The 121,896-nt window shown below is 41.5% G+C and overlaps 1 protein-coding gene across 2 annotated transcripts; it reads left to right on the top strand.

The window, feature by feature from the left end:
• The first annotated feature begins 60,480 nt into the window (after positions 1 to 60,480).
• Positions 60,481 to 121,280, top strand: ESRP2 (epithelial splicing regulatory protein 2). Of its 2 annotated transcripts, none has more exons than XM_077831138.1 (15): positions 60,481 to 60,636; positions 61,559 to 61,687; positions 90,462 to 90,575; positions 91,785 to 91,899; positions 92,638 to 92,736; positions 92,851 to 92,911; positions 94,519 to 94,629; positions 96,612 to 96,744; positions 97,174 to 97,216; positions 98,329 to 98,630; positions 101,686 to 101,907; positions 103,020 to 103,218; positions 104,533 to 104,728; positions 105,530 to 105,707; positions 121,122 to 121,280. In XM_077831138.1, exons 1-15 carry the CDS (start codon positions 60,502 to 60,504, stop codon positions 121,278 to 121,280), a joined length of 2,196 nt encoding a protein of 731 aa, XP_077687264.1. In that variant the 5' UTR covers positions 60,481 to 60,501. The 2 variants fall into 2 exon arrangements, with proteins under 2 accessions (XP_077687264.1, XP_077687265.1); XM_077831139.1 differs by lacking the exon at positions 121,122 to 121,280 and adding an exon at positions 116,373 to 116,669 and having other exon boundaries at positions 92,857 to 92,911; positions 103,020 to 103,206.
• Positions 121,281 to 121,896: the final 616 nt, after the last annotated feature.

Raw genomic sequence — 121,896 nt, forward strand, 5'->3', positions numbered from 1 at the left:
AGTTCTTGTGACACATGAAACAACGGATGTTACCATGCACACTGTAACGAGAGCGATCTTATAGTGTGCATGGTAACACCCATTGTTTCATGTTCTTTGTGTATATAAAATCATTCTACTGTATTTTCCACTGCACGCATCCGATGAAGTAGGCTGTAGCCTACAAAAGCTTATGCTCAAATAAATTTGTTAGTCTCTAAGGCGCCACAAGTACTCCTGTTCTTTTTGCGGATACAGACTAACATGGCTGCTACTCTGAAACACCATTAAGAATCCTCTTAACCTTTTACTAAAGATACAGAAAAAGAAGGAAAAACAGTTAAACCATTGGAAATGTAAAGTGTTAAGAAGGAAATTCATTTAACAACATCCTTTATTCCTGTTTGTTGGAGAGTCTTTAGAAGGAAAAAGCCTCTTGTCTGACAGTCTCTTAGATGATAATAACTGTCCTTTTTGGAGAAAAGAAGAGTTAGTTAAGATGGGCTGAAGCTCTTGTTGTTAAAGTCCAATCCCATTTCATAGCAGACAAAACAAGACACACACACACACTAAAGTGTGAGAGAAGAACAGCAAAGATAGAAATGCATCTTCTGTGTCTGACCTTGGCTCTCACTTGCAGCCTCACTTCTGAAAAACACAGAACCAGCACAGTCTTATCAGGTGCTCTGAGACCTGGCAAACTTGTACCAGCATTGGGCTGTTTAGGGCATTGCCTTTAACTACCTCTCGGTTCAAAGGCTTATAGCAGTGTTGCAAAATAGCCAATCTTGGCCAGCTAAGCCAACTCCTATTAGATAGAAGGAAAAAGGGGAATGATGGGAGGGAGAAAGGTAGGGAAGGAAAAGGACATACGGGGGAGAGGGGGGGAGTAGGGGAGAGAGAGAGAGAGATGGGAAGAGAGAGACAAAGTCTCACATCCCAGGTGGAATCTGGGATTCAATTGAAGCCACCAGAGGTGGTGATGTCATCTGAGTCCCTCTTTCTAGCCTGGTCTGGTCAGGACATCTCTTAGTATCAGGATGACAAAGGCTGGGGGTCCCAGGAGATTGTGGGGATAGCAGCCATGACTGTGACGCTCACTCCAGTAGCCAAATTTTTCTCTACAAAGTTTGTATCTGTAAGGACCCAAAACGAGAGCAATGGGAGGTAAACCAATCCCCTCATTACTGTGTCCACCAAGTAGGCCTACTTTCTAACACACCATTTTGATCCGTTGATTTCTTTTCCCACACTTTTCTTGTTTACCAAGCATAATCTTCACAGTTCTTGAGTTATATCAGTAGGCCTTTTTGTTTAGACCAGTTCACTCTGTCTCACTTCTGCTCCTTTCCCCTTCCACATTTGTTGGTCTAGGTAGTTATGACATTTTATGAACTTACATTCACTTTTTACAGTTGAGCTCACAATTAGGGTAAGTGTGACTTTCAAAGTTTCAAAGGCCAAACATTCAAACTAGCAGCCACATTGTTACCACCACAACCCAGCAATAATTTGGGGAGGTTGGGGGGAAGAACCACCCCTGAGTGAAAATGAGCATGTAGGTGGCTTTGGCTTTTGTTCCTTTCATCTGACAAACTAGGGGGAAAAGTAGTTGTAAAAAAGGATACATGGACCCTTGTAGGTAAAATGTCATTTAGGATGAATCCCACTTTAGACTGGTTTTTTGTACTAGGCAAAGCTTGCTCCAACTGTATAGTAGCATGACTTCACTATTAGCTACTGCTTACTGAATTCCTCTTCGTTTTTTATATCTTTGTGTATTCAGAAGAAAATTATTCTGTTCCCATATAGCCTTTGGCTATATATCAAGAACACTGGATTGATCAGTTATCACCCAGGTCTCAGAACTGCCAGCCTCAAGTGTTTAGAAATAATGAGTTTAAAAATCATCATCCCAAACAGGATGCCTTAAAAATAATGAGATTTTTAAAAATGCATCTAGAGTTCTTTTTATCTGCCTGATGGCTTGTAGCCTTTAGGGTTTGTGTTTTAAAGCTTATCTCTGCAACAAAGAGGACTAGAAACTTGTTTTTTAAACGAAAACTTGAGATTCTCATATATTCACATGACTTCAGGGCTTTAATAAAAACACCCAGCATCAGGAGACTTACATTAAAATCACAAGTGTACAACTCTAATCTTAGCTGTCACTTAAGCACCTATAATATTTCAGGTGGTGTCATACGAAAGTAAGCATGTCGGGGGTGGAAGGCCAGGAGTCAGAGACTCAAGACATTGCACTTTGCTCACACTCCTTTGGGGTGGCTTTACTAACACAAATGCAGAAGGCATGTGGATCTGAAGATCCTGCCTCTGCAAAGCCCAGGAGACTACTAGCAGAGCCTCCAGTATATATGCAAGTTTCAGAGTGGTAGCCGTGTTAGTCGTGTATCAGCAGAAAGAACGAGGAGTACTTGTGGCACCTTAGAGACTAACAAATTTATATGTTAGTGACTGTCAAGTTGTTAAAGCACAGACACAATGTCAAAAGTCCTGACCCAATGTGCAGTGCAAGCTGATAAGTAGTATCCAGCCCTCAGTAAATATTTTTTAAATGGATAATTTCTTCCATTTGATATCTTCTCAGTTATCTTGAAGATGGTGATGTTTTTTCAGTTCTTGCTCAATTTTCCTGGTTGGTTTTGTTTTTTTGTTTTTTTCCCCCATTTAGCTCATGCATTCAATATTTCTTTACTTTTTTTTCAGTAAATTTTCAGTATTTTCAGTATTTCTTTACTTTTTGTTTCCAATTCTTCTTACCCCCATGATTCACTGACATTTAGAGTATCTTTTGTTCTCAGTTTTTCCCCTCTGAGAATTTTTCAGCTTTTTCACTGTTTGTGCTCTCCTGTACCTATTTGGACTGTGTATGATTGAGTTTTCCAGTAGGTATCTTGTTTGCTATTTGCTAATCTTGTTCTTTCTGTTTGTTCACTTTCTGTACATGTTTATTTTGCTCCACCCTTTCTCTTTTCAGTCTTGCTTTTTCAGCAAGAGATGTTGGAAGATGTGACAGAATAAGCAATTACTAGGAATTAGGAAAAAGCCTCAGGAAAAAAAAAAAGACCGTGCTTTTTAAACAAGCTGAACTTGTTCTCCCCATTTTGTTTGGGCACTGAAAAAAGGCTAGATCAGAACTTTCCACTTTTCCTCAAAGTTACCAATCTACAGTCAAACAGACCAAATTCAGGAGAGGAAAAAAAGGGAACAGACGAAGAAATTTATTTGTCCTTGTCTAATTTACTGAGCAAGGTTGCTGGTAAAACACCACAGACTTCGTCCCACTATCTTTGCACATGAGTAGCTCTGACCTGAGAAGCTCTGTGGACATGAATGGGGTTGCTTGCGTGAGCAAGATTTTGCTGAATCCAGTCCCTACGAAAAAGTAGTGATAAAATTAATAATCTACAGACGGAGAGTAGAACATGTTTGCACCACAGCTAGTACCCAGGGGCAGAGAAGCAGCAATTTCTTCCTGTAACCTACTGTGCTTCCTTATCTTTATTGTCACTATTACCATTCCTCCTTCTCCTCACTTTATTCTCCATTTAACTGTGAGCCTTCCTCGCACAGAACCTTAATACTCACTATTCTTCCATCCAGAACATAACATCTAGACTACCCACTAGAATCCACAGGTCACAATTTGGCCCCCGCTTCAGTAGTGCAAAGCATCTGGAAAGCAGGCTTATGTGGCTACCCATTTACAGGACATCCCCAGGGTGCCTCTGGCGAGTCCCACTTGCTGGGCTATCTCTTTAGGGCTATGGGCAACCAAACATAATAATAGCATTTGAGGTATTCTAATTTATCCCAGGGACCAGATGGGTCTCTGGCCTGCCCCAGAATCCGGAGGCTACAAAGATGGCTTAAACTCAACTTTTGTCCCCACTTCCTGACCAATAGTTCAGGCACATCTTAGAACTGGGGCTGGCAAACTATTCTAATATTCTTGTCTGAGGGACACTGCCTTACTCTGTCTCTGCGTCCAGCAGAGCTATGCAAATTATTCAGGCCTCCTTCCATTTTTGTGCTATTGAATCTTAAGCCTACTTATATATCAGCCTCAAATGTATATGTCTTTTCTAGATCTAGACAGTCCCTTCTCGGAACATGTCCAATCAATAGCTATTAGAGCATTTAACTCACTTCTAGGGGGGGTGCACACACTAACATTAAAATAATTGTTACATTTTGCCTGCTATCTGCCTAGTCAGGTTGAATATTGCTTCTCAGGATCCTACAGGATTTAATGGATTTTTGTCAAAATATGGGGAGAGGGTGAAAACATAGCTGTGATGAATTGAACTTCTGTGTCATTGGGATTATTGTAGTTTTCTTTGTGAGCTAATTACAGCCTTGGTGTAAAGCCTTGTAAAAAGTGTTTAAAAAAAGACAAACCAAAAAAAACCAGTCTTCACACTGTGATAACATGATTCGTCTCCCTAATTGACAGACGTGTAAGCTACTCCAGGTTCACACACTATGCTTGATAGTGGCCACTCTTGGTCACCATTTCTATCAACAAGGCTGTTTAAAAAGAGAGAGACAGAGAGAGAGCCTGTCAACACACAAAAAGAAAAGGAGTACTTGTGGCACCTTAGAGACTAACCAATTTATTTGAGCATAAGCTTTCGTGAGCTACAGCTCACTTTGTTAGTCTCTAAGGTGCCACAAGTACTCCTTTTCTTTTTGCAAATACAGACTAACATGGCTGTTACTCTGAAACCTGTCAACACACAAAGGGCTGAATTTTCAGATGGAGACTAATTCCGCTGTTGCAATATTTTGTGTGCCTCCCTTTGCTTACAATTTGTGTTTCTAAGTGTAATGTCATGTACAAACTGGCAGTTAGTTGTCAGATTTGTGTACTCGTTAGTTTACACTGTGTTCACATAATCAGTCTGCTTTGAGATTGGTTGGTAATTCGACCTTGAAGCTGTGCTGAAACCAAGAGCTCTAACTGTTTAAAAACAGCTTGTCAATTGCAGAGCATGACTCTCCTACCTACCAGTGTTGACAGGGCCTTAGTAAATGTGATTTTAGGCTAGGTATTTTGTGGATGCTTTGAGATGAATTGACCCTTTACATACCTTGCTACATCCTTAACATATTGAAGCAGGGATTCAAAGGAATCTCCCAATGACCTATTATCCAGGGGTTATTGACATAATAGACCATAACAAATTACCCTGTTTTCTGGGCCAGTGCATTTCTAGGGAGTCCTTCATCTGCTAAGCATTAATATGTTACATGGCCCCAAAGCAACCATTTTGATCGGTTGGTGTCTAAGGGAGTTTCAATATTTTTAAAGGTTACAGTGTAATTTTATAAAGCCCTCTGTCTATATGCAATAAGATTTCATATATTCACAAGGCAAGGAGTGGTCCTTTACCAGTTCGTGTGTGTGGAGGCAGTGTTATTAATAGGTTTATTGCATCCATCTCTAACTTCTTCTTCTTCATTTATTTCTATTAATGGAGCTCGAGGAGTCTCAGCCTTGAACCAGGATCCTATTGTGCTAGCAGCGGTTCTCAAACTGTGGGTCAGGACCACAAAGTGGATTGTGGCTCTGTTTTAATGGGGTCACCAGGGCTGGCATTAGACTTGCTGGTGCCCAGGGCTGAAGCCAAAGCCTGAGGCCCACTGCCTGGGCCGGTGGGTCTCAGGCTTTGGCTTTGGCTTTGCCTTCTTCCCCCACTCATGGGGTAGCAGGTCTTGGGGGGCCTTATGCTTTGGTCCTCCCTACTTGGGTCATGTAGTAATTTTTGTTGTCAGAAGGGGGTCGCAGTGCAATGAAGTTTGAGAACCTCTGCAGAGGTTGTACAACCACAGTGACTCGTTTTGTTAGTTTGTTTTTCTTACGGATGGTCTATATTAAGTCACAGTATAAAGTGTCTAGTAAGTTTTTTGTGCACCTAGTTGATCTGACAGTCTTTGCCCCATTATTTTGCCTACCCTATCAAACAGATCATTGAGGTTTTTCCTTGGGATGCATGGGGGGGAGTGAAGTGAGGGCTAGCCTGGTTTGTACGGTTGCCACATAAAAGTAAGTTCTGTTATATGCCACTAACAAAGTGAAGGAGAAAACAAGTTTGCTTCCTAATTTAATTACAAACCAGCATGCATGAAAAACAGTGGCAAATTTTATATAGTGCCATGAGCGTAGGTGACTGTTCAATACATTAGGTGATTTTGCCAAACAGCTGTACCCTGAAGACACTAATACATACAAGGACAGTGCCAGAAAAATGATGTATGGTCTTTAGGGGTCAAATCCTTGCTTATGTTATTTGCATTACAGTAGTGTTCAGAGGCCCCAATAAAGACTGGAGGCTCATTTTGCTGGTTAAGATGCAGCAAACTGGTTTAAAAGAGGGAATGGAGAATGAAAACAATAGTATTTGGAAAACATGACTAGTTATTTGCATAGCTAACAGGCTTCAAGACAATTTTATATATATTAGGGCTATCAAGCGATTGAAAAAATTAATCGCGATTAATCGCACTGTTAAACAATAATAATGTACAGCAAATTTATAAAATGTAGATCCAAACATCCCTTACTTTTCTGAAAGTTCAAATTTGGATCTGAACTTAGTGCCTCCAGCCTAGCTCTACCTATCTGTCTCTCTGGCTTTTTTAAGTTTAAGGGCCAGATTCAGATCTCAGTTCTGCCAGTATGAATCCAGTGTAAATCCTCTGAAATTAGAGAGGACTATGCTTCCATTACCAGTAAGGTGATATATCACTTTCTTATACAAAGAAGATAAAGAGCAAACACCCTCATTTTTGCATTCCCTTAGTGAACACAGGAAACTGGTCATGTGGGGTAGTCTCATCTGATCCTAGCACATAACCAATGCTCCAGATCAAGATTCCTCTCAGTACTCTGGGATGGAAGATTCCTTTCTGACCCCAAGTTTGGGGACAGAGAAGGGCTACTAGGATGGTCCGAGGAATGGAAAACTTGTCTTATGAAAGGAGACTCAATGAGCTTGGCTCGTTTAGCCTAACTAAAAGAAGGTTGAGGGGATTGCTCTCTATAAATATATCAAAGGGATAAATACCATGGGGGGAGAGGAATTATTTCAGCTCAGTAACAATGTGGACACAAGAACAAATGGATATAAACTGGCCATCAGGAAGTTTAGACTTGAAATTAGATGAAGGAATAGAGGAATGAAGTTCTGGAACAGCCTTCCAAAGGAAGCAGTGGGGGCAAAAGACATATCTGGCTTCAAGACTAAGCTTGATAAGTTTATGGAGGAGATGATATGATGGGATAGCCTAATTTTGGCAATTAACTGATCTTCGACTACTAGTGGTAGATATGCCCAATGGCCTGTGATGAGATGTTAGATGAGATGTTAGATGGGGTGGGATCGGAATTACTACAGAGAATTCTTTCCTGGGTGTCTGGCTGGTGAGTCTTGCCCACATGCTCAGGGTTTAGCTGATTGCCATTTTTGGGGTCAGGAAGGAATATTTCCCCAGGGCAGACTGGCGGAGGCCCTGGGGTTTTTTGCCTTCCTCTGCATTGTGGGGCACGGGTCACTTGCTGCAGGATTCTCTGCACCTTGAAGTCTTTAACCCACGATTTGAGGACTTCAGTAGCTCAGACATAAGTTAGGGGTTTGTTACAGGAATTGGTATGAGAGATTCTGTGGCCTGCATTGTGCAGGTCAGACTAGACGATCGTAATGGTCCCTTCTGACCTTAAAGTCTATGATTCTATGATTAGTTTAACTATAGTCATCTGTGTGCTCACATGCACACGATCAATTATCTACTCTCTTGACTAGGATGAAGTGCAGTATCAGTTTGATATGACACCACCTTGGGAGAGAGAATAATGGAGAAATGGAGGTGACATCCTGCACTTGTGGGAAAAGTTCTAAAAAGTCTCTTCCATTTCAAATTTCTATGATCCTATTTATATCCCATTAGTATCCAGATAATTCATTCTGTTAATTTCTTGAGTTCCAGTATGGAAGATTCCCCCAGTCCCTTTGTAAATGATATCTAGCTCCTGCATAAAGGAGGTCAGGAACATTATCCCAATTTTACAAATAGGGAAATGGAGCCATAGGGAAATAAATTAATTACTCAAGGTCACCCGGCAAAACAGTGGTAAAGCTGGGAATAGAACTATGTTCTCCTAAGTTTCTGTCCAGAGCCCTAACCACCAGTGTCTGTGTACAAATGTTGGACAAAATATTACATAAAGTGACAAGAAAAACAGAAAAATATTGTGACTTTAGCTTATTTAGCACAACTAATGCTCTGTGATCTGTTTAATGATTTTGGATTTATGAGAAATGGTCTTCAATTGTAAGCTAGAGAATGCTAGGCTCATGTTGGCAGAAGACAAATTTGCATTTCAGATGAGGGACAGTTAACAGAAAAGCCCGTAAGCTGTTTTACATCTGGGTTTCAGAAACTCATGGGGGTAGTTTCTTTATGGGTTTCTTGTAGCTTTTTGCAGGGATAGCTGTATGTCAGGGGAGTGTCAAGAGTCTTGCAAGATGAGTTTCTCTGGTTCCAAAACATCTATCCAGACCATTTTTTTGTTCTCTTGGAATCATGTGCAATGAGAAGCCTTAAGCAAAAGCAGATTAAGGAAACAGCCAGGTCTGTTGCTGTCTGGGATGTTGCTCCCCCCAGTGAGTGCAACTGAACATACCTGTTAGTCTCTAAGGTGCCACAAGTACTCCTTCTCTTTTTGCGGATACAGACTAACAGGACTGCTACTCTGAAACCTGAACATACCTAACATAGTTGCATGCTGACAGGTGGGGCAGCATTCTTGCCTTGGGGCTGGGAGGGTGGAGTTGAGGGTAAAACCATGTCTGTTGCATTGAGTAATTGCTGAAGGGGGAACCTTGCTTCAACCATGGGTTTGGCAAAGTTTGCAAAGAAATCACCTCTTCCTCTTTTATTTAGGATCAACTGAAAAAAAACATCTTCAACTAGAGCTCCAGGATGAAAAAAATATATATATCCCTGAATTAGCATGATTAAGCCTATAGAGAGTTTAATGATAAAGGGGATCAAGGGTGAAGTCACATTTTAAAGGAGTATTAAGTAGATGTTTAAAATATGATTTTTTTATTCACAAGAGTTTGTGGGTTTGAGGCCTATGCTGAATTGCTTTAATTTACTAAATACTATAAAAATATTATCCCACTGCATTTCTATCTTTAGTACCATATAGCCCCAAACTTGTGCCCACTCTGAAATCAATGGTTTCAGAGTAACAGCCGTGTTTCACTTTGGATGGGCTATTACCAGCAGGAGAGTGAATTTGTGTGTGGGGGGGTGGAGGGTGAGAAAACCTGGATTTGTGCTGGAAATGGCCCAACTTGATGATCACTTTAGATAAGCTATTACCAGCAGGACAGTGGGGTGGGAGGAGGTATTGTTTCATATTCTCTGTGTGTATATAAAGTCTGCTGCAGTTTCCACGGTATGCATCCGATGAAGTGAGCTGTAGCTCACGAAAGCTCAGGCTCAAATAAATTGGTTAGTCTCTAAGGTGCCACAAGTACTCCTTTTCTTTTTTCTGAAATCAATGGAAGCTTTGCCATTGATTCCAGTGAGTGCAGGATCAGAAGCTATGTCAGTGTTCTCCCCCAGAATCATATATCAGGAGAATATAAAAAAAGTACAAGACTACTGGCTTTCCAAGAAGTTTTCCTCTTATTACTCTTGTACTTACAGTGCTATAATGTTAGGCTGCCCAGCCAAGGAGAGAATTAAAGAATAGCTAAATGTTAGTGCTGCAAATAAAAGAATGGTGGCATACCAATGCAACAGAAACCTATTTTACATTTTATTCTTGCAGAGGCTCTTGCCTTGTGATGTCCTCTATGGGTACAGAGATCCATTTGCACAGTACTCATTGCAGTATCGTGGACGGAAAGGTTCTTCATTAAACTTTGTGAAATGCTGTAATTTCTCATAAAACAAAGCAGTTGCTTGCTAGCATATAATGACAATATCCTTTCTTTGGTCAAACAATGAGAAGACAGAATAGCAACTCCCAATTCTGACCCTAGAATTCCTAGGCCATAGCCTAAGATCAGTTGTAGGGCCAATGAAAGTGGTTTACACTTATATTTTCTAAGTGGTAGAAAATGGCTTAACTGCCAGGAACATGCAGGTCTTCCAAATGGGTGAGGTCTGTACATTTTATACCTGACATACCATTAAACCGCTTGGGATTGATTTGTGTGTGATTTAAAGATATTCAGCTTCAGGGAACTGGCCTACATGATGGCTTCCAGCAATACCAAAATAAATGTGGCACAGGAGTTGGTGAACTTTTTATTTCAGCAACCTTACCAAATATGAATCCAGGGAAATGCCTCCACTGAAAAGAAAACTGTAAATTCACTGAATGGGTCTGATTCTTCACTGCCTTCCACCTTGTGTAGCTACTTATACTGTATAATGCAAATATAAAATGACCATTCTGAGGTGATGTATGTAGAAGTCGTACTTGAAGTTAAGCATGAGTATCTTTCCAGGTACTTATATAGTTCTCATCACCATCCTAAGTACCCCAATTGTAAGTGCATTTTATCCTCACAACACCTCTATGAGGTAGAGAAGTACTGTTCCAATTGGAGACACAAGGTGGGTGAGGGAATATCTTTTACTGGCCCAACTTCTGTTGGTGGGAGAGACAAACTTTCAGACTTACACAGAGCTCTTCTTCACAGCGCTTCCAGTTGTACAGATGGGAGAATTTAGGCAGCAGGTAGATTAAGTGACTTTCCCAATGTCATACAGGCAGAACTAGGGATTGAACCAGGGTTTCCAGAGTCTCTGGCCATCAATATCAATTAATAAATAGGCCATCCTTCCTCCTTAAGTGCTTAAATGTTTGCATGATCCAGGCTGATACAATGATATATTTCTTTAGAGAAAGTAATAAAATACACAGGGGAAAAAAGATTTTTTTTTACATTTAAAGGTTTCTCTTTAATTTATGGGTTATGTGACCCTAGCATGCTGCTGCTGGGCAAGGCCGAAGTGTGAGCGCCCCTGCTGGCTGGGGGTTTCTGCATCTGCACTCTCAGCTTTGCCATGACCCCTTGATAGTTAAATTTCTTGAGCAGGTTTTCAGTGACTCAGCCCTCCAGCTGAGTCAAACACAGTCTGCAGGTGTACAATAAAACAGACCCCTTCTGGCGTACAAGTCCAACAGGGCCTCTCATGGTGCCCTCTGTAATGTCTCAGTCCACAGCCCTGTCTCCAGGCTTGGTTCTCAGTCAGTCTAACAGGGCCTATCACAGTACCCTGATTAGCCTCAGCTTCTCCTGGGCTAATTTCCAACGGTACCTGCTCTGTTATGGAGCAGTGGGGCCCTTCCCCGATGACTCTTCACTCTGTAACAAGCCTTCCTGACCCCTGCTGCGTGACTAGTTCAGTTTGATCCCCTTCCAGGGTTAACACTGTTCAATTAAATGCGGACCCTCTTTGGGGTTTTCTGCCCCCTTGTCTTGGCACAGTTAAGATCCCTGCTCTAGGCTCAGACCGCTTGGCCTGTGGTGGGGAGACACAGACCCACCCGCTACTCCAGGTCCCAACCCAGGGACCCTATAAATAGCAGGTGCCAACTGCTACCCTTTAACTGTTTGCTGCTGCATTTTCTTGGGGAATTTCCCTTCTTAGTCCCAGCACTTTCAGCTTCACCCTTATCTCAGGGCCAAAGTCTTGTCCATGTCCCAGTCATCAGCCAGGAGCATCTTCCTTGTTTCTCTGGCTCCAGCCAGGAACTGATCAGTCCAGCAGCTCCTTTTATAAGAATATGCTGGGTTCAGATTAGCTGCTTCCCTGTAGCCTCTCTATGAAGCCTGGAGGGCCCCCCTCTACCGCTCTTTCCTGCGATGGGGTGTAGTAGGACCCTGAGGCCTCCAGCAGGGGGCCTCAACTGGCCTGATACAGCCATCACGGGGCAACCAGTGACCTCACAGCTACCAGAGATTAGGTTAGGTTTATCAGCATCCTCACCTCACCTGCAGGAAGCTCCTGTTGGGTTATCAAGGCTAACTGCCAGCAGACACCTGAGTCCCCATGACAGTGTGGATATAAATTCATTTGAGAGGCTTTGCTGGCAGTTTGAAGAGATTAGACATTTTCACCTTTGTCTCTGAACTGCAAGGAGCTTTATATTTTTGGGTAGCTGGAGCTGGGCTTTTGTGTGTCTCATATTGACTGAAGGAAACAGTCATTTTATTCTAAGAGGTAGTAGTGATGCTATTTTTAACTTGGGCTAACCAGTGTCTGTACTGACTATTTGAGCATTTTTCCTCAAAAGCTGTGAAGTCTATGTTTCCCTCAACTTGTATCTCCTGCACAGAAAGGTTTTATCAAAGTCAGATATGACACCTGATTCTCCACTGCTTTGTATAGTGACTTTACACTGATATGGATCTGGTTTGTTTTACACCCCCTTGCTGAGCTGTAAATGACCGCAGAAGGCTGTGGAGAATAGGGTCCTCATGCTGGTGAAGAAGGAACCAAAAAGATAATTTTCCTACATTTTTACTGGTCACTTAACTGCACTCTTCATAGATATCGAAATTACCCTTTTAAATACCATTCTCTCTCTGGAAGTAAAGAATGATGTCTTACAGGCTATGTTGTGGGGCAATTCTCTATCATAAAACTAGCTGGTAAGGAAGGGGATGTGAATCTGCCAAGAAAAAAAAAATCTGTATGCTGCAGGACATGGTGCTAGTGGATCACTAGGGGGCTCTCCTCCCTCTGAACTAGTATTAAACAATTCACCAGTATTAGGGCTGGTCAAAAATTCTCCATTAAAACTGTTTTTGATCACAAGTGGGTTTTTGACTAAAGTAAATTTGTCACAGAAAGTGTCTGCTTTTTTTGTAGAAAATTCTGACTCTTTGTAAGGAGAATGAACAAAATAAAGCTTTTTGGCTTTTGAACAAAGGCTTTGTTCAAAAATTTTCTGTTTAGGGTTTCTTTGATAAAAGAGTTTTTCATCTAAATTTTCATTTTTCCTCTAAATTTTCTGTGGCTGGCAAAAACAATCTTCTGACCTGCTCTACCCAGGATGGTGTCAGGTGTCAATGTGCTGCTGGCGGAGCTATCTTTCAGAGAAGATTCAAAACAAAGGTGCTCTTTGCATGTGATCATTAAAGATCCCCCGACACTCTTTGAAAGAAGAGAGTTAACCCCGGTGTCCTGGCCAAACTCCAGTTGGATAATTACATTTTGCCTACCTAAATTCTTCCCTCTAATTTCAATTAGACAAGGTATTTTTCACTTCCTATCCTAAGATGTTTAGCGTTATTGGCCCTCTCAGAAGGCTGTGGTCTTTCACCTTAGGAGTCATTGCATTTCAGTGAGGGGTAAAATTAGTCTCTGTATATTGTATGTACTTTGTAATTACTTTAAAAAAGAAAAGGAGTACTTGTGGAACCTTAGAGACTAACCAATTTATTTGAGCATAAGCTTTCGTGAGCTACAGCTCACTTCATCAGATGCATACTGTGGAAAAGTACAGAAGATCTTTTTATACACACAAAGCATGAAAAAATGGGTGTTTACCACTACAAAAGGTTTTCTCTCACCTTTTGTAGTGGTAAACACCCATTTTTTCATGCTTTGTGTGTATAAAAAGATCTTCTGTACTTTCCACAGTATGCATCCGATGAAGTGAGCTGTCGCTCACGAAAGCTTATGCTCAAATAAATTGGTTAGTCTCTAAGGTGCCACAAGTACTCCTTTTCTTTTTGCGAATACAGACTAACACGGCTGTTACTCTGAAACCTGTAATTACTTTGTAAAGCTTTGTGTCTGGGCGATATGGATGACAAGCATTATGTAAAAGTAAGATCATTCTATAATGCACAGACAGTAACGCTGGGGTGGAGTCACTTGTATAAGGCACAGTTTCACAATATATAGGTCCATGTAATCTTGTCTATATTTTTGCTCAGTGTCTAAATCAAAACATCCAGCAAGCTCCATAGACTCTACTCATACTGTGTGTATTCAGTGTGTGACAAGATAACTGAAAAGTTCAAATTTGAAAGTGATTAAAATCATAATTAGAAGCAAATAGGGAAACACCTCAATTTGTATGAGGCTGACCATCAAGAACTAAAATCAATATGGACATGTTTTGACTAGTGAGATAGATGAATGCAGGGAGGAGGAGGTAATAAAATCAAATGTGAACGAGCTGAGTCTTATCTGCCTCTGCCTGAGGGCTTATATGATGGTGGGAAATGTCAGCAGTTACCAAATTGCTGGGGCTCACAAGCCTTGGACAGAAAACAAAGCACCACATTTACTCTTGATGTAACTCCACCTGAAACCAGGGGAGTTACACCATGAATAACCTTGATCTATTTTACTGAAACCCAGGAGCTAACTTCTGCTCTAACTTACTTGGGTGTAAATCCAACATGAGATCAGAATCTGGCTAAGGATTTCTATGGAGCTCTCCTCTTCCTGCACAAACAAGCCATTCACCTACTTTCCCAGACTGTAATATACACGAAGAAGGGTGCTGTCCTAAATAATCACTGGGGAGGACAAAACAGGAATAGATTTTTTCTAGCATGTGAATGTCAGTTGTTGCATACTATGGTTAGCACAGTGACTTTCAGAGATGTTCTGTCCTTCCCCCTTGCATTACACATTGCATATCCCTGCAGTTGCTGCTAGTAAGGGGTCTTAAGAACTAGGCTTGGTGTATGAGACAGCTGTAAGATCTCTCGAGTAGCTGCTCTATGCTGATGGGAGAGAGTTCTCCCGTCGACATAGCGCTGTGCACTCTAGCACTTATGCCTGCATAACTTATGTCGCTCAGAGGGATGAAATAATTACACCCCGAGCGACATAAGTGGAAGTGTAGACATAACCTTAGACTATTCTCTACTATCACAGTCAATGCATAACTTGCCATTATTGATCTGGATTTACAATGGCAAATCAACAGATCCACTTGCAAACCCTATCCCCTGCACAGAGGGGGTTGCTACTACAGCCATAAATTTTGTGTACCTGGAGACTGAACAACCCTGTCACTGCTAGCAGGAGCAGAACAACATTAATGGGGCAATGTAAGGAAGCTTATATTACCAGTGCCCATGAAGTATCCTGTCTGTGGATAAAGAGGATTTCAGTCTCCCAACATAGACACGTTTCACCAACATGAAATTCATCTTTTAAAAAAAAATAGTTTTTAATTAGTGAAGGTCACTCTAATAGTGCACTGGGGACAGCTTTTGGACCAATGTTTGCAGCACTCCTTTGTGCTAGCTGCCTAGACCACCTTTCTTCTTCCCCTAAACTTTTCTCTTTCACACACAAAACCCACTGGAGAATGGCATGTAGTCGCACCCCTTGATTGCCAGCATACAGCTATTGTTTCTGAAATAGGCTGGCTAGTAGAGCTGTAGCTGGTAACCACATAAGCAAGCCTTCATGGCCCCACTGCTTCTGCTTCCTTCCCTTCTCCCTCTCCAACTCCAATCTTTCATCCCAGGAACTGCACTGTGCCACTTCATCCTCCTCTGTGCCACTTATCTGTGTGTTTCATTTTACTGACAGTTCTGTGGTGCTTATCCCCATCATATCTGAGCACCTCAAAAAGATTAGTAAAATAACTTCTTGAACCCATGGCTAGCTAGGGAACAAAAATCCCTATTTATCAGGGGAAGAAAACCGAGGGACAAAGGTTGAGTGGTTCACCACGGTCATAGATAGGAGCTCTGTGGCAGAGGAAATGAAACCCAGCTCTCTTGATTCACAAAAGAAAATCTGTAAATATTGCAGTGTGCAGAATAATTGACACTTAAAAGTAACATAATGAATGTGGCTAAATAGTCCATTCTTTCTCAATCCCTTTGTCAGGCTTACAGAATTGATTCCAGTCCTCTGATCTTTCTAGTAAGGTTGGGGAGTTTTGTGTCCCTTAACAATGCATTGAATCAAAAAGAGGCTGCTAATGAGTAAAGGCCTCAGGGCTCAAGGGACATGGCAGATTCTCTGAGCAGGTGCATGGGGAAATATTTCCAGCACCATCATTTGGTCAAATTTAAAACTCTCATCTGTACTCTAAGTTTCCATAACAAAATGATTACATGAAAACCTGTGATGAAAAATAGCAGGGTTGCATGTACACTTTTATTCTTTGCTAAAGTATTTAATATTTAGCTTTTAATTTCCTGGCATCAAAGACAAGTTGTCGAATAAGTAAAATTTAGACATATACAAAAGTTTCTTTCAAAAGTTTCTTAGGAGGCTAGCAATGACTTTTGGTAAAGTGGAGAATTATTTAAGCATTTATTTAAGGAGAAGAAAAGGCAAAGCTTAAGTGATATACTGGAACAGTAAGGTTTTTGATCTTTGTTTAGGCTTGGATGATGACAGAAACTGGCTGTGGAACATTTGGGGAGGTAATTTGTATAATGCTTCATTGTACACTCTATTCTTAAAAACCTCAAGGCAATTAAAAAAAATTGTTGTCTTTTGCTCTTTATACACACACACAATACGGAAGAACCACAGGCATACAGTGCGTCCCAATAACTGTATTTTCTAACTATCATCAACAAACAAGGTTTAGCTACAGTATTTGCTGCTGCTCTGGCAGGGGTCCAGTGGCTCCTGAAACAGACAGCAAGAGCCAGGAAAGGGCTCACAAATCATTTAAAGGGAAGGTACCCAATTCCTTTATACTACAAGAGCTAGCTACAGCAATGTCCCTAAACAGTCTAGTTTATACTAATGTTATTATAGTGTTTTAGGTTATTGGGCCAATTCAGAATGGATGTAGTTGTGAATACTGACTGCATGAATCTCTCTGAAATTTTCTGCTTTACCTGATAGAGTATGTCTATAAGTATAGCGCTGCAATGGCTCAGCTGTGCCAATACAGCTGTATCTGGTGAAGAGGCTCTATTATGTTGACAGGAGAGAGTTCTCCTGTTGGCATAAAAAACACAGCTCTGCAAGCGGCAAAAGCTACGTCAGCAGGCGAAGCTCTCCCACCGACATAGTGCTGTGCATACGAGCGCTTATGTCAGTGAAACTTATGTCCTTTGGGGGGCGGTGGAATATTCACACCTCTGAGTGACATATGTTTTGTCAACATAGGCTATTGTGTAGACATAGCCTAAATGTTGCCCTGGGATTTGTTTGACCACAGGCATGGGATGAGGAGGGGAATGTCTCCCTGGAAAAAATGAGTTAAGACTTAGGGTTTAGCTGAACTAGGTAACTGTGAAATGAGGACTGCAATCACCAAAATACTGAGTTGCAGTGGCTTCCAGTGAATTGGCTCATTTTACCCCACTGCACCGTCAACAGCTTGGACACTAGGAGAGCTCACTCACCCATCGGCACTACCGTAAATAATTATCCCTCTTCTGAATTAGAGAAGACATGAAGGAAGAGAGGTTGCCCTTGTTGGGGGAGGACTAGGGGCTCAGGGGAAAGAAACAAAGGGGTCAGCTAAGAAGAAAGTCATAGGCGAGAAGCTGGGAGGCAATGCTGGTATAATAAGCACAAATGCCTCCCCCACCAGGGATGAAAACTGAATAATTCCTATTCTGCTTGTCTGCGAGATTGGAGGTGTATGGATGGGAATAGGGGCTTATATTGTTTTGTTCCCTTTCCCAGTTAGGCAGGGGAGTTCTACTAAGCCCTTGTAGTAACTTTACTGAAGTCTAAAGGAGCCTTAACTCAGATGCAGAACATGAGGTCTTTGATGGAAAATGTCTCTTTTCCCACTTCCTCTCCACGCTCCCCAGGGCTAACCCTTAAACCACACAGCCTGGGTATGTTATAACAGGTAGTAATTGCAGGAGGCTTTGAGTTTAAGGATTAATCTCTGTACCGTAAATGGCATTGGCTGTTTCATGACTCATTTGGCACTACTGATACAACATATAGTGCTAAAATGGGAATCCTGCCAGCAGGTGTGGGTGGGACAGAAGTAAATTTGAGACTGAAAAAAGTAACATCTTTTGTAATAAGGTTCCCATGTTTGTTCTACTTTTAAACATTTGCTGCACTCTTGTTCTTAATTTACATTTTGAATTGCTACAATGTACAAACAAGATTTCTAAAGTTTCATGGGAGAAGGAAAGTTAATGACTTTCTGGTGATAATACTATCTACTCCTCAAAGCTCCAGGGCTGACCTTAACTACAAGCAAGATCAGTGACTTATTTTAATGCCCTGTACTTTAGGGGTTCAATAGTAGTCTTGGTAACAAATATTCTTTCTAACATCACCAGCAGAAGAGGAGACCTAGAGCTCAGGAAACCATGGATTGCCTTCCTTACTTGGGACCTCTCTAATCAAACGCCTGCCCTGGGAAAGCCTTGGCTTTTTTATTCTTTATTATATTTTTATTTATATATGTACATTGATATAAAACACTGAACTTCTTACAGTAAAGAATCTCTCGACAGCAAGAAAAAGGAAACTGTCCACCAGTAGGGGGACACTTACGAATGCCTGGGATAGAACTTTTACAGAAGCTAAACTGAGACAAATTCATTTCTGGATAAGAGGACTAACTATTAATCTTATAGCATTGAGAACTAAATGAAAAATTAATCTTTGCAAGTGCATGCCTGAGAGAGAATTTTGACAGAAAATCAAGTGACTCTAGTCACATCAAACTACTGGGAAGATTGTTACTTTTGAAGATACCTGAAAATACTGATAGGTGTCAGATAAGAACCTCATCACAGACATCCTGGGTGCTCCAATTGATATTGCACCCATGAACCAATGGACGAGTGCTCTTATTTTTCAGCCTTAGGAGGGTACAGTCTCTTCAGAGCCAATCATTCACCTGAAGATATTTTTTAAAAAAAACAAGTAAACTAATGTTTTGCATTTTCCTTCCTGAGCTAGAGGATTATCCTCCTCTGTAACAGAGATATGGTATCAAACATTTGGGAAAACCTATGCATATTAAATTCCTCTGAGTGAGGCGCCAGATGAGCCACAAACCTTGGAGACAATTGTATATAATAGCTCTTATAAGGCTTAGGGAAATCATATTAAAAGCAAATCACGAGATCTACTGTCTGTCTTTTATTTACCTTTTGAATATTCTAGTTAAATTGTAGTTAAAACTGTTTACAAAAAATCCAACATCTAAACAGCTTAAGAGAAAAGGTCTCTCTACTCAAGCAAATTTAGGTCCCAAACCCCTGTGGCTCATTTAAGTAATTAGTGTACAATTGTGTTGAGAGTTGACTTCATCCAAAAACTATACTGTTTCCAGCCTGCCATACTGCTCAGACAGAGAAGATGCCTGGTTAGGTACATCTTGCAATTCCATGGTTGGTTTAGCTTTCTACAAAACACTGGATCTGTCCCATAGAAATTTTAGGGTTTGTACTTCACCACTTTTAAAGATACTGGTACCAAGCTCCCCCTTGGCACTTATGGAGACATTGTATATAATTTTTCTAGTGAACTGATGATGCTGTACGCTGTCTCCTCTGTAGACCAGTGTAGTATATGTGAAAGCAACAATTCAATGTAAATAATTTACGGTGCAAAATCCTCACAGGACTGTTAATACACATTGCATATATTACTGCAGACTTAGCATATGCAGAATGAAAAGCACAGAAAGCATGCTCACTGGTCACCTTCCAAAGTTAAACAGTTCACTTTCATAAGATGAATGTTTAAAACAGCTGATGTGCCTTTGGATGATTACTGGGAATTATTTTTTTTACATCAAAACTCATTTCTGTTTAATACTATCTTTTATAAATGTTTGATTAGAATTTATTAACTCTAAGGTAAGGCTTTTTTTCTGCCGGTGAAAGTTGCATCTACCTAAAGAATGAATACAACACAGGCAGCAGCTATACAAGCTATCCCAAAGGGCTTTGCCCAGCATGCCTCAGCTGTGACCTGGCAGCACCAAAGCGTAAGTGGCTCAAACTGGTAACTTAGGTCAAGTCTACATGATAAAAACTGGACTTATGTGTCTGATTATTTGCCACTTGCAGTTCATTAGAGAGCCATCCTGGACCACATTAATCCTCTTGTATAAAGCAGAAAAAAGGAATGTGGAATTGTCAGAAAAGAACCTGTCTGGCCCTTATATTATGAAACAACTGAGTAGCAGCATAAGATCTCAGAAATAGTATTTAAAAATATAATGGAAATATCAACATACCCTCAACTTTGGCAGCACTGTACTGTTCCTTTGTGACAAGCTGTCTTCTGCTTCCCCCATTCTTCACTGAATAAGGACCCTGAATGTAACTAAGCAATCTGTCAGGTTCTTGTATCCTGCAAACCTAATTATAAAGAGTTACAGACTATGTCTCCACCATGTGCTTTTCTGGACAGCTATTATTTGCAGCATCTTATCCACTTATTTCTCTGAAAGTGAGCTAAATTCTGATCTATTGTCTGTGGAGTAACACTACTGACAGCAATAGTATTACTCCAGATTTAGGGCTTGGCTATACTTGCGAGTTACAACGCAATAAAGGAGCCCCAGGCGCACTAGCTCACTACCCGTCCACACTGGCAAGGCATGTAGAGCGCTCTGACTCTGCGGCTAGAGTGCTCCTGGTACTCCACCTCGGCGAGTGAAATAACGTTTTGTGCACCCCTGCTGGAGCACAGTGTGGATGCCCTGGTCTGTTAGTGTGCTCTGATTGGTCTCCAGAAGTATCCCACAATGCTAGCCTCTCTGGTCATCACTTTGAACTCTACTGCCCTGCCCTCAGGTGACCAACCATCAGACCCGCCCTTTAAATTCTCTGGAAATTTTGAAAATCCCCTTCCTGTTTGCTCAGCCAGGTGTGGAGTGCTCTCAGCGAATCCTTCCAGGTGACCATGCCTCCACGCGCCAGGCGAGCCCCAGTATGGAGCAATGGTGAGGTGCTGGACCTCATCAGTGTTTCGGGGGAGGAAGCTGTCCAGTCCCAGCTGCACTCCAGCAGCAGGAATTATGATATCTTCGGGCAGATATCAAGGGACATGATGGAAAGGGGCCATGACCGGGACACACTGCGGTGCTGGGTTAAAGTGAAGGAGCTGCAGAATGCCTACCACAAAGCCCGCGAGGCAAACAGCCACTCCACTGCTGCCCCTGCTACCTGCCATTTCTATAAAGAGCTGGATGCGATACTTGGGAGCGACCCCACCTCCACTCCGAGTACCACCATGGACACTTCAGAGCCCAGTTTAACAAGGAAGAGGGGGAGCAGCAAAGCGGGAGCGAGGGTGCTGAGGAGGAAGGCACCCTGACATCTCTGGATGCATGCAGCCAGGAGCTGTTCTCAAACCAGGAGGAAGGTAGCCAGTCGTGGCGGCTGGTGCTTGGGGAAGGACAAACACCAGAGGAGGTTCCCGGTAAGCGGCTTTTATTTTGGGAAGGAGGTTATTCGGTGTGGGCTCTTAGGGCGAGGAGGGTTAGGGCTGCATCCATGCCTAGATGCAGAATAGCGCATTAATGTGCTCTCTCACATCACGGTAATCGGCCTCAGTGATCTCTTTAAAGGTCTCATCCAGAACTTGAGCAATGCGCTTGCGCAGGTTTCTCGGAAGAGCCACTGTGGTCCCTGTCCCAGTCAGGCTAACTTGTCCGTGCCACAGGCAAGCTGCATATGGACCAGGGCTGAAGCCGCATTGCAGTAGAAGACCCTCCCTTGCTTCCCAGGTCACCCTCAGCAGTGAGATATCTTCCAGGACTAACTCCTATGGAAAATGTGGGGACAGTGTTCAGCATAGGGGCTCCCCAAGACCCCTGTTGGCTCTCCCCAAGGCACAGAAACCCAGAGGACAGTACAGCCGTGAAACAATCAGTCACGCTTGACCCTGTGCTTACTCACCATTTTAGGGCTCCCGTGGGTTATGTGTGCTTGCTTTGGGATGGGCAAATTATGCTGTTGTGTAGACTGTGCTTGCCCTTAAGTACGGGGAATCATTGCTCTGTCTGGTGTGAACAATGCTTCCTCTGTTAAGTGTTGCATTTTGCCTTTACAGATGCAACCTTGAGATCTCAGCCCCATGTTATCACCGGCCGAAAGACTCCAAAGAATCAGAAAAAGGCTACGTAGAAGCAAGGAAGACATGTTGCATGAAGTAATGCAGCATTCAAGTAATGAAAATCAAAAAGTGCAGGAGCGGCGGGACAGTGAAAGGAGGATCTGCCAGCAGAATGAAGAGTGCCGGCACAAAAGTGCGGTGCTCCGGCAGCAAAGCACAGATCAGCTGATAAGCATATGGAGCATCAAATGGACTCTATCCAGGTGCTCGTAGCCATGCAGGCGGAGCACTACCCGCCCCCCCCCCCCCCCGCAGCCCTTGTCCCAAAACTCTTTCCCTTGTGTCACCTCCAACCCACTTTCCCCAACATCCGGGTTCTTACCACCATCAGCTGCCTCCAACACCTGTAGCTTCACCACCCAGCCCTGAAAACTACAACTCTTACCCACTGCACTCAACCCCCATCACCATGCAGTAAAGCCATCCTGAAGTGCAGCACTCATTGCATGGCTCTCCAGACAGGAAGGCTGAGTATGATAACAGAATATACGCAAATCTGTGAATGTACTGTTCCCCACCCCACCCCCTTGCGCTTTCTGTTTCCCAAGCAGTTGTGTTTCTTTTCAATAAATGGATTTTTTGGCTTTGAAAACATTCTTTATTATTGCATAAAAGTAAAAGATACCTTAGCCCAGGAAAGAAACAGGCACTGCAGGTCAGTGTAGCAAACACAGATTCCTACTAACATTGGAACCACTGAACTTCACTTCCGTGCAGGGCACCAGTCATTACTGGTGGCTTTCAGCCTCAAATTGCTCCCTCAAGGCATCCCTAATCCTTGCAGCCCCGCGCTGGGCCCCTCTAATAACCCTGCTCTCTGGCTGTTCAAATTCAGCCTCCAGGTGTTGAACCTCCAAGTTCCATGCCTGAGTGAATCTTTCACCCTTCCCTTTACAAATGTTATGGAGGTATAGCATGCAGATATAACTGCGGGGATGCTGTCATCGGCCAGGTCCAGCTTCCCATACAGAGAGCGCCAGTTGCCCTTTAAATGGCCAAAAGCACACTCCACAGTTATTCTGCACCAGCTCAGCCTGTTGTTGAACCACTCCTTGCTGCTGTCAAGGCTCCCTGTGTAGGGTTTCATGAGCCATAGCATTAAAGGGTAAGCGGGGTCTCCAAGGATCACAATGGGCATTTTGACTTCCCCTACAGTGATCTTCTGGTCTGGGAAGAAAGTCCCGTCTTGCAGCTTCCTGAACAGGCCAGTGTTCCAAAAGATGCATGCGTCATGCACCTTTTCGGACCAGCCTGCTTTAATGTCCGTGAAACACCCATGGTGACCCACAAGCGCCTGGAGAACCATCAAGAAATGCCCCTTCTGATTAACGTACTCACAGGCTAGGTGGGCAGGTGCCAGAATTGGAACGTGCATGCCATCTATCACCCCTCCACAGTTCGGGAAACCCATTTGTGCAAAGCCAGCCACAGTGTCATGCATGTTGCCCAGAGTCACGGTTCTTCTGAGCAGGATGCGATTAATGGCCCTGTAAACTTGCATCAACACGATTCCAGTGGTCGACTTTCCCACTCCAAACTGGTTAGCGACCCATCGGCAGCTGTCTGGAGTTGCCAGCTTCCAGATTGCAATAGCCACCTGCTTCTCCACCAGCAGGGCAGGGGCGAGCTCCTCACACAGTCCCATGAAAGTGGCTTTTCTCATCCGAAAGTTCTGCAGCCACTGGTCATCATCCCAGACTTGGATGACGATGTGATCCCACCACTCAGTGCTTGTTTCCCGACCCCAAAAGCGGCATTCCACAGTGGTGAGCATGTCTGTGAATGCCACAAGCAATCTTGTGTCATATGCGTTACTCGAGTCGATATCATCTTTGGAGCCCGCACTGTTCCTCTGGATCATAAGGAATAACTCGACTGCCAAACGTGATGTGCTGGCGAGACTCATCAGCATACTCCTCAGCAGTTCGAGCTCCATTTCCACAGACCGAAAGGGAAGACAGGGCGCGCAGTACAAAAAACATTGAAAGATGGCGTCAAATGTGGACGGAAGCACAGGGATTGCTGGGATGCAAACTGATGCATCACAGGGTGTTGGGACAGGACCCAGAATGCCCCGCTCCCCCACCCCCTTCCCACGAGCCACAGAAGAGGTGCTCTGTGGGATAGCTGCCCATAACGCTCCCAATGCCGCTGCAAGTGCCGCAAATGTGGCCACACCAATGCCCTTGCAGCTGTCAGCGTGGACACATTGCAGCGCTTTCCCTACTGCGCTCTCCAAAGGCGGGTTTAACTCAAAGTGCTCTACATCTGTAAGTGTAGCCATGCCCTTAGACTAGTGTCACTGTGCTCAGAATCTAGCCCAGCATTGTTTTCTTGTTTTACTTAGAGTTAGTAACTGGTTTCTTCGCTGAGTCATATAAAATACAATCTTCTCTCCAGCACAATATTCCCTGTACATAGCCTTTTAGAAACAGAACAAACACCATGCTTTAAATCCTATTAAGTTAAGAAGTGGGAACCAGTGTTCCCCCAACACCCTTTCTAATTTCTTCCTGAAGATGTCAGCTATGTTGTCCAGAGATAACAGCAACAGATGTAGAAAATCTCTAATCGAGTTGCTGTGGTGGCTTGCTCTTTGTGGCACATAGACACACAGCCCCCTAAAAGGTGTGGCTTCTCCCTCTAGTCCAGGAAGTAACTCTGAGAGGAGAGAGGGTGCTTTCTGCCAGGGGCTGTGGGAAAGTTGTCTAGGATAGTGGCTTTCAATCATTCCAGACTACTGTACCACTTTCAGGAGTCTGACTGGTCTTGCGTACCCCCAAGTTTCATCTCACTTAAAAACTACTTGCTTACAAAATCAGACATAAGCATACAAAAGTGTCACAGCACACAATTACTGAAAAACTGCTTACTGTCTCATCTTTACCATATAATTAAAAAATAAATCAAATCAATTGGAATATAAATATTGTACTTACATTTCAGTGTATAGTATATAGAGAAGTATAAACACACCATTATCTGTATGAAATTTTAGATTGTACTGACTTGGCTAGCGCATTTTACGTAGCCTGTTGTAAAACTAGGCAAATATCTAGATAAGTTGATGTACCCCCTGGAAGACCTCTGAGTAGGGTTGAGAACCACTGGTAGGAGTCAGCATCAGGAAGGGAGATGCCACCTGTCCTCTCCGCCAGTAATAAATACACGTTCTGTTGTCTCTGAGCTCACACCACTGTCATCATTCCAGAGACACTGCTTGCTTGTGCTAACCCACAAGAAGGAGACAGTGAGGTCACACAACAAATCTTTCAAAACTGTAATAGGGAAGAGAATCTGACAAAGCAGTGAGGGGGCCAGATACACTAGCACCCAAAGCCACGGTTTGACAGAGCCCTGGGACTCGAACACTGGAAGCTGAGTGGACAGAGTAGCTACCTTTCTAATTCTACTAGGGTTGGGCAAACAGGTTTGGACAAAGTTTAAGAGTTTATTGAAACTTCATCAGAAAGAGTGGACAGAACTGAGTCCAAAACCTGTCTTGAAACTTTAAAATATTTATTTTTTGCTTTCAGCCATTGGTTTAGGACTAGACCAGTGAACAAATACTGAAATACACCAAAGTTCTTCCACCAGTGTGGCCAAGCCTAGTTTCATGAGATTTCCAGCATGATATTCGGAGCAGCCTCTGAATGTGTGGGTGCTTATCCAAACTGAACCTCTGGACCCTTTGAATCGTTGATGCTGATTGTCTGGCAACACAGAACTACTCCTCTCAGAGAATCAGCTAGGAGAGAGCCCCCACTTCCAGTCTAGGTTGACATACTGACTGATAAATTCAGTGCCTTGCATAATGACAGGTTTCAGAGTAGCAGCCGTGTTAGTCTGTATTCGCAAAAAGAAAAGGAGTACTTGTGGCACCTTAGAGACTAACAAATTTATTTGAGCATAAGCTTTCGTGAGCTACAGCTCACTTCATCGGATGCATCGGATGCTGTAGCTCACGAAAGCTTATGCTCAAATAAATTTGTTAGTCTCTAAGGTGCCACAAGTACTCCTTTTCTTTATACTGACTGATAGTGGCTATCACAATGGCTATTCACTAGCTTGTGAAATGCATTAATGGTACTCACTCAACTTCTTAGTTGATAGTGATCCACAACACCATCAACACATGTAGCACTGATCTTATTTGTAAAAGAAGAATACTCCAATAACTACTCAAATATTGCAGTATCATTACTATCATTTCAGTCTGTGACTGAAGTGCTCTTTTATTAGGGTAACTAGCCATTTTACTGGCAGGCTCAGCAGTGTGGAAAAGAACTGAATGTACATGAACCAGGCACCGACACAAGGCTGCCACTGTTCCCAAAGCCAACAGCAGTGGAAACACAAAACAGAATGGTTAGACAGCAACAAAAGCGTGTGAGATGGGCTCCTCCTTTTCCCTCCATATGTAAGTTTAAACTAACAACCAAACTGGCAGAAGGCTGTGGTGTTTGGCATTGTCAAAGAACAAGCTCAAACCAGCCTTGTTGTTTTTTCCTATCAGGATCATAAAAGTTGGTGCACAAAGGCAAATGCCTCCCTGTTCTCTCTATATACAAGCTTTCTCTAAGCCTTTGCTTCCTCAGTGCATGTCATACTTTGACTTTGGCCCTTTTCTTCTACTGATGACATGGTGTGTTGTTGTCTTCTGTCTCTGGAGTAATTGTTAATATCAGATCTGCATAGACTGTGCTAGCTCCATATTCGCACCTAGGTGCAGCCTGGATATTGTCAGTGCAAAAAGCTCTGCACTTTTGTGGGACGCAACCTGAATCTGGGACATAACCCTCAAGACATTGCATAAAGCCCATCTCTTTACTTAGCCTCTCTGAGGTTTCAGATTATGGTCCATGGATCAGCTGGCTAATCTCATGATGTTGGCATCTCCGTAGTTCCAGCTGATAAACTGCATTAAGAAGTAGTATATTTGATCCTTTCCTAATGTCACTCTTCCATGTAAGCAATTGCTGTAGTTGCCAAAGGGAGTGGCATGAGCAGTGGAAGGGACTAGCAGACTCAGAAAAGTGCCTTACATGGGACTGGACTCAAGGATGCTAGACCGTGCTACCACATTTTTAAACGATAGCTCAAGCAGAGCTAGCATGTGTATATCTGCCCAAGCTGGGAATGACACCTCCCAGCTGCACTGTCGGCATGCCCTATTTTTAGTGCATTGCTTGATTAGAGCTAGTGTGGGTAGCCTCCTTGAGCTGGGAATCACAACTCCAAGCTCAAAGTGTAGACATACCCTAAGGCAGCTCCTGGTGGCTACCCACTAGGAACTGCTCAAGACCTCAGACTCTAATCTTCCTCTTGGGGACAGTGGGGGAGACCATAAGTACAGCAGCTACAGGTAAAGAAAAACATTACTAGAGTGGATGATTGGATGAAAACATGTTTAGGTAGGTCAGGCTTCCAGGCAGGAAGGAGAGGCCTGAAGGAGAAGAAGGGGAGTTTCTTTTGTTGGCTAGCCTAATTTACTTTCTTGCTATAAGAATTGGGGATAAGAACGTGCTGGTTGCAGTTGTTGCTATTCTACAAGATCATTCCACCAACTTAGACACATACAAGAACTTAGAGGGTGTAAACAGGCATGAGTTAGAACTCCAAAATGGTAGAGACCAAGGGAACTCAGACATTCACTTTAAGATTTTATTTGAAACAATACACTTGTGTTAAAAAGGTCCTAGCAAATCTATTGATCAGGTTTTCCTCCATGCCAGTTTTATTGTCCTTTTCAATCTCCTGTTAAGCAACTCAGATCAGAAAGAAAAGTAATTCCCCACTTATATTTTAGTACTTGTAGCTCCTCAATGTATCTTAAGCATTTGCAGAGCACTCTTTATCACTGTAGTATTTGGTGCTTGATGCAGACTTACTGTAAAAGCAGTGTAGGGATTGTGCCAGATCCTGACCTCTTAACATTCAAGAACACTACCTGAGTCCTCTCCTGCTGGGACATGCCAACATTAAGTAGGTGTCTTTACCTTTGGTAACTGGATTCAAACTCTGTGTTCAAGTGAGTAATCTTTAGCAGAGTCCAGATACAGATTCAAAGGAGCAGCAGACAAGAGAGTAAACCCGGTGCCTCCCGCGGCTCTTAAACATCCACACAAAATAGATCATTTAGAGCAGTGCTTCTCAAGCTATCTGAGGTGGGGGACCGGCAATTTTTTCCCCCAATGTGCATGAAGACCGGCAGCTGCTGGCTCATGGACCGGCACCGGTCCGCGAACCACCGCGTTGAGTAGCACTGATTTAGAGCAGTGTTTCTCAACCTTTTTGATACCAGGGACCAGCTTCCTGCCTTTTTAAACTGTGTCAGGGAAATCACAGGGACCAGTGCCAGGCCATGGACCAATTATTGAGAAACACTTATTTAAAGCCTTATGTTCGGTTCAGATCAGATTGCAAGACACACCACAACATTCTCCAAAGAACCAGATCAGAAGAAAAGCAAACATCATGTTCGAAGGTAGCAACCCAGCTTCAAACCTAGTGTAGGACAGATAAGTGACTACTGTTCTGAACAGTTCTGGGTTTTTTATAATCCATTCACAGTATGTAGATATTACAGCAATAAGAGCTTTGGAAATGAAGTGAGCTGTAGCCCATGAAAGCTTACGCTCAAATAAATTTGTTAGTCTCTAAGGTGTCACAAGTCCTCCTTTTCTTTTTGTGCTACAGTGGAAGTCAAAGACTAAAAACAACCAAAAATTCCAGCAAGGACTAAATTATGCTCTCAGTTACATCCACATCATCCTGCTGATTTAAATGGGATTACATGAACGTAACCAAAGGCAGAATTTTCCCCAAATTTTAATGATTGTTTTTGTTGGACATCTGAGAGCCCTGAAATTTCCATTCTTATTATCAGGCTGTTGAAAACAGAGTGAACTACAGCTACAGTGCTAGTAGCACCACAGTGCTGATCCATGCAGGGTGTTAATGTCACATTATTATTATTTACACAACAACAATTGTGGAGCAGGCCATTTTCTGGAGATTAACAACTGATAGACAGGGATTGATGGCCTGAGGCTGCTTTTGCAATTAAAAGATGGAGATCAAACAAACAAACAAAATAGGAAAAAAAACGAGGAGTCCTTGTGGCACCTGTGGACTAAGAAATTTTTTTGGGCATAAGCTTTCGTGGGCTAAAACCCACTCCCAGCTACCTTCGAGACACCACTGACTTCCTGAGGAAACTACAATCCATCGGTGATCTTCCTGATAACACCATCCTGGCCACTATGGATGTAGAAGCCCTCTACACCAACATTGCACACAAAGATGGATTACAAGCCGTCAAGAACACTATCCCCGATAATGTCACGGCTGACCTGGTGGCTGAACTTTGTGACTTTGTCCTTACCCATAACTATTTTACATTTGGGGACAATGTATACCTTCAGATCAGCGGCACTGCTATGGGTACCCGCATGGCCCCACATTATGCCAACATTTTATGGCCGACTTAGAACAACGCTTCCTCAGCTCTCGTCCCCTAACGCCCCTACTCTACTTGTGCTATATTGATGACATCTTCATCATCTGGACCCATGGAAAAGAAGCCCTTGAGGAATTCCACCATGATTTCAACAATTTCCATCCCACCATCAACCTCAGCCTGGTCCAGTCCACACAAGAGATCCACTTCCTGGACACTACAGTGCTAATAAACGATGGCCACATAAACACCACCCTATACCGGAAACCTACTGACCGCTATTCCTACCTACATGCCTCCAGCTTTCACCCTGACTACACCACACGATCCATCGTCTACAGCCAAGCTCTGCGATACAACCGCATTTGCTCCAACCCCTCAGACAGAGACAAACACCAACAAGATCTCTATCAAGCATTCTTACAACTACAATACCCACCTGCGGAAGTGAAGAAACAGATTGAAAGAGCCAGAAGAGTTCCCAGAAGTCACCTACTACAGGACAGGCCTAACAAAGAAAATAACAGAACGCCACTAGCCGTCACCTTCAGCCCCCAACTAAAACCCCTCCAACGCATTATTAAGGATCTACAATCTATCCTGAAGGATGACCCAACACTCTCACAAATCTTGGGAGACATGCCAGTCCTTGCCTACAGACAGCCCCCTAACCTGAAGCAAATACTCACCAGCAACCACATACCACACAACAGAACCACTAACCCAGGAACCTATCCTTGCAACAAAGCCCATTGCCAACTGTGCCCACATATCTATTCAGGGGATACCATCACAGGGCCTAATAACATCAGCCACACTGTCAGAGGCTCGTTCACCTGCACATCCACCAATGTGATATATGCCATCATGTGCCAGCAATGCCCCTCTGCCATTTACATTGGTCAAACTGGACAGTCTCTACGTAAAAGAATAAATGGACACAAATCAGATGTCAAGAATTATAACATTCATAAACCAGTCGGAGAACACTTCAATCTCTCTGGTCACGCGATTACAGACATGAAAGTTGCTATATTACAACAAAAAAACTTCAAATCCAGACTCCAGCGAGAAACTGTTGAATTGGAATTCATTTGCAAATTTGATACAATTAACTTAGGCTTGAATAGAGACTGGGAGTGGCTAAGTCATTATGCAAGGTAACCTATTTTCCCTTGTTTTTTCCTACCCCCCCCCCCAAGACGTTCTTGTTAAACCCTGGATTTGTGCTGGAAATGGCCCACCTTGATTATCATACACATTGTAAGGAGAGTGATCACTTTAGATAAGCTATTAGCAGCAGGAGAGTGGGGGGAGGTATTTTTTCATGCTTTGTGTGTATATAAAAAGATCTTCTACACTTTCCACAGTATGCATCCAATGAAGTGAGCTGTAGCTCACGAAAGCTTATGCTCAAATAAATTGGTTAGTCTCTAAGGTGCCACAAGTACTCCTTTTCTCTTTGTACACATCACTGTCTCAAAATGCCTTAGACACTGAAAATCAGGAATTTTCACTAAAGATGTCAATCAGTTTATGACAGGTTTCAGAGTAGCAGCCGTGTTAGTCTGTATTCGCAAAAAGAAAAGGAGTACTTGTGGCACCTTAGAGACTAACCAATTTATTTGAGCATAAGCTTTCGTGAGCTCCAGCTCACTTCATCAGTTTATGATGACCAGGCTGATTCCATATAATGATGAGATGGAATATGGAAATGGTACCTGTTTCAGGGTGCTGATCCAGGCAACAAATCAGGAAATCAAGTTGTTAGGAGTTATTTTCACCTCTATCTATGTACAAAGAAAAGGCAAGTGCTCAGTCCAAAGGGACAGCTAAATACATAGACCCTGTTTCATAGAATCATAGAATCATAGAATATCAGGGTTGGAAGGGACCCCTGAAGGTCATCTAGTCCAACCCCCTGCTCGAAGCAGGACCAATTCCCAGTTAAATCATCCCAGCCAGGGCTTTGTCAAGCCTGACCTTAAAAACTTCCAAGGAAGGAGATTCCACCACCTCCCTAGGCAACGCATTCCAGTGTTTCACCACCCTCTTAGTGAAAAAGTTTTTCCTAATATCCAATCTAAACCTCCCCAATATCCAATCTAAACCTCCCCTGTCCAGCTACAAATTATTGCCCTCTATCCAGGACTGTTTGTGATTTATTTGGCATGGACACTCATTCTTATTTAGGCTCAGTTTGTTTCCTTTTGCGCTATCAAGGACATGTGCCAGCAAATCTCATACTCACAGTTATCCCTGCTGGCTTAAACAGGATAATGTTTTACAGCAGACTACTTGCTTTAATTTGGTTACATGGTTCAGGCCCAACGTCACTTAACTGTTGCACATCATCACCATTAGTTAGTGCCTGCAAGGTGCTTTGAAAGTGTACAACTTTAAGAGTGATTACAAAGAGATCTATGAGTATTTGTCACCAGGACATCACATGGATTCATATATTTACTGTAAATATTTAGAATAAAAAATATTCTTAAATAGCAATGAACATACAATCCATTTGCTAATGGAAAATTGGCTACCTCCTGTTTAATCTCATGTAGCTGCTTCGTCTGCTGCTGTGACATATTTCCGTGGAATAAATAATTGATATATCTTTAGACTAGTACTGGGCCTGGCATGGGCTGAATGGAAAATGTGCCATAATATTTTAGTTATGAAACTTGCATGAGGTCTGTTCTAGGTGTCAACCTGCATTCTGATGTCTTTCTTAGTCAATATTTATATTAGATTTCTGTAGAGCTGAATAGGGGGAAAGTGGCAAGCTTTTTCTAATATGATGAGTTGAGGTCCCCCTAAGATAGCTAAAATCACCGAGGATACCTAAAGTTCCCATTTTTTCTAAACAGACTCCCAATTCCACATGTGCAATCTACCTTTCATGTTTTAGATGTAGTGAGAGGCAATCTGAGTAATAATTCTCTGCCACCTTTTTTTTTTTTCTAGGCAGTAACTTAAGCAGTGCAGAATTCAGCAGCTTCATTTCACAGGGCTCTATGTAAGCTTTCCTTTGGTTTCACTTCCCACCCTTAAAGTATCACATGAATTTCAAAAACCAGCTAATACTATCCAAATTCCCTTAATTACATCATGAAATCAAACAAAATAGACAGAGAAAAATACCTGCAACTGAACCTGCCAAGACTCTTACCATAATTTTACTGAACCTATTAACGTGGAAAGGCAAAAAAAAAGAATGGAGTAGTTTACTATAACATTAAAGCAGGTGTTTTTATTTTAGTTTTAAACAGTATATAAACTGCATGCACAGATTACTATATAAACCAGCCAAAGAAGTTACTAGTCTATTAGTGGTGAAAATTAAGGGGTGCAAATATTCATCCAAGTACATGGAGTATTTCTATTAGAAAATACTTTCTACTGTTCAATAGTTGTACAGATTTCAAACTCTCCATTTACTGTTCCCAAAACCACAGACTCAAAGCATAAAACAGATCCAGGTTCTCTCCAAAAACTTGCAATATAATTTTAAACAGCTAACATACTGTATCTGGGCAGCAGGAGAGGTTCATGTGGCCTCATGTATCAAGTGTATTGAGCATCTGCTGCACAAGATCCTTTACCATGTTAAGCGAAGACCAAATTCAAAGGTGGCTATAACACCCTAGTATTGGGTTTGCTATAAACCACAACTGACTACTGAATGGGGAGGAGGAAACAGAGAGAATCCCCCTGAATCCTCCTTTGGCAACCCCACGATTGTCAATCTGTCATCCCCCATGTATATGAATGCCTCAAGTCTGATTCCCACATCATTATGTAAACACAGAAACATAGAAATGTAGGACTGGAAGGGACCTCAAGAACTCATCAAGTCCATCCCTCTGCTCTCTGGCAGGAACAAATAAACCCACACAGTCCTAGACAGGTTATTATGTTGGCTCACATTAAAGAAGTTCTGTATTAAAATCACAAATGAATTTGATTCCCCACAGTTTAAATTCCAAGAGGTCTCTTGGTTTTTGGTACTGTTTCTCTCCCTCTATGTGTGAAACTTGCAAGCTGCTAATTGTGTTAGTACATTCTAAGACAGAGTCTGTTCTCAAAGCAATTCTTTGTAACAACAACTACGAACACAGAGAGACTCGAAACAATACTCTGTAACAACAGAAACAGCACCCAGAGACTCCCCGCCCTTTTGTTGTATTTATCTCGCTTTGTTAACAATTGTGATTAAAATAGAGATAGAGGATGTGTGTGGATGGATGCTTGGTGTGGATAATAACTGAATGATCAGGGAGGTGCCAGCCTAAGAATCCAGTATCCATCAGCTGAAGAAGGCGTCAAGTGGAAATAACCAGAGGACCCCCAGAGGGCAGACTGGAATCCACCCAACAGCCTCAGGAATGGGAGAACCAAAGAACAAGATAATATCTGGCAGCACGGAGCCATCTGGAATGTGCCATCTGCTGATTGATTCAGCAATAGCATGATGAAGCAATTCCCATAGACTGGCATAGGAAGAAATTCCTATAAAAATGGACTCTAGAAAGTGAGAACTTTGGGGTCTGATTCTGCAAACCAACTTCCAGGAGCATCAGATGAGCATCTGACAAGGCCCTGCTCCCTCCTCATGTCCAGGCCACCTGGCCAGTGGCTTGGCATGAGCAACTCTAAGGCTGGTAACTACGATAACAACCTTGCAGAACCTCTGTGTGTGTGTGTGTGTATGAATGAATGTGTGAATAAATATGAAATTGAATGGAATGTTATAGCTATAACTAACTGCTTACTATGATTCTTTCTGTATTCACAATAAATGTGGAATTTTGCCTTTTCCCCTTTAATAAGATCCTGCTGGTTTTTATTTTATTGGTATAACATGTCCAATCTGTTCTTAAAAACCTCCAATGATGGGGATTCCACAATCTCCCTTGGAAGCCTATTCCAGAGTTTATCTGCCCTTAGAAAGTTTTTCCTGAATCTCCCTTGCTGCAGATTAAGCCCATTACTTTCGGTCCTACCTCCTTCAGAGGACATGGAGAGCAATTGATCACAGTCCTCTTTATAACAGCCCTTAATATATTTGAAGACTGTTAACAGATCCCCCCCCGGTCAATCTTCTTTCCTCAAGATTAAACATGTCCAGTTTTTTTAACATTTCCTCATAGGTCAGGTTTTCTAAACCTTTTGTCATTTGCGTCGCTCTTCTCTGGACTCTCCCCAGTTTTTCCCACATCTTTCATAAAGTGTGGCACCCAGAGTTGGACACAGTACTCCAGCTGAGGCATCCCCAGTGCTGAGTAGAGTGGGACAGTTACCTTCCGTGTCTTACACGTGACACTCCTGTTAAAACACGGCAGAATGCTAGTCTCTTTCCCAGCTGAATCACATTTTTGATTGATAGTTTGTGATGCATTTTCAGCAGTACTATCACGTAGCCAGTTATTCCCTGTTTCGTAGCTGTACATCTGATTTTTCCCCCTTAAGGGAAGTGCTTTGCACTTGTATTTACTGATTTTCACCTTGTTGAACTCAGACCAATTCTCCAATTTGTCAAGGTTGTTTTAAATTGTTTTGCAACTTCTCCCAGTTTAGTGTCAGCTGCAAATTTTATAAGCATACCAAGCATCCACTCACATACCCAAGACATTAATGAAAATATTGATTAGTGCTGGACGCAGGACTAACCTGTGCAAGACCCCATAAAATATAGCCTACCAGTCTGACAGCGAATCATTGATAGCTACTCTTTGAGTATGGTCTTTCAACAAGTCGTGCACCCACCTCATAATAATTTAATCTAAATCACATTTCCCTAGTTTGCTTATGAGAATGTCATGTGGGACTGTGTCAAAAGCCTTACTAAAATCAAGATATATCACTTCTTCTGCTTCCCCCTGTCCACTAGGCCAGTTAACTGTCAAAGAAGGAAATTAGGTTGGTTTGGCATGATTTGTTCCTGACAAATCCATGCTGGCTATTTCTTATAATCTTATTAACCTCCAGGTCCTTACAAATTGATTATTTAATAATTTGTTCCACTATCTTTCCAGGTATCAAATTTAGACTAACTGGTCTATAATTCCCTGGGTCTTCTTTGTTCCCTTATTAAAGAGAGGTACTATGTTTGCCCTTCTCCAGTCTTCTGGGACCTCACCTGTCCTCCAGGAGTTCTCCTCCAGATAATTGCTAACTGTTTCAAGATTGCTTCAGCTAGTTCCTTAGGTACCCTAGGATGAAAATCCTCAGGCCCTGATGATTTTAATACATCTAACTCATCTAAATATTCTTTGACCTGAACCCTATTTTAGGTTCTGTTCTTTCCCCCTTGTTGTTAATATTAATTGTACTGAGTATTTACTTTTTTAGTGAAGACTGAAGCAAAATAGGCATTAAACCCAATCCATCAGTTTTCTTGATGCCACCAGTTATTAGCTCTCCTTCACTGCTAAGACACGTTCCTTCATCTTTCTCTTGATCCTAATGTATTTAAAGACCCTCATCTTATTGCCTTTTACGTCCCTTGCTAGGTGTAACTCATTTGTGCCTGAGCCTTTCTGATTTTGTTACTACATGATTGTGCTATTCTTTTGTACTCCTTCTTAGTAATTTCTTCACGTTTCCACTTTTTGTAGGATTCATTTTTGATTTTCAGGTAATTAAAGAGCTCTGATAGAGCCATAGTGGCATCTTCCTATTCTTCATATCTTTCCTAAACATATAGCTATGTAATTGGACGTGCCTGCTACTATGCGGGGTATCCTTTGTACTGCATATGAAGTTTAACATGGCCAGTTGAACGCTATCCTTGTATTTTGTAGGGAAAATTGTATTTTGTACTTGTTTTGGTACATTTGGGTTTCCTCCCAAAAAAAGTTCTGGGTACCTGAAAAACCTAAAAATAATTCTAATTCCTAGGTGTATTTGACCGTCTTCTTCCAAGAGATTGAGGATGAATAGACTGAAATAACAAGAAGGCAAAATGAAACTCCAGTTAACGGGCCTTATGCAATTGTGAAATACAAGTTTCTGATATGATGCTTAATTTAAAAAAAAATAATTTTTTTTTTAAACACCTGATGCTGGTGTTTGCAATTGTGAATGACCTTTGGGCAGGGCAGTGGGCAGACAATGACAAGGCAGCATAGGTGCAGTTAAGCATTGCATCCTGCAGCCATTTCATGTAGGGCTGTGATCTACCCAGATCTCACAGGCTAATCTGGATTAATATTTGGTTGGGAAAATTTGTGTCATCAAAGGGTTTCTTCTGTGATGTGTTGGTATTGATTTAGTAGGTGGCATCTTCCATCTGGCTTAGTAGTAAATTAGTGCCTGCAGAGTACTGCTAAGGGGCACTTTGCTGCTACCAGTGGGTGCCATCTTTTGGATGAAATGTAAAAATGAGTTCATGCTCATGAAAGATCCCAATGGGACCATGCATTTTTCACAATAGGACCATGGCATCTTGCCAAAATGCCAATGTAGGCAAATAGATCCTGCATACTTAAATTCCCCTCACCCCCCCCCCCACAGTTTCAAATGGTTCTGATATTCTTCATTTCCTGTCCTAAATTGATATGGAGGGTTGTGTTGTGCTGTAAAATAACAGCAGCATTCCACCCAAGAGAATTCTGCCATTTACTGAATGGTAAAATGACTCCTCCCTATATAGTTTGAAAAGAGTTTTGGAGCTTCAGGGTGAAAGGTGTTGGTATATAAAATGGAAGTCATTAATTATTACTGATAACCTTGGTACATGCACTTAGTCAATCATCAGACCCAGCAAAGAAGATCTACATTGACAAAGAAGAACTGGGAAAATGTAGAAGACTTTGCCTATCTTGGCAGCCATCTCTCACAGAGGGCAAACATAGACATTGAGATTCAGCACAGAATCCGCTGCACCAGCCTTGCCTTGGCAGACTGTCTCGCCGGGTGTTCAACGATCACAACATCAGAACATACACTAGACTTTATAAAGCGGGGGTAATCCCAGCTCTCCTCTATGGCTGTGAGACTTGGGTGACAGTTGGAAAACACCTGAAGAACCTGGAACGCCAGCACCAGCCCTTTCTTTGGAAGATACTCAACATAAAGTGGGAGGATCACCACCCTTATGCCAGTGTCCTCACAGAGGCCAACATCTTCAGTGTTGAGGCCCTAATTATCCAGCACCAGCTGAGATGGGCAGGCACTGTGCGCGTATGCCTGATGTACGCTTACCAAAACAACCGCTGTACGCCTAACTCACTGAAGGAGAAAGGAAACAGGGAGGCCAAAATAAATGCTTTAAAGACATCCTCAAGGTAAACATTGAGAGACATGGCATTGACACCACATGCTGGGAGACAGTAGCCCAGGACAGAGATAACTTGTCAGAGAGGGAACGTCCATTTTTGAGGAAAATCGCCTTGGCCTGGTTGCAGAAAAACACCAGAAAAGACAGGCAACTGTCACACAGCAGTCCCAGCCCAACCCTAACTTTCAACAACACCTGCAACGTCTGCCAGTGAGCCTGTAGCTCAAAGATCGGACTCCTCAGTCACCAAAGGACTCATAAAAATAAATACCTGTGAAAGAGATCATCCTCGACCTCAAGGGATCGCCGAAGATATGCACTTAGTGGCAAGAGCTGACATTGCAAAATAAAATGAATGCAAAGGCTGAAAAATAAAAGTGAATAGCATGCACTCATCTTTGCAATATCTGCCCAGTGGCAGAAAGTATCTAGGATGTGTAGAGTCATAGCATAGCTATTGCATATCTAGATAATGGAGGTAGGACACTATTTTATTAATTAGATTTAAAATAATTAAAAAGATGTCTATCCAATGCACTCCTATGCAGTGCTCTAACATAACAATAAAATCCCAGCAGTATATAAGTAATCATTTCAAGAAGAACTCAGGAACTTGGTCTACACTACAGACTTGTGTCACGACAAATATTTTGCTCAGGGTGTGGAAAATTCATATCCCTGAGCAATGCAGTTATACTTACTGAACACCTTGTGTAGACAGCTCTATGTCGCTGGGAGGCCTTCTCCTGTTGACATAGCTACCATCTTTTAGGGAGATAAAGTAGCTACCTACTCCCGTTGGCATAGGTAGCATCATCACTAAGTGCTACCGTGGCGCAGCTGCATCGGTGCACCTGCGCCGCTGTATGTGTAGACGAACCCTCAGTCACTTACAGAAACTCCTTTCTACCCTTCGTCATTGTGGGAACTCTATCCTGAGCCCTCTCCAAAACCCCTTAGACAAATGTCTTTTGCCTCATGCCCAGAACGTCATCAAATTCAGGGCTGTTTCACATCAAGGGATGAGCACATTCTAGAGCTCTCACAAAGAATGTCCTGCTACCTCTCCCCTTTTTTATAAATTAGGATCGAGGTCAGGTGCCTTTACTGGCTGCAGCTGCGACAAACACAGCATGGAGAAAGAGGCAATCCCTGAGATTGCCTGTGCTAGGCTGTTTAGGGCTTTAAAGATCATATCCAAGACCTTAAACTTCACTCGAGACTCACGGTCAGCCAATGCAGATCCCAGAGCCGTGGTGTCACAAACAGTGTTGCCAACTCTCATGATTTTGTCATGAGTCTCATGATAATTATTGTTTTCCTTAAAGCCCCAGCTCCTGGAGTCCAGTGGATGTGTGATGATTTCAGCCTTCCTTCTGAAAGAAAAAAATAAGTTTCTAGCCCAGTGCACCCTCACAAAAGGCTCACAAAAGTAGAAGGCTAATAAAAAGAACACCAAATCTACTATTTTTATATAATCTCATGATTTTAAAGCCAATCTCATGATTTCTGGTGACCCTGACTCAGGATTTTTGAACATTTGGGGCTGGCAGTACTGTACATACTGCCAGTGAAATCCCCTGGTCAGTAAGCAAGCTGCTGTGTACTGCACCCGCTTCATTTTCCAATGGTGTTAAGATGTAGGCCCACACATAGCCCATTGCAATAGTCTAATCTAGCCTGTTAAGGGCTGGACAATGAATAGCAGGTGCCTTTGTATTATTTCCCCAGATAGAAGCTGTTTAAATGTAGGAACATTAGTCACAAAGGGAAGGGTATTGTAATCAGGTGTTGTATGTAGAGGGAGTGTCTCCCTTGGATAAAGTAATGTTGGAACAGGTACTGCTCCTAAGAAAGCTGGAAGAGTTAATAATCTGAATTCAACCCTAGAGTAAATGTGTTGACTTTAACGTAGTTACAGCAGAGATGAATTTGACCCATTAGGTGTGTTTATGATCAAGTAACATTTCCTTTTGCTTGGTTTTGAGCACTAATCACTATATTCCCTGAGGTGGCTGTTTTAAATAGCAGTTGTTCTTTCAAAACAGTGGTCTATTTATATCTCCCATTTTCAGGTGCTTGAGAGGAAGTGCAAATGAATAATAGCTCAGTAGGAATGCAGACATGTCCATACCAGAACAGACCAATGGTCCATCTAGTCTCCACTAGTGGCCTGTATTGGACATTTAAGAAGAAAACATATAAACCTGGCCCACTGTTAGATGAAATGTTCTGCTTTTATTTAGAGGACAACAGCAGTTCCATTTTCCAGCCTGTTTTCTGACTCCTAGCAATTTGAGAATGAAGCCATTGCAATGGTTGAAACATAATTTAGAGCGATTTAGTATGTGTGTTTTAGAAATTTTTCCAGAGAGCCAAGTTTTAGGTTTTTTCTTCCCATTATCTTCCCAAGTAGGCCATGATTTTAAAGTCACACACCGTTTGTAGATCTTCATCAAAGACACTGGGCCAAATACAGTCGTACATATTCTACCCCCATTCTATGTGTGCAAAACTCCTGCTAAAGTCAAAGATGTAAGTTTCAGATGGTCATCAAGGGTGTAAAGAGGCGCTGTAGGTTTGAGACCCTTCTCCCATGCAGCTCTTGCTATCTAGAACAGCCTTTCTGTACCTCTGCCTCATCAACTATCCATTTCCAAATCCTGCCAGAAAATATATGTTCCCCTTGCCTATAATGTCTCTCTGCTATAATGTATTAAATGCTGCAGTCCTGTTATTTATAGCAAATCTATAAAGCATTTTTTAAACATAAAATGTCACAAACAAAACTGTAGCATTGTATGGAATATGACAGTGCTCTCAGGTTATCTGACCTTGATTTCTACAGCAGTATGTATTGTGGGAAAGAAAAATGAAAACTCAAAATCTGTAAAAAATAGCAACTCCTGTCACAATGGATGGCATTGTGGTTCAAGCATTAGGTGTGAAATATCCAGACCCATGGATTTGACTTGCAGAAGGGGTTGACTTTCCTTTCCTGAGGCAGATTGATTTTTTTTTCACATGAGACTTTATAATTTCTGTATGCAGTGTTGTTCTAGCCATGTTGGTCCCAGGATACTAGAGAGACAAAGTGGGTGAGGTATATGTTTTATTGGACCAACTTCAGTTGGGGAGAGAGACAAGCTTTCAACTCAAAGTTACATAGAGCTCTTGTTCAGCACTGTATAAGCATGATTGCTTGTCTCTCCCCCCAACAGAAGTTAGTCCAATAAAAGATTTTACCTTTGTCACTTTATAATCCTATCAGTCTTGCACAAACATTAAAGAGCCCATGGAACTTTTCTAAGAGTAGGGATTTTCTCCCATGTGCTAGGACAAAAAGTTTCCCCTCCCCCTGTTGTGTAGTGTGTTGTCTGACAGGCAGCAGAGAAGTGGCTGTATGACTGATTGTGAGAGTATAGTGGTTATGTAAATCCCTTTGAGTATGATCTTGGGAAAGAGAGCTAATCCCCTCAAAAAGGTGTTGCTTTGCAGAGCTGGGAAACTGATTTTTCCACCTCAACCATCCAGGCTCTTTGCACAGCCAGGCCAGGCCCTATTACAGGGTATAGCTATAGCACACAAGTAAATGCTGCCGTGTGCTTTCCCCCACCCTCTGGTTTTGGCCAGTAGATCTACCATGTGTATAGAGCCACTGACCATGATTCTGCCCCCCTGCCCCACTTAGTGATGAGCTGTGGCTAGCCGCTGTGTGTATCTCTGATGCCCTCAGGCACTTAAGACATCCTGTATAGATTTGCTTCTGCTGCTTTTACCCCTATGTGACCAACAAGTGACACTTAAAAAACATGGAGCATTTTCCACTGCATCTGGGCCTTATGTGCTCAGAAAGGATGCTCACTGGAATCAAAGATGCTATATAACTTCTTGAGATGGTGTTATTTAGTGACACACCTAAAGCAGATCTCTCTGGAAAGTCTGAGTAAGCAAATGTTCTTTGAGTGTGTACCATGTAGCCTAAGAGTAGGGACTTGTCTACACTTACAGCAGTGCAGCTGCGCAGCTGTAGCGATTAGCGAAGATGCTACTTACGTCCTCCTGTCAACATAGCACTGTCTACACTGGGGGCTAAATTGGAATAACCATGTCGCTCGGGGTATGGAAAATCCTGCATGACGTAGTTATAGTGACACAAGTTCCTAGTGTAGATCAAGCCTAGCAAAGTTCTCAGTATTCTAAGATGCCAATTTTTAAATATTCCATTGTTTAAAAAACAAACCAAAAATCCTATAAGCAGCATAAATATGCTTCAGAATTTTTAATTGCAGTGATTACAAAATACTTTAACCCTCATGAGTTAAAGAGGATGCTGGATAAGTTCCCACCGAAAACAATTATTCATAGCTACTCCACCTTACTCCCAGTTTTAAAAGTGTATCTCAAAATGAACTGTCTTTACGACCCAGAGGTCTTAGAAGCTGCTGTAATTTGTAAAACATGTCATAAAATCACTTACAAATACCAAGCGATAACCTAAAGTCATGGGTCTTTATAGGACTTATGGAATAGTAACAACCATTACCTCTTTGCTTTCATTTAAACTCTCTTACTCGCCCATTCACAATAGGGAATGGCTACAAAGCAACCAAACATGATTTTATGCCTTGAATCACAGGGAGTGGTAAGCCTAGTGGTTGCACAAACTCTGCAATGATTCACCAACGGGAGAAGCTTTTTAATATCAGTATGTAGCATACTTGGGGAATATTTGCACAGCTTAAGTTTCATGACTAAGGGTTTCTGTGCTTGGTTTTTATAGTGTCTCTGTGTGTTTGAAAAAAATGTTCTCTTTCAAGTTTACTGTGTAAAAATAACTGCAATATTCATAAAAATTACAGAAATTAGGCATCTTACTATCTTTCAGGACTGACATCTGTGTTAGACAAATCTAAGAAGTTAATTCATAATTGAACAGGACAGGAGCCAATAAAATGAGCAGCCCAGCAGGTTTACAGGCTCTCTCATGCTGCCCTGCAAATATACCTTGAACCTTACCAGAAGGGATCATTACTAGGGTGAGCAGAGGAGCGGAGTTTGAACCTGTAAATGGGTTGCAAAAAAATGCCCCCTCTCTCATTAACATTTCCTTGAACAGTCAGTAACCCTGAAAGAAATGTCATTAAATGTTACACATCAACACAGGGCAGAATCTCAGTGTGAACACCATTGGCCACAGCAGTATATACACAAAGACAGGTGACATCCACTGGCAGATCATCTGCAGGCCAAAGTCTTAAGATCTAGTTGTTTATTTTCGCCTTTTTTTAAAACCTCCAGTCACTCTTAGGAGCAGAGTCTCCTATACTCATAAAGTTGCTCTGCTCAGGAAGCATTCTCATGGTGTTCACAAAGGTGTGGCTTAGCTCCCTAGCAATTCCATGGAAACAGGGGCGTAGCACTATAGCCTTAAGTAAAACAAACAGGCTTTGTGGAAGTCAAAAAGCAGAGAATGCAAGCTGTTCACAACTCTTTGATTAAAGCAGCTATTCTCGAAGAAAGTAGGCTCCACCTCCTCTCTCTATCCCCAACAAATGCATCAGATTTGCATGTTTTAAGTCCTGTGCATTGGGATGCAGTGCAAGGCAATGTTAAAACAACAACAACGCTCAATGCCATCAATCATTTTTACACAATACTTTATCAAGGAAATAATTTCAGAATTAAATCATCATAAAAAAGTAAGTTAAATCAGGGGAACAGATCTACAGCCCTTACTCAGTAAATCCATTGTCCCATACTTAATGGCACACCTCAAGTGGCAGAGTTACAAGATAAAAGCCACCCTTTTTTGTACTAATATCATTGACCTTGTCTTCTCAAGGATAAAAGGTATGGTTCTCACCATGTGGTAACTAACACACTGCAAAATCCTGATGAAGACAATGCTGTTTGTAGATGACTTCAACCTGCTAGCGTGTTTAAAAATGACAAACTGCTTTCTCTTTGCTATGATTGTAGGACCTTATCAAATAATATTTCACTATTTTAAAAGTGTTCAATTTTTTTTAGATCAGATTGTTTGTAAGAATCCCTTAGAAACATCTTTTTCTATAACAAAATACATTTCCCACCATCTTGTAGAGGACACATTTAGTAATGTAGACTTGTTACGTGCGGGTTAATCATGAAAAATGGGTGGTGATCTTGGAGTTTTGATGCTCAGTTTTGAAGATTATGGGTCACAAACATTTTATTTTGACAAAAAAATACATATAGGTCCAAATTTATCCTTGGACTCAGTGGAGGCACACCAAAAATAAATTTTGCTCAATAAAAATTTTTTTTTTGCCATCAGATAAAAGGGGAAAATATGAAGTCAAGGAAAGTGTTAGGCTTCCCAATATTATTTAAAATATCATTAAATTAACAATATAACAACATTAGACAGATAAGGTGGGTGAGGTATATAATAGAACAACACTGGCAGGCTTTTCAGGAAGGGCAGGTATGGCAGAAAGAATGTAGCTATGTCACTGTGTGTTTGGTGGCTTCAGGCTCTTGAATCTCATGGAGCTGCCTATAGATTAAATTACAGATCAAATGCTACATAGAGATGGACAAACCTGCTTAGAGAGAATAAGAACCTACCCCAGTGCCATGGCCAGCCCCATCCTTTGAACAGTGGGACTGTACCTATTTGATGTCCAAAATTTGAACGATTCCCCCCCCCACTCCTTTAAAAAAAATTTTTTTTACAAGCCTCTGCCTTCTCATTTAAAGTTGGCACCAGAAGTAGAAATACCAAAATACAACCTGAGCCACTGTTCTCATGCTATTGCTAGCCCCACCGGAAACAGGAAGGAATAAAAATATCACAAGAGAATGTTCTCATGGTCTTGCATTTCCAATTTTGCAGAGCAGGGGTTTGGGAAACCTCCATATTCTTTATTGTTTATTGAAACCAGCCCTCTGAACCATGTTATGCTCCCCATCACAAATGGGATTAATGTTAGTGAACCATTGTAGGGTATTTGCAGAATACACCAGTCTTCAAATGGTTTGATGTGGAACCCATAGCCTTGTGCACTGTTTTAAAAGCTTGTTACTAAAGCTCTAAGGAGCCTGGTGATTTTGGTTGGCAGGGTTTTTTTTCCGAGCTATTCTGGGGCTGCAGAGCTTCAAATCCCAAATTTTGTTTTAAATGAAGCCAAAAAATCTCAAAGTGAGTTTCAGCCAAACCTGCTAAGTTGTGCCTGTGTTCAACATGAAGTCCATGCAGGCTCCAAACTGGGCTAGGGTTACCTGAAAAATCTGAATACTGTATTGAACCATTCAGCAAATCTGGGCTGAGATTCTGAGTTTGCAATCAGACATGAAGCTGGACAAGTTTCATGTTGTAGGCAGTTTGCTTGCCAACGCTTTCCACAGATTTATGTTTGTCATACAGTGCTAGGCTTTGTAATATCAGGGGTTAATTTTAGTAAATGCAAAGGCATGTCCTTTTCCTTTCCCGTGGTGCAGGGGGGAATGCAGCCATGATCTTCTAGGAGAGACTGGAACAGCTACTGTAGCAATCCCTTCTGTTCTGGCATCCAGATGCCTCTGGTTCATATTCTGCAGGAAACCAGGTGGCTTCCACCTCCCTACTTACTGCTCCAGCTGCAAGGAGGAGCAGCTAGAGAAAAGCCAGGAATGAATGCAGGATGAAACATGGAGAAGAGAGGCCTCTGCAGTCCAGGGACTCCCCTCCCCACCCGCAGCACTGCTGGGCACACACACCCTGCCCACCATGTAGACTCAGGCTGTGCCAGGCACCACACCCCTGGGGACTGCAAGCATTCCCCTAGCACTCGTTCCGCCTACCATCTTCCACTGATCCTCTGCACCAACACCCGGCAGACAGGGCTGTGTGTATAGAGTACTCCCACCACCTGCCTGTAGGGCATGTGGCAGGAGCCAGAGCCTCCCTAGGAAAAGTAAACCAGGCAGTAGCCTGGTGTGTGTGGAACATCCCCTCCTTCATTTTGACAAGCTTTAGGCTTTCCTCAGTCATGCCTAACCCCATTGTGAAGTAAGTGCAAGAATCAGACAACTTCTACATGATAACGGCAAAAGTTTTAGTTTTTTATGAAACAGAGATGTTATAGTTTATGAATATTTCACATTGTAGTTAAAACACTTAAGAAAATCAGAGAAACAACCTAGCCTATGTCGTATTTCCTGTCAAACAAGGGTATGCCAGACTAGCAGGGTGGCAGAGAAAGGAGGTAGGCTGGCATTGGCAGGTGAAGCCACAAGAAGGCTTTTGTCATGGTATCTCGTTATCACAGCTCCAGTTCACTAGGGGCAAGAAGGGTAGAACTCACAGCACCTGTTTGCCATGTGGCAAGTTATTATCAATGTTTACAGAGCAATTCTGGTGGTTATAAAGGGATAAAATACACTGAATTGCATCATCTGACGTCTTAAGTTTCAAATTCCTGCAATGCACAATGTGAGGGATCTGCATAGGCACCTCTATCTTGCTATATTTACTCACTATGCAACATATCGTGCCATTGCTTGTGAGCAATTCACATCATCAGGTAATATCAGCCCACAAGTGGCAGTTACTAAATTGCACCTGGACTAGTATGGTATAATGCAGGGGTTGGCAACCTTTCCGAAGTGGTGCGCCGAGTCTTCATTTATTCACTCTAATTTAAGGTTTTGTGTGCCAGGAATACAGTTTAACATTTTTAGAAGGTCTCTTTCTATAAGTCTATAATATATAACTAAACTATTATATATGTATGTATGCTGTATGTAAAGTAAATAAGTTTTTTAAAATGTTTAAGAAGCTTCATTTAAAATTAAATTAAAATGCAGAGCCCCCCCAGACTGGTGGCCAGGACCCGGGCAGTGTGAGTGCCACTGACAATCAGTTTGTGTGCCGCCTTTGGCACGTGTGTCATAGCCTACCCCTGGTATAATGCATGAAAGTCAGATGCCCACTGTGAGAACTATATGTGCTCTGGACCCATATACCCTCTATACCCATTCTCATGGTCTGCTGGTAACCGGTTTGGTGAGAATGTGACCTAACATTTTCAGGACCCCAGTACTTCTTTCAGCACAGAGGGAGTAAAAACAAAAACAGATTGTTGCACGTAAAGCAGTGGCCTGAAGCAGTGTGACAAGTTTTCCACCATTCCCAATCAGATAGAAACCAGTGCAGAGGGCACCAGGCTTGTCGGACAGTCTGAATCTCAGATTGGAGATCCAAAGCATGGAGCAGGAATGAAATTAACATACTGAGGATGGAAGATCAGTGAGTAGGGGTAACTACTGAGTGACAGGTTTCAGAGTAGCAGCCGTGTTAGTCTGTATTCACAAAAAGAGACTAACAAATTTATTTATTTTAATTAATTTATTTGAGCATAAGCTTTCGTGAGCTAAAACCCACTTCATCAGATGCTGTAGCTCATGAAAGCTTATGCTCAAATAAATTTGTTAGTCTCTAAGGTGCCACAAGTCCTCCTTTTCTTTTTACTGAGTGATAGGCACCCTCCTCAGGTAAACATTTTATTCATGTCTGTTGGGGTTGCCCAAAGTTTCACTCATTAGCACATTCTGAAAAGGAAGTTTGCTAAAACCTAACCATTTAGTGGTAAGATTAAGTTAGATTTATATTTGTGCTACGCCGAGAAAGAGAGAGAGAGAAACAGAAAATGAAAAATACCTTATTCACATAAAATCACATTAAAAACTATTGCAATATTATAAAATCACAATATATACATAAAAAGATATGAATAAAATAAAGCAAAACATGTCTTAAGTAAACATTAAACATGGATCATTAAAGCATCATCATAACCAAGTTCACTCAAAATATTAACACACTAATTCAACCTAAAAATGTCCAAGTTACAAGTCAATTTATAAATGGTGTAATCAATCCATAGCCAGGCCACAATCAGTGTTCAGAACAGCTCTAGCACATCACCTTTCTCTTTTCCAGCCATTCTGTCCTAATGAGATTTCTAAATGGCTAATTTTGCTGATTCAGCAAAAAGTTAATCAGACAGGAAGCTGGCTGGATGAGCATGGTATCTCACTCCAAGAATTAACCGGGGCTTGGAGAAAAGTCTCAAACCCCAAAAGCTGCTGCAAAAAAACAGAAAGAGGAAGAAATGAAACACCATGTCTGAAGCCAAACAAAAGGAGCTCCGCACAGTCTACATAGGTGCTGACTCCGCGGGTACTCCGGGGCTGGAGCACCCACAGGGAAAAATTAGTGGGTGCTCTGCATCCACCGGCAGCCAAGCTCCCCGCCCCACCTCACCTCCTCCTCCGCCTCCTCCCCTGAGAGCGCTGCGTCCCCACTCCTCCACCTACCTTCCAGTGCTTGTCGCCTCCAAATAGCTGTAGCAAGCTCCGTGAGGGAGGGGAGAGGAGCGGGAACATGGCGCACTCAGGGGAGAAGGCAGGGAAGAGGCGGGGCTGGGGTGGGGATTTGGGGAAGGAATTGGAATGGGGCAGGGACTTTGGGGAAGGGGTTGGAATGGGGATGGGAGGGGGCGGGGTAGGGGTGGAGTCGGGGAGGGACCGGGGGCAGATGCGGGGGTCGAGCACCCACCAGCACCACTAGAAGTCAGTGCCTATGCACGCAGACACCTCAGGGGTAATATGGTACACAAAACAATTGGTTGCTACAATGCTATTCAGAAACCTCCATTGAAAGTCACTGGAGCGCTTAGGAAGAGAAGGTTTGTACAATGTCCTCCAAGCTGGGGAGACACAGTCACCCAGGGACAGAGGCATCCTCCCAGCTGAATCAGGGAGATCAGAGAAGGTGGCATAGTGCTGCACCTTGACATATATACCATAGAGCTGCTTCTTGGTAACGACTGCAAAAGGAAGATTCACCAAACCCTTCCAGGACAACAATCTGCCTGGTTGCACAAAGATCTCACCCACAGAAGAGGAGAGAGCTAATGGAACACAGGTTTCCCGCCTGGAAAAACAATCCCTGCAAAAACTTTCTGCAAAACTACAGCCCATTGAGGGAGCGCTGCCTGGAATTCAGAGAGGACTTTAACCAAAAAAAAAAAACAGATGGATCAGATTCTGGTCTGAACAGCAAGAGCTGTCAGATGGGACACCTTCATCAACTCAGCCTGAGTAAAGGCAGAAAAGAGGCTCCCAGAGGAGAGAGCTTCAGAGGGGAAACGTGGGTTAAAATAAAGCAACTCTCCCATGAGCCATAAGCTGGAAAACACCTGGTCTGGCTGCACACATTACATTAGCAACCAGGCATTAAAAAAAAAAAAAAAATTACAGAATGGAGGCAAATCTAGACTCTGTAATTAACCAGGCACCAACAAAAATAAGTGAGAGTCAAAGCACATCCCTCCATCTCGAAGAAGGAAAGAAAAAGCAAGGGACTTCCAGGCCCGTGTGGAGTCAGAGTATAGCAAATGCTGAACAGACTGGAGGCAAAAGGCCACCACCCTGCTGACTAAATCAGTGAGCTTGACCCCCGTTATCTAATGGCAGGAACAGCAAAGCAGGGTCCAACCAGTGGTAAGACTTAAAAAAAAAAAAAAAATGGTTAGTATACCTCTGAATCTGGTCCAAATGGTCCAGGAGAGGGTCCAGACATGCTAGCTGGTGCCACAACATTGAGATCACAGGGTAGTTGGCAATGAAAACCCATCCCTGAAAAAGAAGTTCAGGAAGGAGCCAGCACCATTTCTGCACATGGCCTTGCACCTTCTCCTCAGCCTCATCCCAATTCCTTAGCATATATAGTTCAGATCCAAAAAAGACCCCCCCCCCAACACTTTAATCACAGAGATGCCCCATTGCAATTGTTGGGCAACAAAGGAGGACTGCAACACTGCAAGAGTCCAGTAAGATCAAATTGCTCTTAGCCCAGTCAGTGCGGACAGAAGAGACTTGTTCATACAAGCGTAAAGTTCCTGCACATCACTGTTGGACATGATGAAAACTGAGATATTATCAGCCTAGGCCATCAGACAAACTGGGAAAGCATCCAGCTCCACTGCTACAGGAAGGACAGTCAGACAGCTGAGGAGATGCAGGAATGGCTCCAGACTAAGAGCATACAGCAGTGGTTTTCAACCTGTGGTCTGTGGATCCCTAGAGGTCCACAGACTATGTCTAAGGGGCCTGTGAAAGGTTCAAGGTTGTCGTTACCATAGAACAGTGGTTTTCAACCTGGGTCCGCCTATTTTGGTCCATATTTAGAATACACTGAATTATAAGAAAGGGATTCATCGGGGAACCTGAGAAAGCTATTCACCTCTGAGCAATTAAATCAAATGAGAATGAAACAACAACAAGCATACACACACCCCTTAGTATTGATCAGGAAACCAAGGCCTGAAAGAGGTATGTGGCACCACTTGGATCAAAAGATTAAGCTTTATTTGACTGATCATTGCCAAGACTGCCTCTCATCATCACCTAATTGTCAATGAAGCCTGAAAAGTGCTAAATTGCTATTTGGGTTAGTTACTTGTTAGTTGGGCAATCTTGACTTCCATTGCATGGAGTTATTTATTCACTTGGGGCCTTATTCTCCCATCACCAGAACACTGCAGAGCTTGTTTTTAGCCCTCTTTGGATGAAAGGGGCATATTACGCACAGCTTTCATGGAGATATTGAGAGTTTTTTTTTCAAAGCTGCTTAAGAGATTTGAACGCCCATTAGAAGTAATGGGAATTGGGTGTCCAAATTATTGACGGCTTTGAATATCTCAGCATTCTGTTGTTTACAAAAGGACCCAAACTGTTGAAACCTTTACATTTCCATAGGGGTGGGATGTGATCAGTGCAGTGTAAGGGTATGCTAAAGTGTGCGAGAACATATGCAAAAGTGAAAGGCTTGCTGGACAATGTTAGTAACTTCTCACCTGTTTATCCATGTGATTGAAAGTTCTAAGTCTGTCCATTAAACACAGGGTCTGAAACAGCACAATCCAAGTGGTTCATCATAGGAACGTCACCTGTTCAGGTAAATCTGATTTTCAGATGCTATTAGAAGGGATATTGATCCAGCTGGTCTCTCAGCAACAGGATGTAAAATTTATACCACTGAAGTCTATTTAAATTGTACTGTTAATAGAGCAATGGGCTGATGCACATTATGTTAGTGAATGAAAGTGAACATTCTTTCTTTCTTGTGAAGAAAACGTACTCTTCTCCAAAAAGTTTTAGAAGTCAGAAATGTCCTGTCCAAGTTTGTACTTGATTTTTTCATTAAAGTGTAATAGTTGCTGGTATGTGTGGAAGTATGTGGGGTGGTGGGCAGATGCAGGGAACTTATGTTAAATCTAATTTACAAAGAAGCAAAGCAAATTTGTTTCTGGTGAATCTGGTGTCTGATTCACAGCCCAAGGGTATGTCTACACTACAAAATTAGGTCGATTTTATAGAAGTCGATTTTTAGAAACCAGTTTTATACAGTCGATTGCGTATGTCCACACTAAGTGCATTAAGTCGGTGGAGTGCGCCCTCACTACCATGGCTAACATCGACTTACAGAGCGGTGCACTGTAGGTAGCTATCCGACAGTTCCCGCAGTCTCCGCTGCCCGTTGGAATTCTGGGTTAAGTTCCCAATGCCTGATGGGGCAAAAACATTGTTGTGGGTGGTTTTGGGTACATGTCGTCAGGCCCCCCTCCGTGAAAGCAATGACAGACAATCGTTTTGCCCCTTTTTTCCTGGATTACCCGTGCAGACGCCATACCATGGCAAGCATGGAGCCCGCTCAGCTCACCATCACTGTATGTCTCCTGGGTGCTGCTGGTAGACGTGGTACTACATTGCTACACAGCAGCAGCTCCTTGCCTTTGTGACAGACGGTGCAGTAGGACTGATAGCTGTCGTACGGTTCCTGGGTACTCCTGGCAGACCTCGTTGAGGTTGATCGGGGCGCGTGGACAGACATGGCTATTCTCCTCTTAGAGCACCGAATGGGAGCCGGAGACTCCAGGTCATTCTCTTTTTTAAGTTTCATGTCATGGAGATTCAGTCCTGGAATATCATGTGAGCTGGAGGCTTCTGCCTCAGGCTGCTCTCCCAGCTCCACGCGGTCTCACCTACTCTAGCCTACCCCTTGCTCCTACGGCTCATGAAGCCTGGACAGTAGTAAGGAGCAGTTCAACTATAGGCTGAGCAAGTGCAGAATGGTGGTAGAATGTGCCTTTGGACGTTTAAAAGCTCACTGGCGCTATTGTTTGCTGACTAGGTCAGACCTAAGTGCAACCAACATTCCCATTGTTACTGTTGCTTGCTGTGTGCTCCATAATATCTGTGAGAGTAAGGAGGAAGACATTTATGGCGGGGTGGGAGGTTAAGGCAAATCGCCTGGCATCCGATTTTGAGCAGCCAGACACCAGGGTGATTAGAAGAGCACAGCAAGGCATGCTAAGCAGAGGGGCATTGAAAATCAGTTTCATGACTAGCCAGGCTACCGTGTGACAGCTGTGTGTGGTTTTCCATTGATGCAAACCTGCCCCCTTTGTTGATTTTATTTCCCTGTAAGCCAACCACCCTTTCCCCTTTGAAATAAAGTAACTATTGTTTTGAAACCATGCATTCTTTCTTTATTAATTAAAAAAAAAAAAAGAGATAATGGACAAAGTAGCCTGGGGGGGTTGGGAGGGAGGCAAGCAAGGAGGGAAGGACAAGGCGACATTGCTTATTGTAGCCACACTAAAAATCAAACTGTTTGAATGACAGCCTTCTGTTGCTTGGGCCATCCTCCGGAGTGGAGTGGCTAGGTGCCCGGAGCCTCCTGCTCCGTATTCTTGGGTGTCTGGGTGAGGAGGATATGGAACTTGGGGAGGAGGGCCGGCAGTTATACAATGGATGCAGCGGGGGGTCTGTGGTTTTGTTGGGTTTCCTGCAGCTCCAACAGACGTTTCATCATGTCTGTTTGCTCCCCCATTAGCCTCAGCATCATGTCCTGCCTCCGCTCTTCATGCTCACTTAATTCTTTCCTGGCCTCAGCCACTGAATGCCTCCATGCATTAAGCTGTGCCCTATTAATGCAGGAGGACTGCATGAGCTCAGAAAACATGTCATCGCACGTGCGTTTTTTTTTCGCCTTCTAATCTGCGATAATCTCAGGGACGGAGATGATAGGGGGAGCGTAGAAACATTCCACGATTCTGGGGGGACTGCATGGGCACCTGTGCTCCTGAGTTTGCCACACTGACCAAACAGGAAATGAAATTCAAAAGTTCCCGGGGCTTTTCCTGTGTACCTGGCTAGTGCATCGGAGTTCAAAGTGCTGTCCAGAGCGGTCACAATGGAGTACTCTGGGATAGCTCCTGGAGGCCAATACTGTTGATTTGCACCAACACTACCCCACATTCGAGCCAGCAAGGTCGATTTTAGCGCTACTCCCCTCATCAGGGAGGAGTACAGAAGTCGATTTTAAAAGCCCTGTAGGTTGACAGAAGGGGGATGGTTGCGTGGACGCAGTCATTTTTAAATTGACCTAATGCGGCTAAATTTGACCTAACCCCATAGTGTAGACCAGGCCGTAGAGACTAATGTCCTTCATTTATCCAGGGAAAGGAAGAGCTTTCCCCAACAATTCCCCACTAAAGAGCTTCAGTCCTGTTATGGAATTAACATCTTCAAATGAATTCAATTTTCCATGTCTCAGCTGAGACCATCAAAGAGGTTACCAAATGAGGGATCTCACAAAATTATCACCACAAGTTGTAACCTCTTTCAAGGCCCAGCCGCTAAGAATGGGACTATACACCATCACTCGTTCACATGGGTCACTGATTAGGACTTTGGTCACCCTAGGCCACATTTGAACCTATGACTTAGTGCATGGCTACAATGGAAACTTCAAAGCGCTGTCGCGGGAACACTCCCACGGCAGCGCTTTGAAGTGCAAGTGTGATTGTGTGTGAGCACCGGGAGGGAAGCTCTCCCAGCACTCCTGGTAATCCACCTCCACAAGGGGATTAGCTCCTAGTACTGGGAGCCTGGCTCCCAGCTCTTGGAGCCTGTCTACACTAGTGCTTTAAAGCGCTCAGACTTGCTGCGCTCAGGGGGGGTGATTTTTCACACCCCCCGAGCTAGCAAGTTAGAGCGCTATAAAATGTAAGTGTAGACAAGCCCTTAGAGATGAAAGGCTCAATTTCTGATTTTAATTTTCCTCTGCCATCTAGTTTCCACAACTTTGTAGATTAAGGCTAGAAGACAACTGAGCTAACACTGCAATAAACCAAATCATAAATATCTGCTCACATGTATAACTGAATTTGCTTTTGCTATGCTGGCCTCCATTTGATTTCGCTTTCCACAAACATTTATTTGATCAAACTCTACTGGCATGAATGTTCAGAGAAAGTGAATTTTCAAAATCAAAATTACTGATTGATTATTTCAAAATCATACTTACTTATACACTTATCCAATCATATAAACAGAAACAATAGAAAGTGCTTTGCCTGACCAATCAGAACTCAAAAGTTCAAATATCAAGTATGGAATAGTTTGTGAACTATCTGCAATCCAGCTACAGTGTAAAAACACCCAGAAAACGGTGCTGAAAATATTTGAATCATAAATGATTTAGAAGAAATTCTGATCTACTCAATTCATTGCAAAAGGAAAGAGAAAAGTCTAAATTCACTGGAGAGAGTATCATTGCAAACTGTTTATTTAGCTCAATTATGTACCTATAAGAATCTTAAGTAAAGGATTTACTTCAGAAAAAACAGCTTGCTGCGGGGATGTATGCATGTTTTCTGTTGACAAACTTCTGATAAAAAGTGAAGATTCAAATCTGTCTGATGTTCAACCTTGATGCCTTTATTCATTTCCACTGGACCGATACAGAAAATAATGTGCTCAGTGTATTTGATAGTCAGACAGTGCACTCCAAAGGTAGCCAATGGAGCTATTATGCATGTGCATAAAGTTAACATGAGTAAGTGTTTCCAGGATCAGGGCATTACATTGTTTGCCTCCCCACCCATGAGAAGGGAAAGGAGCTGTGTAAAATAATGCAGGATATGTTTTAGGTTTTTTTAAATGCTAGTCACCCATTTTGTTTTTATTACTGTAGCATTAGCATGCAGTCATACTTTGAGTGAACATGTGCAGCACACAGTTAGAGCCAGTGCCTGCAGTAGTGCTTGATAGAGAGCAAGGGCATCCACGGCCATTCTCGTCAGGAAGTCATGGTTCTGGAGTATTTCCATGCATTCTTATACTTTTGTGAAGGTCTCAGGGCAAGTATTTGGAAGGTCTCTACCTGTATTATAATCATGGCAGAGCTAGATAGTACAGGGAAAAACTGATGTTTCAAAAACATCTGAGACAGTCACTCAAGGAATACAGTTAAGGATTTGTTTCCATGCCCTCTTAGGAGAGTTCCTTGTCAAAAGAAGGATGTCAGGGAAATCCTGATCATGTTGATGTGTCCACTAAGAATTAAACAAAAGTGTTTGAAAAACAAAAACAAAAAACAAACCTCACCAGCACAAAAAGGCTCATCCTAGAGGCAATACAATATTGTTACTGCCCACGTTATCCTTGCTTTAGATAAACAACAAGACTTTGTACTTAATGATTTTAGTACATTTTATTGGTAGTTTTCAAAGTGTTTTATGAGGTAGTATCATCATCTCCCTTTTCACAGATAAGTAAAATGGGGCATAAAAAAGCAACTTGCCCAGTGTCACACAAATTGGGAATAGAGGACAGGATTGAAAACTTGGCTTCATTGCAGTTGGTAGCAGAGTTAGTGGCTCGATTTTTATAGTGGGTGTGCTGAAAACAGAAACCACATATTTGGTTGTTATTACTATTTCAAATCAGGGGTGCTACTGCACCCCCAGAACCCCTTATTCCTGCACTTCTGGTCAGTGGCAGTTTTTACATGAATTTCAAGGGGCCAGAATTTCATCCTTGATCTTGTCTCCTAGCCTCATGCTCTCTCAACTAGACAGTAGCTACAGGAGTTCAATATCCTGGGCTCTCAATTCAGTACTTCTCAAAAGCAGTGTAACTTTAAAGAAATGTTTTAAACATTCAAGGGAATGTAGAGTACATACTGTAAGAATTGAAGTTTTCAGTGCAGATTTGTCTAGTACAATCATAAACCATCTAATAAGTCTATCATTATAAACTCGTGATAAAACATCTCAATTTTCCAGGATTGCTTAATTCCAACTGATAGAAAATAACTGCAGCATTAAACTTGGACAACAGTTAGCGGCTACCTTTAAAATGTTTTCTGCAGTCAGTAAAACTTGTGGGACGTTATCCTTATGTGTAGCCTGCAAACAACCACCTTTGTAAATATGACTACCAGAATTAAAGCTAAAGGTGAGCAGTCACTCTTTATTTCAGTCAGATCTTGGTTACAAATTAACTTTGCTGGCACTAAATGCACAAGGGTTTAGCACATGTGTTGCTTCAGGAAGTGGATCCTGTTTTTTGGAAACATACCATAGCATTCCTCTGCGTTTTAAAAAGATAATATTGTATAGATCATTATTTTGAGTTGTGTGTGGAGCTTGTGTGTAGAGGGGAAATGAGAAACTACCTGCATAATCTGATATTTTGAAATCATCTGAAATGCTATGGAAATCAGTGTTGTTTAGATGCTTTTTGTAAGACTTGTTTGACATAAAATTAACTGGAAGTTTAGAGAATCTTTTCTCTGTGAGTTGTGTGTCACCTGGCCTTAAAATGTATAGGATTTCCTTTAAGGCCATAAGCAATCTAAGTCACTTTTGAAAATGGAGCTTAGGTGCCTAAGTCATTTAGGCACCTTTGAAAGTTTTACCTATTGTCTTCTAATGATTTAATTGTTTGTTCCAACATCGTCATAAGCTACATGAAGGCTGGAGTTCAGGGGCTCTCATTTACACTGTTGTAAATCAGAAATACCTTATTAATTAGGTTATGAGACAGATAAGGTATGTACAATGCGATAAAAACCCAGCAGCACCGAGTCTCAGAGCCCAAGCTCCAGGCCGAGAACAAACATCTATGCTGCAATTTTATTGCTCCACAGGCCGAGTCAGCTGACCTGGGCCAGCTGCAGCCATGCCATAGGTCTTTTACTGCAGTGTAGACACACTCAAAACTCTAACCACAGCTCTGACTATGTGTAACAGATTTGATGCACAAAAAGAGGAAACCCAAACATAAAAAGTGAGTATTCTAGAAGAAACTACACTGAATACTAGGCAGATGGCTCTTTTGAAGTGTCTTTCTGGAAAATCAATTCTGATTATAACAGTATCAACTTTAAGGTTACCTGTAGCAGATCAGTTAGAGTAGAAACAGATAGATGCTGAAGAGGATTTGTACAAGAGGATTTGCTGAAATGTTGTGAGAGTTGCTGTCTTTCCCAATCTGGTTTCAAATGCAGTCTACACCTTTTCTGGAGTTGGTTTTGCTAAACAGAAATTAAAAATAATCCAGCAAAATTCAGATCAAAATTTCTCAGCGGGCATGGCTATTACTACAGTTCTTTCCACAGGGCTCCTCAATCCACATCCAAGAAATTCTGACTTATCCACCACAGCAGGATCAACACCTGCTAACAGGATGGGGCATTTCATGCAAACATTTCAGACTACGCTATTACTTGCTGGTATATCTTTGTTTATAACAACAATGCTGGAATTAAAGGGATGGGTCAGGTTGATTAGGTACTTACTGGATATCTGCCCAACTGGAATCTTTCCCAAACAGATGTCTCTCTTCATAACGTACACACTTTGTGTATGATTGTACATAGACGGCCGGCTGCTGCTCCCATTGAAGACAATAGAGTTTATAGTTTTGATTACTGATTTCAGTGAGAACAAGATGATCCTCACATGTACATATCCACACACTCACACGAAAGGGATTCAGCCTCTAACTGTGCTCATATATTGCGTACAGAGTAAATGATAGGCTTCTATTATATCTGTCTAGAGCAGTTGTTTTCAACCTTTTTTCATTTGCAGACTCCTAAAAAATTTTGAATGGAGGTGTGGACCCCTTTGGAAATCTTAGGCATAGGCTGCAGAGGTGTTCACAGACCACAGGTTGAAAACCACTGGTCTAGAGGGGAGTATGCCCTCTCATCACTATAATATCTGACCATCTGATGAAATTATGGAATTAGAGTTCTATCGAGTTCTTGTCATGTACTAAAGCACAAAGACAAGCACAACCCCAGAACATGATAGTGAAAATATGTTTTTTTCTAAATTCATATATTATGGATGCAATAAAGTTTTTAGCCTGTTTGTGCAAAGGTTTGTGGGTATTTATTTTCTTTGATGTGGTGGATACATGTCCTTAAGACTGATTCTCAAATAGCAGCGTACTTGATTAGCAGAAGCAGCCAGCTACTTGCTCTAACTGGTGTATTTTGTAATTCCAAGGAGTTACTCCTGTGCATTGTGAGATTTCTCTGCCTGGCTTTTACTGTGTAAATATTTACAAACTAAATTATATCCATAGGCCCCAATCCTGCAAACACTTAAGCGGGTGTTTAACTTCAATTTTAATCAATGGGAGTAAAGTTAATGACCCATGATGAAGTTAAGTACAAGCTTAAGTGTTTGTAGGATGTTTCTAAGTCACTTAAAGCCTAAAAAAAAATATTATAGATTGGTTTAGATTTTTAAAAGTTCAATTTTCTCTATACTTTAACAATCAGACAACCGTAAATAAATGTACAACTATGCCGTTTCCCATAATGAAAGAGATCAGTTATCATTATACCTACACAACTGTCCATTAAATAAAAGTTATCTGGCACCCATTGACTTTTATCAGAGGGCAAATATAGTTTCTAATTGAAAACACCTTGAGTAGTCCTATTGAACTAAAGGGCAATCTTTGCACTACAAAAATGATCATAGAACCCCAGAATTTTAGGACTAGAATGGCCATTGAGAGGTTATCTAGTCCAATCCCCTGCACTCATGACCGGACTAAGTATTATCTAGACCATCCCTGACAGGTGCTTGTCTAACCTGCTCTTAAAAATCTCCAATGATGGAGATTCCACAACCTCCCTGGGCAATTTATTCCAGTGCTTAACCACCCTGACAGTTAGGAGGTTTTTCCTAATGTCCAATTAGACACATAATTCACCATGAGCCCATTTCCAGCAGCGGTAGCAATAGCTGAAGATGTTGCTAAACAGAGATATAAGGGTTTGCTTATTATTTTAAAACTAGAGCATGGTTAGACAACAGGATGCTAAAGTCATCTGAGTCTTCCACACTACAAATTCCCCAGCTGCTACTACTGGTAGCGAATTGTGCATCCAATTTTAGTCAGAGTAGACACAGTTAATGGAACTACTTACAGTGGTAAATTTCCTCAATTCTCATTTTTGGTGTGTTTCCCTCAGTTTAAAAAGAATTTTTTTCCAGTTCATTTTTGGTAAAGCAGAAAAGAAAAGAAGAAGAAGAAGTTACATATGGCTACACAGAGAAGAAAAACTTAACTATTGTAATCAGGCTGCAAGTAACAGCTACAGAACTGCTCAGTACACTGTGGCAATAACTTAGAAGATTTCCAGAGTGCCTTACATGTCAAGCATATATCAAGTTGTTCCATGCATACCCATATGTCAAGACAGAATTCTGTTGACTACATTGGGTTCACCCTTTGTGGAACAATACTTAAGATCAGGGCCTAAATGTACGATATTTCCTGGCTACAGTGTTGCACCCATTAAACATCTTTCCCTTATAATATTACAGTATGAAATTTGTATTTCTTTTTGTTAGCTGTCCCTGGAGATTTGAATACACACCCACTGGTACACTGATTGAAAAAAAAAATCTAGATTTAAGTTGAAGGAAATGCTTCAGAGATCAAACAGCATACCATGTTAAAGCAGCTATATTAATAAATATTTAAGACTTCTACATAGTAGATTCAGTCCAAGTGAAAAAGATCTCTACACAAACTTAAACCAACAAAATTGCATAGCCAAACACCTTTAGAACTGAGTGAACAAACCAGAGGCCTCCTGTCGCTTTAACATTCAGCTGTATGTTGCATCCACTCCCTGGTTGCTGATAAAGGAATCCTGTAAAACTGAAAGCAGGCAGGTAAAGGCACTTCCTGGAGGCAGAATTAAATAGAGAATGGGAGTTTTCCTCTGATCTCTCTGAAAAACCAATCAGGCAGGGTCAGCCAGGCGTTGATTCTCCTCACGTCCCTCCTACACCTTTTCCAAAGACCCAATGGCTTTGTCTCTTTGGGAGATTGACTTCAGTCACATGGTCCGAATCAAGGGCAGGTAACTTAGGAGAGGAGGAAGAAAAAAAAAAAAAAAAAAAAAGCCCAAGCCCAGGCTGGGTTCCTGCCATGATGTCAGAGGGAGAGAAACCCACAGCTTGTTAATTTCACCTCCCAATCAGACCCGGGGAGAAGGAGATCATTGGGAACAGGTAGAGCTGTAAGAAGTTTTCTCCATTTTTGTCTCAGCCCCCCTTCCCCAATAGCGCGCTCTCTTCTCTTGATATTATTACTCCTTGTCCTCTTATTTCCCCTTTGATCACTTGGAAGAAGGGGTGAGTCTCTGTGGGATTTATTTTATTTTCGTTTGTCTCTTTTTTTTTTTTTTTTTTTTTTTTTTGACCTGTGCTTTTGATTGTAGTTGTTTCCCCCTGTGGTCATGACGGCTTCGCACAGTGACTCTTTGGTGGTGTTGTTTGGGGCAACAGCTGGTGCATATGGGGCTAAACTGGGTTCGGATGAGAGGGAACTAATTCTCTTGGTGTGGCAAGTTGTGGATCTACACAGCAAGAAGGTATGGCTTCAAAGTCTTGATACGAGGTTGTGTTATGTGCGTACGCTGCAAGCGAAGCAGCCCCCCAGCCCTGAGCTGGCCGGGTGCAGGCATTATGGTCAGTATCACTTTTCCACCTCAGCTGGGGCTGTTTGTTCATTTCACAAATGCACCAAAAGGGAGGGGGGAGGTTAAGTCTACAAAGACCTTTTGCCTTTTCTTATTCTCCGCCCCCCCAAGATTTTTTTAAATTAGGCTATTTTTATTTTATTTTTCTTTAAACGTTGGTTCTTTTCATGTTAGATTTCTCCTCGTTTTTGGAGACTTCCAATCCTCTTTCCGTCTCCCCGCATGCACGCTTGGGACACCAAACGTGCATGCTTTAATGGAAACTATCTCCACAAGGAAAACAGATCCTGAATGGCCTTGTTTTTGTTCGTTTTTCTTACGATCAAGCTATTTTTTAAAATATGTACCTTATTTTAAGCCATTCTAAAGGTAATTTTTTATTTTTAATTACTGTAATGTAGATGAGTCTCAGGCTGCTAGGTGTAAAGTTTTGTTTTTTAACCCCTACACACACACACACACACACACACACACACACACTTGTCAATTTGGTTGAGCAGAGTCTTCAAATTGTGTAAAGCTATATGATCTTCCCACCAAAAATCTAACAACTACTGAACGAACCAACGCTGAGTGGGAAACATGTTCTCCCTATGAATGCGTAAGAACCCATAGCAAGTACCCACTGTTGGGAGTCTCCTCTCCTGGGGCAGGAGGGAAGTTACAGAGGGCTTTGATTTGTGAAATAGACAAATACGTTTTTTGGAAAGTGATACGGACCTTTCTGACATTTCTGCTAAGCAATTGAATGCATTGTAATAACGAACTCATTCCATTGCTCCTCACTTTTCTCCCCCGCTTAACATGTTTTCAGGTAGGGACATTGCACAAATCCCTGGTGAAAGCAGACAGTTTGGAGCTAAGTGATCAGTGTCGAGAAGTGAGTGGCTTAACACCAGAGGGACTGAGCAAAGCTGAGCCTTTGGACCGAGTTCTCCAACAGGTGAGGACCAGCAAGGGCATTTAAGGGTTAACTCTGGGAACAGGATTGAACTGATGCAATAAAGCAAATACACTTGGTTTTGCCTTTCAATTTGAAATCCCTAGCAAACTGTTTCAAAACCAGCCATACCTCAGTCAAGGTATACCCCACAGACAGCTCTTGAGCTATGTGAAATTGGGTTCTTGGAGAAAAATGGGAAGAGCTCAAGTAAATTGTGGCAAAACTTTTGAGTCGGTGTCCTTGTTCTGACAGTTTTGGCCTATGCTTTTGATTTATTCGAATAGGTCCATGTACAACTTTTACCCTAAAGTTCTCTTCTTCAAGGCTTAACAGGATGTAGCAGGATAATTAACAAGTCAGAAATTATTAGGGTACTTAACAAAAAATTTTCAGAGAAGTTTGATCAAAGAAATACTATTATACTAAAGATACAGATTCATCAGCTTATCAGTGCTAATATAAGACCTTGTCTTTCTTGCGTTGTAAAGAAAAACAATTCACTCTTAAAGGTAATTAGTTGCACATACCAAATTATAATTTCTGTAAAATACCACACAGGCAGTGTGCATGACTTCTCTAGAAAGTTGAACTGAATGATCTTAAATTAATGGATAAGGAAGTGCTTAATTATAGTGAGGTAGAAGTTGAGTTTGGATGTCCAAATGCATAATACAAAATCCCTGCCTTCTGTCTGTAAGCTTGTTTCTTCTATTGTTGCATTTTGCTCCTTGAAACATTCTGCATCACCTTAATTTCAGACAATATTATAACCTGAAAATTCTTATGATCCTTACAGTTTAAAGAGGAGGCTAGTTACTTTAATTTTTAGTGTGTGTGTCATATATACACCATGGCTTTTTTGTCTCTTTAAAATGTGATTGCTTAGTAAACTGAACTTGACTGGAAAAATACAATAGTGCATTTTTGTGGAGTACTGTATATGAAAACTGTCTTTCCACACCTTGCTTGAATCATTGTGGGTGTGTTTGGAAAGAGAAACTTGCTTAGGCAGTAGGACAGGTTCATGTTGTAACTTCTGGTGACACACGCATAACTTGGCAGAATAGGAACTAACCTGACTTGATGCTGAATGGTTAACAATTCACTGTACCTGGACTAAATAATTTCTTAAATATAAATACACAACCTTTGTGCATTCAACATCATTTATTTTTCAAAATTAAATGTGGATTACACTGTTTTGTTTTGTTTTTTCTATGTTACACAAGTTTCACAAGAGTCCAGCTGGGAGTGTAAAGTGATTTGTGTAGCTTCAAAATAACTCTGAGAAAATGTAAAGCTGCAGGTTTGAGCTTGTCCCAGATCTTGCACTAAAGGCATCTGGAACAGCTTAGCAAAGTACACCCTGTTTACCTTTATAGTACACACTTTAATTATACTTGATACTTTTATGAGAGATTGTATCTTACTCCCATAAACTGCGCTGTAGGTGGGTCTACTCCAGCATATAAAGAGAAATATTAGCTTTTGTGTATGGGTGTGGAAGAGACTCTCTTGCAAAATATTTTTTTTCATTTGGGTGGCATATCTTGGCAAGTGAGGAAGAATGTTTTTGTGATTAAAGCATTGGAGTGCAACTGCTGGCTCTGTCACTGTCTTCCTGTATGACTTTAAGCACTTCACTTAATTTCAGTGCCTCAATTGCTCCACCTGTAAAAAGAGAATGACAGTACGATGACTTCAGATATGTGTTGTGAGGATATATTAATTCATGTTTTTGAGATAGTCATGTACTATGGTAGCAAAAGTAGAATCTATAGTCCACAATTATAGGAGCCGATCCCTGCGTGTTCTATTAGGTTCTTACAAATTACTTGATGCCTTCAGGTAAGGTAGAACTCTTATTGCCTGGAATAATTGGGGATTGAGTAGTTCATTAAACTGAACATCTCAAAATTATAGTAAGTATGGTGCATAAATTGCAGTCGGGTGCACTGCATTGCTTTTTTTTTGTCTTTCAAACCACTGGGAAGTGATTTTTTTTCAGTGTGTTCAAGGCATCGGAATGTGAAAGGATATCAACTTGCTCTTCATCAACGTTTTTGTTTTTCCAACCCCTATCAAGAAAAATGGTTTGTGTAACTAGATGTTCATAAGATTGGTGTTTGTAAAATCGAGGTTCTATTGTATTGTTAATGAATGCAGATTTTAAAAAAATTTAAAAGCGCATTCTGCTAATCAAAATAATCTAAAAGTGCAATTAGGCAAAGTGGTTATTTTAAAAAAACAAGTTATACCTAGATTTGAGGGCACGTTGTAGAGAACCTGATAGTGCAATTGATCAGTCTACTAAACGTTATTCCCTTCTGGAGACACTACTGCAAACTCTGCAAAGGGAGGGTGAGATCACAAAGCTAGTTGCCTTCATCTGGTCCCTCTGAAGTCCCCCACCCCAACTTATAATGACAGGCATTTATTGCTGAAAAGTAGCCCAGCGCTGCTGTTTCTAGTCAGGAACATTGGCAGCATTGGGAAAGGGAAGCTTGCACAGTAGCAGCTTGCACTATGAATGAGCCTCATTTGAGTGCCCTCAACTCCTACTGGCTTCAATGGGTATATTCCACTTCTTTGGACCAGATCCCAAATGCTCTGCTTACAGAAATACAATACAATATAATAGTACTGCACATTTATTCACCCACATTTTAAAAAGCACATTTGATTTTGAATTAGATGCATGGGTGACTATACAACTTGTATTAGCAATATATTTAAAATAGAAATCTTGCTTTTTGGATTGTGACTGAAATAATACTTTTTTTCCAGTTATACTTTTCCAGCATACAAAGCCTACAGAGAGACTGTAGCTTCAGGAAAAAAAAAATCTTACACTGCAATGTCTCTTCATAGTTTGAGATTTTATATAGTGCTTTTCATATACATAACTCCATTCTGAAAAGCTAAAGGTAAATTTAAGTGTCTTACACTTAATTTTCCCTTTGCACAAATCTCAGCCATGTAATCAAGAGTGTCCGTGCTTGTTAATTATACACTGTTCTTGCCTTGGATTCCCAATCTCTACCTATAATGGAGAGAGAGAATTTCCAAACACAAATACATTGTATATTGTAACTTTCGGCCTTGCTTCAGGCATGGAGAAAAACGGATGAATTGCAGGTGGCTGAGCTTTTTCATTGAGCCTGAAAGGATTATTTTTGTTGTTGTTCTGGCAGAATTCAAACAACTGACAGCAGTTCTCCTGCCAGCATTGGCACATGGTCCATTAAAAGTATGTGTTGTGGGTCAAGTTATATATTACTAAAGGACTAGGCTTTAATAATATAAGGAGATGTCTTTAAATCAAAATTGGGCTTTTTTTTAATATACACTTAACTGTTGTGGTGGTAGTGCAGGGAAAACTTTGTATTTGTATGGTCATGAATAAACTAGTTATATTATTCTACAAAGTTTTGTTTTATTATTTTAAAAACAGTATTTGAAGATCAAAGAGAATTTTCAAATAACGAATATTTTTAATGTGCATGATATGATCAATTTACACTGTGTGTCTCTAACTTATTTGTCCTTGCTTGTAGTAACAAACTCCAGTGCCTGTAGACCCAAGGGGTAGATTGCATTCTATGATGCACAGTAGCATTGTGTGTGCAAGTATCTTTTTGTCTTAGTGGAGGAAAATCTGTTCGGGATTCCTAAATCTGCACCCTTTTAGTCACATTGCTTTGTGTATTCAGTGAATTCAAAATGGAAATGATTCCAAGACATAACTTTCAAGTGCGACATCCTTACAATCTTGGAAAGCCTGTGATCTGCTCCTTTCTGGTTCGGATTCATTGTCCTAGCTTCAGAGTTTCCTTTCATATTCGATGCAAGTTTAGTATCAAGTCTCAAACTCTTCTAAAATAATAAATATCTCAGTAAGTTGAGGGCATATAGAGATTAATTTCCAGGCCACATAAAATCAGACTGATTTTATTTTTAACTAAAAATGTCTTGCACTGTAGGAATTTCTATCTTCCATACTCGAATCATATTGGACAGTCTGACCTAAAGTAGTTACTGTTTTAGGCAGCCATATGGTATAGTGAAATTGAACATCTCAAAAGACCAAACAGATTGGAACTCTTCGCACAATACTTCTTATCACTAATTATATGCACTAGATCCAGTGTTGTAAGTGTTTAAAGCAGTCATTGCCTATAAATAAATGTCCCATCAAGTACATTTTGAAATATAATCAGGTTAAAAAATAGCTGTAGCTCTCTTACAAAGAGGAAAGCATCCTAAGTACCTGGTCTAGACATTAAAAGGAAAGTATGGCCAGCTGTGGACTTCGTTTTCTTCCAGTCATTCTCATGCCATATTTCCAACCTCCAAAAGTTCAAAATTCATGAATTGGATGACCCACCCCCCCCGCGCAAACAAATCATGAGTGGCTTACGAATCATCACACTTTCTTTAAATAATACATTTTGGAATAATTTTATTTCCTTTCTGGTTTCTGAGCCTTCGAGGTGCACTTACTTCATGTTTTCAAGCTTTTCTTTGCAACCAGGAGGACTAGATGTCTACTTTTGCTTTTAAATGAAAGCTGAGATTCTCATGCAGTGTCCTGATTCCAGCAGCTGGGGCTTTGAGGAAAAACAGCTATTGTGAGAACTGGTGACACTGCAAATATCTTAACTCCTCCACACCCCACCCAAGGCATGACCTAAATCAACTTGATTCACCTTGCTTAATCCTTGTTTCAGAGTAACAGCCGTGTTAGTCTGTATTCGCAAAAAGAAAAGGAGTACTTGTAGCACCTTAGAGACTAACCAATTTATTTGAGCATGAGCTTTCGTGAGCTACAGCTCACTTCATCAGATGCATACCGTGGAAACTGCAGCAGACTTTATATATACACAGAGAATATGAAACAATACCTCCTCCCACCCCACTGTCCTTGTCACGCTGAGAGAGGAAAAAGATGAAGAAAAATTAGTAATTATGGTGGAGAAATGCCTGTGATATGAAGACGTTGGGTGGTTTTCATTCCCAGTTACTGATTTCCTTTGAGAAGTAGTCCTAAAGCCTGAGTTTTCAGCGGGAGTTGTGTGCGTGACTCTCTGTTTGAAAATGTTCATCCAAGATTCAGTTACGGAACGATATGAAATCACCTTTTAGTTGAACTCAAATACTTGCCTGCTGGACTGTCCTAAACTGGCTGGCCTTTCATCATATTATATATTGCAGCAAATAGTCCAAGGACAAATTTACTTTGTCTTCTATGGCCTAAAGAACTTGGAATCAAGCAACATGCCAATTTCTTTTTCTCTTACATTGAGCAGAAGTTGAAAATACTAAAGGCTTTGCTTATACTAAGACAATACTAAATGGCCATGAAAACAAATTGCTTCTTTTACACATGCATATTTGATTTTTAAATTCTTGTTGATTAAGCAATCAAATCACACGGTTGGTATATTTCACCAAATATCAACCAAGTCAGTGGGAAACAAACTAGTTGGTTGAGCCTTTTAAGGACAAGGGGTGGTAGAACCAGTGGATTCCTGCAGCCTGATTAACTAGCTGGAACTAAACTGAAAGGGAAACTTGTTCTGCACCTTTTCTCCATAGTGCAGTGGTAAAGACTGTTCCCATTTCATTGTTTTCAATTCTTGTGATTTTTATGATGCATCTGGTGATATTTGGTATCTGTGTTAAAGCTTTCGTTTTTAAGAAATTAGTTTTTCTAATCCACATGTTCACAGAGGGAAAACCTGAAAACATGAACTGATTTTTACTGTAAAGCCTCAGAGGCCAGAAGGCAAATAAAAAGAACTCCAAACTACTTATATTGGCAAATCTCTTGATTTTTGGGGATCTGACTCTTGAATGCTTGCTAGTGTCAATGCTGATAAAATCCAAACAGAGACATTGTTGTGGGTTGTCTTTTCCTCCAGGCTTATCTAGCACTCATGCTCCTAGTCTTCATGCCAAAATGGTATCAGCAGTGTTGACAAAATCTAATGCCTACACTTACTTTTTTTTTTTTTAAAGAGCAATTGGTATGGTTGAAGGAAAATAGCAGCAGTGTTTAACTACTCTGCAATTATGTGATTGTTCTTCAGCCTTAGTTCTGACAAAGCATAGGAAAAACAATATGGTGGAGTCCCCATCTCAGGTCTTTGCCTATATATGAAGCATATTCTATTATTAAAATTGCAGAATAGTACTACTGAATGTGGGCACGTTAGCTCTTTGGAGCAACTGTAAATCCAAGCCCCTCCAGGCTTGTCTTCATTGCAAAGTTAACGTGAGTGAGCATTACCTTTAGCTCCACCTCAAGTGCTGCTAGTCCTCCGGTGCCTTCCCACAATCCCCCCCCATGCCAAGAAAGGACAGACAAGTTCTCCCAGGGTTCACTGGGAAACAATTCATAGAGCTACTCATCTTACTGCATTCCAAGAACCATGGAATATGCTCCCAGGAGTTTTAGTGCCACACACAAGTGAAGTCTCAGTGTGGACACAGCAACTTAAGTGTTACTTTGCAGTGTGGCTGCTATCACTCGAGCGAGGCTAACTCAATAGAAATAAAACCAGTGTAAATAACTCAAGTTAACTCTGCAGCAAAAACTTATCCTTAGATTGACTCCCTGAACTTGTAGCCAACAAAATCTCCAATGCTAAAAATTAGATCTTTATGCTTTTTGCCTGGTTCCAGGCACTTGTTTATATAATGGGATTTCCTATTATTAGCCGTGGAGATGGATGGTTAAAACATAGCTTCCCCAAATCTAGCTGTGATTCTGTTTTTGATGCTGTAGGTGGAGTCTGATGGTTTTTTCTTTTTTCCCATTGCTAATCCTCTGTGCTGTCCAAGTCCCTACAGGTCGCATTTGGAACACTTTCTGCTTTACAGTCAGCTAGGCCAGATGACAGCTCATACCTAAGATGGCTTCTTCGAAAGCACCATTGTGTCACATGTCAGGGTGCAGTCTTGGCAAGGTTTATACTCCACAGAGCTTGGGGCACAGTAATATTTTTTGTGAGACTAAAAATCATAATATTTTCATCTGAGCGATTCAGTGCTGAACAAATATTAAGCCTTGTATATCCCCAAGAAGTATATTTAGATCCATTTTACACCTGAGTAAATTGAGAACTGGGTAGCTTATATCACTTTCTTTGGGCTGCATCATGAGTGATGTGCAGACAAGGAAATAACGCTCAGTAGTGCTGGCTACTAGTGCTGTCATTCCTTAACCACTGGACCATATTAGTCACTGTAGGTGAGTGTTCATTTTAATACGGGGAAGGAGAATTTTGACATTCTCGCCTATCTGCTGCTGCTGCCTACTTCTGGTAAAGTTAAACAGTAACTTAAGCCTCTTATCAGATTGGGGTGGAGTAGTAGCTATAAAATAGCAAACCATTGCAACAACCTGTATAGAGTCACCCAAACAATTCATATCTTCACATGGGATAGATCGGGGTGGCCAACCTGAGCCTGAGAAGGAGCCAGAATTTACCAATGTACATTGCCAAAGTGCCACAGTAATATGTCAGCATCCCCCGATTAGCTCTCCCCTGCTCCCAGTGCCTCCCACCCCAACAGCAGCCGCGCCAATCAGTGCCTCACCATCAGCTGTTTTGTGGCATGTAGGAGGCTCTGGGTGGGAGGTGGAGGAGCAAGGGCATGGCAGGCTCAGTGGAGGGGGCAGGAAGGGGTGGAGTGGGGGCAGGGCCTGTGGCAGAGCCAGGGGTTGAGCAGTGAGCACCCCCCAGCACATTGGAAAGTTGGCGTCTGTAGCTCCAGCCCCGGAGTCGGTGCCTACACAAGGAGCCGCATATTAACTTCTGAAGAGCCTCATGTGGCTCCAGAGCCACAGATTGGCCACCCCTGGGATAGATTGATGTGCTTGGAAGCCAAGTAGCTTTTCACTGGCATATGTCACCAATGTAGTCTGACATGCTCATATTGTGTCAGGCAGAACTTGAGACAATTTTTACTTCCTTTAAAAATAAAATACGATAAATGACTCCTGGGTGAGGAGCACAGGATCCTAAGGGATTATTTGATTTACTTCCTTTACCTCATTGTAGGTAGTTATACAGTAATGAGTCGTCATGCTATTGCCTAAATACCCCCTTAAATGCTTTTGAAAATTCCATTCATAACTGGCCTGGGTTCGGTAGCGGGCTGAGTAGGGCCTGTGGCTGGGACCCGGCAGGCAGCAGCGTGCCATTAAAAATCGGCTCACATGCTGTCTTTGGCACGTGTGCCATAGGTTGCCGACCCCTGTTCCAGAGCTTCTGTTTTTCACCACTCTCCTAGGATCCAACAATCTGGCTCTTGTGGCAGCTGTCCAGAGGATTGCACAGCTCTCCCTGCTGCATGTTGCTCTACTCAGCACTTTTTAAGTGTTTCTAAGCCTCATGCATGTGAACATTGGGTAGCTAACTAAATGAAGACAACACCTTACTCAACATGTTTGGCACATCTAGGTTAAATAGTCAGTCTAAGAGAAAAGCACAGATGCTGACTCTGGCTATTGGCAGAGGTAGCAAGGCAGTATTATGGAGAGAGCTATAAAAAGGCTAATTGGAGTCTGGTTTTAGAGTAACTGCCCTCATAATGCTTGCTTTATGCAAAACTATTACACTTAATACTTCGTATGTTTAGTCTAGGTATAACTCCATTTATTTTTCAAAGACTAATTTTGATCCTTTGGCCCATATCTTTCGTTTTCTTTTTTAAGCTAAAAAACTCCCTTCATAGAAATGAAACCTCTAATTCTCTCTCTGTTGCATGCCTGTAATTACGTGGATATTGGTGTGTCTCACGGACAAACTCCTTCCATTCAAAGATTCCAAACTTTAGTGATTTCCTCTATCTATTTTATCAAGTCTGCCATTTCAGGTACAGAGAGCAGCAATAAGTTGCTGGGTTTAGTAGAGTGTGGATAGGAGGTGTGAGTGGGGTTGGTGGCGGCAGCCTATGATATACAGGAGGTGAGACTAGATGATCTGATTGTCTCTTCTGTTCTTAAACTCTGACTCTAATAACACTGCACAGAAATTTAGGATGAAAAGCATAGAATGCTATATGTAACTGAAATTGCAGAGAGTATTTAGATGGGCAGAATGTAACTGCAAAATGTAACTTTATTTAATTTAAGAGGAACCTTGTGGTTTATTTGAAAAAAGTGCCATGGAAATCTTAATGCACATGAATGGGGGAGGAACTTGCTATCTAACATTTATCCTAAATCACATCCTGATCTGGAGGTCTGATTACAAGGAGAGAGTTTTTCGCAACCTACAAATATTTTGATGATCCACAAATGCAGACAAAGTATCTGATGTGTGAATCCCTACTTCTCTGGCAGGAGGAACTCTGCATAGTCTTAATGTGGCATAATTCTGTATGACAATTGTCATGCTGTCTGGAGTGGCTCCTGACAATGAGTGCATACCTCAGGGCAGACCCCCCAAGCTGGTGATGTGTTGTATAATTAGATTTCACTAAGCCAGTAACAAATGTGAACTCCTGGATCACGGTACCAGTCTTATCATGGAGTCACAGACAGTCCCCTTAGACTCTCCAGTGTATCTTGCCACCAAGACAAACTGGCATTTGTGATAAAAGGTCACTTAAACCAAAAATCACACCACATTGGGTTGCTCTCAGTCCCAAGAGACCAGTCACTTATCCCAGATCAATTGGCAGTCTAGATCTTACACCAAAGATAATGTTGACAGCTAATTCTATAGTAAACTTACTAAAGGAAGTGAAAAAAGAAAAGGAGTACTTGTGGCATCTTAGAGACTTACAAATTTATTTGAGCATAAGCTTTCGTGAGCTACAATAAATTTGTTAGTCTCTAAGGTGCCACAAGTACTCCTTTTCTTTTTGCGAATACAGACTAACATGGCTGCTACTCTGAAACCTGTCATTGTTAAAGGAAGTGAGAGTCATTGAGCGGTTAAAGCACATAAAATATATGTATAGGTGAATCACAGTTTGTCATTCCAAATGATGGCAGTGATGTACTAAACTGCCAGTTTCCCAAAAGTCTTGTCAGGGTAGCTGGATTGTCTCTGGATAGCTCTGCTTTGCATCTGGTTCACTTCCCTGTAAGAGTCCAAACAGTCCAGAGATCCAGGATCTTTCCTTGAATACATACTAAGAGGTGCTTCTCACAGAAAACAAGCTGGAAGTGTCACTATCCATGTGGGCTTTTCCTTTGATGACAGTGTGAGGAATGCCTTTTGAATCTTTGACTTTGGATCATCTCACATGCTGACCACTTGCTTTGAAATTGGCTCTTTCCTGTTAGAGTTCTTCATCTACATTCTACAAGGCTTCTTTCTCCTTTGATGGGATATTTCATTACATGGATATAATGTAGTAGCAGACATTTACATTGTGTATTAACCTGATACAGATAAATGAAAACAATGCAAGTAGCATCCCTTTCGGTTTCATGAATGTTAAATGTATAAGAATGTATTTGATGTTTAAACATCACTTTGCTCCATACTAATACACAAGCGAATTGGCCTGGGGCTTCAGCATGAGCTTGCACTTGGTCTGCCAGCGTCACAACAGTAAAAACTTGCTGCTGCAATCGGTCACTGGTAGAAGGATTTGGGAAGGAATTACGATTGGAAGGATTAGGGTTTACTAGTAATCAGTTATGTGGGATTTTTGGTCCTGACACATCATCATCCGAGATAAATCTTGACTAAGTGTTTGCTAAACTTGTCTAGTGTTCTTTCTAAAACTCCACAGAAGAATCAGAAATTTCTATCTTCTCCTCCCCATTAAGTCACTGGAAAAATAATAATTTGGGTTTCATAAATGCTATATTTTTATTGCAAATAGTGGTCGTCTTCCTCCCATATATTCCTGGAAAAGCTTCTTTCCTTACAATTGCTGCTCTGCATAAAGTCCAAGAGTCCTCCATTTCTATTGGGCATGACCAGTTGTTCTTATTTCTTTTATTGCAATTACCTCCTCACTTCAGTACAAAAGGTGGGGACTGGATTGTTTGAAAGCAACTTCATGTATCTATCATTGGCAGACACTGGATTAGAAAGATGCTTGCCTTGGTACCCTCCCTCTGGTAGCCTATTTGCCTCACCTCTATGATACATTTGTCTCCTTGGTTGATGTTCTTGAATCAGTTCTGTACTCTACTCTAGTTTCCTAGGATGATCATTCCACTCTTTTAGCAAATGTCTTGCTTTGTAAAAGAGACACAAGGTGGGTGAGGTAATGTTTATTGGTCCAGAAATGGAATAGATGCTTTGCCAAGCTGTGTATCTATGTGCTGCAAACACAGACATTAGTAATGAACTAAACAGTATACATAAAATATTGGGAATAGAAGCCTAAATACTTAATATAAGAGCACTTTATAATTTAATAAAAGAACAACAAACAAAATTTTCCCCACTTCAGCTCTTAACAATAGATTTAAAAATAACAAAAGGGTTTTTTTGTTTTTGTTTTTTTTCTTCCCCCCCCTCCAGTCCACCTGTGTAGACTGTGAAGAGCTAATGAGGAAGAGAAGCTGAAGAAATTAGCTTTGTATTTAGTTTGGAAAGTCATGAGATTAGCAGTCATTCTTATCACTTGTGGGAGTGAGTTCCAGATCTTAAGTCTGGCTCCCATGAAAGTTCTGGATCTTTTGACTAAACACAAACTCTACCACGTGAGCTCAAGGAGAACTTCTGTTAGCTGTCAGTAATATGGGTCTTAATCTAGCATTGGGATAGTCCCAGAGGATAACATGACCAGGCTAAGGGCACGATCCTGTGAAGACTTATGCATGTGCTTAACTTTATTCACTGTAAGCACAGCATCTAAAGTTAAGCACAAGCATAAGACTTTGCAGGAATGGGATCATGATGAGAAATTCCATTACATTGATATTCAGTGTACAACCATATAAAGCTATAATAGAGCAATAGCAATCAAATGTGGAGACCACTGACTAAAGAAACATGGAAAGCAGAGTAGGGAGGCTTTCCTCCTAGTGTAATTCTTGATATGTGTTTCCAGGGCCTAAATATTGGGATTGGTTCTAAAGATTTTGACACTGCAGCATCTTCTGCAGCTGAGGAAAAAACCTGTATTCTTGTTTTTTGGAAGTCTGACACTTCAGGCATCCCGGGAGAGGAAGTGTTCTGTATTACATTAGAATAACTCTTGGTTGGGAGGGAGGAGAGTGTTTGTTTGTGAGGGTGTGTTATGGGTAGCGGTTGTAAGGACAGGGCTCTGAAGGATTGCAGGAAGTAAGACTTTTACCCCATTGTATCAGCTGGAGTGTTATTTGTTATAGCAAATCAGAATTGTTAGAGGATGAACTCTTGCTTACTGAGGAACTTGCGAAAGGCCACCAGGCTTTGAAGGGGGAGGTAGGAAGACTGGGAAAAAGGCAAAAGCTATCAGTGTGTACTTAAATTTATCTATAACAGCTGTGAGTAGACCTTACTACATATTTGTAACCATGTGGTAATTGACAGCTAGTCTTTTACATATTCGTGAATTAAATTTTGCCCTTTTCTAGGAACAACAAATGGTGGTGGCTGGTGTGTTGTCCATTGGTGGCTGGCCATAACAAGTTGGACTGGAGTGGCTGAAGAGGGAAGGTTCTTGTCTGATTCTTGTAGTGTTTGGGATGCTCCTGACGGGTGGGTGGGTGGGAGGGAGTTGGGTCTCTGGCTAGTTCAGGGGAACAGTGCTCCAGTTTTCCTCTGGTACCAGTTTCCCAAGCTTCAAGCTGGAGCTGTACAGGAAGGCCACCAGTGGAGCTATCCTATAGGGCTGGCAACCAATGGAACAGAAGCTTGCCCCCTCTTTCCATCCCCTTCTGTATTGAGGAGAGGTACAGTGATGCATATCCCATGTGCTCTCTGGAGCACTTGGGGGAGGGGCAACACAAGAGCTCCCAGAGAAGGCAGAACATTTAGCAAGTAAAACCGGCCTTACCATTTTTGTTTCTGAAACTTATTTTGCCCTCTTCCTCTGATACAACCAAGTCCTGTCCTCCAAGATCACACTGCCAAGCCCAGATCTGGGGTGAGGATTCTGGAGAGCGATAGTATGATGATTCTTTGGGATGCATCCGAAACTTAACTGAACGATTTTGTTTTTTAAAAATGTACTGAGCTCAGGGGAAGGGAAATCTGCTGCTGCCATAGCAGAGCCCAGCTACTTTCTAACCCTCAGCGAGTTGACACAGGTTAACGTTTCCAGTGCTCTTCACAAAGAATAGGGGGGGAAACTCTTGTTCTTGTTTTTGTTTTGAAAGCTGAGAGATTCTTTCATGGACCCAAAGGGTGGGTGTGTACCCAAGAGTCCCCTTCCGCTCATGCGTGGTTTAGTTCCTTTGACAAGATGTAAGGGGCAGTAGAAGGCAGAAGCATGAGAGAATCTCTAAAGATGAAAGTATATGGGGGCAGTGTGTGGAGGGGGTTGAAAAGACCCGTCCTTTTCCATCTCCTGATTTTAGAAAAGAATGGGGGGGGGGGGGGGAAAGGGGAAGGGTAGAGAAATCCTTTTAAAAAATTACTGTTAGAAAAACATACTTGTGTTCTCCCTCATTACAGGTATTGGCTGTCGTCCTCCCAACTGGTTAGGCTTGCACTACAAACAATGAGACAGTGTTGAGTAAACACAGCAGTACCACTATGCATTGCAATCAATAGACCCAGTGCTAAAGATCACATTGCTAATGAAAGTTTGTCCTTGAAACACTGATGTGTGAGGAGAGGGAACACTGAATACCATATGAGCACAGTTGTACTTAGCCCAAGACTTGACTTTAGGGGTATAACAACCAGAATATGTTAACTAGTATGCAGAATTTGGGGATTGTGTTCAACTTTGTCTTTCCGGCTGAAATAACATGTTCCGTGAGTACTGCTGATAACACCAGGAGCCACTGGGAGCAATGAGATGCTATTCTAGTGCTCCTAAAAATAGGTTAAAGGTTGGAAATACTACATAGGTTTTGCAGCTTAAAAAAAAAAGAGAGAGAGAGAGAGAAAATACGTTCCCTGGGAGAAGATAAACAAAGATTTATATTGGGAACACTGACTGTACTTAAGCGTTCCCCCACTAGAAGACTTTGACGTTCTGGAAGGTGCCCCCCCCCCTCCCTTTTTTTTCCATTGTCTTATTCTTGACACACTTCTCAGCTTGGTGGGTTTTTAGGATTTTCATCAGCTCTTACTTCTCCTCATGCCTTATACCGGTGGGGATTTTATCCCTCTTGCAGTGGGTAGCTTGCCTCCTAGTTACTCGGAGTAGTTTTTGTAGCTGAGTTTTTTGGATTGGTTAACTTTTTTTTTTTTTTTTTTTAGGCCTTGTTCTTAGAGTTTTGCCACTTTTTAACTATGTCAGAATAGTTAAAGCGGCAAAACTCCCATAGTGAGGGCACAGTATAAAAGTGCTTATGTCAATATAGCTTATTCTGGTAAGGCACATTTATACCAATATAACTGCATTTACTGTAAGTTTTTAAAATGGTATAACTGTATGGGGGGGGGGGAAATCACATCACTTAGGCAATGTCTACACTGGCACTTTCGTTGCTAAAACTTTTGTCACTCAGGGGTGTGAAAACACCCTCCCCCCAAGGACAAACGTTTTAGCAGTGAAAAGCACCAGTCTGGACAGCTGTCAGCAGGAGACGCACTCCCAGTGACGAAGCTATCGCTCCTCGTTGGAGGTGGTTTTATTTTTCGCCAGGAGAGCTCTCTTCTGGCAAGAGAGTGGCCACACAGCATACCTTACAACAGCATGGCTGCAGTGGTTCAGCCGCACCGTTGTGAGGTGCACAGTGTAGACATAGCCGTAGCAACATAGTTATGCCAGCAAAACTTTCAAAATGCACCCTAATCCTTAGATTTTTAAAGGTGTGGTATTGGGGGATTTCTTTTGTATACTCTTAGACCGTTCAGGTCTCCTCTTAAATAAAGAGGTGACCCGGGACCAGGCTATTGAATGTGGTTCTTAGTTTTGGTTTCTTTGCGTGTGGATAGGTAATTGCATATGAAAGTGGATCAAGCATGAAGTAGTGTCGCCATAAAATGTTACTGTTTCCCATTGCTTTTTATTGGGAACTCATTAAGGGTGTGTGTGTCCCTGTGTAATCTGCATGCATCCTTCAACAGCTAGCAGTGTTCATGCTAGCGGGTAGTATTCAGCAGAGCATGTATCATTATGAAACTGGAGGAAACTTTTAGAACTTTTATGGAGAAGGTCCTTGCGGCCACTGTTTAGGAGTTTCAAATGCACTAACCCAGCCTGCTTATATAATATATAACCTTATCCAGAAATATAACCTTATCCAGGTTTAAACTTTGGCCCATGAAGGGGAAAGGAATTAGTATTTTGATAGTATGTATAGCTCTACAGTGGTGATCTTCCAAATATTCACAGTCATGGGAGGCAGAATTATCTTATTCCTCTGGGGTGGGGGAGAGTGGTGAAGAGAGAGAACCCTTTCCTCCATCAACTTCCATGTTAACCAGGAAACTAACCTCACTTTCAGCACATGGTTTTTTACCAGGATGTGTGGGATTTTTTAATTGTTTTTGGGGGTGAAGGCAAGTCCAGAAAGATATGCACTACATTTTTCTCTTTTTCCCATGCAATCTGCTTCACCCTCACTCCTTTTATGCAAAGTTTATGAGCTTCATTTCAATCCTATGGGGTTATCCTTTCTTAGCATTTATTAGTTTCTGTCCCAACAAAAGCCTTCCATTGTGTGTATCGCTGAGGGTACGTCTTCACTGCCTGCCAGATCAGCGGGCAGTGGTCGATCTATCGGGGATCGATTTATCACGTCTCATCTGGATGCTATAAATCGATCCCCAAATCAATGCCTGTACTCCAACTTGACAGGAGGAGTAAGCGGAGTCGACGGGGGAGCCATCATGGTTGACTCGCTGCCGTGAGGACGGCCAGGTAAATCGAACTAAGATACTTCAACTGAAGTTGCGTATCTTAGTTCGAAAACCACGCCCCCCCCCCCCCCAGTGTAGCCCAGGCCTAAGACTAGAATACTCAAAACTTCTCTGCAACTTGGTGTTGAGCCTAACTTCTCTAGCAAACTTGTGCAGTAGCTTGTTTAGCTTCCATTACCAGATCCAACAAGAGAGGGGGAGAGAGAGAGAATTAGTTTGAAGGTGGGTGGGATTTTTTCCCACCTCTCAATAATCAAATGTTTCAGTAGTTCTCAGTTGCTTCACATCATGATAGTACAGTAGCAAAACAAGACTAACAATAATGGAACATGGCCCTGTTGTTTTATAAACGCTTGGAATGTGTTTGTCTTACAGAAGTACCACATCAAATGACTTATCTTTGGCCTTTTCCATCTATATTTTTTTCAACATTAGATATTAAAATAACCTAATTGTGTTTTTTTTTGAGTTTTCATTACCATGAAGTTCCGGTGGCCTGAACCATAATTTTGCCTTTTGTGCTTTACTGTGTTACCGGAGCTGGATTGATGCCATAGATGCTTGTAGCTGACAGGCATGAAAATATCCTGGCTCTTGTAAACTTCCACCTAAGAAATAATTAATCAAAATTGGCCATAAATATTCTAGAGGGGCAGGACTCAGGCAGTTTTTTCTCTTAGGTAGTAACTTAAAAGATAGATTGACACTCTTTCCCAGAAAGAATTAAAAGCTAAGCAACCAGCTGCAGTTTACTTTCAAGAACCATATAAAACCTCAAACCCAGTTAAAATGAAGCAAGAAAGGTATACACAATGGAAGCTCCTCTGGTAATCCTGTTGCCTTATGCTGTTTGAGTCACAGTAGATTTACAGCAGCAAGAAAACAATTAGTTCTAATGAGCCATTTTGTATGAACTTCCTATTCCCCCACATTGTGCTACCTTACTTCTCCCCCTTGCCTATCTATACCCAGCAAACTAGTATTACATTAGCCCCAGCACAGTTCCACTTCTAACTTTCCAACACTTTTTCAAATAAGTTTCCCTTCATAATTCTATATTTTTCTACCTTCTGTTGTTAACTGAAAGGATCTGACAAAACTTTATTCTGGGTAATGCCCTTAATAGCTTTTTCCTTGGACTTTGTCCCACCATTGTAAGAGCTACATGTGCTTTTTATTTATTTATTTTATTTTTCCCAAGACTTCCATGGTTACTCTCTCTCCAGTAGTAAGGCATTGTGGTGTCAATCATATCAGTGCCTAAAATGTGGGTTTCTTGGCACCTGAGCATGAGGAGAGGGTGGCAAATTTAAAGGGGAGAAATAATTAATTTTTTAAAAACTGACATTGAGAAAAATATCCATAAACAGAATTTTTTTAATTTAGGTCCTGAATTTAAAAAACAAACACAACCCAAACAATTCTTCTTCTTTTCACTGAAGAAAATTTGCTGCTGTTTGTTAGAATTTATCACATCAGAGCTCTAAGCCTACTCTAATTTTTATAAGAACAATGTTGAGATGTTTATTATCCCTAAGCATATGCCAATTATAAAGAAGGATGAAATGGGTTTTCACAAATAACTGATTCCATGATACGTTAATCATTTTGTCTTTCATATGAACCCTGGATGTAGATGAAATTGACAGAAGAGCAGAAACTCCACTGCACTCTAATTATTTTACTGGCATTGGAGTGGCAGCAAATGCAAGTGAAGCTGGAACAGTAATAAGAGATAAGATTAATATCTATTAGAAAGTGACATAATTTTCAAGGAAGATGATATTTATAATGGCTGGAAACTCAGTGCTCAATTTTGCTTCTATCTGAGATTAGGGTCATATTTTACTCTAGTTAAACTTATAAATTCTGATATCAACCTATTGTATGCATGTTTATGGCTACCATTACTATATTATCTGAAGCCTCACAGTCTTTAATGTATTTCCCACAACACCTCTGTAAAGTAGAATGGGAATTGAGGCACAGAGCGATTAAATAATTGCCCAAAATTACACAGGAAATCTATGGCAGAACAGAGAATTGAACCCTGATCTCCTAGTTCCTAGGCTAGCACCCTAACCCTCTGGACAGTGCTTCCTATATTTCTGTGCAATAGGGCAAAAGCAGGGCATTTCCATATGCAGAATTTCTTTTTTAGCTTTGAGAAGGAAAATCTAATATAAAATTTCATGTGGGAGGGTTTGACCTGTGAGTTTTCTCCCTATAATTATGTTGTTAACCTGAAGCTTCCCCCTTGTGGAGAACTGTAACCACTAGTATATTTCTTATTGTGCCAGCAAGGCCCAGAGTAGTATCCAGATACAGTAGCTCTTCTATATTGCCAGAAGCAGAAAGATATTAGCCACAGCTTGATGGATTACACTTTTTTCACATGGTGATTTCAATACAAGGTCACCATGTACCCTTTGTCAGCCATATGGAATAACAGTTAACAGACGAACAAAGGAAAAGGCTTACTATAGATTCTGTTTAAAAAGTTACCTAGCATAATAAAAGTTTATCATGCAGCAAATACAATTGAAACACTAGCTACACACCTCTTTATCGTATTGACATGCTTTAAATTTCTCATTGCAGGGATAAGGCAGAGGTAGTTAAGATCTAAAGAGTAAAGGAGCAGAAAACTATTGGTTCAGATTGTATCTGAAATGTGGATCACTCATAAAGATGGGGCCCAACACACACCATCCAAATGGGAATATTCCTGAAGTCAAGGGGTGTTGGAATGTAGAATATATTCATACCTCTGTCTAATAGCAAGCTGATGAATTGCACATAGGGTGCTTAGGCATTGCCTGTAACTCTAATTGACTCCTTTAAGGGCCACTGAAATTTTTGAGCTGTTGCTGCTCTCCTGTTGGAAACATCAGGTCTCATATTGGTGAGAAGCGGTGGAAGACTCTTGAGGCTCTCATAGTGTAGTGGGTTGTTCATTTGTTTTTAAGTCTTTAAGTGCTACTGGCATCCAAGTACGGACCCTTGTCCCAGCTGGAGCATGAGCAAAATGCACAATGGAGGGAACAAAGGAGGTCTCCTCTTAGGACCTCAGTACCTGTGACTCCATAAACATTCACTTTTTAGGAATAGAAGTTGTGGTTATTTGGTCTCTCTCAAGATCAGGCTCTGGGGCAAGGGCTGTGAGGAGAGGGTGCCTATCCAAGCGGAAGCTGTAGGCTTGCAATGACTTTCTTATCTCGGGGTTTTCACATTAAAACGCACACACCGTGCGATTTGTTACAGAATACAACCTAGTACTTCATGACACCATCAAAATAGGCCTGACATATTTTAACAATTTGATTCTGTTCTTTCACACTTCTCATTATTGCAAAAGCAGACACTACATGAGATGTTACAATCAAAAAGTGACCCACGCTGAAGTTAGACTCAAAATAAAATTACTAACATGCACATTAAAGGATAAATGTGTATGCTTTTAAATTAAATTGAATGTAGCTGGATATAATCACATGGTTATCTTAAATAAATGGTTATTTATATTATTCAGTGTGTGGGGTGATCATCCCTGTTCAAGGTCCTATATATTACTTCATTAAGAGACAAGTTGAACACTTATTGTGCATGTAGAAATATGGGTTCCATGTCTGCCTCCAGAGTGAATTTATTTAATTTGAATTCCCTGACCCTTCAGCTGCCAGCCTAGGAAACTTGTGGCATATCAGCTACTGTCAGTGATATATACAGTGAGGTGCAGAAGTACGTCACTCCAGCTGTAGCTCCCAGAGGCAGCGTACCTGACAGCAATTCCTGAAGGCATTGTGCCCCTATCAAGGTGTAGGCCAGAATAGCCCCTGCTTACACCCTTTCGCAAGGTGCAACTGTGATCCCTCTGCCCAACTGCACTGGCTGGTGCATGCGGAGCCATGCCATTGTCCTATCTTTGACCCTCACCATTATCACTGCTAGGCTCAGATTGCAGGGGAACAAAGGGTGCTGAGAAGATTTTTTTATACCCTGGGTGCACTTACACAAGGGTAGTCACAATGTAGCTGAAATTTAGAACACAACTTGAGTTTCAATACCTTCTGCATCTTTCTTGTGCCCCACGATGGTAAAAGGTTCTACAGCCCCATTCCACTCTGGGCTACACCAAGAGCACAGAACTCGGCCTGGAACTTCGTTAACAGTTTTGTTTGTCTGAGCTGGAATAGGACATAGCTTGTTCTGCTGTAGTTGTGTTGACTCCGTAGGGCTAACAGGAGTGAAACCAAACACTTGCTGTAGACATTAAAGCAAGTAGATCTAACTCTCAATATGTGCAAGGAGCAGATCCGGTGAGTGAGAAGCTGATGTCTTTCGTGCCATTCCTTCTAATAGAACCACATGTGCATGATTGGGATAGTGTCTTACTGCTAGGTATGATTTGCTCTATCAGGCTGGTATGGATGGATTATGCAATTGAACTATGTCCTTGCAGCACTTCTACACTAACTGTAGATGCTGCATGAAACGGATGCAGATGCCTTTCAAGGATGAGTATTTTGGGGCCTGGGGAGAAGAGAAATCCAAACAGCCAGTTTCTTACATTAGCTCGTTATAAATCATAACTATGGAAAGGGGCCTATTGAAGAATCCTCACGGTTCTCTAAGATCCACAGCTTGTTTGTTCAGTCATAGTTAAGGCAACAGGAAGACGGCTATGTCATTTCAGCCACTTGGGACTGGTTTGCAGAAAACATAGCAGTCTGTGCTGGCTCCCATCCAGCATGCTGCTGGCTAAACATGTCTCTCCGCTTCTCTCTCTACTCTCAGCTGATTGACCAGAATCCTGTTCAGCCAGTTTTTCAATCTGGCATTCAAACACTCTCTCTCCTCCCTCCCTCTCCTCCAAGAACAGTCTTGGCTTCAGAGAGGTTAAGTACAAAGCAGCTTGTTTGCCACAAAACTTTATTTTTGTTGAACTTTTATTTCAAAGTTTAACTACTAAATGATTTCCCCATGCATGAAATGATTTATTAAAGCACCACCAAAGTGGCTGGCCATGCACAATACACACTACAAAGATGCTCTCCATGCTCTGCGCAGCTTACAATCTCAAAAGACAAAGACTGGCTGTGAAAACGCACTGAGGGACCCAGATGGTGATGTAATCGTAGTCTTTTTATAAGAGTGGGGTGCTGGAACACTTTGTATAGAGGGGGTGTTGAGAGCCATTGAACCAAACTGTAAACCCTGTATATGATGGTAACTATTTCAAGCTAGGGGGTGCTGCTACACCCCCAGCATCCTTTGTTCTAGCACCTATGGGTGTCAGCATGTTGCCAACAGACACTAGTGTTTGTGAGACTCGAGGAAGAAGTGAGTTTCAAGGAGGGATTTTGACATGCAAGGCACATACCCTCTCAGTTAAAATGAAGATCTGCCACCTCTATGGGGCATTGTGAAATAAAGTGTAAAGATGAGTGAGAGGAGATAGAGGTGAGGTGGTTTTCATTACTGGAGCCAAGGGCACGGGGAAAGTGGTAAGAGAAGCAGAAGTCAGCATTTTGACTGAAAGCCTGAATTTCTTGGCTTTTATTAACCATTTCTACATTGGTGTTCATCTGAAAAGACATTGGACTTGTCTATAACTGTTTCCTGGGAGCCGTGTATTTCCCTACATGAGTCTGTGGTAACAAGAGTTGGGACTGAGCTAAGCAGTTCATATTCAAACTTCCCAGACCTTGGTGCCTGTTGAGATTGTTTTGGGTGGAGGAGGCTGGTGGGATAAGACTCTACTACAGTTGCTTAATGTCTTTATTAAATTAGTCTTTTAATCTGATAACTGCCAACTTTCCACGAGGCAATTTTTTAGCTGGTATATTATAAACCCCTGTTTCAGTGGCGGATTAAGAGTTAGTGGGGCCCCCTGCACAGCTTCATTCTCTCCCCCCCGCCAGACTCGGGACCCAGCCAAAAAAAAGAACATTCTCTTTTGTCTCCCCACTGTGTTTCATTCTTTTTTTTTTCTTCATCCTCTTCCTATATTATAAGTAATGGGAAGTAAATTAAAATAAAGTGAGGTACCTTGATTGGGGTAGAGGATTGGGTTGTAGGAGGGGGTGTGGGGGTCGGGCTCAGGGAGGGAGTTTGGGTGCTGGGTGTGGGCTCTGGGCTCGGGCAGGGGGTGAGGGGTGTGGGCTCTGGGCTGGGGCAGGGGTTTGGGTGCGCAAGAGGTGAGGGGTCGGGCTCTGGAAGTAAGTTGGGTGTGGGAGCAGGCTCTGGGCTGGGGCAGGGGGTTGGGGTGTGGGATGGGGGCAGGGGGTAGCACTTACCTCGCGTGGTGCGGCTCCCAAAGTGACTGGCATGACCTCTGCCGTGCCCCTCCCACCCCCCCGGCAGCAGCTCCCAGGGGGTCTCCAAGTGCCCCTGCTTGCAGGTGCTGCCCCTGCCTGCAGTTGCTGGCCAATGGGAGATGCGAAGTCGGTGCTCAGGGTGGGGGCAGCGCGTGGAGTGACGACCCCTCCCAGGGGCCGCAGGGACATGCTGGCCGCTTCTGGGATTGACGCGGTGCAGAGGGGGGGAGGCAGAGCGGGCAGAGAGCCGCCTTAGCCCTGCTGCTGGCATGTCTCTACATACCTCTTGGGGGGGGGGGAGGGAGGGCGCAGCGGGTCTCTGTGTGCTGCCCGGAGCTGCCTCCCCCTCACCAGGGGCACGCAGAGACGTGCCAGCAGCCGGCAGCTTCCGGTAGTGGTGTGGGGCCACTGGCCACGGCATGCAGGCAGCCGGCCGGGTCTCGGGCAGATTGTTAGATGAGATTTGTCCTGCGTTTTGGGGGCCCCCCTGTCTTGGGCCACCACATGATTTGTTTCACGGTAAATCTGCTCCTGCTCTGTTAATAGGTTGATAAAATCACCCAACCTAATCTCTAGCAGTAGATGTGGGTGCTGCTACACTAAATTTCACTGTTAATGTTTTTAAAGATATAGTGTAAACACCCTATGATTGTTTTAGAAAAACAATGCTCCATGGACTTGGTTCGACCCATTTTGCAAATACTCCCTCCCTTATCCCCTCTGCTTATCTAGTATTGGGCTCATCTGTCACTCTATATAACCACTCCTCGTTCTTAGTCAGTCGGAGACCCTTCTCCTTTAAGGCTCCTGCCACACGAAATCGCTGTCCTGCATCTGTCTCCTTCACCAACTCTCCATTAAATTTAAAACATCTCCTGCTTGCACTCCTTTTGCATGGACTCTGTGCCTCTTCAGAAGCATCAGGCACAAAGTTCACTGTTGGCTTCCTTTCCATGAGAATCTGTAGTTAAACCCTACAGCTATTTCTAGTCTCCCCCGCCCCATCCTACCAGGGTACCAGATGTCCCGATTTTATAGGGACAGTCCTGGTTTTTGGGTCTTTTTCTTATATAGGCTCTTATGACTCCACCACCTCCTTCCTGATTTTTCATGCTTACTGTCTGGTCACCCTACTCCCTCCCCCCCCCCATTTTTTTTTGGTGGCAAATATTTGTTCTCCTTTATTGTATCTATCATAGACAATAGTTACAGCAAAACTGTAAGGAGCTGCATCTAATGAAAAAACAGACAACTCCCCCAGTTTCCGTCATTACAAAGGGGGCTCTTTGCTACTGGGCTGTGGATGTAGCAGTCTCCAAAGCTGCACCTCTGAGGGGCTTCCACCCCTCTGGAATGTGCTTGTCTTGCTGGTGTTTATATTGCAGTTGAGGTATTTTTGAGCACTCTTAGATCTTAATCTCTGGGTTTTATGCAGTGGCTGAAAGTCTTCCTCAAACAATAACCTCCTGTGTTGTTTCATGTTCTTCAGACCTTTGACTCTCATCTGCTCTGAACACGAATTCTTAAACTGCAGGCTAAATATTTTAGAAGAAGACCATCCTTCTGAGCCCATAGTGGATCGAGCTGGTTAATTTTTTGTGCGTGTATGAGAGTAGGCAGAGGGACTATTGTGGAAACTTCAAAAGAAAATCTTTTGTTTTTGTTTTTGAAACTTTACAACGAAAAATCTTAAAAATGTAAAACAAAATTTTCAAAATTATTTACTTTCTTTCACTTCTTGTGGTTATGATTGTTTTTGTTGTGGGAGATTTATTTCTATTTTGTTCCTGTGAAGAAAGAAATAGTGACGGGTGTGTGTGGAAATGTTCTCTCCCTTTCACATTTTTTCAAATATGAAAATTGAAAGAAAGTAACATTTTCCACCTTCCACCCCACCCTCCAAAAAACCTGGAAAAGTGTGTGTGGAGAAAAACAACACTTACCTTTTTTACACTGGAAAAAGAATGACTAATACTCTTTTCCCATGGGGGTGGGGTGCAAAGGGGAAAAAATGAAAAAAATCTAATAGAATCTTTCCCAAACTTACCTTCTCTTCTTTCTTCCTCCTTTTTACACTACAAAAGTGTGTGTGTGTGGGGCGGGAAAGAGTGATTTTTAAGACTGGAAAGTGAAAAAAGAACATTGTACTCCATTTTCCTTTTTCTTTTCCTTGGAGGGGAAGAGGGAGTAATTCTTTGAGAGATGGGAGAACTGTCTTACGGTTTTAAAAAAAAATTTTTTTTCAAAAGAAATTGGAAATTGTTTTTCAAAATAATTTTTTCCCTGTTATCAAATGAAAGTTTTCTGGTGGAAAAACTGCTTGGCCAACTTTTTTTTTGCTTTTTAATGAAAAACGTTTTCTTTGAAAAAAATTAAACCTGCTTTTGTAACGTAACCTGTTAACTGGTTAACCTTTTGTTGATTTGATTGCTTTAATGGATAGTGAGACTGTGCCAATAGTGCAAAATGTGACAGAACCATCATAAGATTTTGGTTCGTCTCTCTCTTTGTGTAAATTTCATTCAGCCCTACCTGAACGTGGAATTCTACTGAACCCTTACTCTACAGTGAGTATTAGGAGAGGGGGCAGGGCAGAGCAGAATTTTTTAGAAACTACAGGCATGCAATTCCTTGCACAAAATGTGTGCAAATTATGCACACAATTTGCTTGTGCAGTTACCATCATGGCAAGCAAAATGAGCTCAGTACGTGCATTTTCACAGGACCATGTCTTCCTGTGTGTGTGTGCGCAACACCTAACGAAATGGGGCCCTGATCTTTACTTGGGCCTTTGGGCACTGCAATTCAAAAATCAAAGAACTTGTGTAAAATTGTGGTACTAAGAGATGCAGTTGAACATGTAAAATGTCTGAAATTTTGGCCCTAAAACCTTGAAGCTACAGTTTCCAAGGGTTGCCAGGGATTAGTAAATGCTTAAGATAGATATGTGCCGGGTGGGAATGAAAACCTGAGTACTGATGCTGAATAGCCTTTGTATAGAGTGGCACGAAGATACATGCCTCAAAACAATTGTGACAGTTCATGAAACAATTACGTTTATTAACTTGAGTAGGTTTCACAGGCTGAGAGATTCTGTGCAGTTTGCTACACAGAATCTTACTAAGCAGATCAGTTCATATTTTGGGAGGGGATTCATATTCGTCTTGAAACACAGAGTTTGTCTTCTCAAGACTATATGATATGTGTATGTGCCTTGTGTGCTGCTCCAGCTCTCCACAGTAGCTTCTGCCCCAATGAACTCTTACCCCTGGATCTCATTCTGTGATCACAGAATGAATCAAGTGTTCTTTGTGCCATGCTGCACACCTATAAAACAAACTGTAGAAGAGTACAGCATCTCCAATCGTATGTGTTTGTTAAAGGAGGAGGTTTATCGTTTTGCTCAATTCAGTGGTATGCGTGCATGAAAGGTGAAAGGTGATTTGAGGTTACTACTGTGGCAGCTATCTTGCTGGAGTAGCAATTTTAGGTCAAAGATGGAAACTTATACTTTTTTGGCATGAGAACCAAATCCCCTTCAGACTCCTCCCCCCCGCCCTGCAGTTGGATTGGTGTGATTTTTGTTTTGTTTTAATGAAAGGAATAAAAGAGTCAATTCTGAGTTCCCAGCTGTCATCGCTACATGGTGCCTAGATACTATAGTGATGAGCACAAATGCATCCTGGATGAGAGAAGTGCTAGGAGGGAGAAAAGCATCTTTAGTGACCTGGCTGCTATGCTAGGAACCTGCCATTTTACAGTTTGTGGGCATGTGGAAGTACTTAATCTTCTTCCTTTGCCTCTAAGGATCCCTCTGTGCAAAAGAGTCTTGGACAGGGCAGAATACTGGAATCTTGAGTCTGCTGGAGAGTAGGGGGAACTGAGAGGAGACTGGGAGCAGGGCAGGCCTGCCTGCCTATAGCTCCTGTAGGGGGAAGGAAATAAGAGAATTGTCTCCTTCCTTCTTCCCAGGATGCAGCACACTCTAGTTATTACTAGAGGCTTCCACAAACTTCTCTTCCTGTGTCCCTTCCATTCCTTCCCCAGAGGAGATGTGTGAATTAGGAGAGGTCCTCTGCAGGCAGTGTGACTTGTTGGTGAAGTGTGCAGCTCTGGGGGAGAGGAAGTATATGAAAGCCAGTGTGGGAGATGAAAAGCTTTCCCTGTGGCTGACTCATACCAGTTAGGGTTACCATACATCTGGGTTTTCCAGGATAGTGCCTCTCTCTTGAGCCTCCATCTTCTGTCCGGATGGATTTTTCAAATAACAGGAAATGTCCAGGGTTTTTGCAGAGCAAAGGCTGCAGCTCCAGAAATAGCCCCGATTGGTCGGCTTCGTGATGGTTCCCTCCCCTGCATTGGCAGTTGGATTGGTCCATTCACCTGCAGCTACAACTGCAGGCTCCCAGCTCTGGGGAGGGGGTCCCACAGGAAAGCGCTGATTGACAGCTTTCGCTGTGTTCTGGGCTTGCGCCAGCCGCCCTACCCCTGTGACAGTGAGTGACACCGCCCCATACCTCCAGTGAGTAACCCCACCGCAGGTACCCTCTTTTCCTCCCCCAACTGTACCTCCCCTTCAACTTCCCATTCCCCACAGTGTCCTCTTTTGGGGAACCTGAAATATGGTAACCCTATTACCCCTTCCTTCGACAAGGCTCAGTGGCTCTGACTTTGTCCTGTGCTGGGCACTCAGAGGAGAAGTGCGTCTCTCTCTCTTTTCAGGCAGAGTCTCTTGGCAGAACATATCCCAACATACAGACCAAAATTCAGCCCTGACATAAGTGGTGGAATGCTCATTGAAGCTGATGGACGTTGCACCCATCCAAACCAGCACCGTACCTGAACCTCTAGCTTGTGCACGGAAGTAGCCCTTGTGTTAATCTCTAACACCTTTATATTAACAACCTGTCTCCTTCTCCAAGTTCACTTTCAATGTTGTCTGCAAAGCTCACCTGACTCTAATTAATTAAAACATTAAAAAAAAAAAACTTTATTACCAAAAATTAGGCCTAATGAGGTTGCTACAAAAAGTACTCCACCTTAACCACCCATATCCTCTGGCCTTGTCTCTCCTTGTTACGTCTTACAGCCTGATACTGCAACACTTGCTCAAAAAGTTGATCTCATGTGACTAATTGCTTTGTGATAGCTGCAGAATCAAGCCTTTAAGCTGTAATGTCTGAAGAGCAGAGATGGTTTGTGGATCTGTATAGTGCCATGTATGCCTGCCTAAATGAATAGGTGAAGCCATAGCCAAAGATAACCACTATTCTACAAAATGACAGGTTTCAGAGTAACAGCCGTGTTAGTCTGTATTCGCAAAAAGAAAAGGAGTACTTGTGGCACCTTAGAGACTAACCAATTTATTTGAGCATAAGCTTTCGTGAGCTACAGCTCACTTCATTGGATGCATCCAGAATGCATCCGATGAAGTGAGCTGTAGCTCACGAAAGCTTATGCTCAAATAAATTGGTTAGTCTCTAAGGTGCTACAAGTACTCCTTTTGTATTCTACAAAACAAACTGCAAGGAAAAGCCATTACTGAGAGAGACGTGTGGATGCTGAATCATGCTATTAATTATTGCTTTGTTTGTGGTACAATGCCTACATTCTTGCAGGGAGGGGGTTGCATCAGGGGGAAATTTAAACTAATTATGTTTGTCCCCTTGAAAGTTATCTGTGTTTATCAAATCAGTAAATAGCTTGTTAGTTATGGTAATACCTATATCAGGGCCTCTAGCACTGATATAGATTGATCTGAAGGATAGAAATTTATGTACAAGGATGGAAAATAACATTTAACAATCCAGAAATTAGTGGGAAATAATCCTTTTCCTAGTGAAGATCAACACTCTGAGAAACCTGAAAAGATGGGATGGCTTTGTGTTAATGTTTACTGTACCATATCTCTGACTAACATTCTTTTGCCTTTGCATAGACTCTTACAAATTCATTACTCAAGACATCAGACCTCAATTTGTTTGGTTTTGATTAGCATGTGATTGTTAAAATACCAATAAACCCTAAAGAGTAGCATCCTAGCTCTTCATGGTTTTTTTCGATTAAGCTTAAAAACAAAATAAAACTTGGGTCCAATTTAATTCTAGAAGTGGTGTTGCAAAATCAGTGTTATGCTTGATCTAATATTCTCTTACTTTTAACAGAAAATTGATAGTAAGGAGTCCAAATGTTTGAACCTTACTGTTACAATTACAGCAGCTTCCAACAATTCAAACTTTGCTGAAATGCCCACTTTCTGGTTTTGAGGGGGTGTCCTTGTGGTATAAATCTCTGTCCTGTAATTGCCTAATGGCAGTCTGTCTGCCCTTCAGATAACGGGAGCCACATTCTCTTCTACCAGTTGTGATCTTTCAAAGATTATCATTGTGTTTAATTTTCTTTTTATCTTTGGAAATACATTTGGTACATAAAATGGTAGAGCAGTAAGATGGACTGACAAGCTTGAACCATCAATAAAAATTAACTTTACCACTTTATTTTTAGTTTAGCCAGCTGGTCTCCAGTGATTTGAAGTTATTGGGAAGGAGTTCTTATACACTCTGCACAGATGGCCAGTTGCTCATTCGGCAGGTCCTTCACCCAGAAGCATCCAAAAAGGTATGAGATCAGAGCTTGGTGTGGAAGAAAGGCAGTACTCTATTTCAAATCAACAAAGAAAATATCCTGTATATTACTCATACACCTGAGACACATAATCCTACTCTGGGAAGTAAGCTGTCTCAGTAATATTTATTGGTGGCCCCTGTAGCTAACAAAATAGAGGCGTTGACTGACTCTGGGAAGAGTATGCTTCTTGGCTGGGAGGAAGGTGGCTACAATAATGGGGCACCAAAGGTGTAAAGCAGAAGAAATATGGAAAGGCAGTAGATTAAAAGGACTCTTCATCCCTTCTACCTATTTCTATCTCCCTCCTCCAAAAATACTGGAGACAGAACAACTGTTTCTACCAGACTGAGGTATGGGTCTCACTCCGTTGTGAGGTTCCTTCCCTCCCCGCTCCACAACGTATTTTTGCATCATCTTCAAACATTATTAAAACCTCTTTACAACCCTCAGATCCAATAGGGTTCTCATGACTTCTCTTAATGATTCGAACCTAACAAAGGTGAGTGCTATTTTGCTTGGATTAAAATCAAACTTCATAAAGCACTAGGGGAGAGAGAGACTGCTGAAATAGACCTGGATTACCACCTGTCCACTTAGCTTGTTTATTTGTAGGAAGGACGGAATACTGTTTAATGCAGCACTTATTTCCAGAATCTGTTATAATCCTATATTGGACAAAGTTATTGGAAAGTATTTTCTATACTATTACAATTTTCCTTTTTCTTTCTTAAAATATATATTTTTTTAATGTTTCAACCTGTGGTGCTTACCTTTAGGAGTCCTCTTGCTTTTGGCAAGAGCGCAGAAGAAAAAGATACAATATTCTAAATGGGAACCTTAATATAACACCACCACTCAGTTTTTAAAACTAGTAACTGTTTTGCATGGACTTACATCTGGGAAGCGGTCCTGATTTGCTACTGTAGGAGTGTATATCCTTGCAGTCAGTGACACCAACTATTAGAAGTTGGTGATAAGAGAACTAAATTGGTTGGTCTTGGTCAAATGAGTGACATGCAGCTCTGTAATCAGAGAGGGAAAGAGTAGATATGGTATAAAATAAAAATGTGTGATATATATATAACAAACTGTAACTGTGGCCAGGTAAGATCCTTGTTCAACCCCAAAAACCCCTAATTGTCCTTTATTGGGATGTGGCATTCATAATGTTAATTCATTTTCTCCCTTCCTTCTTTGTAGAACTTCCTGCTATCAGACTGCTTTTATTCATTTTATGATCTACGCAAAGAGTTTCACACATGCTACCCCAATTCAGCCCCCGTGAAGGATCAAACTATCAAATCCATGGCAGAGTGTATCCTTTTGATGTCACTTCTAAACCATAATTCTCTGAGCAATTGTTTATAGTTTTCATCCCAGTAAATTAATTGAGAAGCTGGTTTTAAAAATTAATCTCTGCATAGAGCTGAAGGAGTTTTTAACATAACGCTGAAGATAGTGTTGCATTCTTCAGCTGTTAACATCTTTTTTTCACATTTAGTCTTCTGTCTAGTAATGAAATTTAGCATGGGTTCAGTACGCGCTTAGGGTTTTTTAATTCTTTGAGATATTGACACAAACTTTGCCTTATAAGAAAATGCTTGTCTAGCACTTGAGTAAAATGATGTTCTCTAGAATTGCGCACCTGAAGCTACATCCAACTGCATAAGTGCTTGCAGTTAGTTATAGTTCTGAGTGTCTGACCCAGAGGGAGGCTAATGTAAAAAAAACGTTGCTCCCAGGGAGGAATTTTGTGGGTCCAGATGAATACAGCAAAAGATCAGGTGTGTTTACCAGGGATAGTAGGAACGACTCCCGCTTTTGTAAACTCTTAGGCTGAGATGATGTCAGCTATCAGTAGTTTTCAGAATGTTGACCAGTAAAGTGAATATTAACCAGTTTAAGAGCAGAGTGACACACATGCAGCGGTCACATGTTGCTGTTAAAGTTGATCCAATTGGATTGTCAGTTTTGTGTTGACAATAGCAAAGCCTTATAACTTGTTGACAGATGATTGTGAAATCCTTTCTATTTTCTTTGACTCGCTATATAGATATAGGCTTAGAGACAGATGAAACAGAGGAGGACTTTGGTGTATGGCAAGTGAAAACCATGGTGGCTATTATTTTCAGCATGCTTTCTGAAACCTGCAGTAAGTGGGATATTTGTATGGGATGCTCTTGTGTAGAGGCAAAATTGTCAAGGGCATTTTCATTGCTGCTGAAATAGCTGTTCGGGATTATATTTTAACTTCATCTCTTATTAGTTACAGATTGCAGATTTACTGACTCTGAAACTGTGAAATACAAGTATGAAACAGGTCCCTGGTAAGTGCCTTTCTTGCAGCAGTTTTTAGCTGATGTAGGTTTTAGCTACACTAGGAACACTTTGCAAACATTTTCCATCATTGCTCACTGGGAAGCCCCAGTGTAGACAGGGTGCCACTGGTATCTTAAGCACTGTCATCTAGCCCTGCTCTGAGTATGTGCAATTGTTATAGTACATAAAATGCTGGTGGTCCATATACGCTAGTGATGGACTAGACTAACATCAGTGGAGCTGAAACCATTTAGTCAGTAGAAGATAAGTATTTAGAAACTTTCTCCAGCATGGACAGGGATAGTATCTTGGTACACACTAAACCAGTATAACCTCTCATGCTGTATACCATTTTCTTTCTTTCTTTCAGTACAGAGGGATGGTAAAAGGGAGCAATTGTACTGTACACTGTATTGCAAACTATCTTACAAACTGCAGTTGAAGCTAATGTAAGGAACAGAAGATAATTTGAGGGATTCTGGGAGCTTGGTAGAAGGGAGCCTTTGCACTCTTATGGCAAAAAGAGTGAGAGAGCTATGTGATATGTAAATGCTGATTACTTGCTGTCCAGTCAGAGCCTATTTAGAAGTCTCCTATAGATCCTCTGACCTCTGTGGATTGCTACTTTCACTCAAACTTTTAAACAAAAGTTGTTGATTAGTGCTGACATAAATTGCACAGTGTCTCTTTCTCACTTTTGTTGCTGGTATCCCTAGCAATGTGCATTTAGGTTCATATAATGCCCTATTGTGTGGTGTACTGTGTATATTAATGAGTAGGCATTCAGCATCTGGTGTGGAAAATTCACAGGGGACCAAGGAATTATTTCTCTCTCTCTCTCTCTGCTGGAATTTTCCAATCACTATCAAGTTATAGAAAGGAAGAGACGGGATGGTATGGGGTAAGGAAAACCTACCCCCTTCCAATCAAAAGTGGCAATTAAGATGAGCTTGTCATTTGTAACTGTACCATGAAATGTCTCAAGTTATATTGGATACCATTCTCTTTGCCTGGAGATTTTCACTCTATAGCTCGACAAACTGTTCCTAAATTAATGTAATTCCTTCATTTTCCTCTAAGAGGAGTTAAGCTTTTGTCTCTTTGTGCTATTCTAAATTGTGGCTTGGGGGGAGAAAAGAGGGAGATCTAAAATGTGTTTTGCTTTTGAAAGAAATTGCAGTAACCAGCAGTTCTGCTGTCTAAAACCTGTTTGATCAAACTTCTTATTAGTGATGGTGTGCAAACCATCTTCCAATGGATTGTTGACACTAAATCATCTCTAATAATCCCATGAATCTAATTCAATTCCCTGTTGACTTGTTACTGTGCATTCTAGCCATCGAAAACAAAAACAAAACACCTCTTTGGGTGATGGGATGGCCTCACAGCATATCTCAGGGTAGTGTATAGGTATTATTCTTAGTAGTTTGCGTCTCATTTCAGTCAAGAAAGGGAATGATTAGAAAAATCCCAACCGCAAATATCCCAGTGGTATTAAGACATTCTTTGTGGTCCATATGCTGAATTGGTACTTACAATGAAATTTGGTAGTAATAGTGTAGTAGAAAACTTGGATTAATTACCCTGAATTTTCCTATTTTCTCTTTTTCTGCAGTAGTAAATCTGAAGCAGTAGACAGCGAAACAGTAATACGTGCTAGAGGTTTGCCTTGGCAGTCTTCAGATCAAGATATTGCCCGTTTTTTCAAAGGACTCAATATTGCCAAGTAAGAGTGCTAGATTTGATCTAATTCTGTGTTACTTTGTTTTTATCATCAGTCTTTATTTTGTAAAGTAAGTCCTAGCCTTGTGTGGTCTTCCTCATCTGGGCAGTTCACAAAATTCAGGAAAGGTTTCAACAAAAGATTTTGCCCTACCTTTACTAATTTATTCTTTCTAGTGAGCACTAATGAGTACAACTTGGAGCTATTACCAGCCATCACGTTAGGCAAGACACAATCCCTCTGTATCTGGTTTTGTCATTGATGAAATAGATTATTTCTCACACAGGACTTGTGGTAGAGTGAGGAACTGATCTAGGTTTCCTGACTCCCATTCTTAGGGTTTAGCCTTTAACAAAAATACCCATCTTCACCCTCCTCACAAGACTATGAAGCAAACAAAGCATTTCTTGAACAAGTAAATGAAGAAGAGAGACTTCTTTCATTAGAATATGCACCACAAATTCACTTGTTGCTATCACTGCGGGTACAAGCTCCGAGTGCAGTAGTCAGGATTCAGTCAAAGATTAATATGAGCTAATTAGGAAAGAATTAATTTGGGACTAATGTTTCAGGATTCTAGTCTAGCTCTTAAGAAGAATAGGCTCGGAAGCCCATAAGTATTATTTAGAAGAAATGTTTGTATAATTCTAACTCGCAGATATGCTAATTTAGCATAGCTTCCAACTGATACAATCTAATTTACATATTTAGAGGTGAATATATATACTTCATTATGCAGGGGTACCAGCATATTTCCATTTGAAAAAGTGAGGGAAATTCCCAGACACAATACAGTAAGCTGGAGGAGGGAGTTAGTCGTAAATATATATCAGTTAGAAGGTGGAAAATTTTTGAGCAGTTTTATTAATGATGATAAAGACTAGAAAGCCAGAAGTGGTAAAATAAAGCAAAATTTAAGAAGGGGAAAAATTTGAAAAGTCTAGAAATGCAGAGCCAAGGAACCCAGAACAACCTTTCCTCTAGTTCTGCAGCACCTCCGTACTTTCGTTTTCCAATTGGTATACTCTTACCTAGTTTGTAAGATGTGATTTTTCCATCAATAAGTTAACAAAGCTCTGACTAAGTTTTCCTAAAGATTTTGAAATCTTTTTACATTTGGGAAACCTATTCTATTTCTACAGCTTGCATACGAAAGGTAGTAAACCTACAGTATTAGTTTGATACATAGGTTTAATAGAGATTGAATGTGCAATTTAATGCACTGAGGCAGTCATTAGAATGCCCTACAGTACTGTATGTGAGATTTCTGTGTTAGGAGGCTTATACATAGATAACACAACTGTGTATTTAACTATATTTCTCTATTGAGAAGTACATGCCTTTGGGGAACAGTACAGAGTAATTGCCCCGATAAGTTTTTGTTTGTTTGTTTTTAATACATGAAGGGGGCCAAGTCAAGTTGATTTATAATGTTCTGGTTAGTTGTTCCTGGGCTATAGCTACAGGGATCAGAATTGAAGTTGTTTGGGTGTACCGTAACTCTACATTTATATACTATTCTCTAAACTTTGCAGGTTTATTTGTTTAACTTGACATTTTTTGGCTTTTTAACTTCCATATTCTTTCAAGGATTTTTCCTAAGTTACCACTATGAATTTACAATTCTAAATCCACCTTTTCAGTTCTTTGTGAATTTACCTCACTTTTTAACTGTACATCAAGCATGTGAAGTTTAAAATGCTTTCTGCCCGTGGGAAGCACTGTAAAGTATTGATGGCATGGTGTGGTAACACACTTGCCTCACTGATCTACCAAAGAAGTGTATTGTGTAGCAGAGATGTATGTATGAATGATTTTTGGATCAATAAATGTTGTTGGTGGAAAAACTTTGAAAGTACAGGCTCTTTCTTAAAGCCTGGCCTCTGTATTTTCCTGCTGAATAAGAGTGGGGAATTATGTCAATGATGTATTATAAGGCATTGATGATTCAAGCTTACCTTTTACTTTGGTCCTTGCTTTTTCAGAGGCGGTGTTGCCCTTTGCTTGAATGCTCAAGGAAGGCGAAATGGGGAAGCCCTCGTGCGATTTGTCAACCCTGAACAGAGAGATTTGGCATTGGAAAGACATAAGCATCACATGGGTAGCAGATACATTGAGGTAAAGAACTACAGCATGACAACATATCAGCACTACTATGCTGGGAATGCAGCCAGTTTTAAACTAGTGCAGATGGTTTTTCCCCAGTGCAATACTGTGCTCTACAGACGTATTACATAACTAGGGGGGAATTGTCTTTCATTAACTGTGGGTGGGATATTCAAAGGAGATGAAGGGAGTTAGGCACACAACTCCTATTGACTGTCACTGGGAACTGAACCTCTGCCCTCACTAGTTGTTTCTGGAAATCCTATCCTTCATTTGAGGTTTAAAAGTTACTTTTGTTGGCTGTTTAAAGCTGGACACCTATAAAAAAATGAGACATTCTGAAGTTCTACAGAGCTCTGGAAAATGTTACTTTTCAGTTTAGTACTGGCCATTGAACGTTTCTCTGCTTGTTCATATATATAACCATTTTCTTGGTTTTAGGTTTACAAAGCAACTGGAGAAGAATTTTTAAAGATTGCTGGAGGTGAGTAATTTTAAGATCAAACCTATTTACTAAAGCGTAATGTTTACGTGGTCTGCTTCTACTCTTCAGGTGGGTGCAAACATCAAGGACTAACAAGGGGCTTTTTCCGTTTGCACTTCAGAAGTTGATAGGTCAAATACCGGGTGCTTCCCAGCACAAGTGGACAGACACGCGCGAGCTCTGCCCGAGCTGTAGCAGCCCAGCCAAAGAAGCTCAGGTGGCTGCTCGGGCCAAACACACAAGAACAGACCCACCCAAGCTCCGGTGACGCTGCTATTTTTAGTGTGCTAGTTTTAGCAGAGCTTGTGTGTGTGTGTGTGTGTGTGTGTCTGGCTGTGCTGGGAAGCACCATCCCAGTTGCTGTGTGTGTGGACATACCCCTATAATGAGTCCCTCCCTGTGGGGTTACAGACAGAACAGCCATGACTAATATGGTCCCAGCTGCTCGCTCCCTGCGCTGTATACACACCCTGAGAGGGAGAAGAGAAGCCTCGGTTGTTTCTGCTGTGGGGGATTTCTTGTGTCTTGTATAAGCTCTTGGTTCTCACTAATGCTAATAGAATTATTTGAAATACTTTCATACGCATTTTGTTTTAAAATGTGGCACTTTTAAAAAATAGCATACCCAGGAGCATGAAGGCGGGGGAAAGGGAGAGAAGTTCTCCAGGCTTGTCAGATGTTTGTTGCTTTAATGCCAGCTACTAATCCTCCTGTCTCATTCTTTAATGGTTTCATGTTGCTCGCCAGCTCTAAGCAACCAGTCAATGTACTCAGGGGTAGCTTCACATCAAGAAGTGGTCACTGAGCATAGAATCATAGAATCATAGAATATCAGGGTTGGAAGGGACCCCAGAAGGTCATCTAGTCCAACCCCCTGCTCGAAGCAGGACCAATTCCCAGTTAAATCATCCCAGCCAGGGCTTTGTCAAGCCTGACCTTAAAAACCTCTAAGGAAGGAGCAAGTCTCTGGTACCGTGGGCTGTACAGAACTAGTAGTTTATCAGGAGATGTCCTTGCAGTTTCCATCCACCTTGGTTTGCTAGGTCCATTTGTGCTGGTTTCCTCACGGTTTCCAAACTAAATGGACACACTTTTATTTCCTGTCCTGCCAGGCACGTCCAATGAAGTAGCCCAGTTCTTGTCCAAGGAGAATCAAGTCATCATCCGGATGAGGGGCCTTCCTTTCACAGCCACTCTGGAGGATGTCTTGGGGTTCTTGGGGACTGAGTGTCCAGTCACAGGAGGGAAAGAGGGACTTCTCTTTGTCAAGTACCCAGATGGCAGACCCACGGGAGATGCATTTGTGTTGTTTTCCTGTGAAGAATATGCACAGAATGCACTTAAAAAGCACAAGGAGATCCTTGGAAAACGTTACATTGAACTCTTCAGGAGCACAGCAGCAGAAGTCCAGCAGGTTGTAACTACTGGCTATGAAACCCAGAAAACTTACCTTTTCCAGTCATCTTCTAGTGTTACCCTGTACTTGTAAATACTGACCTTCACGTTAGGTCTTACAAAAACAGTATAGTGGGAGCAGCTTTTCTATTATATTAATCAAATACCAAGAAAGATATTTTGATTGATTGCATAGTTTTCCACACTTTTGTTGCATTGATTTTTTTTCCCTTTAACACTGCCCGTATCATTAAATAGAAATCATCAGATATATTTCTTTTCCTCCACTTGCCTGGCAAGCTTGAGACTGACTTAATTTTTTAACTTGTATTTTTATATTCAACAGTGGAAACCTAAGGAGTTGGGCTGCTAAAAATCTGCAGCATTTTTCAAAAATTCAGGTGCCTAACCACAGAATTCTTCCACACACTTTATATTCTGTTTACTTTTATAAATAGATTATAAGGGTTGATAAATTATTGATGTTTTACTACATGGTTAATCAACCATTAGAATCTAACAAGTTGTTTATAATCATCTATAACTCCCGCTACTTATAACCCATATATAATACATACTGCTCATATCTGTAACATGTTTGTAACATCCCATTGTAAATGGTTTATAACAGGGGTGAGGAAACTATGGCCTTCAGATGTTTTAATCCGGCCCTCGAGCTCCTGCTGGGGAGCAGGGTCCAGGGCTTGCCCCATTCCGCGTGGTTCCCAGAAGCAGCAGCATGTCCCCCCTCCGGCTCCTATGCATTGGGGCAGCCAGGGGGCTCTGCACGCTGCCCCTGCCCCAAGCGCCAGCCCTGCAGCCCCACTGTCTGGGAACCTGCAGAGTCACCTGGCCATGTCTCCACACAGGAGCCAGAGGGGGGACATGCCGTTACTTCTGGGAGCTGCTTGAGGTAAGCACTGCCCAGAGACTGCGCCCCTGACCTCCTCCAGTGCCCCAACCCCATCCCTGATCCTCCTCCCACCCGCCAGACCCCTTGGTCCCACCCTCCTGCACTCCAGAGCCCGCACCGCCAGCTGGAGCCTTTACCCCCCCTCCCCAATTTCATGAGCATTCATGGCCCACCATACAATTTCCATACCCAGATGTGGTCCTCAGGCCAAAAAGTTTGCCCACCCCTGGTTTATAAAGAGCTGTAATAGAACTGTAACATGGTGTGTGATTAAAACTCAGGTACAGTCAAGTATCTTGTTAAAATTTTGTTCATTTTAGGGACACATAGAATTTTTGAAAAGTGCCTAATAGATTTTTGAAGAATAGGTATTAAATTCTCAATTTCCCAAGAAATAACACCACCCCACCCCCCAACAACCTGCCTTTCCTTTCCTCCCCTACTCCACTTACTTTCTCTCTCTGCCTCTATTCATAGATATCTAGTAATATTTGTAAAAATTAACCCTAGCCCACTTCAATTAACCATCACTTCAGAAAGTAACAACATATCTTGTTACCAGCAAGCTGAGCCTTTGAAATTACCACATTTAAGGAGATAGCACTTCTAGAGATGGCAGACTATCTGTTTTGGGATACTGTATTCATAGACTTTAAGGCCAAAAGAGACCATTATGATCATCTAGTCTGGCCTGCATAACACACAGCATAGAATTTCATCCAGTAATTTCTGCATTTTTTTTTTCTGTCTGAGCTATATCGTATGGTATACTCTTGTCCAAGTAAGCAGTGAGGCAAGTGGAAGAATATCTATGCTACATGTTAGTTGCTGGTGTTTATCAACACCACTGTGCCTATAGACATAAGACTAGTCTATTAAATCTGACACAGCTATAGTAAAACCCATTTTGTAAATGAAATGACATTGGCTTGTGGTGTTGGTTATTGTTTACTTTTGGATGTTGTGTCCTTGACGAGGATAATTTCTTTGAGCACCTAAAAACTCAAGTCCTACTATTCCAGTCCCCTTGGCTAAGGAGAACTGCATAGGACCGCATTCATGTTAGATGAATATGCTGCTGCTTGCTTTACCAGAGGGGGTCTCTGGTGTGAGGCACTCAGACATTATGCTGATCCAAGGAGCAATAGTACAGTTCTGGGAATTGGAGTCTGGTTGTTCACATGGTGACGGGGAGCCCTAACCATAGAACCAGCTCACTGGCTAGTGTTAAAATAGACAAAATTGCAGTAGTCAAAACAATAACCATCTGATAGCTGAGAAATCTTCCCTTTAGTAATGTGTATATTTAAAGCATTAGACTGCTCCTACTGTTTCTAATGAAGTGCAACAATCTAGGTTGAATCACTGCTGACAAAATTAAAGCCTGCCACTGAAGTTTGCCTCTTATTTGCTGTACCTACCAGTGTAACTTGTTTGTCTGTCCTAACTTATTTTATTACTCATACTCTGTAATTAGCTTTTGAACAATAAGTCCCAACAGCATCTTCTGGCAGTCCAAGGTCTTTCCAATTATCTCTTTCTCTCGCTCTCTATATTTGTCCTTTGGGAGAGATCAGAGAGCAAATAAAATGTTAACAATGGGGGACTGAGAAAGAAGGGTTGTCCACCACCTTTACTGTTCTTTATTCAAGAACTTGCTACGAGAGCATTGACTAAGTAGTAATAATATTTAGCTCTTATGAAGTGCTCTACTATGGAAAGCAGGAGAGTAGAACTCTTCTTTATTTAAAAAAAAACAACTTTTTAAAAGATACATAGCTGTATGTGAACTGGTAATTGTACCAATTTGGGTTTATAAGCAGGCCTGATGTTTTCAAATGCTGCATTTTGGGATCCTGTAACATAAGAAACTATAATCTACTTTTGTCTTTTATTTAATGAGATTGGTAAAAACCTAAATGGACCCTTCTAAATTCAGTTTGTCAGTGGCTCTATTTAGATCTTCCCACTATTTGAAACTAAAGTGTCAAAACAGGGGAGAGGAAGGGTGGGGGTGGGAAAGCTGGGACTATTTTATATATACAACATTTTTTTGCCTGCTCTGAAACAGTTGGTTATGTTTGAATGTATGCTGAAGACCTATTTGCATCCCATATGGGATTTTAACTCTTATCCATCCACTTACGTTTTTTGCCATTAGGTGCTTAACAGATACTTGTCAACACCTCTCATCCCCACTCTTCCAACTCCCATTATTCCTGTCATCCCCCCGCCTTACACCATTGCTGCTGGCAGCATCCGTGACTGTGTCCGGCTCAGAGGCCTTCCTTACACAGCTGGCATTGATGACATCCTGGAATTCATGGGAGACGCGACAGCAGATATCAAACCACATGGAGTCCACATGGTCCTTAATCAACAGGTAACAGAACTTTGCAGGGAGGATGGCTAGACTTCTGATTAGAGACCAGGACTAGGAGTCAGACCTGATCTCTCTTCCTGACTCAGATCTTGTGTGACCCTGCAAAAGTAGCTTCTCCTATTTAATAAAACAGGGATAGTGCTTACTATGATCTTAGCATTGTGAAGCTTTTAATAGCGACCACTGATTCCTGCTGCATGGAGTCAGACATAAGGGTAGCAGGGGAGAGGGTAAAATGAAATCAATGATTCTTAGCTCTACCCCTTCCAGGATTGGAAGGGGATGGAACTGATATCAGTCGTCATCTACTCTGCACTGGTGGCTATCTTTAAATCTTCTCCCACAAGTAGGTCCAATGCTGTGGGAAACACAGAGGGTAGGAATGAGTCTCTTTAAATAGCGTCCCTGCTTAGAGGCTGGGTTCACTGAACCGCAGTGGGAACAGGCAGCCTGGCCTGGCTGCCTGAGCAGCAGCTGCACAAGATGGAACAGCAAGCGGCTTTGCCCTGTTCCAGGGAGTTATCCTAATATCTGTACTTTTGGGTGTGGTCCACAGGAAGCCCTTGCTTTTGTAGAGCAGCTAAATTGGGACTGGTTTGAAGATTAAATCTTAGCTTTTGTGAAACATTTTGGAAGAAGGAGAACATTTCTAGTTTGGTTTGAAAAGTCTCAATATTTTTGGAGGGGTTTGATGAAAAATTCAAAATGGCAAAGTATTCATTTCTAATTTAAAAATTCTGTTCGTTTTTTTGGGTTCATTTTAGAGGTTTACGTTTTGTCTTCCCCTCCAGCTTCTTCCTTTTTCTTTGTAGTAGCAGAAAACTGGAAGAATATTTTTTAAATGAGGGTCTTACTTCCTCTCCCTTTTTTTCTACTAAAGGGGAGGGAGTATGGGAGGGAGAGACACACACCCCTAAAAATCAAAATTGAGCAAACTTTTATTTTGTTAACAAAAATTTGTTGAAAAATATTTTTTTTTAATCAAAACAAATTATCATTTGTTTTGAAGAGCCATTTTTCATCAGGGTTTTTTTTCCCTGTCTCTGAGAACAGCCATGGTGTTTTATGCTCTGGGAAGTCGATCTTAGCATGATCTGTTCCCGATTCCACAGGGACGACCATCAGGTGATGCTTTTATCCAAATGAAATCATCTGATAGAGCCTTTTTGGTGGCCCAGAAGTGTCACAAGAAAATGATGAAGGACCGCTATGTGGAAGTGTTCCAGTGTTCAGGAGAGGAGATGAACTTTGTTTTAATGGGTGGCACTTTAAATCGTAGTGGCTTATCCCCACCGCCATGTAAGTTACCATGTAAGTCTCCAATTCTTCTGCTCTCTGCTGCTAAAGGCTGATATGTGGTAGGTGCTCAAGCTCTGTGGCCTTTCACCTTTTTGACTTGGGTTTTGCCATGATCAATAATCATCCATCTGTATATAGCTGAGATTGGAAGTTGTTCCCTTGGGCAATAATGGGAGTGATTGAAGCATTTTTATTATGTTTTCGGTGGTGAATAGATGTCAGAGATGCCTTGCCAGTGAATATGTTGTGCACTTTTGCTTTTATGGGTGTACTGTTCTTCTGAGCTCTGCAGTAGACTTGCCTGTAGTGAAACCTGTTTGGAATTGGATTATTTTGTTTTCAAATTGAAAGAAATTCTTTACTATAGCTGCCAGTGAATGTTCTTGCTATTCTGCCTCTGAGCATTGAGAAGGTGCTACTCTTGGGGATAGCTTGTTTTTGAAGGAAACATCCATTGGGATACATTTCTAATGGAGTGGGGGTGGTAAAATTGGATGGATTTTACTGGCTGTCATCTGTGAACAGTGTTACTATCCCTACTGTGTACTGAACACTTCCAGCAAATAACAATAATTTGTCTCTTTCTTAAATTATAATCATTGTAGCATTTATATATTCTTAACGTTTGGGACTTTATTGTGGGCTGATGATTTCCATTCAAACTTGTTTGATTACCCAATCACAATGCGGATAGTGGTGTATGTTTTCATTAAAATATAGATGGCCAAATTTTCCAAAAAAGCTAGGTGTGCAGTCGCATGCTGAATCTTCATATGAAAAACAGGTATCTGGGCATGCAAATGAATCTAATTAGCCATTTGTATTTACAATATCCTGATATGCTCATCAGGTTGCAGTAGTTGCATGCAGACTGTTGGTTGAGAATTGAAGGTACACTTGTGTACCTAACTTCTTTGAAAATCTGTCCCACAGAGAGCAACTTCTGCTAGAAGGAACAGAAAGTATAAGTGTGCGCACATGTGCGGCCAATGCCCTGCATTATCTATTCATGCGGCTTCATACTTTCTTTGACTAACTGTGCAGCTTCCTAGTATCCATTTTAATATGGCTGAGGCTACTCCTCTTCATGCTCTCGGTAGGTATTGTTTATCCAAGTATCCCAGAAATCCTGTTGTTCCTGTTGACATGATAGGTGTCTCCACTGAGAGAGGGTTTAGGCAGACGGGTGAGCTTTAGTTCATTGTGGTCAGATGCTCTTAGCATGGATAGTAATCACGTTGGAATAAATAATTCTTCTCCCATCTTGTTCCCACCCCAGGCCAATTCCTGTTTTGATTGGTCTGTTTTTCTGGTTTGTTTGTTTAGGTCTTTCTCCACCAGCGTACGCTGCTTTCCAAACAGCCGCAGCAGTGATCCCAGCAGAAGCGGCACTTTACCAGCCACAAGCCCTGTTATCAACAACCAGGACTCCCCAGGCTTCTGCGGCTGCCCCTCCAACTGTTACCTACTACCCGGCTCAAGCTGCCCAGCTTTATATGAACTACACAGCTTACTACCCCAGGTACCATGGGGCTTGGTTGCCTTCTGCTGCTGGACCTCAGAATCCATTTCTTTATACGAAGGAAACTCTTGTGTCACCCATGCAGACCTTTAGTTTGTGTTTCTGATCTTGACAGTCCTGAGAGTTGCTGATGTTTATCAACAGGGGCAATGATGGCCTAGGGGGCTTCATCTAGGCCTCTTAATGGGGCTTAGCCTTTGCTGGAGGGGATCAAGCCTCCTTCAGGCAAGCAAGGATGTTTTAGACACTAGGTATGTCTACAGTGCTGTGTGAGGTGTGATTGCAACTCAGTAGTCATACTGATGCTAGCTTTAATCTAGCTAGCGTGGCTAAAAATGGCATTGAACACATGCTGGCAGAGCCTTCAGCATGTGCTGGACAAGCCCAGAATCCTGGGTACGTACTCGTCTTCGTAGCCCCTTCCGGTGTCCATGACACCTCGCCTCATGGCTATTTTTAGCTGTGCCTGCTGGGGGTATGCCTACACAAGCTGCAATACCATCTCCAGTTGCATTTGTAGACATACCTATTGCCTGTTTTTTAAATAGTCAGCTTATTGTACTGGGAAGAGCCATTATCTGCTAGCCTGGTGGTTTAGAACTACTGATTTGTATTTACTCTGATGTAGCACTTTGTAGGTTTGCAGTAGGGTTGGAAATGAAGAGCATTCAGGAGCTCTTCCCCCAAGCTAATATTGAAACTTCAGTGAAATTGACCTATCTCAAACCTTTCTCCTACCCCAAGCCCTAAAGCCACCCATTGGTCACTGATAACCATTCTGCTTCGCTCTTTCCTTTTCAGTCCTCCGGTATCGCCTACCACGGTGGGGTATATTGCAGCTCCTCCTGCAGCAGTAGCAGCTGCTGCCTCAGCCACACACACTCCAATGCTGCCCCAGCCTGGAGCTTTAGTTCGTATGCAGGGCTTGCCTTATAACACAGGAATGAAGGAAATTCTCAGTTTCTTCCAGGGATACCAGGTTAGTGTCCAGTCCCTCTCCTCAACATCTACCTTTCTGTGACTTGGACTTCTGATAGCTATTGTTCTGTGTCAATCTTACTAAATCTTTGCTTTGAGGAAAAAGAGGAAGGGACCTGCTGGCTATGCATTCGTTGTCGTATGGGCCATGTCTGCACTGCACACCGGTGGGGGTGGGGGGAGTAGGGTGCAGGTAGCTACACGCCGCAGTGAAAAGCCTGCTGAGTCCACACTGCGGTGTGTAGTTAGTTACATGTGCCAATAAAAGGCTCGGGCAGAGGGGAGGCAACCGGGAGCTATTGGAAACTTTCCCCACTGCCAGAGCCTTTACTCACCACCGTAGCCTTTCCCTGCAGTGCAGAAAGGCTCTGGCAGCAGGGAAATAGCACCACACTACACTACTAAAAATAGCAATATAGATTGGGGGAGGCACTGCTTGGGTACATAGAGAGCCATGTAGTGTACTTACGCGGAGGGTTTAGGTGTGTCTTTACTTGCCTAAGCAGTGTCTCACCATCTACACCACTGTTTATACCCAGGCTGGGGGGGCATGTATGTACTTACACACTGCTGTAAGGAGTGTGCAGTGCAGATATACCCAGGGTCAGCCAATGGTGGTGTGTTGTGTCATGAGTAAGTCAAGTTTTACAATAAGCACATCCCAAAATATATTTACGGAAATTTCATTTTTGTTAATTATAGTAATTCTGATTTTTCTCTTCAAACGTTAGACGCATGACCTAGTGGTCAGGAGCACAGGCGTGAATGATAATTTCAGCATTGAAAGGCTCGTTCTGTGACTTGCGTGGGGAGGAATTGAGATGCATCTGTGAAATGAGGGTGGTACCAATCTATCTACCTACTTCAGAGGCATTTTACAAGGCCTAACTAATTCCAGTCAACAGCAAAATATATCCTCCAAACCATGTTTTACCTTGAACAAATGCTCTAGACACCATCAGCAGTTAGCTAAATAATTATCACATGAACTGAATTCCAGTTAATAGGCAAGTGAGCATCAATTTACCATATATTTTTTTTAAAGATAAAGAAACTGATCTGCATCCATAGGATATCCATTTATTTGAATGTGTAGATTAGTCCTCCCCTGCATATTCCTGCACAGATATCAGATGAGCTTTGTTGATACACCTGCTATTTAAATCTATCTTCTGTAACTGAACACTTGTAAAGGCAAAAATAACATTGTTTAGGAGATAATTTAATGTCTGTGAATAGCAATAAATGGTACAGATTCCATCCGTTTGATAGTAGGGATTAAATTGTACTGAAACATTGGAAAAATGTAAAACTTGATGTAAGTTACATTTAGGCCTCAAGCTACCATCTGTGTGGCTTATAAATAGAAAGTAAATGAGACTGTCCAGCCATACCAGCCCTGTTGCTGACTTTTATGCTCTTTTAGAGACTGCAATGCAGATGGGGTTTTTTGGTTTTGTGTTTTTGGTTTTTTTTCTCTTTGTGGGTAGTGGCAAACTTCAGGCAAGGAAAACACTCAGAATAAGGAGACCATCATTGTACGTTAATTTCTCCAAGATTCTTATAGGTCTATAGTAGACTTTGTTTTGTAATGCATGATATCAGCCATGTGATCTTGTCTGGGCCAGAGAAAACACTTAGCTATATATCTTAGGAGCTATTTCTCTGATAATTAGGGTGGGAAGAAAACCAAGTTGTCTTTGGTGTTGTTGAAATCATATTGCTCTGGTCTTGCCAATTCAGAAAGAATTTTGCAGATTTTGCACAGTTTGGGGAATTAATGGCTTCAAAACCACAAAACTCTTGTGTAAATTTTGTGTAAATTCTGCTAAGAAATTCATCTTACTGTTTTTCTAATCAGCTGTGTTTTTCGCTTTGTCTGAGAAATTTTCTTCTAAGGAGAAGTTCAAACTGAAGTGATGTGTACCTGTTTTTTCAGATATGACCGTGACTCTTCAGCTACTACTACTTCATTTCTATTGATTTTAATTAACTTTTTAAAACTAAATTTATTTTTATTTTTCATTTTTTCCCTGCTAGCTTTTAACATGAGATTTTATTTTGAGAATGTAGAATGTAGAATTATGTCCTGCATCAAAACCTCAGGTGGAAAAGTAACAAGAAAATATGTGAAATTAGACCTGCCCCCATCCGTGGATGGGACTGCACAGGGAATTGTTCGTGGATCAGTGAACTTTCCACTTCTGATAGCTGGGTGTTATTAACTAAATCTTATATTTATCATATACAGGTTTCAGTTCTGTTGCTTAATTTGCCCCTTTCCATCACCTTAAATGGAAGGTAGTTTAAAGTGTGGGGGGGGAGGGAGGGCATATTTAAAAATTTTAAATGTATAGGAATGTGTTTATGAATCAGAACTAGATGTATACTCCTACTTTAACCTGTTCCCTGGTCACAAGAAATAAATCCCTACCCTACTCCACCCAAAAATACTTTTAAAAGTGAAGCTTAGTCATGACATTTAAGGAGCTGGTTGCAAGTGTGTTTTTCATCATTTGCCCAGTTGAATTATCTTTCTTAGAGTTTATGAGGTGAGGAACACAGCAAGATATTTAAAAGTGTATGCATTTTACTGTCATTGGCTACTGCTGATCAAAGAGTGACTGATTTAATTAAGTCTTTAGAAGATGCTGCCTTGAGTAGATCAGGGTTTAGAGTCTTGTAAAGGAGCTGAGAAAGCACTACATGATACATGTGCTAGTCCAGGGTTTTTTTAATTTACACACGCCCATGCACACATTCACTCCTGCAATAATCTGGAAAAATACTTTTGTAAGTAAAAGGTCTGATGACTTATTGTGTTGGGACAGTATTTTGTCTCTGGTAAGAAAATCTAATGTTATCTCCTCCCTCCCTCCCCCACTCCCCCATTTCTTCTCTTTCTACTGCTACCCAGAGGATGTATTGAACGATGCTTCTGGTCCTTTATAAAGTGAGCCCTTGTTAACCACCATTGGCATGGGTATGATCTTAATCCCTTTGTGAAAATAATTGAAGTTGATTTTCAGTGGACACGGAAATTGGATCTGAGATGCTGAGAACAAAGGGTGATTTTTATCTTTTGTGTATTCCTGTCTGAAAGGGATGAATTAAGTTTTATTTATTTTCTGCTGTTTCCTTGTCTGAATCTCTTTGGTCTTCAAGGGCTTCATGTACTGCATGTATGCACACGTTGCTACTTAACTGAAAGCAGCTTTCACACCAGACCTGCCTCGTAACAGAGATACTCTTGGCTTACCATGTGCTTGAACAAGCTGGTCTCAACATCAGTACATGCTTCCAACAGTAGATAGTGTTAAAATTATAATTCAATATTTTCATCAGTTTGGCTATCAGTATTGGCTTAATCCTTATAGCACCATCAGATGCTCCTATGATTTTTTTAATTAAGTTAAGAATTCCTCCATCACAGTTAAACATTCATGATGCTTTCAGTTAACCCCACAAAAAAAATCTACAGAGCAGTTAATATAATTGTCTTTGGAGATGCTTGAAAAAACCCTCTCTCTTGTACTGCAATGTGCAATACGCTTGTGAACGTTTAACGTTTAATGCTAGCATGTTACCATCCAATAATTCATGATGTAGCTTCTAATTATTGTATTGCAGTGAATCCTGGGAGATCCCATCATAACCCAGGAGGCCACTGTGCTAAGCATTGTACAGATAACAAAAAGATGGTCTCTACCACAGATAGCTACAGTCTAAGACTGTCTACTCTAGCACTTCTGTTGGCAAAACTTTTGTTGGTGAGAGGCATGAAAAAAAAACACCCCTCTGACCGACACAAGTTTCACTGACACAAGAGCCAGTGTGGACAACGCTATGTTGCAGCACTACCAGCTGCACCGCTGTAAGGTCTGTAGTGTAGACGTAGCCTAAGTATAAGACAAGAAACAATAGGAGGATCTAGAAAGACAGATGGGGAAACACAAGGAAATAATGAGACCATACAGGTCAACATGATTGGCAGTGGTCTCCACACATCAGCTCCCTAATCATTTGTTAAAATTTTTGGAGGGATGTGAAGGAGGACTATGAGTCAGTCTGGATATTTACTGCGAGCTCCTATCCTAACTTGAAAATCTTCTATTTCAAGGAGAACTGGATTTCTGGAATTTATTTTTAATAATAAAAATCCGCTTTTCAGCTCCTGAAACTGTGTCTCTGTCAGGGAGAAGGAATAGGGGAAACCTAGGTAGTTGATTATATTCAGCACTAGCAAATTGTACAGTTAGGTCACTGCAGCAGAACACTCTAAACACTATTAAAGGTGAGAGGAATTAAGTAAATGGTAAGTGAATGATTTGGAGAACAGCCATCAGCACTTGCAGACACAGTGATGTTTTTATGCAAGGATAAATACATACTAAGTAAGCAAAGGTACTTTTTGCCGCTATTTCTTTAGTTATTTATGTAACATGTACTTGCTAAATCTGCTGTGTGTTGTACACTTTATCCTTACATTTGCTTAGTGGTTAATTAGTCTTCTCATGCTCACTAACTGAACCAATGAGATTAAGGGGAATGTTCCAAGACTCCAAGAATAATCCAAGCTTTTGATGTTTGCTACTTTCATAAGAGTGTGTGTGCCGTTAATAGAATTGTGATACTCTGGAACAGAAAGCAGATTTATCAACCCAGGTAGTCTGGATGTCAGTGTAGTCCTGTTCACTCAAGCATTGTGTTTCATTCAGAACTACAGTCAGAAATGATATGAGCTGGGAAGACTGAATTTGAGGGATTGCAGTCAACATTTGAAACTTGCTTAAAGCTTGTGAGAGTTTTAGTCCCTACTTGCTGAAACAGGGCCAGGGTGGAAACCTGGTGCCTGTTTTACTGTTTTTATATGGGATAGGTTTAAAATAAAATGAATATCATTTAAACCTATACTGGGTTTATGTATACCATTCCTCATATGTAGCTATAGAGGGTTTTGCAATGTATTTATTCTCTGACTCTTCATAGACACAGAATTCAAGGCTAAGTGCTTTTTTAAAAAAAGCGGTAATGAGGAGGTGGGGGAAATGGACGAATGGCAAAATTCCAAGAGCTTTAACAACTCCTCTCTCTCTAATACCAGGACAGCAGACTTCACTGTTGCTGACTTCCCCTGGATTAAGCTTTGCCTGAAATGTATTTTTGAACAAAGAAAGTATTCTCTGTTTTCTATGGGTCCTTTTTGAAATCTGACACCTTTCACAGTCCTAGGGGGGATAGCTTCTTCATCCATGTCTGTTGCATCCTCTAGCTGCCAATTCTAGTCACAACACCTTCTGGGGTGGGGGTGGGAGGGAGTAGTGTGGAGGGGGAGTGGGAGATAGTTTCACTTAGCATAGCTTTGCAGGCAAGCTAGCAAGCAGTAGACAATATTGTATGACTTTTCCCCCTCTAAAATGGAACACAGCCATAGCTCACAGACATATACTGCTTTGGTTCTGAATTTAGATTGATCTTTCAGTTGGAAGCACTGCCCGCAAGGAGAGAACCTCTCTAAAAATTGGGATAGTAAATTTTGCTGTTTACCATTGCTGTCAACTAGCTGTTTGTCACACTTTAAGCAATACAGTTAAATGGAACCACTATTGTGATGGGATGTAATTGGAATGATACAGGTCCCTCCTTTACTACCTCTTCCACCAAACATTTAAGATTGTCTCTGCTGCTGTATTATGGCACTTTGCTTCAAGACCAAATACATCTAGACTGAATCAGTCTCAGTCACTTAGGGATTCCTCCCCTCCCTAGGACCTATTCTCTGGTGTGGGCTCACATTTTCAGAGGAGGCTTTCCTAGCAAACTCTTCTGATGACTAGCCCAGTAAATCCAGAATAGAATTGCTGCAGCTGCATCCCTGAAGTGGCCATTTTGCCTCGAAAGGCTGCAAGTTGTACCTCCTTTCTAGCTGGAAACTATTCTTAGCTCCTATTATGTTTCCCCTTAATTTCCCTATTCCCTTAGGGCTTAACTAAAATCAGTTTCTAAACCATTTAGTTAAACCAATGAACAAACCGTGTGTAGCCAAGCCCTTATTCCTGTTTAGGTGGTAGATACTCGCAGAGGCACTAACATAGGGTGAGGGGAGAATGGAATTCGGTAGGGCTAGTAACGTGGTGAGAGGAGTGCACTAACTTTTTGCTTCTAAAGATTTAGGTTCAAATGCATGTTTTTAGGAAAGGAGTGGAAAAGCAGCATGATCTCCTCAGGAAGCAGCACAGGTGATCTCTGCATAAGATGATAGGCTAGCACAGCAGAATTATTGCAAGTCAGAAATTAGTAAATGTTGGAAGAGCTGTGTGAAGGACACTTGTGGTATTCCTTATATATCATGTGTATCAAACTAACCTTTGAAACAGTAGAGGGAATATTTTTCAGGCAGAGAATGTGACTCTTGGGATGGACTGAGGTAAACCAGCAAAAGTAATAGCCCCTTGGTTACTGCTAGTGAGGGAGAGGTGAGGCCACCTAGATGGCACATGGGTTTGCAACTCTTGGTTCAACTTTCCCTTGGTACATGAAGTACTACTTATGATGTTGTAACTTGCCACTCAAAAGCCATAAAACCCTCAAACTGAGGAACTGCAAGAAAACAGATGAACATGGAGCAGAGAGAAGGAAACAATGGTACAAGAATGTCTTTAAATGTAGAGTGCAGGATCAAGTAATTGTAGAACTCTACTTGTTTAACAGTATGTACCTGAGAGACAGAACTTAACAACCTCTGACACCCAAGGGATGGATTAACTTTTTTTCCTCTCTCTTACATTTACGTTTTTGCCAGTTCATATTAGGACACTAGAAAAGACCCACTGAGTCTGGAAATCCTCTTGATTTGGTCAAACAGGGTTGTTGTTACCTCCTCCCTCAGCCTTCATAAATCTAGATTTCCGACAGCGATTTTTCAATGGGAAAATCCTACTATCAGTCTCATTAGTCAATAAGAGATTGATCCTGCTCCGATATAAAATGATTCAGCCTTATCTTTGCTTGCTAAAAGGATCGACCTTTTTCCTCTATTCAAACCAGCTTCGCTACTGAGCATCCGCTCCCCTCGGTACCAGCACTCTATTCCTACCAGATGCATTTTTCACCTGTTCTTGGTCTTTTGTTTGTGGGCACTCTGCAGTGTATCTTGCCATTTTTTTTCTAGCCCGTAAAGATCCACCACTTGCTATTGCTTTGCATTACTTTCTGCTGCCAAGCTACCATCTTGGTGCAAACTTTACTCCATACCTGGCTCCAATCCTACCTACCCACTGGGAGACCCGTAGCACAGGGGGGCACGCAGAGTACCATTTCCTGCTGCCCTTGAGATCAGGATCAAATGAGGAACCCTTTAAAGAAACCCCACAGTGGTGATGTGCGTGCAGCCTCTTCTTGGCTCTTTTCTTGTGCCTCTCCCCACTAACTTCAGCTGGACTTGATAGCCACCTCAGGGTGAAAAAGGAATCACTTTGTCCCTGACTTAAGGAAAATGTAAAGGAAAAATCAATCTATCTAAGAAGCAGCTCCCTCCACTTCGTCAGTATCAATAAACAAGACTGTTCTGTCAAACAGAGGAAAAAGAGACACTGGTTGACGAAAAAACATTTTCAATAGATGCTTGTTTTGTTGATGAATAATTGGATAACAGGGGTCAGCCGCTGCTGCTGTGCAGTTGAGAATAAGCTCTCCTCAGAAACTTCCAGTTTTCTGAGTGAGTGAAAAGAGAATGCCCACTGAAGAGAATGTCTTTGAAAGTGCAACATCTATATTCAGGTTAGATGTGCTGAGGCCAAATTTGATATGTCACTGGATTTATAAAGCTTTTCAAAATGACTTCCAGTTCTATGAGTTCACAGCTGGTTATCTTATCTGGGATTTTCAAACTGGCTTATCTGCCATTGACGGTAATGGAAGCAGAATTTTTGAATTATTTGAAAATTTCACCTTTTGCCTATATGAATGAATAAAGGCAAAGAACATGTTATTGAACATGACAGCTTTTCAACAGCAGGAAATGGGGTTTGGCAGTAGTTTTTGAGCTGTCTGCTTCTGAGTTTGACCTACGTAATGTTGCTTTTTGTCATCAGTACAATACGTGGCATTGGATGACTTCTGGCATAGTGCATTTTTACATTGTTGTTATATAATTATTTCACAATCTCAAGTTGGTAGGGGACTGGTAAAGCACAAGTACTGAGCCTAAATTAAGAGGCTTAATACTAATGACATGTCCCTGCATTCAAAGCTAGTAACACTGCAATTCCACTTTGGACACCTGAGCTGACCTCAGGTTCTTCCACTTTTGGTCATCCAGTCCAGTAGTGGTGTACCTCCTACTTGCTGGTTTAGGAGGCTTCTGAAATATAGCCAACATCTGAAACATTCATTTAATGCTCTATCTCAAGTAGTTTGGAGTAGCTGTCATTTTCTCACTAGAGACATAGTTTCTTGTATGACCTCTCCTATTGCATTATTTCCCTAACTTGATTTACAATAATGACTTTGTAATTTTTTTTTAAACTGGAGCTGTTCAGAAGCATTTACTATTCCATAACCTCTGTTTAATTAACTTAATACAATCTCTCCTCTTATGTCTGTCCTTTAAATAAACAACTCTTTAAAAAAAACCAAACACAATAGTTATTCAAGTTTCCTGCACGCTTGAGCTCATGTTTTATACCAATCTCTCCTCTTGCTGTTTCTGATACTGTAATTTTTCCATTCCTTGCTTTTCTTGTTGCTTATGCATATCAAGTACCTTTTTAAAAAAAAATACTCTCACTAGAGGCTACAGAGCTTTCCCTACTGTAAATCTGCTGATAATCTATAGTATCTAAAGTATGTACTATATTGAGACATTCCTTCCAAAGAACAAACTTACTTTTTGTAGATTGGTTTCAAGGGCAGGTCTGGTAGCTGATAATTAATATTTGCACAGCCTGGTTGCCCTGGTAGAGACTATCTAGAAAAAACTTCTTACGTTTGTTTGTACTTAACGGAGTGGGTCTAGATGTGAAGGTGGTTAGAAATCTGTAGTGAAGATTGTGGGGGTTCTTTCTCTTATGGTTTTTGGGCTCTTGGATGTTGCTCTGTGTAGTAGGTGTATTACGTGTTCTTTAAATTTCACTTTAGGTGGCTATAAAATGTCTCTTTTATTTTCTTTTATAAATACAATATTTATTCTTCCCTATAAACTGGCAGGAGACATTTTCCGTATCAAAAGAAACAAAGGGAGGCATAGCAATAGAACGCTGTGTGCTTGGGGATAGTGTAATGTGCCAATGCATGTAAAGGAAGCCATTTCAAAAAAGAAAATTCTGCTTCTTACTGCAGAAAGGACATAATGTAAACTGGGTTTGCGTACCTCTTTGCTGCAAAGTAGCATGAACCATTCCAGTAGTCTCCACAACATATTCAGGTGTTCTCTGGGATTTGTTTCTTTCCAGTATGTGTGCTTCTGGAGAGATTCTGTATAAACCAGCATTTGGTCTCACCAATCAAGATCTGTTTTATGACTTTAGACACAGACTTGCACCATCCCCTATAACAGCAAGCACTTCTTGATTCTTCTCTCTTAGGCCTAGTCTATACACAGCTTTTGTACTAGGGTTGCCAATTTTGGTTGGACGTGTTCCTGGAGGTTTCATCACCTGACATAATCAATGACAGGACAATCCCGGAGGGCTGGCAACCCTATTTTGTACTGGTATAACTTTATTGGTTAGGGATGTGATTTTTCTTTTTACCAAAATGGTTATACTGGCACAACTCCAGTGTGGACTCAGTTATATCACTATAAAAGTGCTTTAAACTGGTATAGCTTATTCCCCTTCCTGTATGGGGGTAAGCTATACATAGGATGACCAGATAACAACTGTGAAAAAACGGGACAGGGGGTGGAGGGGTAATAGGTGCTTATATAAGAAAAAGTTCCCCAAAACGGGACTGTGCCTATAAAAACAGGACATCTGGTCACCCTAGCTATACCTATGCAAGCACTTTTATACCCGTATAAATGCATCCACATGTGGAAGTTGTATGGTTTTAGCTATGCTGGTGTTAGGCACAGAGGTACAACTTTGGCTTTTGTGTGTGGACAACGCCTCATGCTGGCTTTTCACCAGTGTAACTCTCTACTTCAGTGGAGGTAATGTCTTATTTGCACCCCGTAAGCAAGATCAGAATTCGGACCTTGGTCTCTTCTTCCTCTCCTCATGTCAATTTGTGCAGTCTAGAAAGCATGCTCTCCAATCCCTGTGAGATTCTCTGCTGTAACATAGTATAGCTCTCTGATATGTAGACTTTGTTACCTGGCACATAATTCTCAATATCTACATGCTGCTGTTCTATGAATATTAAGGAAGGAAAGGGTATTTGATTGTTTAAATTTCCTTATTAAGGAAGACTTGCATTACAAAAAGCTACTATATGCAGTATATAATCTCCCCCATATTTCTTCCATAAACCTACCTCCAACCAACTCTTCAAGTAATGTATTTTAGTGATTGCATATAAGCTGTGTGTGTCAAATTCACTTTGTCTCCTGCCAGTTACTGTAGCTGATGCTCTTAATTAAGGTTGCAAATGTAGTCTGTGTGGCTTGCTGTACAAGAACTGTTCCTTCTATTGCTGATTATCGTGTATCACACTTGTACTGTAGTATGCACCTGATGACTACAATGGCCTTATTCAGCTGAACGATCAAGCAAGGAGTGTGTTACAAGCACCGAAAGAGTGGGTCTGTTTGTAACTGTTTGTAACTTCTAAAGAAGGTAAGATGGGACTGGCAGAAGCTGGGTCTCCAATGGTGAACGGGAAGGGAAATGAAGGGCTTGGTGATGTGGAGATTGTTTTTCCTTCCTAACTTGTGTTTGGGAACCTTGCTCTAACCTTCCCTGCTCCTGTCCTATTTTTAAAAAAAAAAAAAAAATCAACTAATCTGGTGAAACTGAGGCTACTCCTGTGATCTGTGGCTGATGGGACAAAAGTGGTTTAAATGGTGGAGGTTATGTGACAACTTGGCTTTGTGCAAAGACATTGCTGTTAAACTTTCACAGTGGTTTATTACCGTTTGCTGAGTGCTCCATGTGAGGCTTTTAACCCAGGGCTTTTATTCTTGTTTGTTGTACATAGCAAGAAAACTTCTTCTAACCTTTACTTCAAAAAAAAAAAAAAAAAAAAAATAGGAAGACAGTCCTTTTTTTAAAAAAAACCAACCAAACAAACAACAACCCCCCCCCCCCACCTTTCTCCATCTTTCTTACACTGTAAAGTTGTCTAGAAATGAATGCTTCTCTGATATCTCCTGCTCACTTCGCACCAGTGAGATCCCCATTCCTTAGAATTGGTCTGGAATGTTGCTCTGTCAATAAGCGTGTTTGTTTTCTTTATATGTGTGAGTAAACTTGCTAATGGTGAACTATCCCAGTCGTCCATTGCAGTCTGATCCCGGCTTCCCCAATACACGTTTACACTTTGGCCTGTGAGCTGGGACTTCTTGTGAATCATTCACATGTAGTAAAGGTAACAGACATTTGAAAAGTGTAATGGATATTGATTGAACTACTAAATCCTTCAATGAACATATTAAAAAACAGAGCATATAGTTATAGACAAAATTGTGCAATTTGAGGGCACAAAGCAATATTAAGATATCTTTATTATTATGCTGTAGGTTCAAAGTATTTCCCTGATTTAGCAGTATGAGTGTGGAACAACTTCAGAAACTAAAAGAAAACAAAGTAGGAGAGGGAAGCAGTTTATCCCTGGAGTCTGGAAACTTCGGTTACTTCTTCAGGATGAAATTCACTTTTGCCCAGGGCCAACCCCAAGACGTGAACCTCTTAAGCCCTTAGGTCTCTAAGCTTTGTACAGGCCCTCTGCTGAATGCTAGAGCACTAAGTTTTGTATTGCTTCATTCCCATGTAAAACGTTTGCTCCTGAATCTTAAATACTAAGCTAACTAACTTTTTTTTTCTTTCTAAAGACGCTTAGATTTATTTTTAAAAATAATTATTCTAATACTTTTTGGAAGAGGAAACCAAAGCAATCATTTGAGAGATCAAATGGCCCTATTTTAAATTATGCATTTAAATGTTCCGCTAATGTTCAAGTTTTTCAGCGCAGGAACAAGTGACAAAACTTTATGCCTCTGCCTTGATATTAATTGTAATGACAATAATGAATTTTGGCATTTGTGTGGTTGTAATGCATAATTCTAATATGACCTAAAAAGTATTAATGACTTCCATAATATGAAGTCTCGCCCCTTTAAAAATCCTACTGATTAGTCCTGCTGCCCCCCCCCCCCCATGTGTATAATGTCATTTGGAAATAGATGACTTACAAAGAGTTGAGTTATCTGGTCATTAGCTTAGAGTGGCTTTTCTGTAAGCCATTTGTATCAAGGCATTCATGTCCGTGTGATTTCACTATAAGGGCTGTGGCATTGAAAATATCACACCTGTTGGGGAGTAAGTCATCTGAAGGCACTGTGGTATAGTGTTTAAAAGAGCGGGGACAGGAGAATCTCTGGTTCATTCTGAGCAGATACATAGACACTCACTCTCTGTGATCCTGGGCAAGTTATTCACCCCCTCTTGTGTTTCACTCATGTCCTCTGGAAAATGGGGTTAGGAACTGGGCCTTGCTACAGCCTGATGGGAGCTGAGTTCTCTCAGACTAACAGACTACAAAATGAGTGGTGGTGTAACTTTATGCAGCCTCGGGTACTGAGGTATGAACGTCTCTGGTGCAAACCACCAGAGAGAATAAATATTTGCCATGATGTGTGAGTACACCTCTACCTCGATATAATGCTTTCCTCAGGAGCCAAAAAATCTTACCGCGTTATAGGTGAAACCGCGTTATATTGAACTTGCTTTGATCCACTGGAGCGCGCAGCCCAGCACCCCCCGGAGCGCTGCTTTACCACGTTCTATCCGAATTCATGTTCTATCGGGTCTCGTTATATCGGGGTAGAGGTGTATATCATTCCCCTCCTCTGAATGAATCTTCAGCCGTAATTCCCAAAATTAATACGTTTACTTAAGGCATCTAGATTAAAACCACAGGTTAGTGTGTTAAAGTGAACACAGATGAGCTCGGAAAAGAGTTAATCAAACATAGGCAATTCTGCCTCTTGCAGCACCTGCAGCCTGTTCTGTTAGCCTTCCATACAGGTTTTTAAATGAGTTTCCTGCTACTAATATTGCTTGTTTCAAAAAAAGAGGGGGTGGGGGGTGGGGAGCACATGCTCGATTATCATAACTACATTATTTTTCTTAAAGGCATCCTATCTCATACATTGATTTAAAAACCAAAGCTGCTAAGGAAATGCTTTTTGCTGTCTCCTGTGCTCAGTGGTGTAACCATGCTTCCCATATGCTCTCATTGCATTTGGGTCTGGAGAATAAAACTCACTCATGACTGACTGACCCCGATATACTGTAGCCGTAACTTAATCTGCCAGAGGTTAGCAATCACAGATGTAGGTGCAGAACCCAATATAAAACAGACCCAATATAATTTTGTCAGTGGTTCTACCCAAATGAAGAGCTTCTTCCTCTTTAAGTGCATTAGTAATCTGAAATCTATAAAGCTGATTTCTAAACCTAACTTGGGCTTCTTACAGAAATTTATGTTTAAGGTTCCTGAAGATTTTTTGGCATGCTGCTTTCCTAATTCACCTTGTTTCTGGAGGGAGAAATGTATCAGTATATGGATCTAATAGTGTCTGTGCTAACTGCCCTGTTAAGTACCTCTAGTTCCTAACATGATTTGTTGCTTATAATTTAAGACTGCTTTTATTGCCTACTAAGCAGTTGGGTGAGTGAAGTTCTGGTATGTGCTGGCTTTACTTCTACATGTCAGAATATAAAGTTGGTGAGAATCTAGTATGGGAGGTAACCAAAAAGTGAGCGTTTTGCCATTTCTTTTACTGTAACAAGCATATATGATAGCTTCATTTTTTGGCGGGGGCAGGGGGGCTGTGAATGTTTTTCCTCTTTAAATCTGAAGGATATAGACTCCACAAAGCAAGTATTAAACTTGAGCTCTCTTTTATTTATTTATTTATTTATTTATTTTTTAAAACGGTGTGGTGTTCTAACTTACCAAGTGTTTGTGTTCTTTCTGGCAATGAGTTGACCCCAGCTTAAGTTTCCAGCAAATGAATCTCTTGTATTCAGAGTTTTTGCTGCTTCAACTTTTGATTTCTTAACTTGGTTCAGATTTATTAAATCAAATATACAAATGAGATTTCCAAATTTACCCTTGCAAGGGCTTCCAGGATGTCTGGTATGGGGGCACAGACAAGCTGGGGCACATCTGCTGAGTGGATTTTATACTTGATATTTTGAGGTTAAATCCTAGAACATACCAGGGCCCGTGTTTCACCCCACGTAAATTAACTACACTGACAAAATGGTCTCATTTCCCACTACTCTTTCCGCCCCCTTCCCTGCATATTAACAAAGGTTCCTTTGATTCAATTGAAGTACTACAACTTTTACTTCTCTGGCTTTGGGGGATAATTTAGTTCTGTTAATTCTCATGCATCTTCTCCTCTCATGCTGCTCTACCCACGCTTCCCTTTCTGGTGTCACTGTCTGCCTTTTTTTCCTTTTGGGTTAGTATTCATGCTGCTTTAATAGTCCTCTTTCTGTTTTTCTTGGCCAATAAGCCAGGTAGCAAAAGCATACTTCACTGCAGGCTGAGGTTTCCTTCCTTGCTTGGCCTTTCATTTACTAAATTTTATACCTCTTCTGTCTTGGGCTAGTCTACGCTTCAAACTTAGGTCAACATAGCTACAGCGCTCAGAGGTGTGACAAATTCATGCCCCTGAGTGCTGTAGCTATGCCAACCTAGTCCGTGGTGTAGATGCAACTTAGTCGATGGAAGAATGCTTCTGACAACCTAGCTACCATCACTTGAGGAGGTGGAGTTCCTACAGCGATGGAAAAACCCCTTCTGTCACTGTCGTCTGCCTCTATACCATGTGGTACAGCGCAGTAGCTATGCCACTGTAGTGCCCATAATGTAGACACATGGCCTTGCTAACCTTAAACCTCAGTAATCGGCAGCACTTCTGTACTGGACTCTCCTCCTGGAGCTACTTCTGAATCTTTCTGACCCATGCACCAGCAGAATTCAAGTTCCTTCTGCTGTGAACTAAAAAACAGCTCTCAGTTCAGTCTTCAGTCCTTTATTCTCTGCCAGACTTGGCTGTTTGTAGCCACGATGATCTGAAGCTTGGCAGATGAAGTGTTTCTATGTATAAAACTCCGAACTGCCTTTCTGTTGGTCTAAAGCAATTAAAGAAACCAGCAAGTGTTAGGGACAAAGCCTACATCTGTGGTCTTAGGTTTTAAGTTTCTCTTCCCCCTCCCTTGTGTTCTTATCCCTGCAGCTCCACACAGATTCTATTCTTGTGCTTTACAACTTTAGTGGCCAGCCCAGTGGAGAAGCGTTGGTGACTTTTCCAAGCCTGGACCTGGCTAAGAAAGCAGTGGCTGAGAAAAATGGACGGCTCCTGGGAAGTCGCTATATAGAACTCTATCTGGTCTAACCAAAAGACTCTTGGGGGGAGGGAGAAGGGAAGGGAAGTAATACTAAACACTGTGCCTTTTAATAAAACAAAAAGTCTTCCCTTGCTATCCACACAGCAGTAAATGTGCCTTCTCAGCCTGATGTGGTAGGGTGCAGGAGTGATACTTGTTCCTGTATTTAATTTGAAAAATCTCCTGCCCTACACCAAAAAGAGAAATAAAAACTATACAACTAATTTCCTTAAGAAAGAGAAGGACAATTGATTTCAGGGTACTTGTTGAAATACTGCCACCCAGTTAACCCGTGAGGCAATCCAAGAGCACTTCAGCTATCACAGCCACGGAGGAAGAGGGGGAGACTTAATTTTTGTTCTGTAGTGTTTGAAGTGGAAAGTGAAACTTGGTTTGTTCAGATTCTTTTGTTTTAGGTTTTAAGAATTTACCCTCAGCAAAATGTCTCCAGAAAGGGCTGCTGAAACTTGCAGCTTTCCCAAATTGTAGCATAAATCCTATTGGATTTTTTGTTGTTGCTTTCCTTGACTGGAAAATACCCAGGATGCCACATCCAAACGGAATAGGAGAAACTTATTATTATTATTGTGTTTTGTAATGCAAAAGCCATATCAGTCTTTCCTA

The sequence above is a fragment of the Eretmochelys imbricata genome, chromosome 12 (assembly GCF_965152235.1).
Source record: "Eretmochelys imbricata isolate rEreImb1 chromosome 12, rEreImb1.hap1, whole genome shotgun sequence".
In the NCBI taxonomy this organism is placed as follows: domain Eukaryota; kingdom Metazoa; phylum Chordata; order Testudines; family Cheloniidae; genus Eretmochelys; species Eretmochelys imbricata.

Coding starts and splice junctions, on each gene's coding strand:
- ESRP2 (XM_077831138.1), top strand. CDS start 60,502: ATGACGGCTTCGCACAGTGACTCTTTGGTGGTGTTGTTTGGGGCAACA. Junction 92,737..92,850: donor CATGCTTTCTGAAACCTGCA/GTAAGTGGGATA, acceptor ATCTCTTATTAG/TTACAGATTGCAGATTTACT. Junction 104,729..105,529: donor TACACAGCTTACTACCCCAG/GTACCATGGGGC, acceptor TTTCCTTTTCAG/TCCTCCGGTATCGCCTACCA.